The sequence below is a fragment of the Castor canadensis genome, chromosome 5 (genome assembly GCF_047511655.1).
Source record: "Castor canadensis chromosome 5, mCasCan1.hap1v2, whole genome shotgun sequence".
NCBI classification, from domain to species: domain Eukaryota; kingdom Metazoa; phylum Chordata; class Mammalia; order Rodentia; family Castoridae; genus Castor; species Castor canadensis.
The window spans coordinates 181,168,275-181,309,274 of record NC_133390.1 but is presented as its reverse complement, the minus strand read 5'-3'; the positions used below and the strand labels follow the sequence as shown (position 1 = coordinate 181,309,274).

General features: G+C 50.1%; 4 protein-coding genes across 15 annotated transcripts; 2 read left to right on the top strand and 2 right to left on the bottom strand.

Annotated features, from left to right (window-relative positions):
- The first annotated feature begins 17,895 nt into the window (after positions 1-17,895).
- Positions 17,896-18,570, top strand: Bhlhe23 (basic helix-loop-helix family member e23). The gene has a single exon (XM_020173766.1). The coding sequence runs from the start codon at positions 17,896-17,898 to the stop codon at positions 18,568-18,570; it is 675 nt and encodes a 224-aa protein (XP_020029355.1).
- Positions 18,571-53,102: 34,532 nt separating this feature from the next.
- On the bottom strand, positions 53,103-72,441 carry Slc17a9 (solute carrier family 17 member 9). Of its 2 annotated transcripts, none has more exons than XM_074075104.1 (13): positions 67,964-72,441; positions 62,226-62,423; positions 61,620-61,759; positions 60,182-60,281; positions 58,679-58,809; positions 58,062-58,158; positions 57,751-57,847; positions 57,228-57,315; positions 56,348-56,382; positions 55,631-55,746; positions 55,071-55,126; positions 54,877-54,940; positions 53,103-54,281 (listed from the first exon to the last, which is right to left on the bottom strand). In XM_074075104.1, exons 1-13 carry the CDS (start codon positions 68,020-68,022, stop codon positions 54,128-54,130), a joined length of 1,335 nt encoding a protein of 444 aa, XP_073931205.1. In that variant the 5' UTR covers positions 68,023-72,441; the 3' UTR covers positions 53,103-54,127. The 2 variants fall into 2 exon arrangements, with proteins under 2 accessions (XP_073931205.1, XP_020029313.1); XM_020173724.2 differs by having other exon boundaries at positions 54,911-54,940.
- Positions 72,442-72,586: 145 nt separating this feature from the next.
- Gid8 (GID complex subunit 8 homolog) lies at positions 72,587-82,224 on the bottom strand. 2 transcript variants are annotated; one of them, XM_020173756.2, is made up of 5 exons: positions 82,030-82,224; positions 79,326-79,455; positions 77,511-77,707; positions 76,891-77,088; positions 72,587-76,128 (listed from the first exon to the last, which is right to left on the bottom strand). In XM_020173756.2, exons 2-5 carry the CDS (start codon positions 79,441-79,443, stop codon positions 75,955-75,957), a joined length of 687 nt encoding a protein of 228 aa, XP_020029345.1. In that variant the 5' UTR covers positions 79,444-79,455; positions 82,030-82,224; the 3' UTR covers positions 72,587-75,954. The 2 variants fall into 2 exon arrangements, with proteins under 2 accessions (XP_020029345.1, XP_020029346.1); XM_020173757.2 differs by lacking the exon at positions 82,030-82,224 and adding an exon at positions 81,344-82,010.
- An 82-nt stretch (positions 82,225-82,306) lies between these two features.
- Dido1 (death inducer-obliterator 1) lies at positions 82,307-135,362 on the top strand. 10 transcript variants are annotated; one of them, XM_074075098.1, is made up of 18 exons: positions 82,307-82,467; positions 90,857-91,100; positions 101,165-101,346; positions 102,129-102,236; positions 103,021-103,855; positions 104,920-105,241; positions 107,194-107,406; positions 108,450-108,663; positions 117,519-117,975; positions 118,086-118,245; positions 118,985-119,101; positions 119,196-119,300; positions 119,719-119,854; positions 120,104-120,629; positions 121,045-121,198; positions 121,733-121,822; positions 122,683-122,878; positions 130,709-135,362. In XM_074075098.1, the coding sequence occupies exons 5-18, from the start codon at positions 103,023-103,025 to the stop codon at positions 133,963-133,965; spliced, it is 6,780 nt and encodes a 2,259-aa protein (XP_073931199.1). In that variant the 5' UTR covers positions 82,307-82,467; positions 90,857-91,100; positions 101,165-101,346; positions 102,129-102,236; positions 103,021-103,022; the 3' UTR covers positions 133,966-135,362. The 10 variants fall into 10 exon arrangements, 9 of the variants coding, with proteins under 9 accessions (XP_073931199.1, XP_073931198.1, XP_073931201.1 ...); XM_074075097.1 differs by having other exon boundaries at positions 90,706-91,100; XM_074075100.1 differs by lacking the exon at positions 90,857-91,100 and having other exon boundaries at positions 101,165-101,254.
- The last annotated feature ends 5,638 nt before the right edge of the window (positions 135,363-141,000 follow it).

Genomic DNA, 141,000 nt, shown 5'->3' with positions numbered 1-141,000 from the left:
TTCTTGCTCCCGGTCCCCTGGGCTGCCCTGCAAGTCACCCTCCAGGCTATCAGGGCTCCAGAACATTCCTTCTGGAGGCCACCGGAGGCCAGAGCCTGGAACAGGTGTCATGAGAAAGACAGGGAGCAGGAGACTCCATTCCACACCTGGATGTGAAAGTCCATTCTCTCTTTTGCATGGACAGATGACAGCCTTCGGGAGGCCTGGACCCCACAAGTCTTTGCCCTGGAAGGAGCGTTGCAGAACAGACATCTCAAAGAGGTGACTTTTCTGTTGTGCACACCTGATTTAGGAATAGATGTCTTGTCCTATGTTAACGGGATTAACTTGTGTGGTCTCCAAAGCTGCAAATGTAAAACCAGCATCTCCCAGCCTTGTGCAGGCAGAGCCAGCTGTGGACACTGCATGGCCACGTCCCCCAAATGGACGAATCAAAGACCTGGCCGTGGTGTGCAAGCTGTCCAGGACCCGACTCACAGACAGGAGAGACTGGACAGTCAACACGCCTTCCCAGGACCCAGTGTGGTTTTTCAGGATGGGGGGAGGTTTCTTTTTTTCATCTAAAGAATAACAGAAATCTTTCCAAGGTCATTTTGTGTTGTGTCCCAGTTCTCAGTGGAACAGAAACTCTTGAAGTGCATGAAATACGATAAATGAAATGCCACCTATATCCTTCACAACCCTGTTATGCCTGCCCCTTGAAAAAATGAGACTCCACACCAGCTCTGCAGGTAACAGAGGAACTGCTCAGCCAGAATGAGGTTCCCCATGCTGGAAACCTTCACGGGTCCCTGGCTCAGCTCTCCCCACAAAGCGTGGTGTGCTGGATCTTGTGGACAAATGCCACCAGCCCTGTCCTTCTCCTCAGGACCGCCTTCCCAATGATGGGAACAAATTGTAATATGCAACAATCAAAGCCAGCCTTTTAAGAGCCATGAGCAACTGTGGCCAGGAGTCATGGCCACAGCAGGAAGCATTGGGATTTCCCCAAGTGGCTACAGGGTGGAGCAGGGAGCAGTAAGAAGACCTCCTTCTGTGGGGATGAGTGACTCCCCAAGAACCCAGTGCAAAACCAAAGAGACTCAAAGAGCTGGGACCACAAGGATGTCCTGAAGCCACCAGTCTGGAGAGGGTCTGCGTGGTATGGCCCCTCAGAGGGGATGAAGGAGGGGGAGACACAGAAGGGAGACATGAAACCACAGAACTTGTGGCCAGGGCATTAGGGTTTAATAAAAAAAAGCAGAGGTTGGGGCTGTGCATGACAATAAGCCTGAGCCTGCAGGAAAGAGGAGGGTGTCACGTTAATACCAGCAGCCAGCATTACCACAAAGAGGGACCTTGATAACATGAGCGAGGATTCCACGGGATGCTTGGCCTCTGCTTGGCACCTCAGCAAAGCTCACCCCAGCTCCACCCCACCCCAGCAGGTTCAGAACCCTCTGAGCCAGGTCCCAGGTGCAGCGGACCCGACGCCACCCCCAGCCTGGGAGCAGCAAACCCACGATGGGCAGGCATCTTGCTCATTATCTCTGCTGGGCTGTCATCACATTTTCACATCCTTCAGCATCTCAGCCTAGGTGTAAACTGTGACTGTCTCATTCCAATCTCACCCTCCTTTAAAGTCACTCAAATTCCCCTAATTTCCAATCTCGGTCTGAACAGCCTGGCACCTTCCAAGCCTCACCACTAGGTGGCACCGTTGCACTGGTGACTACGCTGGTCTTGGTTCCTTTGGTGGAGGAAGGGGTGTGGGGGGGTCCCAACCTAAGTCGGGGTCCTATGGCTGCACCAAGAAAGTAGACTTTTCTTACTGTTGCATTTGGAAGGCACAAAGTGTTCACACTCACACACACTTGCACTCATTCACCTTGACCTGGCCCCTCCACCTAGGGTGGACCCAGGACAGGACAGTCACAACAGAGATCCCTCCCCAAGGGGCGACTGCACTGAGGACGATCCAGACCCTGAAAAGAGATGAACAATACCACTTCAGAGCAGGGAGGGAGGGAGGTGGCGGGGCGGGCAGGAGCCTGGAGTAGCCCTGAGCTGACACAGCTCCCCACCTCGCCTCTGCCAGGTTGACCAGGATCTGGAAGACAGCCGTGCAGCTCTGGCTCCCTCGACACTGAGGGACAAAACAGAGTGGGGGAAAGGAGAGCTGGTTGACCACAGCATCAAGCATGGGGTCTCTCCCCAGACCACAGACTCTCCTCTGCCCAAACATAGCCTCCAGGAAGCCTTCCTAAAACCAGCCCAGGGCAAGTGCCAGGGCCACCTCCTTCCAGACTACCATGAAGCACCCACAGGGCATGAAGGGGGACAGGGTCAACAGGTCACTGTAAATTGCAGTGGCCTTTGTAGGCTGCCTCACACAGGCCCAGGGTTGGCACCCATCACACCAGGCTGGACTGGGTCTCTGTGGGAGGTGGGGAGAGTGAATGAGACCAGGATATTTGGGGATTGGGGTTGGTCCTAGGGTTTGAACTCAGGGCTTCATACTTGCTAGGCAGGCGCTTTTACCACTTGAGCCATGCCTACAGCCTGAGATCAGGATGAAATGAATCTCCAGGCAGAGATGACAGGTGCTGGAAGGGAAACTCAGGCCACTGGACAGATAGGACATTAGCCCAGAGCTGTTGCCTGCTCTGCCACCCCAAGGATAAACTCAACCCCGAACAAAGCAGAGCTGAGAAACCGAAGGAGCTGAGTCCTTGTCCTATCATCTGGGCATCTAGATCCAGCTGTGACTGGAGCCACATCGCTCACAGAACATCAGTCAGGATCCTTACAGTTGTAAAAGTTATAAATGAGTGAATCACAGCTCAGAGGGAAGGTGACTCCTGTCTGACCCTGAAGGTCATAGTGCAGAGGAAGTAGAGTCTCTAAGGGAGAGAGGGAGGGTGCACTGCCCACAAGCCCCACCTGGTGTCCACAGCCCGTTCTGCTCACTTTCTGCTGGTCCTCTGTCCCCTCACAGTCCCCGCTCAGGAAGCAAGCCAGAGCAGGAGCTCAGACTTGCTCCTCATATTTGTAGATCTGGAGGAGCTGGTGCCAAGACATCCCTGACGTGATAAGCAGCAAACCCACTTGTGGAACAAGTGGACCTCCTGAGGACCCCGGACTTTGCAGTTCAAACCCAAGCCAATAAGCTTGCTTCTAACAAATGCCATTAATTTGCTTTTTAATTACACCACAAGCACTTGTTTAGAGGCCTGGAATCTCTTTTTAAATTTTCTATGCGTTAATATTTCATCTCAGCCACGTACAAAATCATTTGTGTGGTAACATGGAATCTGTGGGGAAAGAATCAACAACAGACACCTTCAGTCCACACCCAGTGCATCTCTGGGGTCCGTTTGCTTCTCCTGGCGTTAGGGGGTGGCCTCAGACCCCAGGTGCTGTGGCCAGGACATGCTGACAGGGAACAAGACACAGGGCAGCTTTGAGGCTCAGGACCATCCAGGCAGACTCCCAGGTGGCCTCTGATGAGAAGGGGATGACCAGTGAGACCAGCCCTCGCCTCCACAGACCTTCAAGGTCCAGGTCTCCATCTGCCATCACACTCAGTTCTAGCTGGGGTCAGAATATGTGGTCCTGTCCTGTGTCCTCCCACATCCCTGCCCTTGCCTGCTCGGGCTCTGGGACAGAAAGAGATTCTGGAGATTATGCACTCGGTAGCAGGGATGGGGACCAGCAGAGCCCAAGTGGGCATCAGGTACCCCAAGCTCAACTACCTGAAGTCCTCCCACAGGTGACAGAACACCATGCCCACCACCTGGGACTGTACACGCCTGGCTCCGAGCTGGCACCTGATCCTGCTCTGCAGTCAGATAGTGACAAACTCTAGCTCTCCACTGAGGGCCCTGAGTAGCCACCTGGCCAGCCAGGTTTGTTTCCCCAGCTGTGAAACAGGAGGAAATGGGGTTGCTGAGTGCCTGGCTCTGGCTGTATTTTCAGAGTTCACCCTTCCACTGATCAGTAACAAAGACTTCGCGGGGTCCCTGTTCCCAGGCTCCAGGCCAGTGGAAGGAGAAGGGAGGAAAGCCCAGCCAGGGAGTCCAACTCCTGCCCAGGAAAGAGGAGCCACGACAAGAACTGTTTTCCCCAGAGATGCCAGAGCCCAGACAGCACACATGGAACAGAAGCTGTGGACACAGAGCCCAGGAGGCTGTGCAGCTCTAGGGTCCCCAGAAGAGAAACCAAATGAGGGGAACCCCAGCCACTACCTGGAGGCAGATCTCACCCTGAAGCCCAGGAAGACTCTGCAAACACCCCAGAGGTCTCTCTGAGGTGAGGAAGATAAAGATCAAGGTCCAGGGAGGCAGAAGACCAGAGAGAGAGAGAGCGGCACAGAGAGGGAGCCTGGATTGGCAGAGGCTCCTCAAGCTTTAGACGTCCATGGAGGAAGACCACCAGCCGGGGAGAGCCCTGGAGACAGTGAGGGGACAGCTCCTGTACTCAGGCGGGTACTGAGCTGCACCCCTGCAAAGAGCATGGGTTCAACCCTCAAAGGATGTGCTTCAGCTACAGTAACCATGCCCCAAGCATGGTGCTGAAAAGCAGAATTCAGTCCAAGCCCAGGTAATTTAACTTCCCTAACAAAGTCCAACACTCATGGCTACACTAAAACCCACCACCCAGCATTGTAGAATTCCAAAGCCAGCATCCAAAGGATGCAAAGAAAGATGAATCAACAGGAACAGACCCAGAAATGACAAGGGTGGTGGAACTAGCAGGTAAGCATGATAAAACACATCACAGGGGAGTCACGGTCTCAGGAATGTGGAGGGAAGCACGAATGTGGTGGAGGAAGCAATGAAACAAAAGGTGGTGGCTGAACAGAAAAATATATTTAAAAATAATGGTCAAGTTTTCCAAATTTGAGAAAAATCCAGAGAAGTTCAGCAAACTACAACAGTGTAAAGAAACAACAGAGGGGCTGAAGGAATGGCTCAGTGGTAGAGTGCCTGATTTGCAAGTGTGAAGTCCTGAGTTCAAACCCCAGTCCCACCAAAAAAAACCACAGCAGAGCAATTGTAATAAAATTGGAAACCAGCAATAAAGGAAAGTCCTAAAAGCAGTCAAAACCAAACAAAAAAAAGATCACATCGAGAGGGACAAGAATTACATAGACTTCTTAGTGAAGCTCTGCAAGCCAGGAGACCAGATGGTGATGCTCTATGAGAGAAGAAGAAAACCTGAATCCAGAGAAAATGTGGATGTAGCAAATAAAGACTTCCTTACACAAACAAACAAGCAAAGGACGGAGAGAACTTATCACCAGCTGATGTCATTCAGGGAGAAGGAAAAAGATGCCAGGTGGGTCTACGTGAAAGAACAGAGGGGCCAGATACAGAAAATGGGTGGGTGATGCAAACACACCTTTCACTATTTTTGAATTTTTGAAAGATAATTAAACATCAGAGCAACAATACTAAAATGCACAGGCAGGTGCAATCAAGTGTACCACAAAGGCACAAAGGATGGGACAGAAACAAAAGTGTCAATTGCAATGGTGTGCTGACCAGGAAGTGCACTGCTCTGTCCTGGTTCCATGATGAGTTAACGATGCACACGGTAAACCTGCCTGCTGCAGCTGTTTCGCTTTTTTCCCCCTCTTAACCTGTATCATTTTGAATTAATCAACCTTTGTAATGACTGTTAGTGTTCTTTTTTTTGAGATTCAATTTGTGGAACAGGAATTTTCTGAAACCTCAAGCCATCAAAGAGAAGAACTAAAGATCTAAATGAACAGGAAGAGTCCTGGTCCACAGATGGGAGTGCCAACATCAAGATGTCAGCTCTTGGCAAGGGCTGGTGCTCACGCCTGTAATCCTAGCTACTCAGGAAGCAGAGATCAGGAGGATCATGGTTCGAAGCCAGCCCAGGCAAATAGTTCATGAGACCCTATCTCAAAAACCCCTTCACAAAAATAGGGCTTGTGGAGTGGCTCAAGATGAAGGCCCTGAGTTCAAGCCCCAGTACTGGGGGGGAAAAAAAAAAGATGTCAGCTTTTGCCAGGGGCCCATGGCTCACACCTATAATCTTAGCTATTTGGGAGGCTGAAATCAGGAGGATCAAGGTTCAAGGCCAAGCAAATAGCTCACAAGACCCCATCTCCAAAATAACCAGAGCAAAATGGACTGGAAGTGTGGCTCAAGTGGTAGAGCGCCTGCTTTGCAAGTGCAAAAATCCTAAGCTCAGACTACCATCCCACAAAAAAAAAAAAAAAAAGTCAGCTCTCCAACCAATCTCCACTTTCTTGGGGAGAACAGAAGTGATCCCTGCAAACTCAGAGGTGCTGGAAGGGGACGGTAAGACCTAGGGTCAGAGCAGCTGGCAGAACTTGCACCCAGCTGACAGGGACAGCACCCAAGTGGCAGCAACAGGTCCCTGGCCCTGACTTCCATGGGGCAGGCCTCAGTCGCAGCTGAGGAGCTCACATCCAAGGCCTTGGCCACCTGCATCTGCATGGGTAATGTCCTATAACAGCAGCAGGTGTTGGTGACCGCACACATGTCCCTGCTCTGCCAGGAGGACCCTGTGAGGGCCATTAGACTAACCTGCTAGTGCAGAGCTGAGGGTTCCGTGGCCTTCGTAGCTAAAGTTAGTCAAGGATAGGCTCTTGCCCCTGGTCCTTAGGGTGGGCACTGCCAGGGACAGTGCTCACCCTGTGTGGACTGACTGCCCATGGAACTAGGTATCCCACTGGTCAACATGCCACCATGGCAGGTCCACAGTGGAGAGGCCAGGGTTGACAGACCAGGGAGAGGGGTCACCAGGGTCTGCTCTCATCTCCAGATGACCCCAACAGAGTTTCATGCCATTTTACAGGTAGGGAGACATTGGCTCCACAGAGTTCCTAAGAGGACACTGAGGAGGCCAGAGTGGAGCAGGGGACAGGTGGTACACACTGTCCCAGCAGGTGGCACAGGGGCCTGAGCCTTGCAGACCTCACTCAACACATATGGCACCCAAAACATAGATGGCACCATCACTGGGCCTCAGTTTGCTGGTTGACAGAGGAGGGGAGAGCTACGAATGCAGCCAGTGAGGATCTGGGCCCTGACCTCTGTCCTAGTGGCCAGTCCTTCCTGTGCCTGATGCTGGTCTTGTCGACACAGACCCTCCTGGTCCTACCTCCGTGGGATCCCCAGCCCTGTATCAACAGGCATCTCATGAGCAGTGCTCTACTCCTCCCTGTCCTTTCCCACCTTGGGAGGCCTCTCTGCCATGCATGAATGAGAGCACCCCATTGCAGGGCTGCTGCACTCAGGCCAGACCTGAGGGGACAGGGCCTGGGAGCCTATTGCCCTCCTCTTTCTGGCCCACCCTGCACAGCCCAGCACCAGGTATCATCCTGGCTGCATCCCAGATGCTCCAGAGGGCCCCAGGCCCACAATCTGACTGCTGTTTTCCTAAGGTCCCTAAAACCTCACCAGGAATTGGCCCAGTGATGCGAACTCAAGGCCTTGCTGCCCCCTGGAGGTCAGAAGGTGAATTGCCCAAATTCTATGTCCTTGACCCAGTGTGAGGGGACCAGAGTCCTGGGGGACCAGAGTCTTGACCTTGGCCTAGACAGCAGTCTATCCCCAAACACCACCCAGGGGCTGGAGCAGAGATAACCATCACCACTGCCCCCCTGGGGCCCACTGCTCCTGGTAGGGCCCCAACTCCCACCCCCTAAGATGCTCCGCTCTACTCAGAACCTGGAGGAGAGAAGGTTCAAGGACGAGGACAGCTGAGGTGGAAGTGGTGGGGCCTTCGAGATGGAAGGGAAGTTAGGAGCAGGGCCAGACCTGAGGACCACTCAAGGCTGGGGTGAGGACAGGCCCACACAGGAACTACTCTGCTTGAGGTGCCTGTGAATCAGAGGTGGGCAAGGTCCCTGTTCCAAGGCTCAGAAGTGGCCAGTTGTGTGGGCGAGGTGACAGTGCTGCTCAGAGCAACACTGGCAGCTGCTGTGGAGGGAATGAAGTCTGATATGCTTTAACAGAGCACTCTCATCACTTGGGGAGAGCAAAATACAGGAGACCAGCTCCAGACCAATGTCCTGGTCACCTGCTACAGTAACAACTTCCCTTTAAAACAGCCATCCTTTAATTGCTCAGGACACTCAGAACGAGAGCAGGGCTAAGGGTGACTGCTGATCTGCACTCCACCATGTGGGAAGGGCTCAGTTTGTGGCCATATCCAATTGGATCAGAAGGCCCAAGGTAGGACCTTGGGGAGGCAGGGGCTCTGGGCTAAGAACACCCCCCAAGTGGACTCTCTCCAACAGGAGAACCTGGGCTGGAGGCTCCAAGAGGGGACAGCATGAAGGTAGATGCCACCATACCCAGAACTAACACAGGCCCCTTTGCTTCAATGGGGCAAAATGGCCACAGGCTAGCCCAGGTTCAGGGAGAGGCAGAAAGCCACCACTGGGTGGGGAGCTGCAGGGCTGGACAGGGTAGGAGGTGAAAGCAGCTCACAAGCAGAACAGAGGCCAGGGAACCAAGCAGGCACAGGGAGGCCAGTGGTGGCAGGGCCTGAACCAGTATGGACTGAGAGCCCAAAGACCTGGGGCTCAAATGTGCTGGTCAGGAGTAAGCAGAGAAGACACTGGTCAGAATGGCCTTCGCCTAAGCTACAGAAAGTGAGGTGGAATATGGCCAGGCTGCCTGGCAAGCCAGGGACAAGGGCCACTGATGGCCATTAACTGGGGCCCAGAAATGTCCAGAGTGAGAAGAGCAAACCTAGACCCCTCCACACACACTCCAGGCAAAAAGACCCGTACACAGCACGCAAAGGCACACCTCTCTCAAGCAAAAGTAAGGAACAGATGAAAGTTCAGGAAACTACCACCGACAGCTGGACGTGGGAAGGAGCCAAGGGGGCCCAGATGCCCTTCTGCTGGCTGATGCTGCACAGCCCACAGGCGCCCTGCCCAGGAAAGCCCAGAGACAGAGGGTAGGCCCCACCCATCCTCTCCAGGCTGCACCTGCATGGGGCTGCTTTAGCCCCATGGTCAGGACCCTCCTGCTCTCCCACACTCACTGGAACACTGTAAGCACAGGAAGGGCACGGAGCCAGATGCCTTGCTCTTCTCTCACTGATGGGGCAAAAGTGGAAGCTGCTCTACCTGCTCCAAGTCCACCCAGTACAATTCCCAGCAAGGACTGGGTTTGTCCTTACACCGAGGGCTGGAGCAGCAGCTGCTGGGCATATCCTCCTCTCCGGAGATGCCCTTTTCAGAGGCAGGCCTCTGCAAAATCCTCAGCTCTGGAGGATGGAGCTCAGAGAAGAGAGGCCGGCACTGGGACTCTCTCCCCAGAAGCTCTCGCTGGCTCCAATGGTTCAGATGCCAGTGAGCACTCCCCACAGGGGATATTTCATATTCAGACCATGACAGGGAGTAAACACATGGACCATTCTCTTCTATCATTCACTCTCCTCCCCCCCTCCAACGGAAAACAAAACAAAACCAAGAAGCTCTCAGCCCAGGGCACAGGCTCTCTGAAGGACTGAGACCTAATCAGTCAGGTCAGAAATTGAAATCTGCATAAAGGAAATAAAGGCAGAGAAGGAATAAATTAAAATAGTCAGGCACTGGTGGCTTACACCTGGGGAGGCAGAGATCAGCCTGACGCAAATAGTACATGAGACCCTATCTCAAAAAAACCCATCACAAAAAAAGGGCCCGTGGAGTGGCTCAAGGTGTATGCTCTGAGTTCAAAACACAGTACTGCCAAAAAAAAAAAAAGTAAAATAAAATTTTTCCTTACTCTTAACTGATCTAACAAGTTGCAGGAACGCCCATTCCTGGAGGGAATGCAAATGGCGCGGCCTCATTGGAAGACAGTTTGGGCGTTTCTCACAGAAATGAAACAGGCTCTTACCGAATGACCCAGTGTTCATGCCCCTCACCTAAATGATTTTAAGACTTATTTTTTTCTTTTTGTTATCATTATTATTATTGTTGTGCTGGGGATACACTGTGAACTTTACAAAAGATTTTAAAACTTATATCCACACAAAACTCCTCATATAAGTGCTGCCTTGTTCATAATTTCCAAAGGGAAATAACCAAGGCGCCCTGCAGCGGGTGGGTGGATAAACAGACTGGTTTATTCAGACAAATGGATACTGCTCAGTAATAAAAAAAAATAAGTAATCAAGCCATGAAAGAACATGGAAAATCCCTAGATGTGTGTTAATAAGTGAGAGAAGCCAATTAAAAAGGCTGCGTGGTTTATGATTCCAATGACTTTCTGGAAAAGTAGAAGCTATAGGAAAGCAGAAAGATCAGCGGGGTTGGGGGGTCAGGCAGAGCACAAGGATCTCTGGATAGTGACACAGCCATGCTGCATGATGGTGGCATAGCCATCACTGTACATGTGTCCAAACCCTCAGAATGTACAACACCGAGGCAGGTTAGTAACAGGAAAAAAAATGCTACAGGCCTCAGCCCTCTTCAACAAGGGGCCACACCATGCTGGACTCCTGCTTGTCCCTGCCCTGTGCCATTCTTGGACATTTCCTCCTGTGAGCATTTTATGGTCAGAACTGCAGTTGTAAATTCCCTTCAAGACTAGGGAGTGTCTTGGCCAGTTCAGGCCAGAAAATGGTGCATGCCTGGTGAAGGGGACTCTGTCCTCAATCTGACATCTCAGGTTAAGCCCTCTACTTAAGACTTTATGAATATGGCCACATCTCATACATACAGTTGAAAACCTGGGAGTCAGTATATACGCACGCACGGAATGCCCCATGTTATATAAAAGGCCTTGTCTGTCACACCTGTCAATCACCCCAGCCCCTATGCAAAAACCGTCCATTTGCCCTTACAATTTATAAATTGCCCATTGAACAACGATCGGCACTCTTGGGGAGAGGTTTGTTTTTTTTTTTTTTTTGTCTTTTCTTTTTTGGTGCTGGGATCGAACCCAGGGCCTCACGCATGGTAGGTAAGCGCTGTACCACTGAGCTTCATCCCAGCCCCAATCGGCACTCTTGAGCCATCTCGCCAGAGCCTGCCGCTCCCTTCTGCCTATATTTTCTTTCCCTTTTTATAAAACTTTGCTGCTATGTGTAATCTCTGTGTCTCTGTCCTGAGATCTTCTGAGACTACCCACCAGTAACAGTACCGCAAGTGAACCCTAATGTAAACTGTAGGCTTTGATTAATACCAGTGTATCAGTACTGACCCCTCAATTGTAACAGTGCAGGGAAGTTAGGAGAATAGGAGAACTTTGCATTTTCTGTTCAATTTCTCTGTGAACCTAAAATGACTCAAAAAATAGCTTTTTTTACTTTAAATTTTTAAAAGTATACAAATATGTTGGCACATTAGAGTAAAACTGCTGAAAACCCCCACTCAAGTATACCACAGTGTCAGTCTATAAAAGTACGATTTTTTAAAACTGTACAGGAAAACCACGCAGATTCTTCTACAATAAATTCCAAGAGAAAAGTGATGGAGAGGAACGTCCAATCTAAGAGCATACCTAATTTTTAAGTGTGATGATGGGATTGTGGGGGTTTTTAATCCTTATCATTGTGATGCATCTGAAGTATTTATAGTTAAAAGGATCTCATGCCTGGATTTACAGCTTGCCCTGCTGGGTTTTGATCTGATTCTTCCTTGCTATTCTCCCTTTTGGAATGGGAAGGTGTACTCTGTCTCACCATCGTTCGGGCCTCAAGGCTGAGTTTGCCTTGAGTCTCAGAGGAAACTTTAAACTTGACCTTTTGAGCAATACTGGAACTGCTGAGACTTTGGGGAAGGAATTAGTGAGCTTTAGGCTAGGCAGATAGTTATATTATATTAGGAGAATTATGACTAGTTGCTGTCTTTATTTGAAGATTAAGTGTGGCTTCAGGAGATGTATTTTTATGGTGTTCAGTTGCAAAGGGGTGGACTTGAGTTGGTGACTTGACTGTTGGCTTGAATGCACTGAGAGACAGGTAGATTAGTAAAACACCATCTGAGGCCAGGTGGGTGGCACATGCCTATAATCCCATTACTTGGGAAGCTGAGGCAAGAGGGTCATAAATTCATCCTGGGCTACATAGTGAAACACTCTGTCAAAAACGAAACAAAACAAAGACTTCTGGGTGAGTCTATGAGGGCATTTCCAGAGACAATGGACTTCAAGGGGAAAACCTGCCCCAAATGTGGCACCATCCAAAGGGGGTGGGATAAGGAGCAGAAGGATGTGTCCTGGGACAGACACACACTCTCCTCCCCGCCTCCTGCCACCATGAGGGCAGCCTTCCTCTGCCATGCCCTTCCTTACCATGGCTAGAAGCGATGGAGACAGCTGACCATGGACTGAAATCGTGAGTCAGAATAAATCTTCCTCCTTTTAAACTGTTTCTCTCACGTATTTGTACAGTGACAAAAAAAGGCACACACACCAGACACAGGCACACATACATGCAGTCACAAGCACCCATGGACCACAAATGTGCCTATGCACACACACACATTCATGTGTGAACACAGACCACATGCACACACCACACGCAAGCACACACACACTCTTTGGTTTAAACACAAATGGAACATTTTTCCAGGTTAACCATATGTAGGAATGGAAAGACATTTTCAACTCTCTCTAATAAAAATGCCGCTCTAATAGCCATGGTCACTGACCATAAGATAAAATTATAAATCAGCAAGAAAGGAAAACCCAAAATGTATCTGTGTATCTTCATATTTACCCAAAATTTGTTTACAAAATCTAGATCTGGTTTCCTGTAGTGACATGCACTAAGACTTCTCCCGGGAGGCAGGAGGGTCAGAGGCTCTGTGTTTCAGGCAGAAACAATGAGCATGGGTGAGTGACTAGAGAGGTCACCAACTTATGGCTATGCCATCACTGCTGTGGAAGGAAGACAGGCCAGCTGGACCTTGTCCTGGAGGAAGGAGGGCATTAGGAGGCTTCCTTCAGGAAAACTGTCCAGTCTGCACAGAAGTGAGAGGGGGTCATTTGAGAGTAAGAACAAAGGATATAGGTAGGCCCTGCTTGTCTTTCTCCACAGTCCCCAAGGCAAGTGAGTTTCATGGGGAGGAGAGGACTGAGGCCTTCCTGGACTCTCACAGGGGGACTTGGAGAGCTTTGAGGGCATGAACTAAGAGCACCCAGAGGTACCTGTGCAGGTGTATTATAAGATAGGCACCAGAAAAGTCCCCTACTGTGAGCTAACAGCTATGCCCCAGTGGTGGGCACAGCCCATACTGAGGCCACTGTCTATCACCAAACACCTACCAAAATCACAGGCGGATAGGCAGAGTCTTACCCAAAGTCTCAGGTCTGGTTCATCCCCAAGGAATAGCCAAGCCACCGCACTCTGGACGGATGAGGCCATCCTAGCACGCAACACACTTTCTCCATCCAGGTTCCAGGGAACTGGCCCATGAGGAATCACCCATACCTAGATGGCAAGGACGCATTTGTGATTAGGCAATGTCACAGGAAAAAAAATAACAACCCAAAGTGAGTTTGGGGATGTAAGACAAAATCAATAAAAAACATGGTAAGGTCTGAAGTCAACCTCCTTCAGCACCTGTCAGTGTCCATGTTTAAGCTCTCCATGTGTCACACTGGCCGAGGTGGCTCTTTAAGTAAAATATGCTATTCCTTACTGATGCTTGACAAGAAAGTTTACCAGGAAGAGCAATATAAATGACACAGGAATGACAGATTCTCCCATGATGTGAGAGCACATGTGACAGTTTCATCATGGAAATGTGGCTTTGTCAAACCTCAGGTGCTGATGTAGTCCCAAGAGAGCCTCACAGCTGTGTCCAGAGCTTCTCCAGGGGTCTTTTCAATAGTTCTGGCCTTCTCTTTTATTGAATTCTCTAAAAGACATGAGTGGGGCTCACGCACTTTGAAGACACTGTCTCAGGAGTCATTTTCCAGGGTTCCACTGGTAGCTGTGCTATCTATCTATCCATCTTCCAGGCAAGAAGCCATGGTGTCCTGAGGCCCCACATGGCAAGCTCTGTCCATACCAAGCCCTGCTCCCCACACCCCACCTGGTTCCTGGGGACCCCTCTGGTCCACCTCAGGCCCCCAGCCTGCCCAACCCAACCTCTGGTTCCCCAAGACACGGCAACCAAAACTCAGCATCCAGGACAGCCAGCTTGGGCCACTGGGTACTCACCCGGGGCCCGGCATCTGTCTTTGCTTCCCCAGGTCAGTTGCAGGGGATGGGCTGAGTCCACACACACAGGGAAGCTGATGCATGTCACACTGTGAGTGGCCTCAGGGAGGCTACGGAGCCACTGGTGGAGAACAGCCCCATGGGGCTGTTGTAAGGCCACGTGTGTTATAGAGATAACTGTTTAGATGTGGAAACTGAGGCCTAGGGAGTACAAGCAACTGGCCAGGCAGGTATCCTTGTTGGTGCAGAGTGCACCACACCCTCACTGCCCTGGTCTGTGAGAGGTGGAGAAGCTGGGCCAGACTTGGCTCTGCCTCATCAGCTGGGGCCTGGCCAGCCCTGGATCTCCGTGGCTCCTCTGCCATCTCAGATAGATATTGGTCAGCATCCAGCACAGGACAGGAGCACTTGATGGCGGAGACAGCAGGTTTCTCTGCCTCCCACGTGGGGCAGCCGGAGAAGCAGCCCAGCCAGCAGAATCTGGGAAGGGCGGTAGAGATGACCCTCGACCACCTCTGAGCCGGGCAGTGGGTGCGATCTCCCCAAGAGCCAGCAGGTGGCAGCACAGCACTGCAAACACTGCCTCTCCTGCAGCATGATAATGTGGTTGGTGATCCAGTACTGGCCTCAGCAGGTGCCTTTCATTGCTGTGGTTTGCTGTGTTCCCGCCCCTGCCCCTGCCCACTCCTGCCCCCAGCTCTTCTGAACTGGTAAGTGCTAGTGAAAGTTCTTGATTAATTGGCCCAGAGTTCAAATCCTGCCTGGAGAATTTAGGCATCCCAAAGCCCAGGCCCACCCAGACCCAGGACACCTGAACCTCCGACTTTGACCCAGTCTCCCCAGCAGTGCCAACAAACAACCATGGCCAGAACTGGGCTCTGGAGAGGCTTTTAAAGCCCACCTCACCCATGCTTGTGGTATTGAATCGTGTGTATTCTGCTGACCCCTACCTTAACGTTTCCAGGTCCTCACCAATGCCTGCTGGGTATCTCCCCAGCCCTCCAAACCCTCACACTCAGCATGTCCACAATACACTGCCCTACCCTTCCCACAGGCTGAGTGTATCCCACGCTGGGCACACGCACTGGTCTCCAGGAAGCTGGTAGAATTGTTGCCTCTCCCTGTGTGCCCTGCACACTGCAGCGAGGACCCGGCAGCTCTGCAAGACTGAACAGAGAAGGAAGCACCTCAGCCTCTGACTGCATGGGCAGTGATGGCCAGAGTGGGCTTTGGAAACACTTCCTGGAATGACTCCCTGAAGGTCAAGTGTCCTGCTCTCCCAAGAAGATAAACCCCCACCGCAACTTCAGTGGCCATGGGGCCTCCTGCCCCTCTGTCCCAGGTTCCTGCTGCCCCCTGGGGTGCCCAGCCTCTTTTGGCTGCTTGTAGTGCTCCCCACCCAGCTGCTGGGCTTGCTCAGCCCTCCCACTGCAGTCACAGTCACAGGCCCAAATGCTTCAGCCTCCCTGCCACGTCGGAGACTCCACCAGCTCCCACTTGTGCCTGGCTCTTGGAAAGTGTTTTAGAAACACCCCTCGTCCTGAAGGGTGACGCCCACTGTCCACACTGTCCACGGCACAGCCAGCCAGATGGTGAACCTGCCTTGAGGCACAAGTGGGCCCCGTGGCTCTTCTCTGACTATTTTCTTTCCAGGCCCAGAGCAAGGCCTGAAGTCCCCATGACTGCCTACCCACGTTTGTGTCGGTCTTCTCTCATACTCGTACCATCACGGAACACTGGGAGAGGCTGGTTATCACTGGGTTTCCAGAATCTTCCAGAGAGCACATGGCTCTCCCCAGTTAATTCCACAAATGTGCATCTGGCACCTGTGCCCCCTCCTAGAGCATTTAACAATTGGATTATTTCCTCTTCCTGATAGGACTGGGAGAACAGAGCTTAAGTGACTTTGTCAAGGTCACACAACAGGACCTTCTCATGTAGGAAACCAGCTGACTCCATTTCTCATGAATCAAGGAGCAGCCATCCCTCATCAACAACAATGAATCTTCTGGTAGGTTCCCTCCTGGCAAAAGTTTGGGGTGTGGCCTTTAACTCTGTGGGTTAAAGGATTGAAAATGTGGGAAATGAAACTGACAGGCTTCCCATCCAATATAGCTGGATCTGAGAGGGCTCTGGGAAAACCCCTCTGAGCCCCTGTGCATCCTCAACATTTGAGTTTTAGTTAGCAAACATGGGGGGAGGTCAGCCAGTGGGGCGCCACACTTTCACCCAGCTCCTCATATCCTCTTGAAAGCAGGCGCCCGGTGCTCAACCTTCAGCCCTTGCCTCCCTGGGGATGAACCACTTCTGGGGGTTTTCAATTCCCAATAGAAACTTACTTACTCTGCCCCTGAAGAACCTCAGATTGGCTGGGCATTCCTCCCAGCTCCACTCCTCAGAGGCCAAGACTTCTGGCTCTGAGGACCCTCACTCTGAGGGAAGTTGTGTCCACATATAGCCCCCACACACGTTCCTGAGTGGTGGGACAGTCTTAGAACTGGACTTCAATCAACTGCCACACCCACAGGTGTCCAGACAGCACCCTTGGTCTGATGCCACCTGCAGTGCCTGGGAAGAGTCTGTGATGGGGACTCAGGCCAGGAAGAGGTGACCCCTGCTCTCTAGCCTCTCACCAACTCCAAGAATGACAGAATGACAAGCAGGAGCCCAGGTGCCTCTTCTGCCCCCTCTGTCTGCTCTCTGGATGCCACCACCAATTTCTTTGATCAGCAAACAGAAAATTCTTCTCTGTGCAGGACAAGATGTAGAAAACCCTTTTACCTGAAATACCGAGTCACTGAAACAGGCTTATCCTAAAACTCTTATCCCTGCACGAAATCACTACTTTTTTTTTTTTTTTTTTTGCAGTACTGGGGTTTGATTCAGGGTCTCACGCTTGCTAGGCAGGCGTTCTACCATTTGAACCACTCAGTCAACCTTTTTATGTGTTGGGTATTTTCGAGATAGGATCGTATGAACTATTTGCCTGAATTGGCTTCCAACCGAGGTCCTCCTCATCTCTGCCTCCCGAGTAGCTAGGATTACAGGCTGAAGCCACGGATGCCGGGCTAGGAATCACTACTTGACTCTGGGAGACATGGGAACCACGCCAGGACGCACTGTCCTGGGGTGGAGCATAAGACCAGGACAGGGCAGCCCGCCCGCAGGATGCTAATCACCTAGAGCCGGGAGCTGGCAGCACCGACGGACGCGCCGCGCCCACCCGACACTGCGCATCAGAGACCAGACGGAGGGCTCTTCCTGCAGGAGCGGCGTTTGCGGTGGTGCTGACCGCTGACCGCTGACCGCTACCGCTCTGGCCCCGGCGGCTACAGCGGATAGAGACAGGGAACAAGGCCGATTGAGGCAGACGCCTCAGTTTGGGGGCGGCGACCCCAGCGGAAGCAGGAGGCGAAGGTCGGCGTGCGCTCAGAGCAGATAAAACGCTCTGGGGTCCCGCAGTCCCCAGCCTGGGTCTGTCAGTCTGCGCCGCGGATGAGCCGGGCTGGGGAAGAGGCGGTCATCAGGTCCCCTCTGATTGGACGGCGCAAAGCCCCAGCGGGCGCTCGGCGGCTTAAAGCCGAAGCCTGGGCGAGGGGGAGCCAGAGCCCGCCCCCGGGCCGGCCCCGCGCGCGCGGCGAGGAGGTGAGGACGGAGAGGGAGAGGAGGCGGAAGCGCAGGACAGACAGACGGGCACGCGGGCTCGCAGGGCCGGAGCCTTGAGGCTGCAGGCGGGCCATGGCTGAGCTCAAGTCGCTGTCGGGGGACGCGTACCTGGCGCTGAGCCACAGCTACGCCGCGGCAGCGGGCCTCGCTTACGGGGCTGCACGGGGACCCGAGGCGGCCCGCGGCTACGGCGCGCAGGGTCCCGGCGGCGACCTCCCCGCGGCGCCTGCGCCCCGCGCCCCCGCCGCGGCGGCCGAGAGCAGCGGCGAGCAGAGCGGCGACGAGGACGACGCCTTCGAGCAGCGGCGGCGACGGCGCGGACCGGGGGGCGCAGCGGACGCGCGGCGGCGGCCCCGGGAGCAGCGCTCGCTGAGGCTCAGCATCAACGCCCGGGAGCGGCGGCGCATGCACGACCTGAACGACGCGCTGGACGGGCTGCGCGCCGTCATCCCCTATGCGCACAGCCCGTCCGTGCGCAAGCTCTCCAAGATCGCCACGCTGCTGCTGGCCAAGAACTACATCCTCATGCAGGCGCAGGCCCTGGACGAGATGCGGCGCCTGGTGGCCTACCTCAACCAAGGCCAGGGCCTGGCCGCGCCCGTGGCCGCCACGCCTCTGGCGCCCTTCGGCCAAGCCGCCGTGTACCCCTTCTCCGCGGGCGCGGCCCTCGGGCCCTGCCCTGACAAGTGCGCCGCCTTCTCCGGATCACCGTCGGCGCTTTGCAAACACTGTAACGAGAAGCCGTGACGGCTGCGCCGCGCTTCCGCACGCGTCCTCCTATTTACGTTGCCCCGGTGACTGTCACTCTGCCCGCACTGGAGACGCCTGGCGGGATCCCACAGGGAGAAGGCGGCCTGACCTCGCTTCCAGCCCATGCGCGTTGAACAGTTTGGGGCGCCGGAAGCGCGAAGCCAGTCTGAGCACTGGACCCCGCAGCGCCCAGTGCGCACTCCCCCAACCTCCCCTGGACGTTGCCAGGGTTGTCTAGTCTAGGAACGCGGATGACGGGTAACCAACCGTGCTTCCTTCGGACACCTCTGCTCACCTCCCCAAAGAAGGCTACGGCGGGGTCCCAGGGCGGTGGCGCGGGCGGGTACTGGTTCCACTCCGGACACGCGGTCCTGCTAGGGCGCAGACACACAGCGTCACCCGGCTTGGCGAGGTCCTGGCGTTGGGTCTCATCCTCGTCCGCAGTCGGCTGGTCTAGGCCAAACTGCAGGGCCACACCCCGACTGGACGTGTTCTTGAGGACGCGCGCAGCTCAGCACCTCCAGCCTCTGCTGGCTCCAAGACTCCAGGCCCCGAAAGCAAGCGAGACCCCGCAATGCTGTTTATAAAGGAGCTAGCAGCGGCGCAGGAAGACCCCGGGCAAACTCAAGTGTGAGTTTGTTCTCTTTATTTTCTTGACAGCCTAGAGGCGCAGGAAGCCATTCTCGGCGGCTTCGAAGTCTGAGGATACACCCCTAAATATCTCTGGACCCTTAGCCGCCTCCTCCTGCCGGCTGGGATGGAGACTGCCTCATGTGCCCTCCACCTAAGGGGGCTGCGTGGAGTATGCGTTCTCACAACCCGCATCCCCACTTGACCCTGGAGGGTTGGAGGGTCAGCGGAGGACCTCAGGCTAGCTCCAGGACCAACAAAACCCTTCCTCACCAATTCCTGCACGTTTCCGAGGGAGGAGGCCGGGCTACGGGTGAGTACGCCGCGCCCGGATCCACTTGAAAGGTGATGGGGTCTGTCTCTGTCAAAGTCGGTGCACTGCTCAGAATTCCGCCGCCATCCCTGGTCGGTGGGGGGTTTGCGCCCCAGGGCCCTCCGCAGTTTCCAGCTTTCTCAATCCAATTTTCTTGGCCGCCTTTAAGGTGCTAATGAGAGGGTCACCGCCCTGCAAATCGCCAGTCTACAGCGGTTTAATACATTTCAAAAGGCCTTTTTGTATCTGCAAAATGTAGTGTGTGATTAAGTCTTACTCATAAAGACATATGCTTAATACTGGTTTCTGCTACTTTCATTTTTATTTCTTCATTCTCTCTTTTTTTTAACCCCTAACAGACTAGCATATCAGTTTTGCACATTCAAAAAGCTGAATGTTGGAGACTGTTTTTCAAATTCCTTTTGGATAAATCAGGGCAGGAGAATTGGAAAGTCACCTGTCATTTACTCCTGGGGTCATTTCAAAGCCATCAACTTTATAAATTACTAGCCAATCATAATTTGAAAGAGTCCTGTATTTCTGTTAAGATCAGAGATGTGTGATACATCATGATATGCAGAATAAAGTATTTGATTTCAACTTATTTTACAAAAATAGTATGATTAAATTTTAATATCAAAGTAAATAGTGTCCATCTGTGACTTAATTCATAATTTCAGTTTTCAGACAATTGTGTCAACTTGGGCCACCTGCTTCTAGGGTCTAAAACGTCATATGATGAAATTGCTTCTCGAGCTGCCACTCACAGCAAATATGTGACATTATAAGAAAACCCTCTTAGGTGGAAAACAATTTATTAATCAAAAAATCCTCCCAATTACTTAGCTTAGAATAAAGTTCAAATTAAATTTAGTCTTTTTAAAAAATAGCCAAGGCTTTTACCTTCTGTTCTGTAAAATTTCCACGAGCCTTTCTCTGGGGTTGAATGAGTGTGTGCAGTTTTTCCGAGGGAAAACAGGCAATCCAGTCTATCAGAATAAATATCACAGGTTTTCACAGCAAACTTCTCATTCTAAGCCTCTCTCCTTCAAAGCTTGTGTGTGCCATCACAACCAAGTCTAGCCAGCAAAGGGGGCCTGTTGCAAGCCTGCAGCTCTTTGGAAGCAGCGGAGGTGAGGCTGTGGTTGTCTTTACTCCTGAGGGTCGTGCAATTCCGTCCCCATGTGGGGGTTTGCTGAGGCTTACCAGGAACGAACTTCACCACCCTGCAGGTGAACCCCAAAGGCAAGCGAGCATTTCTCAAGGTTGGCAGAGAAATTAAATCAGGAAGAGCTTCATTTATATCTCGGATTTGGACACCCTTCTCTTTAGGTTCTTCTAACATAAAGGAAGGAGGTGCAGCTGGGGTGCAGGGCCTGGCTGTGTCCCCAGACCTGAGATGTTCCCAACAGTCCTTTCAATCAGCATGTCCCGAACGGAGAGAATGTGGGAGTGTATGAAGTTTACGTCTTCTAGTGGTCACCTAAAAACAGTGAGCAGAAACAGCTGAATTGTCTCGACAGCTTTTCTGTATCCCAGCATATCCAAAATATCATCTCCACATGTGGTCAATATTTTAAAATAAGCTCTTTTACTTTGGGTAGTACTAAATCTTCAAATTGCAGTCTTGCACAGAGAGCCCCCTCTGCTTAGACCAGCCATGTTTCCAGTGCTCAGTGGCCACGTGTGGCCCTATGAACGATGACAGACGGAACGGCTCCCAGGTGCTTATGTGCAGAGCACCCAAGGTGCCCTTTGCCTCCTCTCTATTTGCTAGGAAATGTCCACAGATGCAGGGAATTAATTCTAGAGCCAGACAAATGGGTAGCGTCCTGTATTTATTTCAGTTCCAATCCTGACTCACTGAATCTTCCTCTAAAGTGCAGCTGGCCCTGGGGCATGTGGCAAAAAGCCAAGAGAGATGGTGGCCAGATAACCAGAATCTTTGGTTCACATGCCCTTCAGCCTTAAGTTGACCAGACACACCAAATCTGGGTGCTGCAGGTTGAAAGGTGGACCCCACTACCACACCCAAGACACACAGCTCAGTGACAGCCTTGCGTCCTCCTCATGGAGCTTTCTTCCCCTGCTGACCACACAAGCAAAGGCTACTGCTTGAACAACTCACAAACCAAGACATGGAAAAACTGAGGTCAGGAACCCTGGCCCGGCCTCTCTCGGAGAAGGAATTCCTTGGTGAAGTCAGCTTGTGGAGGTTCACTGGCTTCCGCTTCCTAGGAGCCCTTGCCTGCATCAGGAGAGGCAAGTTGTCCATCCAGGTCCTGCACAGTCTTCATTTGCTGACTGCTGTGACCATGCCTGGACACCTGCTGCCAGCCTGTCTGCTCACCTCAGGGTACTCTCTATCTTGCTGGTCAGAAACAGAGTTCCACACCAGACAGGAAACAAAAGTTAGGCTTCACATGCCTCCTCTTTTCTCCTTCCATAAAAACAGCCATACTGTAGATGGACCTGTTTTTTTAGGTTCTTTTTCCCCCTGGTGGGACTGGGGTATGAACTCAGGACTTCACACTTGCAAAGCAGGTGCTGTACCGTGAGAGCCTCACCTCTAGTCCATTTTGCTCTGGTTATTTTGAAGATAGGGTCTTGCAAAATACTTGCCTCAACTGGTCTCACACCACATCCTGCTGATCTCAGCCTCCAAAGTAGCTAGGATTACAGGTGTGAGCCACAGGCACCTGGCTTCTCTTCTTAAATTTTTATATCTTTGATTGGTGTAACTGAAACAAGGTGGCCCCTCAATCTGCAGTCTCCCCTACACACAACTAAACAGCTTGATGAGGGTTTTCTCATCTACTGGGACTCCTGGCGTGTTCCACCCGACAGTGCACAAGGTACTTCACACCCAAAGGTCCGTATTTCCCCCCAGTGTAGAAATGCACTCACCTAAAACACATCCCAGGTTTGCAGACCCAGGTAGTAGGAATCAAACTCTAAGGCCAGAGCCTAAAGCCCACTCCAACAACAAGGGCCTGTTGCCAGCATCCCCTCTCCCTTCCACCTAGGCTGGCTTCCAGCTGTTTCATTCGTTTTTTATTTCATCCCAAAAATGAGAGTTTACCTCTCACTTATGCAGACGTTATCAGAATCATTGGAGAACCTGTTTACTTCTGATTAAAGAGTACCCGGCACAGACTCAGCTTTGCCAAATGTGCCTGTCTGCTGCCCTTGCAGGCTGGGAATGCTAACAAGAGAGACAAATACTGTTTTCCTAAAAGGGTGCAGGAAATGTACAAAGCATCAGGCCAGCCTGAAGCCACCCTGAAGCCACCCTGGCTGCACCGTGTGCTGAAGGAAAGGACTCCGAGTGGAAGCACCAGGCAGCCAGAGGCTCCTAAGCCCTGGTTAATCCCGCAGAGAATGATTACAGCAATTTTATAATGTACATTTGTTTGTGATCTGTTTTTAGTCTTTATTCGCTTTTGGCATCCCATTTGGAAGACCGGAGACAGAGGGATTTGCGACGTATTAATTCATTTCTCCAACAATTGCCTCTTGGACTTGTAACCCTGGCTGCTGTGTTCCACTACCCTGATGAAAGTCTGTTCTGTAAAATTAGAAAGTTAATACACACCTGCAAATTTAGCCCAAAGGAGAGCACCCCATGTTACCATGAGTGCAGAAAGTTCAAATAATTAGCAAACTGACCTTTAAAGCCCGTGTTTTCCCTAGGGTAAAAGTGATTTATGCCAATTCTTTTCCAGTCGGAACTACACAGAGGGGTATTTACTCAGATAACACAGAAATGCTGGTTTTGAGCGGTCGTCTGAGTGGGATGGCGATCAGAAATATTCTTGAAGCTAATGAAAAAGAGGACAGCGCCCCTCGTGTGGACGAGGGTCTCTGAACAGAACGGTCTTGCCCTGCATCACCATTCTCCTTGCTTCTATCCCTGGCCATACCAAAGGGCCAGTTCCATGGCTCAGGCAGCCACAGTCTGTACTGCAGCCTCACAATGCCGTGCTGAGCTGTGCTGTGTGGGCCTGCAGGTAACCTCTGCCCTCCCGTAGCACTCAGGCCACCGGGCAAGGATGGTGCACGACTCTAGCTCAAGGGTTTTCGCAGAAACAATCCAGCCCGTCAGAAAATGTCCAAGGCTCTTCCTGGCCAGCCTCCTTCTGCCTCCCAGCCCCACTTTGTCTAAAGCAATGAGCCCACAGTCAGTTGCCCTCCTGGGGCCCACTAATTCAGCCTGACATGAAGCCACTCTCCCCAGTTCCATGTAGATAGCCCTTGCTGTCCTAATGAGGCCTTGGACCGTTTGGATTTTTGGCTGCAACCCTGAGACAGACACAGCACCCGCGATGCTCCCCGATGGCCACAAGGGAGCTGACAGGACACATTTTTGTTGCCGTCATCCACAGCCTCTGCCTGCTTGTGGCATCCAGATCTGTGTGCCCGGTCCTCCTGGTGCTTCCTGCTTTCTGACCATGGACAGCTCCCATGCCACAAAACCCCTGAGAACAGATGATCTCTGTGCGTCATGGGAAGGGACAAAACCTGTCTTTCAAGTCCAAGCAAACACCTGGAGTGGTGAGTCGTCAGCCTGTGTCTGCCCAGGAGGCGTACAGCCCCACAGGCTGACGACCTCAGAGCATAAAACAAGCCTGCCCGGTGTGGGCAGGAATCAGGACTCCAAAATTCCTAGGGCCTTGGGGGTGTGGGCTTGTGCAGAACACCTGGACACTGTCCCTGTGATGCACACTGGCAAGGGACTCAAACCTCATCACTCCATTTAGGAACCCACAAGCATTAGCAACTGGGATTCAGAGACCTGCCGTAGCCGCTGATGAGCCAGATAGAGCCAACAGGGCCACAGCAGCCAGGCTGCTGGAGAAAGGACAGTGGGATCAGGCACCCTGTCTTCTGGAGATTGCTGACCAATCCTCTGACAGCATGTAACACTCAGCATGTCCTTCGTGCTGTCTGTGGGGAATGCCGTGAACTCAGCACTTCAAGCCTCATGGACAAGTGGGAAGGTGTTTATTTTACATTAGAGGATCTGAGTTTCCAAAATAAATCCTTTCACCTACTGCTGGGACTTGGAAATGTCTTCATGTACCCTGGAATCTTCCCCCAGTCTGTGGGGTCTGCAGCAGCATACCGAAGGGGCAGATTTGCCCAGAGCTTTCCATTCTGCTTGTCGCTTCAGTGACTCAGGGTCCCAAAAGGGAGGAAAAGCATCACTCCAGAATGTGCAGGGTCTGCTGCTGGAGGAGCCTGTGTCCAGGGGCAGGGAGCATGCCCGGCCCAGCCCTGCACACACATCCTAGGGCTAGTCCCCTTTCCCCTTCCTCTCTCAACGCCCACCCCCACTCCATCCGCAGCCTCTTTGGAAAGGAAAATAGATCCTACCACACATTCCCTCCTCTCTCTGGGTGGCCCTGTTCCCCTACCCATCAATGCTTCTTAAGTTGCCCATTGGTCTCATTCCCCTGTCTGCTGCCCCTGAATGAGGTGCTGACCGTATCTGACTTGGAGCTGGGCTGGGCTGGGCTGGGAAGGGAACAACTGACCAACTGTCTTTAGCACAGCCTCAAACCAGGTGGACCTCTGGAGCGACATGGCTGGGGCAGTGGTGTTCTCTGCCTCAGTGTTACTTGAACATTTGAATGTGCAATGTGTGTGTCAGGTGGTGTGTACCTGTGTGCATGCACGTGGGTGTCTGTGTGTGCAGTTGTGTGTGTGGTGTGTGTACGCACATGTGCAATGTGCAAGGGTGTGTGGGTGCGCATGCATGAACACGTGTGGTGTGTGCATGCCGTTGTGTTGCCTGTGCTGTGTATTCACGTGTAGTTCTGCATGTGTGCAGATGTGTATACATGTGTCTGTTCATGGTGCTGCTCACAGCTCTCTCCCCATGAGGACCCTGGGTTTGGGGCCCCAGTCCCAAAGCAGAACAGTTCCAACCCCACAGGATCACAAGATGTCCTTCAGCCCCCTGCCCCCAATCTGGTTCTGAGAGCCTCCTGGACCCCCTTCCCTCTGCTCATAGTCTGCCCTGTGAGTTTTGCTGAAGTTATGTGGGCACCCACTGTCCAGTTTCCCTGCACACAGGCCTACAACGTCCTGGGAAACCTGAAGAGCAGGTCACACACTAGGTGTGTCCCCTGCCCTTTCTGCAGAGAAAACAGGGAACAGCAGTGAAGACTGGCTTGGGGTTGGAGGGCCCCTCCTGTCTGCCACCAGCTCTATAGGCATGGGCACAAAGCCTTAGGGCTAGAGAGAGCCCTCTCCAGCTGTGTCCTCCCAGAACGGTCCATGCAGACCTGACTCAGGGCTGTCTGATCCCCGTGCTCCTCTGGCGCCCAGCAGGCCTCAGCCTGGGAAAGGGGCCCAGAGCCAGAACCAAAGCTCAAGGCAGAGCAGAATGCTGCTGCCCTCTGTTGGTCTGGAGGACTGGGTGAAATGATGTGCGAGGCACTCACACCCCAGGAAGCAGAGCCTCGGGCCCTCACAAGAACAAAGGGCAGGCAGGAAGGTTGGCAAGGGTGAGACTTGTTCTACTGGGGAGGTCTTCCCCCAGCTTCCCTCCAGATCTCATCCCCCCAGGCAGGGAAAACACACAGTGAGGCTAAGTGGAGACAGAGGAAGGGGACAGCTCCCAGGACTCAGTCTCCACAGGCCACACGGACACAAGGAGGGAGAAGGCCACCTTAGGGTCATGGTCCCTTGGGTGAGGCTGAGACAAAGGGGAGTGCGATGGCAATGGTTCCACCTGGCTGCAGTGCCCAGCACACATTCTGCCCTCTAGGCTGCCTCCACTCAGACCTGTCTACCAGTCCCACTGCTGAGCAGGCAGCCTGGGGCCAAGATGGAGGAAACAGTGATCCTGGGGTGCAACAGCAGCTTCAGGGCCACCTTAGAGAGCAGAAGGGGACAACTCACAGCTGTGCCTTGAGTAGATTGGTTAAGTGAGCAAATACTGACTGAGGACAGAACATGTGGCCAAGCAGTCTGGCCAAGCTGCTGGCTTCTCAGTTGGTATTGGGAGGAAAGGCCTTATGTGACCCCAGAAGACAGGATCCGAATGGTGTCACATGTGAGCCAGAGTTTGCAGCAGTGCCCCCCGACCCCCACCACCATGCTTTCCTGAAACGAGAAGTCCACACTGAGCAAGACAAAGACCACGCTTGACCTCTGCTCCATCGGGGCAGGATTTGCTAAGGAGTGAGTTTTTAAATGTTTTGGTTTTCGGAGTGTTCCAGAACTGAAAACTGGGTGCTGGAGGAGTAGCTAAGACAGATGGCATAAAAACATGGCCCAAGACAAAATGCCTAGAGGACATGGTGTGACCACCTATAAGTAAGCACGGGAGCCTTCTGCAAGGAGGAACCCCTTGCTTCCTGCATGGCTGCTCCCCAAGGCAGGTTATGTGTGGACCAGGAGGCACGGCAGGACCAGGGCAAGTGAAAGAGGTGGCAGCCTTGGTTGAGGAGGACGAGCTCTAGGGAACAGCAGAGTTCAGCCATGGTCAGGATGGACTCTGCAGGGAAGGTTCCTTCCCGGAACTGTAGTCACTGCCTGGGTCCTGACTACTCATCCCAGGGGCCTCCTCCCAGCCTGGCCGACTCCTCCCCACTCAGCCGTAGTCCATTGGACTTCACAAGAGGCAGAAGTCCAGCAGCCCAGGAGAGGGGCTGTGGGAGAGCCAGGTGGTCTTTGGCTTTCTGCTTAGTAAGGCTGGCTCTGTGTAATTTTGAGGGGATGTACCCTCCTCAACCTTGTTCCTTGTCACTGAAGGACCCGTCTCAGGCACTGCAGGGATACTGTGGCTAAGTAATATCTCATTGGAAAGTGGCTGTGTGCTGACAGAGAAGCGAGTGAACTCCCAAGGACATGGAACTCAGTAAGCAGCCTCGCCACAGCCTGACTGAGTCCACCATGTAAAGGGGACGCCTGGCTTTAAATGCCCTGCTGCATCTACCCCCATCACATAGGTGAATGAAGTTTCCTGAATGCACAAATGAAAAGCAGGGTCAGAGGCCCGGCCAGGTGGGTTTCTACCCATGCAGCATGGACACCAGGAGGGCAGAGAGCTGCTGTGAGCTCCAACCAGCCCAGCTGAGCCAGTGACCCTGCATTTCCCCCGATCCTGGACAGGGAGGGACTTCATCAGGTGAGTCTGGGCTGTGACTGCAGCTCTGTGAGCTCTGACCTCTGCAGATGCTGCATCAGGAGATGGAGCTCAGGCTGGGCACACAGTCTTCTCCCTCGTGACCCGGTCTGGGCCACTGCCCCTCCTTTGTGGCCTCCTTTGTGGCATGACAGTGATGATACTGGTACACTGAGGACTCAGAGGGACTTTTGCACCCTCCAGGCTCTATGGATGCTTAATCAAGGTTATCCTAAGAGTCGTATGACTCCTACTGTGACATCAGTGACCACAGCCTCCTGGCTTCTTGCTGTAGGTCCCTGGTCAAGAAGGGAGAGTGTGGCCAGAACTCAGGCTCCCATTGAAGGAGAATGTGGTTAACAAATGCAAGGGTTACTGCTCTGCAGAGGATGCAGGCAGAGGAAAGGGACAATTAGTCTTTCATGATGTGATTTGTATTCTTTTTTTATTGTGGTAAAATATACATAACACTTGTCATTTTAACCTTTGTTTTTTGGTGTGCCGGGATTTGAACTCAGGGCCTTGTGCTTGCTAGGCAGGCACTCTACCACTTGGGCTATGCTCCCAGCCTCATCTTCTTTTTTTTTTTTTGTGGTGCTAGTGATCAACACCAGGGCTTTGCACATTCTAGACAGGCACTCTACTGCTGAGCTCCACCCCAGCCCATTTTAACCATTCTAAGTTTACAACCCTGTGACATTAAGACCTTTACAATGGATGGCATGGCTTTTTTTATAGCCTAAAACTTTATTTTATTTATTTATTTTTCAGTAGTGGGGATTGGACTCAGGGCCTTGCTCTTGCTAGGGAAGTGCCCTACGACTTGAGCCCCACCCCACCCCACAATTTGGCCTTTCAGCTGTGTTAATGGAGGTTTAATACACCCTTGGAGACACATAGTTCTATGAATGCCACAACAAGCTATCCCATATTGCTGTCACCCCAGAATCCCTCCTGCACGCCAGCTCTGTGAGTGCTGATTGCTTCCCGTCTGCAGGCTGCTCTGCCAGAGCCTCTCCTCAGTACAGCTCTTGAGAATGGAAGTTTGGAGCCTGGTGTTCTCGCTCAGAGCAGAGCAGCAAAGATTTCTTGCTGTGCCTTGACCAGTCACATGGACAAGAATTGCTCTGATAGGGCATTGAGAAAACCATGCAGTGGTCTGGGAGGCCCAACCTAGCCCCATGGGGCAAGCGCTGCTCTTACTGATACCCTATAGCCTGCAGTGGCTCTCACTGGCTCCTGGAGAGCCCAGCACCACCTTGATTTCTGCAAGAGCAGCCAGCATGAGCCTCTGTAGCATGAAAGAGACTTTTAGGGGATGAAGTGCCCAGTCTGACCTTAGACTTGCTGGAAAGATTCGATTGATGTGTGCTGAGATTTCCAAAGATGGCTCTGCCTGAAATTCTGAGCTGTAGAGGAGCGAGCAAGACACAGAGAAGCCCCAGAGGGTGCCAAAACAGCCCTTCTAGGTTGGCAACTCTCCCTCATTCTCTAGTTCAAAGCAATATCTGCAGCGGTGATCTAGCTGCCTGGCAGGGCAGAGACAAAGCAGGAGAGGGAGAGCCAGAGTTGTCTCCACCCATCTTACTTGTGAGAAGGCAAAGTGATGACGAAGTAGAAATGATGACAGCGGCCTGGGATGGGGCAGGAACACGGCACCATCCACTCAGCATCCAAGGCTGCTGCCCAGAGTTAGCAGTGAGTGCTAATGGTCCCCCAGCTCCTACTGGAAACTCAAGAGATCTCGGAATATAAGCCAGTCATGAAGAATCTTAGGAGAATTGCTCATGCAAAAGAGAGGATGGAAATAAGTTCATTAAAGTCACAGCTCAGGTATCTCACCATGTGACATTTGTTGTCTTTGGAAAGTGGGAGTGTGGGAGGGTTTTTTCCACTCAAATCTTGTCTCGACTTTTCTCCCTCCTACTTCTTTGAAGGCAAGGTCTCTAGTAAGCAAAAGAAGCCTAAGGGGTAAGTCACTAGTGTGATGGGAATGCCCACCCAGGGCTTTGAGAACTGTCTCAGCCATCTGAGAGGCATTCACGATCCCCCTCCTGGCAGCAGTTTTCCATCCGGCCAACTGGATGTTAGGATAAGGCTCTGATTAAATTCCTCCTGTAACGATCCTAAGTAAATCTTTGCAATTTTCATTTTGCTAAGAATTAATATAGATCAGCACTCTGTTGTTGGCTCCCACTTTAATCCAAAAATCGCTCATTAAATGGAGACCAGCAGACGTCGGTGGGTGAGACCTGTGGGCTGAGCCTGGGATGGGGATACCAGAGCAAGGTCCAGATGGACAGAAGCAGCTGCCCTCGTTACGTGCTGGGTGCTGATCTAAAATGCTGACCTTCTTCTCTGCACATTATACATATTAAATGCAACCATGGATGCTGGATGCTCTTCCCAGGTGCCCGGGCAGAGTCCTCTGCTGCAGAACATAGGCTGCCTGAAGAGAACTGCTCTGCGCAGAGACAGCTGCTCCAAGGCTCTGCACAGCACAGCCATTGCAGTCATATTGGTTGTGTATCTGAAAATCAAACATAACTGGGCATCTGTGTTGTCATCACAGCACCTGGACACCCTCCCTCCACGCACACCCTTAGCCCCCAACCTTCCTAAATCACATTAGCAGGAAAATGCACGTGACTGCAGCGCCCAGTGGAGACCATCCTGGCATCTGAAGGATGGTGTGTACATCTGCCCTGTGGGTTCCTTGGAACAGGACTGGCCATGGAATTTGAAATCCCAGGACAAAATGAAAAATGGGGCCCTTGTTCCAAAATCATTAAGGATTTGAGGATTGTGATAGCAGGGCATTAAACCCAGCTCAGATCCCCTTACAGGCATAGAGGCTTGGACAATGCTCAGGTCACATAGTTGTCACATCAGCCATGTGTGGAGGGGTGAAAGATAAGGCTGCACTTCAACCAGGTTGCACATCAAGCCAGGCCCTAAAGAGACTCCACTTCTTATTTTCCTCCTCCATCCTGCACAGCCAGGTGCCAAAATGCACATCCACACATGCAGCTCACTCATGTGCACACATCCACACTCGTGTCTGCACACTCACACAACACACACTCGCACATGTGCACACCTGCACACACATGACCACACAATGCATCCACACACACACACACACACTGCACACTTGCACATACTTCTTTTGGGACATTTTTTCTATTTGGGAAGTGGTGACAAGTTTGTCAGCTGCTGCTGTCCCCACCTCATCAGGTGGAGCACAACCCTTTTGGTCTCTGTGTGGAGAGGCAATGCAACATTTCTGTCCTACTGGGAAAGGCACTGAGCTCAACTGGCAGCTCTGCTGCGGGACTCTGTCCTCAGCATACCATGACCCAGCGTGAGGCATGAATAGCACACGGGTGTCAGGATGTCAGTAACCTCACACAATCAAGGGCTGGGAAGTGATGTGACTGCATCTGCTGGGTGGGACATTGCACAGCCACTAAGAGGCCATGCTCTCACACAGACAGTTCCGAAGATCTAAGTGCAGGTAGAAGTACTGTTTGCAGCAGGTGTGGCTTCTGTTTTAAAGGAGGGAACACTCACCCAGGGTCAATCATCTTGGAGGGAGGTGAGGAGCAGCTACTATGGGGCCCTAGAGAAGGCGCTGAGGGTAGCTGGTAGGACGAGGGGAGGCTCACTGCCCCCAGGTGCTTCTACTCTTTGCATCACCCTCCCACCACCATGAAAATTTTTAATTAAAACAAGAAAGATCCTGCAGTACTCTGAGTGGTGGCCCCAAAAGATGGGTCTGTACGGATCCCGCAGGACTAACTGCAGCTATTGTGAGCTGTGAGTGCGAGGACTCCTCTGAGTAGTCATTTTCCCTGCAGTTGTCAGCAAACCACACAGACAGACACTCGGGAGTGCCACGGACAGCTCTAAGCAGCCGAGAGCCAGGTGCACCTGGCCTTGAAACAGCATGGGATGAACCAAGTGGCTTCCAGCCAGGATGAAGCCTATTTGCCCTGACTAGTACCTATGCCCATCCTCTGACCCAAACCACAGAATCTGCAGGGCTACCGCCACCCAGGGCCACACTCCGGTCACTAAGTGTCCAGTAAATGCACCCTGTGTGATCGGAGACCTTCCCACCTTTCGTCTATGGCGCCTTGGGACTGGTCCTCACACACTGGGCTGCGTTGTACCAGAACAAGGCTCATACCCTCGCCTCCAGAAGCTGGGACTGTGACCTTGTGAGGGGAAATATAGGATCGAGCGGAGGACCTGGGGGAGGCGCCTGCCCGATCATCCGTTAGATGCATCCTTATGAGAGCGGAGCAGGATCTCGGGAACAGAACAACATCGGGACAGTGTCATGAAGACACAGAAGAGAGAGAGGTGGCCAGGAACTAAGGATTGACAGCTCCTACAGGAGCAGGAGGAGGTCCCTCCCCAGAGCTGCAGGCAGCCCATGGCCTTTGACCCCCCAATTTAGGGCTTCTGCCTCCAGAACAAAAGAGGAAAAGTGTCTGTGGTTCTAAGCTGCCCAGTGTGTGTCACTTAGTTATGACAGCCCAGGGACTCATGCACCCCCCCACCGTGGTAAGGAACCCTGGATTCGGTGGCAGTGGTGTCAAAGTCACCCACTCACACCCAAGACCCACCCCGGGTAGCAGGTTTGCATTTTCCCCCTCAGGCAGACTTTTTTCTGCTAGAGGAACCTGAGAAGAGCAGCAGACCAGTTGTGTGTGTCCCCATCCCTGTCCACCCTGGCATGCCTGTGGGCATCTCACAGGTAAGTCAGCTGGTTCCAGAAATGGATCAGCAGAGATACCTGAATGAGCCCAGGGGCCTCTCTCTAATCCTAGGAGCTGAGCTGTGGAGTTGCCGGAGGGCTATGTGGCCTCAGGTACAGTCAAGACAGGGCAATAGATATGTGTGGTAAACACCTGAGAGATGCAAGCCTAAGAGAAACCCTGTCCTCCCCTATTGTTGCTGCCACCCCACAAGTGGAGCAAGGGGAGGCTTATCTCAGGTCCCTCACTGCCCCCTGGAGAGGACAGAATATGAACCACGGTCTCCCTGACTCATGACCTTGGCCACAGAGGACCCGTCTCCTACCTGGTCCAGTCAGAATGGGAAAGTTCTCAGAGGTGGCTCTTTGCCAACCTCCCTGGTACCACAGTTGTTCATCTCAGGATACCCAGAACACAGAGCATGAAGGGTTCCCGAAAGTCACAGGCATGTGGGAGGCCACGGGAGAACACTGGGAGGTGGCTGTGCCAGCTAGACCTTCCAGAGCATTCTGCGTCTCAGTGGCCAGGAGTACAGCCTTGGTCTTCAGTGTCTATGCCAGGAAACAGGTGCAGTGCCTTCTCCAACAGAGAGAAGAGGACAGGTCAGAGCTGTAAAATAACAGGGTCTGATTTCTGCATGGGTGTGGTAGGAATTTTGGCACGTGACTCCCAGGTCGGCTCAACCGCCTCAGGAGCAGAGATGAGGTTGCCAGGAAAAATCTGTAGGGTGCACTCATGACTAACGGCATGGATGCCTCTGACACACATGGGTGATCCACAGCTGCTTTGAGAATGTTACATCAGCACAAACACCACCTGTGTGGGCTGAGGAGACCAAGATGGGACAAAGAGAAGGAAGGCTATGGAACTTCTGTGTCTACACAGGCAGGAAATGGATCAGTGGTGTTACTCAACTTGGTCATCCTTCAAGGAGAGGGACAGCCCCAACACCAGGAAGGCTCAGAGGCCAGCAAGGCTCCTACACCACAGCCCAGAGGAAGAGGCTACCACAACCTCCCCTAATGAGGGATTGGCAGGGTCCTTATTTCCCACTGGCCCACCCAACAGAGCCAGGGCTCCCTTCAGAACCTGACAAGATTTGTGTTCCTAACAGGGAGTCCAGCAGGGCTGATGCAACTCTGGGGAGTGAGCTTGGCAATGGGTTTCTCCCCGTGTCCATTTGATAAGGGCAGGAGGAGGCTGGACAGAAGACAAGGCAATTGTTTGTGAGAGCACTCCTAGGCCATGTGCACATGTGTTAGTGTGCCTGTACGGGTCACCATAATGAAATGCTCCAGGCAGGCTAATTTTATAAAGAAAAGAGATTTATTAGGTCACCATTCTGAAGGTTCAAAGTATAAACAGCAAGGTACAGGCCTGGTGATCTTTCATTTCCTGCATGACCTCATGGTAGGTGGCAATGACAGGAGTGTGAATGGAAGGAGGTGATCACTCTCTAAACAGGAAGCCAGAGAGAGACCACAGTCTCCTCCAAGGGCAGACCCACAGTGACCTAAGGACCTCCCACTAGGCCCCACTCTTAAAGGTCCCACCAACAACAACTACCACCCTGGGGAATGAGCTTCTAACATGTGAATGTTTGGGGACAATCAGAGCAGAGGGAAACCCCAGACAACCACACTTTGGTACCAACCACAAGCTCAGAGGTCACCAAAGCCACCCTTGGGTTTGATAGTTTGCTGTGAGAACTCAAAGTAGATCCCAAAAGCTGTGACACTCCTACTTATGTTTATTCAGCTAAAAGTTACAAATGAAAAACTACCAAAGAGACACACAGAGAGGTGACCAGGGGGGCCTCAAACTTGGGATTTCCACTGCCCTCTCTCATGGAGTCAGGACAGCACTTCTTTCCAAAAAAACACTGTGTGGCACCACACACAGATGTTGCAACCACGAACTTGCTTGAACCTCAGTCTCCAGGGCTCTTATTGGGGAATGGTCTCGGGCACAGCTGGCTGTCCCTGTGGCTGACCTTTGGTCCTCAGCTCTCTGGGTGTTGAGATGACACCATGTGGCCCAAAGCCCCATCATAAATCACACTGCTAGACTGTCGGCTGGGGGGGCGGGCAGAAGGCCACAGGTAGACAGGTAGCAGGACATCGAGGAGCCTAACATCACTTCCAAGGAGCCAAAGCATGGTCTGGTCTCCTCCCAGGTCAGATCTAAACCACAGTCAGAAGACAGGTATCCCTTGCTAGGTGGAGCTCCTCCCCTGAGCCCGGCAGGTAGGGAGCAAACATGGATGTCTGATGGGTGGGACAGGGACAAAGGACAAACGTGGAGCCTGTGTGTGCACATTTACCCACAGGGGCTTGGAGATAGAGCTACAGTGATGGGCTGTTCAAGGAGGAGAGCTGTAGCGTCTTCCCTCCACCGTGTTGTACATTAGAAGCAAATCATTAGGACCAGCCCACACGCACCAAGAGGGAATCAATACCCCTCTTTACAGAGGGGATGTCGGAAAATTGGGACCTATTTTAAAACCACCACACTCGATTGTCCACTGACAACGATTTAAAGAAAACCACCCAGAAATCAGCCTCATACACAAAATGGTGAGAGTGTGAATTCAACTGCCAGACATCATCTCTGTAGTAAGGTCTGAATGTACAAGGGTCACATATCAAGGAATCTCCTTCCTGGAAATTCACTGTCCTCCCTCGGGTGACTGCTGACTGTCCTCAGACAGTGGCCACTGTCCTCTAGGTACGCCTGTCCCCTTAACTCCCTATTCAGGGTCAGGGTCCCTCAGAGCCTGCTTGGTTCATAGGTCTGGCACGCACAGAGCTGGACCAGAGCAGGACAACGTCCACCCAGGCCCTTACACCCTGTGTGAGAGGTGCTTGCTTTGCCCATGAGGCTACACTTCCCATCTCTCAGGAGGACGCCCTGAGGTCCCCACCTGTCTCCACTGAGTTCCCCTGTCCCCAACGCCTCTACCCAAGTACATGCTGGATGGCACACTGGCTCTGTGAACCCCTGAGCATCTTTTGTTGGCAGAAATAAATGCCCATGTTAATTAAATTAAGGGCCTGACCATGGTGATGACTTTATCACAAGTGCTGCCATTCTGGGTCCCACATAAAAAAAGGCAGTATTGTATTTTCTCTGTGGTATTTGGGTTACGCTTCCATTATTCTGAATCAAAGCAGAGGTTCTGCCAGAACATTCCAAGGTGGAAGCTGGAGCCTCACACCCCCATCCTCCACGATGAAAACAGGACCTCAGGTTCTGAGATCCCAAACATGTATCCCGCCCCCAGGCAGAACCTTCTCTTCTCAGCCCTCTGTCCTCCCTGCCGAGATGTGGGCTGTGAGCAGGAGATTGGGGGTCCCCTAGCAGGGTGGGGCCAGGGCCTGGACCGATGCCCAAGAGTCCTGGGCAAGCTGCTGACCACCGTGAGCCTCAATGCCCTGGTCTGTGAAGTGGGTGTTACAACCCCACTCCCAGGCTGGCTGGAGCACCTTGACACCATGAGCCACAGAGCCCCCCCAGGAGGAGGGACTCACTTCCAAATGCGCATTAAGAGCTGGTTCACAAAAACCAAGTAATGCACTGTCTACAGGAAGAGGATCCTGCTCTTGGAATGTGAACGCAACTTATCCTGCGGAAATCAGTTTACCAGATGAAAACGACCCCACGGCTGCCTTCCCGTGGGGGGCGTCAGTCTCCCGCCAAGGGTTGGCGACCTACTTCACTGTACGACAGCCACTTGCACCCCCTCCCCTCACACTTGTACCCCATGGCACTGCACCATGTCACATGCTCAATGCCTCTGTTCCCACCTGCATCCCCTGCCACCTGCACCCCTTCCCACATTCGCCCCTTTCCACCTGAACCCTTCCTACCTGCACAGGCTCTCCACCAACCAGGATGCCAGCAGCCCCAAGTTTCTGCTCACTGCCCATCCTTCCTCACTGCCGGTCAGGTCCAGGCTCAGCAGAGGTGGCCTCAGGTCTGACAAGGCCCTACAGAAAGTGGACACAGGTTGGAGGGTCCCCTGCCGCAGCATGAGCTCCCCTGTGCTACCCCAGGTACCCTAAGAAGGGGACATCATGTGAGTGGGACCCCCGTCTGCCCGGACAAGAACCAGTGAGAAGGCTTTTATGGGGCTGGCCAAGCGGTACCAGGACTGATGAGTTTGTGTGACACAAAGTGGTTCTAGGTGCCACCTCCCCCCTGAGCACTTTACCTGAGCAGGGGCTGCCTCACCTCCTAGTCCAGGACTCTGTCGGGCAGCACTTTCTGCAGTTCGGAGAGAAGACTGCATTTGGCCACCACGTGGTGACCACACTCAGCAGCACCACATCTCGAGGCTCTGGGCCTGTGCTGGCCGAGAGGCCCGTCTGAGCCTCCCTGGAGGATAGGCCTTGCTTGGTCACCAGACTCCAGAACTAAATGTGTAGGAAGCATGAGCAGCGAGCTTTCCCAGAGCCAGGGCCAGGACGCACTGAAGCCAGACCCTTCCAGAAGCGGAGTCCACTCACCTCCCACCTAGGCCGGTGTTGGGAAGGCAGGGGACACCATGCTAGCCTTGAGGGCTCTGTGCCAGGGGCAGGTGAGAGCAGGGGGTGCCCACGGGAGGGATGCAACAGCCGGTCAGTGGCATCACTTTGCCATGACTGCTGTTAACACAGCAGTAGTGGGAGAGCACGTTGGATGGGTCAGACCCCTCAGAGGCTGGCATTCGCGTCAATGACGCCATCTGTCCTAGGTTCATGTCAGCCCCAGCGACCTCCACCTGGCCACATTCACATAGTGGTCTGAAACTCATCCCCTCCAGATTCTAAAATACCCCTGAGCACAGGTTTTGTACCAGTTCTGGCAGGAATTTAGCCTGGTATTCCCAGCTGTCTTTTGGCCTGGTGTGCCCCATGTGGGTCTGTGCCTGGCATCCATGTCAGCCTTCCTCCTCTTCCCCCTGCTCAGGGAGACTCAGTCTGACCTTAGAGGGCCCTGGGTCCACATCCACCCTCTGCCCAGGAGAAAAATACGGCTTTTGTAAGGCCCTGTTCATTCCTTGAAGCCTTCCACGAACTTAGGAGGGATTTTACCAGGAAGCAGTTAATCTCCATGAGCAAAGCCGGGAGCCGGTGCCACAGAGAGGTGGCTTCACGGGGCCGCCGCAGTCCGTCCTCTCTGTAAACCCAGCCCAAGCTCAGGCCAGCGGCAGGACCGGCTCTTACACGTTGAAGGTGCTCCCTTTGTGCCGGGCCAACTCCCGGCCTCTCGGGCCCACTCGGGCTGCTGCCGAGCAGTGCCGCTCCAAGATCGATCTGGCTTTGTTGAGTGTCAGGCCACGCGGCTGTGACAGATGGACTCTGGCTTCAAACCTCCACTCACTGAGCCCGCACAAAGGAGCCCGGGATGTTTTTAATATCGCACACTTGCCTCAGGCGAGTTTCCAATCCCCATCTACCAGGGGCTCAGGCTTTTTATCAGGCAAACGCCTTAAGCACTTTGTCAACTTGGACATCTGGCCACACGTTTAAAATTTTTTCTTTGCTAAAATATTTAGTGGTGTACCAGGGGCTTAGCTGGAGACTTGGGCTGTCATGGCAGACGCTCACACCCAGACAGGCCAGCAAAGAATCACTAGCCACTGGGGCCCCAGACAGGACAGGGAGGGAGTTCAGGCCATGATGCTGGCCAGGCACTGTCCAGATAGGAGTCAGCTCTTCTCTGCTGCATCCGGGGCAGGATGGATGTTCCACTGTGACCCCCCTCTATACTGTCAGCAACCAAAGGCTCAGGAAGGATTTGGGAACTCAAGAGAGCAGAAACAGGGATGCTGTGCACATGCTTCTCACAGCTTTTCTCAGTGCATTGAATACTCTCAGCAGGTGGAGCTGGCCCTAATGCACACCAGCTAACGGGTGGATGTGCACAGTGTGGGCCACACACCGTGGAATATTACTCAGTCGTAAAAAGAATAAAGCCCAGACACACGCTACAACATGGATGAGCCTTGGAAACATTGTGCTCAGTGAGAGAAGCTCGACACAAAGGCCATGTGTTTATGATTCCATTTCTATGCAATGTTCTGAGTAAGCAAATTCACAGGAGCAGAGAGCAGGTCAGTGGCTGCCAGGGGCTGAGGGAGGGGCAATCAGAGATTACTAGGTGAGAAAGTTCTGAAGAAGATGGTGGTGCCGGCTACACAACACTGCAAATGTGCTTAATTTACCTTAACAGTTGCTTCAATGGTAAACCTCACATTAGGCTAATTTTGTCATATAAAAAAAAATGACAGTCACGAAGAAGAGACAGTGCAGGTACTGCAGAGGACACAAGGAAGGACAGGAGCCCCTGGCCACACTCTGGTAGGGTCCAGTCAACAGCAGGAGCCAGATAGTAGCCTGAGGGGAAGGAAGGTTTCCTGAAGGCGGTGTTGTGGGGGCCACCTAGACAGGGCAGCAGTATGTGCACAGGTCCTGAGGCAGCAGCCTGGCACAGTGCTCAGGGGAGGAGAGGATGTGTGGGGGGACTGTGTCAGGTGCTCTGGCTACAGAAGAGGTCAGATGTCTAGGACCTACCATGGGGACAAGGATTGAGGTCTGGTCTTTGCCCTGGGCTCAGTGGATCACTGTGATAGGAAGAAGAAGTTTACAAGGGCAGATGCATGGCTGTGACTAAAAGTGTGTACTGTGTGTGCCTCCCATAGCAGTGTGGTGTAGGACTCACACTGGGGCATCCACCTGCTAGGACCCTGCCCACTTCTCTGATGTGGAAGCAGAGGCTCAGCTCAAGGTGGGCCCCTGGCTTCCAGCTTACAAGAGGCAGTCAAGGTCTCAAGCCTGAGTTTGGGTCTGGAGACCCTGCTCGGCTGCAGTGAGCCACCTCCAAGGGCACCCAGAGGAGGCAGTGAGAACTCAGCTCCAGGGAGAGCTCCAGTGAGGGAAGACCGGGGTCAGTGTGAGCCATTCCTGAGAAGGTGGCTCAGGAGCCGCGTGGCCCTGATGAGGCAGATGGCCTGCAAATTCAGGGCAGCGTCTCAGCGCTCTACCAGGACAGGTGAGACGCCTTTAGAGGTCAACATTGGGTTTCACAGGCTCCTCAGCCCCCCTCAGGGACAACCCATGGGCCTGGTCATGTGTGTCACTGAGGCCTGACCAGCTTTCTTGCTGAGTAGCCTTGGCCACCGGTCTCCTGCCCCAGCAGGGCTCAAAGCAACTCTACAATGAAGGGATCATAAAATGGGTTTATCTTTGCCTAGTAACAAGGCATTGGCTGAAAAAGCAGGGAGGACAGAAGTCATTGCTTACAGAACAGCCCTGAACAGTAGTTCTGTGCTGTAGGGCTGGATGGGGCAGGCAGGAAGACTTCATGTTGTCCAGTCTAAACTCCAATGTCCTCCAAGTTCCAGTCCCTCTGCCCAAAGATTTGGGATGCCCAAAGACTTTGGCCCAGGACTGGACAATCTGCCTCCAGGGTCAGGCTGACTGGAGGGACAGATTCAGGGAAAGTGAGTCCTCACGGGGCCTGTGGCCTGGTAGCAGTGGCTCTGGATGGACACTTCTGGGAGAGGAAGTGGAGAGTCAGGGAAGGTTGGGGCACGTTTGGGGGAGAGTAGGTAGGGCTGGACCCCTGCTGGGCATGTGTCCATGTGTCCTGTCCCCAGAGAGGCTGCCCTGATACAGAATATCCTGCCTGCTGAGTTGCTAACAACCACCATCCCTGCACCCAGGGCCTCCTGGCTCTTCTGGGCCTCACCTGCTCCCACTACCCCGTTGCTTCCTGTCTTGGCCCATCCCCTTCTCCTGATGCCACAGGCTGCCAGAGCCTGCTCACTGACGTCAGCAGGACCTCAACCCACTCACTGGCCCACTCAGCCCCCAGCCTCCTGCCTGCCAAAACCTACTGTCCACAGGCTCTAGGGGGACAGAAGGGTTCACCACCTCCGGCAACCCCATAGTGGACTGGCTTCTGCACCCTCCTCCAAATCCATCCTCAGCCTTCATGCCACAACCTTGTGGGGAACCAGTCAGAGTCAGGGGCAGGTGATTCCACAGGTTTCCATGCAGCCAAGGCATCCTGACAGTCCCTTTTGGAGTGCGTCCCAAAGCCAGGGGTAGAGAGACATTAAGTTGCAGACTCCATGTCCACCGGGTCTTTGCACATCCAGGTCAGAAGCTCCAGTGCCCTCCCCCCTCCTCAGTCTCGGTTCCTACAGCACAGCCGAATCCTGGATTCCTGAGTCAGGAAGGATAGGGTCAGCATAGGCAGAGCTGGAGCAGGCCCTGACCCTGATTCACAGAGGGGACAAGAGCAGAGATGACTTACCCCAAGTGGAGGGCAGCAGGCAGGACTGAGCCAGCTGGGCCTGGAACCAGGGGAGAAGGGCAGTGGAGGGGACAGTCCCAGGTGCCAGCTCCTGCTGACACTGGCCCTGCTCACTGGACTTCTTCAAAAGGAGCATTTGCCCCTCTCTCAAGGAGAGAGGGCTTCTCCCTCCCTGCTCCTTGGGACAAGCTTTCATGTCCCAGCAAAGGCACAGGGACATGAAACGCTCCCGCCTTGAGCCTGCCAATTACATCCCGAGACAGGGATGCGTTTCAGGACAGCACTGCAGCGCCCTTGGTCCCCTCCCTTTCCAGCAAGCTCCTGCCTGTCACCCCTGCCTCGGTGATTCTTTGTGTTGTGCTGCCTGCGTCTGGTCCCTGGGGACCCCCAGTGGGTCTGGACCACAGCCCCAGACCCAAGCCTCCAGTCTGCATTCTGTTGTTCCCTTACCCTTAGATGTTCAACGGCATGAATATTCTTATTTTTTATTTAAAACTAATTTGGAGTTCTCACTCTCCAAGGGGCTTCTAATCACCAAAAAGTGCCTACGGCAAGAGCTGATTGACAGACCAACGTGGCCACTTCTGAGGAACGAATTGGCCATTGGCGGTGCCACCTACAAAGGGAGATGCTAAGTGCTTGTTATTTATGAGCTATTAGGAAAACGCTTTCAGCAGCTGCTTCCCACATGGGCAAAACACCTGTCAGACATCAGCAAACCATAAAACGATGCACAATCCATCGTTACTTTGTTTGGAAAGTCATTAAAATTAAATGTCAGCTAAAACTTAGGAAAACATTTATTCTTCAAACCCCTCCGAATCTCGCCCGAGAGAAAACAGACACCCTTGCTGCGCCAGACGAAGTTTCGGTGGGTGTGTGCACGGCGAGCGAGGCCGAGAGAGAGCAGAGCCTCCTCAGGGCAAGACCCGGAGGGGCCAGTGCAATCAACCATGCACTCAACGGGACACACCAAAGACAGTGACTGCAGCCCACTCGATGTTTCCTCCCCTTTTGTTTTTCTGCAAGTAGACTGAGTTCTATGACCAGCTCTGGAGACAGGTACAGACCAACTGTCCTGTCAGTCCTGAGCACTCGGTGGAGTGTCCTGGGCTCAGTGAGGTGGACGGGATGGCTTTCCACCCACCAGGAAGCAGCTGCAGCCCCTCGGTCTCTGTCAGAGCTGGAGAAGCCGCCAATTAGGGCCAATTCTGGAGACAGCTCTCAACAAACACCCATTGGCTCAGGATGGGGGTCAGGGAGACAGGCCAGGGGTTGGCGTTCATTAAGGAGCCAAAGCAGGGCCAGGCCAGCTCAGAGGGGGTCTCCTTGTTCGAAGGTTGAGACAAGTGTCCATCTGTCTCTCAACAACAGATGGGCCAGGATGGAGACTAGCCTGAGGCTGCTTGCTGCACACAATCTACTCAATATGGACAGAATATCGAGGTAGGAGGGGCAGGAGCCCCATTACAGGTGAGGCCCACCATCACCATAGACCCACTGGATGGGAGGGGGGAGTGAGAACCAAGCTGGACGGAGCTGACCACCACTGAGCAAAGGGAAGACCCACCACAGGCCACAGAAACATGTTGGCTCCTGCCAGGAGACTGACCCAGCTGTTTTGGTCCCCAAACCCTGTTCTTGGCCCAGTTTTTTGGCCATTCTCAGCTGCCCAGTGCTTTGGACTTTGGCTCAAGGCTCATGTTTGCTACCCACTGAAGGCTGATGGGAGGACAGCAGTGAAACTCAGAACTGACTAGGATGTTGGACATGCAGACACAGAGACCCCGAGAGAGCAAAGGGGATTGCTGGCACACCCTGACACAGACTATATAGCCAAGCTTGTTGTAAATTCTTCACATAAAAATCAGTCCTGGTGAATATCTCTGCAACCAATTAAACATGTAAATGAGGAAGGTTGGAAGCCCCATCTGAGGCCATCCTCACTTAGGCTGAGAGTTCAAAGGAAGCACCCAGTTCCCAAGCCTATAGTCAGCCGCACAGACGCCAGAAGGAAGACATGCCCCCTGTGCTCACCCTGATGGGTGTCTGAGGAAGCGAGGACAGCCAGGCTGGTCAGGGCTTGTCCCCAGTTTGTCCACACCAGCTTAGGCTGGGGGGACAGAGGGATGCCCAGGAAAGGAGGATCCAGGTCTGTGCTTGGGTTAGCTGACCGAGGATGGAGATACGGGGTGGGTGCAGGTGGGATGGTGGAGGCTGTCTTTCCACCCTTCCCCTCGGTTGAGAGGACCAGAGGAAGAGGAGACTTTAGCCCCTGGTTGCCCAACTGAATGACCTTTTCACCCTGTACAGGACCATTGCTAGGGAGAGAGAAAGGAGGATGTCTGTCCTGGGGGGAGGGTTGGCACCTGAAGGAAGTGGTGACCCTACGTTCAGTCCCCTGGGACAGGAAGGGCATCAGTGGGCTGAAGAAGGGGACAAGTTTCAGCTGGGTTTTGGTCTCTTGGTGAGTGTCCATGGTGGTGTCTGGAAGGGAGGTGGCCCTGGCCAGGGTGTACTCAGCAAAAGGGAATGAGACAGTGATTCCCCTGGGCTATGCCTTGCACAGTGTTAGGGAATGTTTGAGCTGCACAGGGCAGCTCACGTCACATAGACGGACACACATCAGACGGCAGCTTGAAGGGTATTCACTGAGTGCAAGAGGTGAGTCATTCATTTCCTCTCATCTCTCTGTTTGCTGTTTTCAACAAAGAGTAAGTAGTCCATGGGGTGACATTCTGAAACGGTGGAAGAGGAAACCCAGGTTCTGCCCAGGAGGACTCATACCACTCTCAAGCTGCCTGGCTCAGCCCCTGCCTCCTCCTCCTCCTCCTCCCACAGCATCCAAACCTCCTAGCAGGGCCATAAGGACTGCGACAGTGGACCCAGTGTCCACTCACAGGAGCTGGGCCCCACTATCCCCACTTTCCAAGGAAGTATAACAGCTCCTGGACCCCAAATTCCCTTGTGTTCCCCGACCCCATCTAGGGCTGTCCATGCCACCTGCCCGGCCGCCTGCCCAAGCCTCAACAACCACAGCAGCCACAGCCCAGGCACTGGAGTAGAAAGGAAAGATTTCCAACCCAGAACCCCTATTCCAGAGCTCCGTTCAAGCCTGGATTGAGGGTCCAATTCTCATCATTGAGGCAAAATTCGCATGACATTTGCCATTTTCAGTGAACAATCGCAGTTTTGTGCATCCATCACATTGTCTGGTTCCAAAACACTTCCATCACCCCAAAGGAGACACACGCACTAAGCAGCCCCTTTCCAGCCCCACCCCAGCCTCTGGCGACCCCTAGTCTGTCTGTGGATTCGCCTATTTGGATATTTTGTGCAAGACAAATCAGACGGCCTAGTCCACAAGCACAACGTCTTCAAGGTGTTCACCGTCACTCCCTCACCTGTTGACAGACACTGGCTGTCCCCGCCCTTTGACTACTGTGCATGCTGCTGTAGCTACTCTGACACGCTCTTTTGTCACTTGAGTCTCAGTTGTCATTTCTCTCATGCAGACACCTAGAAGTGGCCTCGCTGGGTCATATGGTGACTCGGTACTTAACCTTCTGGGGAACTGCGAGGCAGTTAATGACCCAACATTCACAGGTGGGTGCAGGGGAGCTTCAGCCTCTTGGTGTCCTCACCAGAGCTTCGGTTCTGCTCATCCTTGTGGGTGGGAACTGACGTCACTGGGAAGTTTGGGTTTGCATCTCTTGAGAGCTGGTGCTGTCGTGCCTCTTTTCTTGGTGGGTTGTGTCTCCAGCAGAACTGGCCCCAGTTGTCACGTTACTCAGCACAGGCCATTGCAAGTTGTGGGCAGAACATCTGGGTCATGGTCCTCCTGACTCTGGTTAGGGGTTTCTTTCTTTTCTAACATGTGAGAGTCTCAGACCACAGAAGATGCTGGTCTCTCCTGAGCTCTGAGAGGCTGTGGGGAGCCTCCCAGTATGGGGTTCAGGGTCTTGCCTTAGGCCAGGTCCTTGCAAACTCCACTGAGGCCAGGACTCGGTGGGGGAGAGGGGGTTCCCTTGGGAAGCTCTGGAGTTGTGGTGGCTCTCAGGATTGTCCCAATTGATGCTGGGAGGCAGAGACTTTGCCTCCTCCCCCGACTCCCCATCTGACAGTTATGGCTCTTTCCAGGCTGATTTGCAGAGGGGCTCGGGGTGTGAGCCTTCAGCTGCCAGCCCCCATCTCCTAGATCCCCACACGGATGGGGAGGCAGGAAGGCTGTCTTCAGTCTGCAAAGCCGAGCCCTGGGCTCGGGGCAAGGTGGAGTGCAGAACCATACTGTATAGCTGAACTCAGGTGTACATCCTGCCTGCCTCCCCAGCACCTCAAAGTATGACCTCATCTAGAAACAGGTCTTTACAGAGAAGAAGTTAAAATGAGGTTATGGCTGTGTCCTAATCCAATGTCACTGGCATCTCCCTGAGAAGAGGAAATTAGGACAGAGGCACACACAGAGGGAAGACCACATGAGGACACAGGCATGAGGTGCTGTTTACAAGCCTAGGGAGGGGCCTCAGGAGGAACCAGACCTGCCCCACCCTAGCCCAGGACTTCGGCCTACAGGACTGAGTGAGAGAGAGTGGGTTGGCTGTGGGAGCCGCCAGGTCTGTGGTGCCTGTGTTGATAGAGCTCTGCAGAGCCAGCTTCCCACACCCTGGGTGCATCTCTGTGGAGATTCCTGGTTCTGTCCATGAAAAATGTTCCCACAGTTGGCTCTGAGAGTAGGTGACAGAAGGATAGAGCCAAAAAAATCCAGAACACCCCTGCTGGGTGCAGCCAGTCTGCATGGGCTCAAGTGCCTCTATAGTTAGGTGTGTGAGGTCTCTGTGCACCTGTGCTGGGGTGGGGGCCCAGGCCTGCTGTTTGTGGGGAGCAGAGGGAACATTAAGATACATTTCCAGCCTGCATTCTGGAGGAAAGTTGTCAAGCCCGAGGAAGGAGGGAGCACGGAACCACTTGCAGGTTTGGAGGATGATAATTAACGTTCAATGCATTAAATAATTTAATTGGACAGGCTGTATTTTATGTCACATGTCACTGGCATGCTTAGTCTTGATCAGTGTGACCTTCACACGGACATTCTCAGCTAGAAGTTTTTTTCCTAAAGCAGTGCTGAGGTTGGGGTGCCCACTCCGCAAAGGTGGGAGGGGTTGGGAAGTCAGAATTGGTCATTCCCTCCAAACTGCCACTGTGAGCAAAGATTAGACAGCCACAAGGAGGGGCTTTCAAGAGTGGCCATGGGCCACAGCTAGGAGCTCAGATCAGCACTATCTAGCTCCCTGGCCACTGCAGGGGGGTGTCGGGTTCTATCCAGCCCGTCCCAGCCCCAACTCAGACACCCTCCTTGCAGAACCCTGGCTGGACCAGCACCTTACTTCCCCTTAGTGGCTATTGGTTCTGGCTCCAACCCTTCCTATGGAATCTTCTCTCCCCTCTGCGCTGAGGCTTCTGTTTCTGCTGCAAAAATTTCTCCCACACCTGTTTTATTTTCTGCCAATCATTGTGTTGTGTGATGGCTTCTGGGGACCAGAAATTTTGGGCACCCTGTCTCAGGGTCAGCAGCATAGGCTGAGCAGCAGGAGCTGGGTGGGCCTCTCCAGGTGGTTCCTGGCTGGGGTGATTGGGGCGGAGTCCCAGTTGTGGGCTCCCCAGGAGCACAGGTGCAGGGAATGCTGCAGAAATCAGTCTGGCCTCAGAAGGAGAGGGACACAAACTCCACAATTTGGAGGAAAGAATAGGGGGCCTTTTTTTTATTGTTGTACTGGGGGTACACTGTGATATCTATAAAAGTTCTTACAATAACTGAACTCACCCCCTCCACCATTTCTGGAATAGTTTCAACAGGTCTCATTTTTTCCATTTTCATGCATGAGTACATAATATTCCACCATATTCACCTCCTACACCCTTTCCTTTATCCTCCCCCTCCCACTGATACCATCCCCCTCTCGCAGGACCTGTTTTACCTTCCTGTTCTCTGCTTTTGAAAAAAGACATCCTTGTTTAAGATAGCTCTACAGGAGTTTCATTGTGACATTTCCATGTATGTATGTCACAGTGTCATGTGACATTTCCAAGGTAATATGGGGCCTTGTTTTAAAACCACCTCAGCATCCTATGCAGACAACCCTGTCCTTCCCTCTAGCACCTTTGCCTGAGATGGGCACAAAGAAGTGTCCAACCAGAACTAGAATCTCTGCTGCCCAGAAAGGGGACAAGTGTCCCCAGGTGCTTCCTGCACTGCCCATTTCCCCAGGCAGAACGGTGGGAGGAGCATGGGCTCTTTCACTCAACGCCCTCCTCGGAAGAGCACTGGGCACAAACTCCATGCAACAGGGGCCCCTGCCCTGGCCGTCAAGGCTCACATAGGATGCTAAGAGAGCACATGTGCAGAGCTCCTACAGAGCCTTGGAAGAACCCCCCTGACCCCTGAAGACAGCCTGGGTAGACATGGGTGCATGTGTGCCTGTATCCACGTGTATGCATTGTGTGCTAATGTACACACAATCACGCATGTGCATTTGTGTGTCTATTTGCAAATGTGCAAGGTTGTGGTTCATGCACTTTGTGCAGGGGGATGTGCATACATAATGGCATGTGTACGAATGTGGGAGTGGTGTATGATTGTGAGTGTGCATTGGGATGTGTGCAATGTGTGACCGCCTGTGTAAGACAGAGACAGACACAGCAGACAGAGACAGAGAGGTAGGCATAGGGAGGGCAGCAGCTGGAAAGGGGTCATGGGGCTGGAGCTGGCTGTTTGCTTGTTTGTCCAGAAGGAGGCAGGAGGGCAAGAAGGGACCCTGGGGGTGGGGCAGGGCTGGCCATAGGGTGGGCAGGGCTCTCTGCTCTGGTTTGTGTCAGGGACAAGCAGGCTGTGGCAGGAAGCCCTCCCTTACTGGTTATGCTGACTTTTATCTCCAAGGCCATCTGGGGAAAAGGAGAGAAAAGCCTGACACAGCTCCAGCCTGAGTAGGGGCCTTGCCCAGGTGCCACAGCAGAGGAAAGGCTCCAGCCCTGGCCTCCCTCCAGGGACCAACACAGCTGCTGGGGGACCAGAGGTCTGATTGCTGGACATAGCTCTGTCACTTTTGACCTGTCCTCCCAGTCATTGTTGGGCTAGATGAGTATCTACGGCCTCCTTGCCACCTGCTCAGGACAGGAGAGGGCCTGGGACAGTGCTGATTCCACAGGGCTTTCTGTCCTCCTGCAGACCTAGCTCCCACCCCCAGCTCCCAGCCCCCCCGACTAGAAGCTAGGCATTGAATGGCATTGAATTACAGCATTCACAGGGCTCTTGGCCTCCCCTCTGTGGCACTGGGGACAAGGTCCTCTCCTGGGCTGGCCTGTGACCCTTATGGCCACCAGTCTCCCTGCCAGCTTCTTTGAAAGTCAGGAATATCCTTTGTATTCCAAAGGCCAAAGGGCCAAGCTGACCTTTAATTAAACAATGTGCATAACACATGAAGGGCATTCACTGAAATACGACGTGTAACATAGTCATTACCCTGCTGTTAATTACTAATTAATGAAGCTATTTCAATTAATAGCTTCCCCACCGCTGCTCCCCCCAGACAGGCCCCGTGCTGGGGCATGTCCGGAATCACAGACAATGGTTCTGTGCCAGCACCAGTGCTGAATATTCATGACTCAACTTCAATGCTTTTCAATTAAACACAACAAAGTAAATCCCATGAAAAGCGTATTTTCAACTCTCAGACCACTCCCCCCACACACACACGCACCTGCAGGAACCAGAAGGGGGGGAGGGCCTGGCCCCCAGGTCACTGTCCATGGCAGACTGGTAGAGGGTGCGCTCTGGAGTCTCTCTGACAAGAGCACTGACCCTAGTCAGTGTCTCCAACCAGGGTCCCCATGTCCAGGAGTCCCCAAGGAAGCAAGCATGGACCTCAGGGCACTATTGTCCTACAGCTGAAGGACAATGGCCAAGAAATGCAGGGGGAGGGGAGCCAGGGACAGCCCAGAGAGTTGGAGAAGACATTAACAGGCTAATTACAGATACTAAGCAGCCTTTAAAGATCCTGCTTGAAGAAATGGCAGAAAAGTGTCACTTAGGGTGACCCGCTAACTGAGCTGGAGAGATGAGGAGGGGATGGCCTGCACAGGGCTGCCTGGAGCCTGGGGACAGGGTCTGGGGGCAGACAGCCTGGCTACACACAGGTAGGTAGGCGAACTCAGGAACTCCAGGAATGGCTGGGATGGACCTATGGGGCCATAACAGGACCACAAGCTGCAGGAATGCACCCTTCCCTCAGTCCTCCCCCAGGGACATGCTAGACACAAGCATTTCACACTATTGTAAAGACCATGAGCAGTGCTGGAGTCTTCATGCAGGACAAACCACATTCAAAGTGGGGTGAGTGCTTCTGCTCCGAGAGAGCACCACGCTTTTAGGCTTTGGAAACAGACCCATGCCCAGAACAGCCCATCTCTCACCAGGCCCCCTGGGCTTGTCGGGGAGCCAGAGTCCCTCCTTAGATGAAGAATTACTCCCTCTTTGGAGGGGGTTTTCAGAGGCTCTAGCCCAGAACACACTGCAGCCCCTGCAGCAATACCTGTGCCAGGGTCGGGGACAGCCCCCACCCCAATGCTGAGCCCTGAAGTCTCACAGTCTCTTCTGTAAGAAAGAGCTGTGTTGGGCTGGTGGTGTGGCTCAAGTGGTAGAGCACCTGCCTAGCAAGCATGAAACCCTGAGTTCAAACCCTAGTACTGCCAAAAAAAAAAAAAAAAAGAGAGAGAGAGAGAGCTGTGAGGGCGATGGGACAGGGAACATGGTCCTTGGGGCGGTGCTGTGTCCAGGCCATGGAGAGGAGGAGCAGGGAGGCTGGAGGGTGAGGGCACCACACTGTGGTGTTACCAGAAAACCCTCAAACCGCAAAGTCTTGAAACACATGTCTGGGCCCTACTGGCTAGCAGGAGGGACCTGCTGTAGTAACCCCAGACTAGGGACGGGATAGGTTGGTTCCTCCCAGCTGTGCATCAGGCCTGAGAGAACCCCGCACCGTGACACGCACACAGCCAGCCTTGTGCAGCCCCTCCCTGTGTCCCACTCATGGACCTCACACCTGCCCCCGACCCACCATGAACTGGATGTGACTTTCCTCTGCCATCGCCTTCTCTGTTCCCTCTTCCGGTTCCTTTCTCTGGAGCAGAGAGCCTGCTCTGGGCACCTGCTCTGTGTCCCAGGGAGGAGGCCAGGTGCAGCCAGCCTCCACAAGTCCTGGAGACCACAGGAGACACAGCCCTTGCCAACGGCGCCCTCTGTCGACTGGAGGGGAAATGACCACAGCGGTTTTTGGGTGTACAGGCACAGGTGGGTGCCCACTCCTGCTACTCAGACCCATACTTCCTCACAAAGTCCCTGTGTCTAGATTGTAAAGGTGCAGATGAGCTGCACCTAGCCAGCAGGAGAATGTTCTATCAGGTCCTAACAGGAATTTCTAAAATTCCAGTCCTAGAAATCAAAGCTCAGAGCAGAGGGTATCCGGTTTGCAGGGCTGAGGAGACACCTCTGAAGTCCCTTGCTGACAGTAGGATCTGCCTCCTAACAAGGCTGGACTGACTGACTTATGCTGGCCTTGGGGCATGGAGGGCAAGCTGCTTCTCACCACTCCCCCCAGAGGCTGCAGGCCCTGCTCAGAAGGCTTTGCTGAGAGGAGGTCATGACACCTCCTACCTGTTACCCCTCACCGCCAGGCCCCTCTTCAAATGCACCCTTTTCCTTGGCCATTATAGGGCCTGGATGCTCCTCCTGGCTTCCCAACATGGTCTCCTTCTTACCTTGTCTAAATGCCCTGAGAAGTGCCCTGCCTACCATGGCTAGCCCCCTCTTGTCCAGCCTTCCTCTTCAGGACAGCCACAGGACAAACACCTTCCAGTGGCTGCTTTCAACGCCAAACTGACCTGGTGAAGGAGGATCAGAGCCTATTGCTAAACAAATCCAGGAAGAAATAAACACATGAGCAAGAAGAATAAACCAGCCAACTCCACCATAGGCGCTCACTTGGCTCTCAAAGTGATCCTGTCCCAGGCCTGGGGGCTCAGGCTAGGGTAGAGGTGCCTCCTCAATTCTGCCAGGGCTGCCCACTGGGGTGGAGCAGTGTCTGGGCATGTGAGTAGCAGATAGCAGACATACAGACCCCACCCTGCCGGAACTGGGGTTGGGCTGCCCTCTCTTGGCCACCCGTGTTCTCCTTCCCAGCAACATTGCCTTAGGAAGGCAGGGTTTGTTTAGCTGGGGTGATGCTGCAGGCGAAGCAGCAAGAGAGGAAGCTGTGCCCTGCTGCACACTGGCCGACACCCCCAATGCCCATGCAACAGTCTCCTCCCGGATCTTTGAAGAAATGACATAGGTGTGACAGACAGAGTTCAGAGATGGGACCCACAACTCCATGAGACTCTGGTTTTCACTGGAACCCAAGGCCCTGGGATTGTCCTACGGGATCTGCCCACACGGGTGCTTCCCTTCAGGGGCTCAAGGCACTGCGACCACAGGCGACGCAGGGCCCAGTGAGAAGTACTGTCTCACAACCGAAGGTTTCACAGCTGGCTGTAAGTGAAACACAGAGGTGCTGGTTGCACGCCCATGTTCACTGTGGCATATTTACCACAGCCAGGGGGCAGAAGCAACTGGTGTCGACCCAAGTGGATGCATGGATGAGCAAAGGGTGGCTCAGACCTACAGTTCCAGCTACTCTGGAGGCTGAGCTGGGAGGATCACTTGAGCCCAGCCTATGCAACCAACGCAGCAAGACCTCATCCTCTCCCCTCCAAAATATGTAGCCTATTTATAAACTGGAATCTTTTGGGTTGGCCTTTTCTTTTTCTCCTTGTTTTTTGTGGGGCTGAGATTGAACCCAGGGACTTGTACATACCAAGCAAGAACTCTACCACTGAGCTACATGCCCAGCCCCGTACAATGGCATGTCATCCAGCCCTAAGAAGGAAGGAAATTCTGACACCTTCTACAACATGGGTGAACCATGAGGCCATTTTGCTGAGGGAAATAAGCCAGCCACAAAAGGACAAAGCCGTGTGGCTTGTTGACTTATCTGAAGTGACTCAAATTCATAGAAAATAGAGTGGTTGAGGCCGGGGCTTGATGTAGGGATGGGGAGTTAATATTTAATGAGAACAGAGTTGGTTCTGCAAGATGACAAAGTTCTGTGGGGATGGTTGCCCAGCAACATGGAAAGGCTTAATGCCCCGGAAAGGCACACTTAAAAATGGTTAAGATAGCAAATTCTGTTACCTGTATTTCGCCACAAAAAGAGAAGGAGGGTGGAGAGGGAATTGACTGGGCCTGTCCCTGAAACCTGGGAGGGGACTTTCTTGGGCTTAGCTCGCATTCCTGGAGGACCCACCTAATGAGACCAGGCTCATTTCATCATCAAGAATCTTCCTTTGAGATAATGGTTTTTTTGTTTCTGTAGTTTTGTGGCGGCACTGGTTTTTGAACTCAGTGCCTCTTGCTTGCAAGGCAGATGCTCTTACGGCTTGAGCCACTCTGGCAGCCCTTTTCTGTGATCAGTTTTTTCGAGATAGAGTCTCTCAAACTATTTGCCCAGGGCTGACTTCATTCCACAATCCTCATGATCTCTGCCTCCCGAGGCAGCTAGGATTACAGGGCTGAGCCACTGGCAGCGGCTTCCTTTGAGATATTTTTAAAACTGGGAGACTATAGGGAAGAATTTGTGCTTACATGGAATAGTATCCATGTCATTTTATGACACACCCAGTCTTCTGGTTCACAGCAACCAAAGAGCAGTGGTGTAGACAGGAAAACAAATTCTGTAGGAGAGCCAGCTACAACCAGTTGGGCCTACGTTTGTTTCAGTGCTCCTGACTATAAACACATCTGATCTGGGGTTCTCCTTTGACCTGGCTCTAACACCTTACTGGTTTCCCTGTGAATGGGTTATATAACATCTTTAACACGTGTTCACTCTAAAAAACAAAAGTGTTGTCCAGTGCTGTGGCCCAAGTTTATAATCCTAGCTACTCAGGAGGTAGAGACTGGGAGAATCATGGTTGAAGAGCACCTGGAGCAGTAAGTTTGCCAGACCCCATCTCAACCAATGACCGGGTTTGGTGGTTCACACCTGTCATCCCAGCTATGCAGGAAAGTATAAATAGGAGGATTGCAGTCCAGGCCAGCTTGGGCCTAAAGCAAGAGTATCTCAAAAGTAACCCGTGTGAAAAGAACTGGCAGAGTGGCTCAAGTGGTAGAGTTGCTTGCCTACCAAGATGAGGCCCTGAGTTCAACCTCTAGTACCACCACCACCAAAAAAAAATCCAACCAATCAACAAACCAACCAAAAAAAAAAAACCCTGTTAAATAAAATAGCAGTTCTTTTAAAACAGTTTAATAGTTATCATTTAAATAAGGCTTTGGTATGGTTTTGCATGTCTTTACAGTTTCTCTTCTGTAACAGACATCTTACAGAACCTAGTATCAAATTCATGAGGCCACTGGCTCCTCAAGGTATAAAAAGAGAGGTAGAAAGACCAGAGAGAGGGGCTCACTTCGTTCTGGGGTGTGTGGTGCACATCCCCACAAGGAAGTTGCACCCTCAACAGGTGGTGGTCCAGTCAGGCCCTGGGAGTGCCAGATGCCTGCCTACCTAGGAGACATTGCCAAGACATCCACAGGAAGCAGAACCAGGAGGGTGGGGGTCTCCAGAGGCCGGCAAGGCCCTCTCGCCCACCACCCACCCATCCAGCTGGGGGTGGCAGCCTGACTGTGAGGAAAGCAGAAATCTGGGCCTCGTCTAGCACTGTGGTCCCAGTGAGGTGCCTCCCCCCGGGGACTGTGGGCCAATGTCTAGCTGCAGACATCTTTGGTTGTCATGACTGGAGAGAGGGAGGCAGGAGGGTGCTACTGGTATGGAGTGGGTGGAGGTTAGGGGCACTCCTGAATATCCTACAGCACGCAGCATGCCTCACCACAGAGAACATCTGTCAGAGAAACAAAGCCAAGTGGACGGAGTGAACTGGGGTGGGGAGACTCCAGCCTGGCACCGCAGCTCTTCTAATAACAGGTGCAAGCTCCCCCCGGAGGGCTGACTGCAGGCAGAATACACCTCCCTTGGAGGAGGACACGACTGTCCCCACTGGCAGGCGGGGAAACCAACGCTCAGAGAAGCAATGAGCCAGGTCCTGACCTAGGCCTGCTTGGACACTGGCGTCTGCCCTCACCTTTTCTTCCAGCTCACTGGATTCCTCCTGAGCCACTGGCTCCACTGTGAACTTTGTCCTTTGCTCACACATTTAAGGTGGAGATCCACTGAATCTTTTAAATGGATCCTGTTGTCTCTGGAGGCTGCGGGCGCCAGAATCCTGGGTGGGGCTGGTGGGTGAAGGAGCTAGAGGTCCTCATGGGCAGGGATGAGGTCCACCCTCTGGGCCTGTCCAAACACCAGGAAGGTGCCCAGCCCCAGGTTGCTGATAATGGCCACCAGGTTGAACACACAAGTCCAGGAGCCCGTGGCCTCGATCAGGTAGCCGCCCAGACACACACCTACCACACCTGGACCCAAGAGAGCACAGGCAGACTGAGCGCTCCCCGGCAGCTCAGCCCCACACACCTGAGAGCTCCCAGGACAGAGTGAGGCCTGGCATACCTGCCCTGTAGACCCTAGGGTAAATTTGGTTGTCTGAGCTTTTGAGCCAAGGAAGGGCTGGATGCAGATTCAAGGTCTCAGAGGACAGAGACCCCACAGGCCTTTGAAAATCACCCCCAATGGGTCCCTCCCCCTCCCATGTCCCTCCAAAAGGGAACTAAGAGCGGTAAGCAAGTTATAGGAAGTGGAGAAGGAGTCTCCACCCCTCCATCAACCCAGCCTCTTGACAGAGGAGCCGGGTGGTAGCCCAAAGGGCCTTAAACTATGGGGCTGACTCACATCTGGGGGTCAGAGGGATTGGTGGCCTCTGAGCCATTTGCCATCATCCAAGTTAGGTGGGCCTCTCAACAGACAGCTGTGTTCCCCCTGGGTCAGCTCAGGGAGACCTTCCCGCTGGGACACCTCAAAGGGCACCAGGCACAACCCTTGTAGGACTAGGACAGCAGAAGGGATGAAGCCCCACCCTGACCCTGGCTTGTTTCCTAGTGGGCTCAAACTCACAGGGTAGGAGAAGCCCTGGAGGCCTGTCTCTCACCTGCCAAGGCTCCTGCAGTGTTGGCCACACCTGTGAACAGGCCAGAGCGAGAATAAGGATATGAGAGTCTAGGCATTGTGGTTCCCATGGACCACCTGCCTGGGGGCAGCCCTGCTGGCCAGAAGAGGATACAAGGCTGGTGTGAGCAATATATTCTCACCAAACAGAAAGCCTGCGCAGGACGGGGCCAGGTCCTGGATGTTAACAGAAATGCCACTGTGGGAAACAAGAAGAAAGAAAGCAGGTAAGTGGCTACAGGTCTGGTCACCCCGTACAGAATGAAGGAACTGGTGGAGGACAGGAGAGGGAGCCCCGTCACTGGACGCCATGGGGCCTGCCAACCCTAACAGGATGCTACCTGGTCTGCAGGCTCCATCCAGCCCACACAGCAGCTCTGCCACCCTCACACCAGACACAGCGCCGGAAGCTACTTCTAACACTGGAGCACGTGGGAAAAACATGTTCGCAGCGTGCTCAGAGCACACTGATGGTTGTCTGCTGATTTGAAATGGCCTTGGGCTGCTGGTTCCTAAAGGTGGGATCCTTGTTTCTATGGATGGCCCTGGTCCGCACCAGCTGGATACTCAGATCAGCTGTGCTGAGTGACTATTTGTGGGGATCCTGCTTTGTCCTCACCTTTCACAGGCCCCTGCCCAAGGTCTAGGTGCCCCCTGGAAGCCTGGGCAGCCCTGCTGGATGGGGCATCAGGCCCTTTCTTACCTGTGGTTGAAAGTCTGGAGGCCAACGGAGGCTGATGCAAAGATCACAGCCTTGAGAAAGCTTGTGGTGTGACCCAGACACAGGGCGAAGATGCTTGACAGGCCGAGGCCCATCACCTGGAGGAGAAGGTTGGTGAGGGGCACCATGAGCCATGCTGGCTCCCATGGCCTGTCCCGGCTCAGCCCCACCTGGCAGCTACCCAGATACACCAAACAAAGGTCAGGTCTGCCTGACCTGAAAGCCCCTCCCAGGCTGGTGTCTTCCCAGAGGACAGCTGGGATGAGGCTCTTCATAGATGAGCTCAGCCTGCTGGTGGGGCTGGAGGCAAGAGGCCTTCTTTGTGAGTGTCCAGGCCCAAAGGGGCACAGAGCCCATGTGTGGAGTTCAGAGGAGGGTCTTAGGCCAACCAAACTGGCCCCCAACACTGACCTAAAGCGCCTTCTAGTGGCCACCTACACTGTCCACCTTTGGGGTCCACACCCCAGCAGCTTGGCCTCTCTTGATGGTTTTAGCACCTCCAGACTCTCTGCCGTTAGACAGACTTGTCCTCATCCTTGGCAGGTGCCAGCTGAGGCCCTGAGTACTTCTTTCTGCAGTGACTGCGGCCCATGACCTTGACGTTGGCCCGGTCCCAGAAACCAGGTGATTTGGGTACACAACCCCAGGACCCAGGAGATCAGAACAACATAGAGAGAACCATTTGAACAATTTTCCTACCTGCATGAGCTTCCGGACTGTGATGGTTCTGTAACCTGTGCAGAGAGACAGACACAGGACGAATTCCCATTGGCCCACTTGGGCTGATTCCCTGATAGTCCCCCTGAATAGCCACAGAAGGAGAACAGGGGAGGAGGAAGGACAGGGGTGGCCCAGGGCGGCACCTCAGCACTCAAGGCAGGGGTATCTCCCGTCACACACAAGGCACCTCCATGTACAGAACTTGTGCCCTGGAGGGTCCCTGAGGCTGAGGTCTGCACAAAAAGCATGGAAGGATGGTCTTTTGTGTCACTGAAAGACAGCCATGCGGGTGATTACAGAGGTGCCAACCATCAGACGGGTGAGTCCTGCTTTCTCTGTCTCTCCAAGTTTTTGTAGCTTTTCCACAGGAGTGCATTTTTTGCACTGAGGAATTCTAACATGTTGAGAATAAGCGCATGTGTGTCTATGAGGGCACGGCCCTAGGGATGGGAGCAGGGTGTGTGCAGCTGGAACTCTGTGGCAGGGCTCCCGAAAGCCCCCCGGGGCTCTGGAAGGTTCAAGAGCAAACTGGCTGCCTGCAACCTCTGACCCCACCAGGTACCTTCCCTCCCCTTCAGAGTGTCAGGGGCTGTGTCTGGCCCCGAGGGGGGGATCTCCATAGTCACCATGACACTAGGGTCCTCTCACTGTCCCCACCCGGCCTGTGAAAGGGGAGAAGCACCTGACTCAAGGCTCCCTCAGCCTCAGGCTGCATCCATTCCCTGAGCTGGCTCTGAAGGCCAGGTCCCTCTGTCACAGCCTTGCCCTGGCTCTGTAGCCAAATTCCAGATGGGAGTGAGTGAGGCAACTGAGAGTGTGGCTTCTGCCAGGACGCCCCCCTCCCCCCGCCAGGACTCACCCTGATTGATGAGGTGGTCAGAAAGAAACCCACTGAACAGACTGGCAGGAATTGCCACCAACCAGGGTACCACATTGAAGACCCAGCCCTGTGGGGAGGAGCACAGTCTCAGAGATGGCTGTCCAGATCTACCCCACCTAGGAGAGCTCTTCCCACCCACAGGCTGGGCCCTAAAGAGAGGCCAGGCCCATCCTGCCTATCATCAATCCCTGGGAAAGATCCAGGGGTCAGAGCTGGGCTGCCCTGCCTTGGAATGTGCAGCCCAGGGGGCCAGGGGCTCTCCTGAGTAGCAGGTCAAGGTCTTGTGCTGGAAAAGCTGTGCTCACAGCCTCGGAACCAGTGCCTACTCTCAAGTACAGACAAAGCCGTCTCAAGGCTTCAAGCCCACAGGGGATCAAAACCACCACAGACCCAAGTGGTCTGGTCATCTGCATGTTGGGACCCCAGCCCGGGTCTAGCATGGGAGTAAGCAGGCAGCTTTGCGGCTGTCCTTGCCCTGTACAAGCTCTCAGCAGGGACCCACCTTGGAGTGGGGGAAGGTCTCCTTAAAGAAGGTGGGCATCCAGGAGAGGAGGATGAAGAAGGAGCATGCAGAGCACAGCTGGGAGCAGATGGCTGCCCTGTGTGGGGCACCAGGCTCAGGCCTCTGACCAGTCACCAACCTCCTCCCCACCACCCACTCTTACCCCTGGGTATCAAAGTCCCACTCCCTCTGAGACCTGGGCAGCTTGCTGGGGATTCAGAGCCTGGAGCCCTACCAAGAGCAGCCAGATACACACGCCATGGTTCCATCCCTGTCCCACACTCTGCCCGGCCATGCCAGCCCCAGCTCACCAGACAGACGGTTTCCGGAAGAGCTGTCTCCAGGGCACTTTGGAGGGCCTGGCCATGGGCAGGCCTTGTGCCAGGACACCCAGGGCCAGGAGGAGGTCTGAGGGAGCAAGCGGTTTAAGAGTGATAGCTCCAGGGCTATCACAGGGGGAGGAAGGGTGAATTCAAGTTTGATATATTTGATACATTGTTAGAACTTTTATAAATGCCACGCGTAACAATGTACACCCACCCAGAACAACAATTTAAAAAAAAGAGGGATCAATCTCAGGCCAGGTGTCTGTTCCTAATACACTGGCCACCTGGGTTGTGCCTAATGAGCAGGTCACAGGCATTGTCTGTTCTCCCAGGGCCTGGTCCCACAGACCTTCATTCTTGCTACCTGCCTTCACCTACGGGACTCACTGCTCTGCCTTAGCTCCAGATAGAATGAATCCAGGGCTGTGACAGGCTGAGAACTCAGCAGTGGACATTTTCTCTTGGGCTCTGGTTTAGAGAGTCTTTTGGAGCCAGTTACAGTTGCAGCCCCAGGATCCTGGTGAATCGACCCGGCACCACTAATGTTCAGGGACTGATTCAAAAACAGTGGCACTGTGATCAGTTCACACGGCTGCAGTTACCTTTTTCACTTAGCAGGTACTTGTACAGGTAACACACCCAGAGCAAGGTGAGGCCACCAGAGAAGTAGAAGACGCTCTGCCAGCCACACCACTCCAGCAGCAGGGAGCCCACAGCCCCTGTCACCAGTGTCCTGGGGGGACAAAGAGGAAGTGTGGCTGTGACCCTTGGCTGCTGACCCTTGGCTGCTGTCTACAGACAGCACTTGGAGACACTTGGAAAGCCCTTCCCCAGTATGAGAAAGCCCCCAGAAAAGCATGTTTTATGGCCTGAGGAACAGCTGCTCAGATGCCCAGTCCTGTGGGTTTTGTATTTGGGAGAGACTGGGGACGTTGGAGCAAGGGAGGGTTTTGGATCAGGGACAGAGCATAGAAGCAGCTGCTATGGGACCTGAGTTGTTTTTCATTTCTTGCTCTTAGACTTTCACATTGGACCATGATTTGCAAATGGATCCTTTAAATTAAAAAGGCAATGAGAGGAAGGATGACCGAGTTGACACTGAAATGAAACCTCCATTTGTTTATTTATTTTTTTTTGGCTTCCTGTATCATAGACAATAAAATTCCAGAAAAATCTCTCAGCGCAAAAACACAACCCCTACTTTGCCATATCCTGAGGGCCTTACTGTCCCAGAAACAATGGGGGACCCTCCCGTCTCCTGCTGAGGCCCAGCTAGGAAATAGTCACTGCCTCCGCAGGACAATCAGAGAGCATGTGGGGCTCTGGGTGGGACAGAGCCAACCTCCTCCTTCCTGAGCCTCCATTCTACACAGCACTTGAGGAAGTGAGCTAGGCCTCCAGCTTGGGAGTAGTGCTTCTTCTCCCTGCTCCCTGGGCACAGACAGAGCCTTCCCTGCCTCGCACTCCACTGCCCAGTAAACCACTGGCCACCCAGGTAGAATGAGATTTCAGATGAATAAGGGACCATTCTGTAGAAGGGTGACCCCTGGTGTTTATCTGACATTCACACTTCACTGCCCGCTCTGTTTTTATTGCCAGCCTGTCTGGGCTGCTCCCGGCCCCACCCATAGGTGCCTCTATGCCCCCCCCCCTCCTGAACTCAGCAATAGCAAACCAAGGAGGGCTTGAGCCTGGTACATCACAGACAGTGCTTCCACCCACCTTCACCGAGCAAGGCCTCTGATAGTGGTGCTAAGTCTGCAGGGGTGGGCACAGGGAAGGGAAGTCTGAAGGCACACTGTCTCAGGAGTAGCCCCTGTGCCCTCACGTGGGACTGGGAGCAGAGAGCGGGTGGCCTCTGGCTCCCTCAGCACAAAGGAAAGGGAACAGCTGCTCACCCAACACATGTTCCAGAACCCCAGCCTGCATTGCCTGGAAAGGCAGAACCATGCACAAAGGAAGCACCCTGCACAAGCCTCGGAGAGCAGCAAACAGTGCTGTCAGAGCCCAGCCTCAGGCTAGTGGAGCCTGCAAGGCACCTCCAGACCTGGCCACCCCAGCTGTTCCTGCAGGCCACCCCTTGAGGGTACACCTGACAGCCTTACCCAAACTGGGAGCCAGCGCCAACTGTGCTGTAAGTTAAGGCTCGCTCGCTCTCCCGCACTCTCTGGGACAGCAGGCTGGTCAGGGCCGGGAAGTAGACACCTGGACCGAGCAGAGAACGCAGTCACCCAGGCTTCCAGCAAGGGTCAGCAAACCAGGGGTGAGAGCCAGGCCAGAAGGCTCATCCCCAGCCATCACTCAGGTTTGGGTTGTAAATCCAAAGGATGTCCTACATATCACCCCATAGTCCCCAAGGGACTAGCAGGGCTTAGCTTTTCGTGATACTTGGTGAGGAAACAGACTTGGTTTGGGTGAGAGTGGCACAAGCTGGTCCTTGCTTCCCAGTTTCACGTCGGTTCTCTGGCTCCCCGGCTGCACCCTGCAGAACACTTGTACTGGCATATTCACGCACACACCAGCTTCTCTGCTGGGTTCCAGCATCCTTACATACCTCATGCATGCATGTCACATGCAGACACATGCCTCTGCCAGGAGACCATTGCCACCTGTGGTCTTATAGACGGACATTCCTCCTTAGGATTTTCTTTGGACAGCGAGTTCTTTAGCAGTTTGAATGTTTGGAAATTACCTTACAACCCCATGTCCTCTCCATTCTAGACGGTTCTAGAGCCTCAGTCTGGAGGGGCTCTGTGAGGGATCTGGTGTACGGATGATAACAGGGACGGGTCTCAGGGAACACCCTGTCTTTGTCCACAGGACACTGAGTCTAAATTTTATGTTTTTATCCATGACGGTAACATATGTCATGTCTGCCAGTTCCCTGATGGAAACTTTTATCCACAGGGCATGTATTAAGAGGACTGCCAGGGAAGAATCAAAATTGTGGAACACAGAAAAGGCATGATCAGAGGGAAATGTGTAAAGTTAAGCCTGTTGATCAGGAGGTAAAAACTGCGAACCAAATGAGTAAGCATTTAACTCAAAAGGTTAGAAAGGGCCCAGCAATCCCTGCTGCCCATCAAAAAAAGAATAGAAATAACAAGGGATGGAGGCGTGGCTCAAGTGGTAGAGCACCTGTCTAGGAAGCACAAGGCCCCAAGTTCAAACCCCAGTACTGCAAAAAGAAAAGAGGACTGCTCAGAAGGTCCCATTTCTTGAGGGCCATTGTCAGCTACCTGCCCCTGGGTCCGGAGCCTCTCCGGAAGGCAAATGCTCCCAGGGCAGGAAAGCCACAGGACTGTGGTACCCCAGCATTTCCCTTTGCCCTTGTACAGGTGTAGCTATAGCAAGGCACCTCACCATCCCTATAGACAGTCACCATTGTCAGCTGGTCACTTTGGCTGCCCCAGGGCCCCCCAAAGCAGACTTTTGGACAGAGTAGCATACATGCCTATGGTGCACAATCCCCTTGTCTACCCCATTCTGGTACCAGAGGTGGAAGCCAGCAGCTTGAGGGAAGCAGCCTGAGGCACTCCTTACCTTGCAGCAAGCCTGTGAGGATGCGTGAGAAGGTCATGAAGACCAGGTGGGCACTGCCAAGGCGGGCAAGCAGTGGAGTAACAACGGTGATGAAGCCCCAGGTGGAGGCTGACAACAGGATGACCTTCTCACCCCCGATGCTGGAGAGGACACAGAGGGAGGGGAGAAGATGGTTTTGCAGGCAGGCTGAGGGGCATTGCTGCCATACAGAGCCCTCTGGGATGGGTGCTGCAGAGGTCCCACCCTGCAGAGCAGAGGCTCACAGCTGAGTACACAGGGCTGAGACTGGTCTACCTCAGAGGGCTGCCTCTGAGGTCACTGCCCACCTTAGAGCTACTTCTTAGGATTCAGGGTGCTCCCTGCTGACCCAGAGCTGCCAGGCCTGGCCTCTCCTCTCTCAGGAAGCATCTTCTCAGGGTGGGGCCTCTACCCAAATATTTTCTGAGTTCCTTCCCCAGGGGCCCCTCCTCTCCCAGTGTGCAGCTGCATGTCTTGGCCCATAGCCCCTGAGAGGCCCACGGTGGGTGGCGGGGAGGTGACCTCCCTCAAGCCTGGGCTATGGGGTGCCTGGGGAGGGGGCGGACAGGGGAACAGCAGGGTGGTTACCGGTCCCCAAGGTGGCCGCCCACCACCTGTGTCAGGCAGTAGCCCCAGAAGAAGCTGCTAAGCACAATGCTGGTCTCCTTCTTGTTCCAGCCAAAGTCCTGGCTCATGGCGACAGTGCAAACAGGCATGGTGACACGGGCACAGTACAGCAAGCAGGTGCCTAACAACAGCATTCCTGTCCATGCCTGGCACTCAGGCCTGCAAAAGAGGAGGAGACGGTCAGGAAATGGAGAGGCCTCCCAGGAATCCTGTGTCACTCAGAGACTTCCCCAAGTGCCAGAGAACGGGAATTGGACGGGCTTATAAACATCTGAATGTACCTACTGGCTGACTCCTAGAACATGAACACGGAGGACACATGGCACAGCAGAGACTGGGAACAGCCTGACAGCCTATAGGAGTGGCAGGTTCATGGTGCCCAGAGCCTGAGCCAGTACTGTCAGCTGCCAGGACTGCAGCCAGAGTCCAAGCGGTGGACCAGGTACAAGTAATGCCCACATTCCCAAGATTCCCTTGGTCCTCATGGGCCCAGGAAGACAACCAACATGCCAGGGACAGTGTGATGTGCAAGGGCATCCAGAGGCATCTGCGCTCAGGTGGAGCAGCACAGTAAGCCCCTAAGGACACCCTGAGAAAGCTGCCAGTCCTGCTCATCAGAAAACTTTGGGACAGGCAGAGCTGAACTGTCAGGAGAGGGACAATCAGGACCTTGGAGGAACTGGGGCAGGGGAGAGGAGGCCAGAGCAGCTGGACCCTGTGCAGAGCCACACCCCAACTTCTGGCTCCCAGGCAGGCGTGGCTCACTGACTCCCTGTGCAGCTGATGAAAGACTGTGAGAGATGAAAGTTGCCCAACAAGGTAAATAACACGATGGGGCCCAGCTCTGTCTTCCACCTCCAGGTTCTGGTAATAGGCCCCATGCCCCACCTGGTTCCTGACTGCCAGGTCAGGGGGGACAGTTAAGTCTTGAGTTCTTTGTAGTGAAATTGCACAAAGTAAGTTTCGAGCTGCTTAAAATAAAGCCACTCACTCTGCATGGTGGTAAAGAAAGGCCTCTTGGCAGAGTGGACAGTCATCCAGGCCAGACCCAAATCCCAGTCTCACTCAGTTATGGCCTGGACAGGTCCTTCTGTTTCCTCTTGGCTGGGGGCAGTCCTGGGTTGGCCAGGGGCAGGGGCACAGCTGCTGTTCACAGGGGGAGGAGGAGAAGAGGGACCCTGGTAGGAGGGTGGTAGGCTGTGGGCTCCCTGACCCCTCTTCCCAGGCCCTGCAGCCTGTTACATGCAGTGGTCAGCATCCACCTGCAGAGAGCCTGGGTGGGGCTGGGTTGGCAACCCTTAGGGTCCTGGTGCACCCTGGGCTCTGGGCTTTGAGCTAGAGATGGGTTAAGGAAGGACACACGCCCTGCTCCTTTGGGAGATGTCCTGGATTATAAGCCCTCCAGGAGGGGGCACTAGCAACAGCCAACCCCACTTAAGGCAAGGCCCCCTCAGAGCCATGGATACCTTTATAGCACCAGTTCTGCCCAGAGCTGCCACAGCTGGGCCCTGTAGCCCCAGTCCTTGAACTCTTGGCTTGTTCTTGCTCTCTAGTTCCCAATTTGACAGGTAATAGGTGAAAACTAGTTCAGAAACTAACAAGCAACCTGTCCTGCTCTGGCTCCAGGCTCCTTCCTGCAGTATGGGTCACCAAGAGACAAATGGGGAAGTGGGGGCCTGCTGGCAAGAGAGTTGAGGTACACAGACAGGAGAAAATTGGGGGCCTCAGCAGGACTGGTACAGGGCTAGATGTGGGATCTGTGCTTTGGGATGGTTATAGTGGCTGAGATGGGGAACCCAGGTAAAGTGGGGTCTGTTCAATTTGGGCTTTGCTGAGTCATATGCCAGAGAGGGGCTTGGGAAGACCATAGCCATAGGAGTGACTGAGAGCCTTGAGGAGGTGAGGGCACATGACACCAGCAGGGACTCCAGCTAAGAGGGGCAGAGGGACATGAGTTCTACTCCAGTTGGTGGGGTGAGGTCAGGTGCACAATTCCAGAGCTGATGACTTTCTCAGACACCCAGAGTCACATATCAGACTGATGGGCTTAGCTCTGGCTAAGGGGAACCCAGTGGTGGGAGTGTAGGGCAGGGGCTCAAGTGACTGTCTGCTGTTAGGAAGGTGGAGCAACAAAAGTCTTTCTTATTTCTCACTAGTTTTTTCCTTAAATGTTAGTCTTAGGTTAATATCCACCCGAGAGAGAAACCAGGGAATACCAGACCTGACCTGCCTCACTTGCTCTTGGTCACTTGCTCTAAAGTGACTCCAGAAATCGCCAATTTCAGAGGTAGAGATGACGCTTCTGATGGACTTGAGAATCAAGATGGTAATTGTTGCTGAATTTGATTACATGTGCACAGACCACTGGCTCTTTCCTAACCTCCAATCTCCTTTCCTCACGCCTCGGCCATAAATGCCCCTAAACCCTGTCCTTGGGGTGCTGGATTTGAGACTTGCTCTCCCATTTCCATACTTGGTTACCTGGTGAATCAACTCTTTTTCGTTTGCAAAACTTGTGCTTTCAGCGATGGGCATAGTGCATGCAGTGGGTGAACTGGGCCTTGTTTAGCAATAACAGGAAGAGTTGAGAAGGGGCTTAGCCTCTGTAGTAGTCTCAAGACCCACAGCCCCAGGCCAAGCAGGACCAAACCCCAGACAAACAGCAGAAATATTCCACAGAGTACCAACCAGTCCTCCTGGGGAGGTTATCAGGAACAAGGATGTCCGAGAAACTGCCATAGGCCAGAGCAGCCCCAGAGATGTGAGTGCCTGGATGGGCACTCTGGGGAAACTGAGGAAGCCTGAGGAACTCTGACCTTCAGTTGATAATGCTGTATCCATGCTGGCTCACCAATGGTGGCAAATGTACCACCAGGGGGCCCTAGGGTTTTGAGAACTCCAAACCTCAAAGGCAGGAGCAGAATCCTCTCAAGGGATCCAAAAAGAGCTGAGCCCTTTTTATACACACTTGGGGACACCAAGCCCTCAAAGTGAGTGGCGAGCTCTGAAGGGGTGGACTCAGAGCTCACTGCCTATGTGCTGGGGCTGGGATCGCCAAATGCTAGTTTTCCCAAATGCCAGGACAAGGCATACATAGGTGGGGTAGTCAGGTGGGAGGGGGAATTCCAACCACCAAGAACCCAGGTAACTTCAATTGGTTTGAGGCTCATCAGTCAGGAGAAAATTGCAAACAGGTTGGTTCAAGCAAGGCTCTGACCCTATTAAGCTGGGGCTGTGTGTATGTGTTGAAATGCAGTCAGATTCTTTCTCAGATCACCAGGAGCTGGATTTCCAAGCCTTCCCCCTCCAATCCAAATCTGGAAAATGAGACTTTCATGTCAGTCACTGGTCTTGGCGAGGGACTTGATACTCCAAGCCCCTGGAACTCAATAAAAGCTGTGCTGGGGTGAATGTAATAGTCGTTCTTGACCTTTTTCTGAGACAACACACTTTTACCTCTGAAAGTGTCTTTCTATTCTAATAAACTAAACTTTCATGACTTGCCTGAAATCTCTCGATAGATGCAAGAATGGAGATAGCTGCACTGACCCCTCTGGTAATCTGGTCAGCCTTCCATCCCTTGTCAAGGCACTGGTCTGAATAAACACTGCTACTGGGTTACCAGGAACACAGAGTGACAGTCCAAGCTGTCCTGGGCTGGTCCTACCTTGTCCTGCAGCACTGCCCGGCCTCCACAGCCCATTCTGGGTGTGGTAGAGTTTGTTTTTTGTTGACTGGATGCAGAAGTGTGGGGGCAGCTCTATAACTCCTATTAAAATGTACACGGTTCAAAGATGCCTTTCAAAAGGAGTTTTATTCCTTTAAATGGCCAAAGCAGCAAAAGGACCACCTGCTTCTGTTAGTGACCTGCCCAGCATGTGGTCCTTCCCTAGGTGTGCCAATGACCCCAGCCCTGTTGCTGTGCGGAGGGAGACCAGTTAGAAACAGCAAAGCCAGCTGAGATCCAGCCCTCCAGAAGACTGGCACAGTGCTGCCCCAGCCTCCTTGGTGATCACAGGAGGTCAAGAAAAGCCCATCGGCTTCCAGGTGAACAATGCACCCTGACCAAAGGTGCCAGTGTGGGAGGCAGGTAGGGTGAGATGCTATCTGCTTCCTTCTTGCACCCTGGAGGCAGTCTAAGTCTGTCCTTAAACTTGGGTGGGCGGTGCCCAGCCAAATGAAACATCCTCTGTATCCCCTGGGGACACAGAACCAGGAAGTCTAGCTGGAAGGGGCCACCACAATGAGGCCAGATGCCTGAGGCCTGAGTGAACCCGGGCCCGTAACCCCCATCCTCCTGCAGGGGTGGGATGGAGGTGAGGCTGGTCAGGAACAGCAGTTGGGACAGGGCTGTTGACCTGCACAGCAGTGGGCAAGATGCCTCCTGTGAGCCTCCTGCAGCCTTTGCTGCTTGCTGAGAGCCTGTGCAGAGTATCCATGGTCAAGCAACAAGTGGTCACATGGCCCTTAGTAAAGAAAAGGAAGCGTGCGGTCACTGGCAACCAAGAGAGCGGAAAGCACAAGAGAACACCCTGGGGCTGCCTCTCCCCATTTCTGCTCCTGGCACCCCATGATTCTCTGAAGAGAGGCCCAGCTCCCAGAGGTAGAAGTGGGCATCAACAGTTACCCACGCATGGACTGCAGGTGGCCTTGACCACACAAGCCCCCCAGAATTTTCTGCATCTACTCCAGCCAAAGGCCTGTGGAACAACTATCCCAGAGAGCACTGGAGAGAAGCAGTTAAGTAAGGTGAGGCCCAGGCAGAGCCATTAAACTGTAACCTGCAGTGGAGACTGCAGGGTGTTACCCAGGCATCTTTGGGTGAGCCTGCAGAAGCACACACATGGGCACGGGCAGGCCCGGGGGTACTCCTGGTCTGGGCACACAAGCACAGCTCTTCCCTTCTAATGGGCATTGGCAGGGCTGTGCTTTAGCTGTCCCATGTGCCTTCCACATCTCTCTCCAAGACCCCTGGCTTTGAAGGGCTGCTTTTGACCCCTGCTGGGCCTTCCTGTGGCACTGTCACTCCGGTCTTCCCTGCTGCTCCCCTCAGCAGCTCTAGGTGAGTAGGGTCGCCTCTATAATCCCTAGGGCCTGACTCTGGATCCTGAGCGCAGTGCCTTAGCCTATGGGCTTCAGCCCACAGAACCAAAGTAGAGTAGGGGATTTTCTGCAATTTGGGGGCTCCCACTGCTGCCACCATCTTGCACCTCCCTGGGGTACAGTGGAGGCAGTGGAAAGTGAATAGGAACAGGGATAGGAGACCTGCTCAGCTTCTTCCAGTATAGAGGAAAGCCTGGCACCCAGTTACCTAGCCTCTTCAAGTGACCCTGAGTTGCTGCTCATGGCCCTAGGTTGTGGAGTCATCTTCAGGTTTCATGAGGACAATGCCCTGCTAGCGAGACCCTCCAAGGTCACTGGCTGGGAGAAGGGCTTCAGGGGCCATTCGCCAAGTTCTGGGACTTGACAGAGGAAGGGTCCCCCACACCAGGCCAGGCACCTGTGTCGTTCTTCCTCCTGGGGGCTGGGGCTGCTCAGGAGGATCATGCCAGCCCTGGTAAGTGAGGGTAGCCCACTGAAGAGGAGCCTGCTGTGTAGCCTCTCCAGTTCTCTCCAGTCTAGCGCTCCCCACTGAGTCCAGGTCACTCAGTCTCACCTCCCTCCCCATGTTTGCCCCACCCCCAAACCCCTCCACCTACCTGGACCATTGGATTTCCTCTGCTGCTGCCCTGCGGGCCTCCTCTGGAGATGACTGCATGGGGCTGGGGAGCAGGACAGCATGGGTACTGCTGTGTCCCAGTGCCCTGCCCTCCGCCTCCAGCTCTGGCCGAACCACAGGGCAGCACCGCCCAAGTCCACGTGTCAGTCCCAGCACTTCCGTCTGCCACTCCCAGGGTGAGTTGCCCCCGGAATTGGGTCCCCGCCCCGTCTGGGGAGGCTGGGTCAGAGACCTCCCTGCACCACAGTCCCTGAGGTTTGGCCGCTGGGACTAACGGGCATTAGAGAGATATACTGGGGGTGATTCAGTGCCTAGTCGGTCCGATGGCAGACTTTGGGCAGGAAAGGGGGAGGGGGTCCTGCTCTGCCTACAAGCTAGGGGTGATTGAAGTGCCCACAGGGGTGTGTACTAATCCAGTGTACATGAGGAATAAATTCATAACCAAGTGCAGAAGTAAAATTCCAGGGCAACTAATTTTTAAAACGGATCTTTTGGGGCAGGCTCAACCCCGCCCCCCCTTAAGTGACTCAGGTCCTGATCAAGTGTGCACTCAATAGATGTTTGCCGAGGAGTGGAGATGGCCACTGGTCCCTGAAGGCTTGTACAAAGGTGTCTGAGCACTAATCACGGACCAGGCTTGGGCTGGCTCCCACACTGTCCATGTTCGCAATAGGCCATGGAGGACATGCCTGGCAGGAGAAAGCTGGGCACATGCAGCTACATTCTGCTTCTCCTGGTCCCACCTCACGCACCTCTACCTCCACCCCAACCCACCTAAATCCCTCCTGCATTCTGTAGCCAGAGGCCAACTGGAAACATACTATACAGTGTTAAAAATCCACCAAAGTCTTCTCACTGCACTCAGAAGGAAACCCCAGGCTCTCTCTATCCTCCAGCCTTCTGTGCCTTCAACAGCCCAGCTTACCACCGGGGCCTTTGTACCATTTCCAGGTCTTCAATGACCAGCTCTATACACTTATTGAAAAGAACATTAAAAAGCATTAGGACCTGAGGTGGGGGGTGGTGTAGCTCAGTTGGAGAGCCTGTGCTTAGCATATGAGGCTCTGGGTTCAATTCCAAGCATGCACACACACACATATAATCAGGTCCTAAAAGCAAGGTCACTTCCATTTGTATCACAGGTTCAGTAGCACAAAGATAGTGGCAAAGGCTTCTCTGCTCCAGCCCATGGCATTGAAAAGTTTGGGAATTGTTCCTAAACTTATGGCTCCTGAGTATTCTGTTCTCTTCCTAGAGATCATTCATTGACTGCGTGGGCTCTTTGGTAATTTATTTAACAAAACACAAACATAAAACAGTAGATATTTGTCATTTCTACTTGGAGCAGATGTTCTAGGGTGGGTGGACAAAAGGAAAGTAGAATGGATGATACTTCAGAGAAGCTGAGTGGAGGGACCTGAAAGATACTTGAGGTCTGCATCGAGTTGGAGTGAGCATGGGGCAGTGGGCACACAGCTCAGGCCAAAGCCTGGACAGCAGAGAGTGAACACCCATGTGGCCAGAGCTGAGGGAGACAAAAAAGGCAGGAAATGACATCAAGGCATGAGGGGAGACAACCATGAAGAAGCCTGCATCAGGAAGCACTGAATATCAGAAGCTCACCCTGGCTGCCATGTGCACAACCTGGTGGCCAGAGTGGTGAAGAGGACAAGGTCCCAGGGGAAAGGGGGCTCTTGGTACTCAGGTTACAGATGGGGTCTTTGGAGAGCATACACAACCTCCCAGGGCCCCACCTTTACTCAGATGTGAGTGCAACCAGAACTGCCCAAGTGGTGGTGGGGGAACATATCTGGCATTCGGAAGGTCGGCAACATCTGTTGGTGGTGGTGGCTGGGACAGACACACTCTCCAAGCTTCCAGTTCTCTGTGAGCTGCCCCACACCCAGCTCACAGGTGGGTGTGCACCTCAAGGTGGAAAATTTTATGTGGAGATGAGAGTAGACAGGTAAACACCTGGGTTTTGGAGGGTGATCTGTGTGACAGCTGCCACGGCCAGCTGCTCATGGGCTTCCTGCTCCAGGGGCCTGTGGTTCTACCTCTGGTGTACCCCTGCTCCCATCTGTTTTGCTATCCTAGGTCAGCTGCAGAGAGACACACTGTGCCTTCTTTAAGCTGCCTCATGCTTTGCTGCTATACTGTCACCTCAATCCCCTAGTGCTATCCCACTGACAAGCATGAAGGAGGGTAATGTGGACCCAGATCATAGAGTTCCATGAAGGCAGCCTCCAACCTGGGTTGGGTCTCCTCCCTCACTCTCCTTAACCCCATCCCCTCCCAGCCCTATATGTACAATGGCAACTGTAAGAAATAAAAATCTCAGGATCCAGGAGTGGTAGTACTTGCCTATAATCCCAGCATTGAGACTGAGGCAGGGATCTTGAGTTCTAGGCCAGCCTAGGCTACAAAGTGAATCCCTGTCTCCAAAAAAAAGAAAAAGAATTAAGATCTCAGTACTGAACGTAAGTCGCATCCCCCTTCTGAGCTGAACGCTGTACATGGTAGAAAGAAAAATGGGACAAAGAGCTGTCACACTCCACTGTAGCCAGGTGTCGGATTCCATGATGAGGGCAGGTGTCTGTTGGAAGGCCAGCTCCGCTCACGGTTCTTTTCCAGGGCAAGTGCCTTCAGCTGAATCTCATGAACACTGCTGGTCAAGAATCCTAACTGGGCTGGGTGTGGTGGTGCATAGCTGTACCACCAGTGGAGACAGGAGACTCATGGTTCAAGGTCAACACAGGCAAAAGTTAGCAAGACCCTGTTTAACAAACAAACTAAAAGCAAAAAGGGCTGGGGGAGTGGCTCAAGTTACCACCAAAAAAGCAAAAAAAAAAAAAAAAAAAAACCCAATCCTAACTGGAATGTCCAGAGATCAAAGACTAGCCAGTCATACAAGTCTGTCACTAAGCAGCGACCTTTTGTCTGTGGCCAACAGCCTCCTGGCTCTGGCTGATGGCCACCACCTCCGCCCCTGGGCCTCCCCCACCTTCCATGCTATAGTCTTAGGTGACTTGTTTTTTGAGTGACTTGCTTCACTCACAAAAGCCAGCTGGGACATAACCTCAACTGTCAGACATGTGACCCCCAGGAGGCAGTGAGCAGCCCCTATTATGTGTGAGCAAAGCCTGTTGACATGTGGAAAGGAGAAAAGCTGGGTAGAGACTACGTCTGACGGGCACTAATCCTTGGCTCCTAAAGTACACATTTAGCCTCTGGACACAGCAGTCACATTTGGCACAGTAAGCAAAGCTCCAGAAGCCGTATCTTGCAACATGGCCTGCATCTAAAAATGCACCCCTCAAAAGACACATGCAAGCTAGGTGCCAGTGGCTCAAGCCTATAATCCCAGCTACTCAGGAGGCAAAAATCAGGAGGATTGTGGTTTGAAGCCAGCCTAGGCAAATAGTCCTTGAGATCCTATCTCAAAGAAACCATCACAAAAAAGGGCTGGTGGAATGGCTCAAGGTGTAGCGCTGACTCCAGTACTGTTAAAAAAAAAAAAAAAGACACATGCAGGCAGAGTCCATGCATCTTCCACAGTTATATCTCTTGGTCACAGCCAGGTGTCAATGGGTTTGTTGCTCCACTAGCAGGTTTTTCTTCTGTATTATGGTCACACTGGACCCTTACTTGGCCTTCCATCTAGGAAACATTGACAAACTGCAGATGAACAGAGCACCACATCCTGTTAAATATCTACACACACCCTGAGACAACACATCCCAATTCACCACTCACAGTTCTCCTCCTGTGCCACTCTGAGTGTCCAAGCCCCTCTACCATCAGACATTCCATGGCTTCTGGAAGAGGCAGACTACCCCAGGACACTCTACCATGGACACACAGGCTCACGTTAAGTCTGCCATAGCAAGTTATACTAAGGTCCTTTTAGGTAAATAAAAAGTGAGGAAAACATTCCAAAATGGAGGGAGAGCATCTAGGACAGCAGGTCATATGTGTAAGGTGGTCCCAAGCCTCTCAGACTGACATGCAAGAGCTCATACTCAAGCACTCCAGTGACACCTACCATCGTGACCTACCACATTGCTGTCTGTGGGTGTGAGGCAAACAGGAGTGGCAAGGGCATGACATCAAGATCACCACAAATGTCACAGCCATCCTGTGACATAGGAAAGGATAGAAAGTCCATCCTTTCCTATGCCCTAACACCAAGACCACGAAGCACAGGACGTCACGCTGCAGGGTGTGTGCTGCTCAGAGTCCTTGGTATCTGTCTATCCGTGCTTCTCCCTCAGGCCTGAGGAGCCATGAGGGCTGTCAGGAGGAGCCACCAGCACAGGCAACCTGCAGCCATCTCAGCCAATGCCCAGAAGTACTGGAGCTCTCAGCTGAGTGGCTGGCACTGGGTGTGGTGCAGCACTCACTCTAGTTTTGATGTTTGAAACTTCCTTGTAAAAAGATTAAGTACTGTTGTGGTAGAGACACATCAAAAGCAAAGTGTAATTCTTTCTAACCTTCCAATTCTAATACATGACTTTCAATACAAAGTACTAGTACAGTACCTCTTTGTTCTTGTCAATATATCTTTAAAAAAAAAAAAAAGAAAAGGACTGTCAGACAACCATTCTGGGAAAAATGTGAAAACTTTTACTGTCAAATTAAGAACAGGCAGCAAAAGCAATCTATTCTGTATTTCTCAGACGATATGAAGTCAGGGAGTACCCTGGAATAAGAATTACAGAATCAAATGTGCACAACTGTCCTCTAGCAGGCTATGAATTTACACAGGATTACATGACTACTGCTGACAATACAATGTACTATGTATCTGAAAAAGCAACATGTTTATGTTTCTGAAACAAAAATATACCCGTTGTAAGAAATATCGTGCATGGTATCAGAGTAAAACATGTCAACAAAGCAGCAGTGAGTGAAGGCTGGTGGCCAGTCTGCACCCACACCATGGTACCCCAGTGTACACCTGACGCTCTTCATTTGGTCTTTTCTTCATACTGAGAGTGGACAGCCACAACCCGGAAGGGACTCCTGATCCATTATCGTGATGATGTTTGTGTCTTTATCATCAAATGTGTAAGTCCTTCTGGAACTCTGGTTCCTCCACTCTCCAAAACTAACGGCATACAGGAAGAAGGAAGAAAGGACATCACATTGCCTTAGAATAACTGTCCCTCCCTCCCCTGCCTCAGGGGACTCCGGTTTGCTGTTTCTACACACACAGGGTCACCAGTCTTCAGTCACACACCACGGAGACTTTGGTCTCAAACATCAACCCCAATCAGCACCTGCCTTTCCTGGGAACCTTAATTCAGGCAGCAAAGCAAATTAGTTCTTGTTCACTTTGCAATAATCTCCATGCTTCAGAAAATTCTAAACTGAGGGTTACTCCTCATATGACTTCATGATACAGGAAGAGTACAGAATATTCTCAAGTTTCATGTATTTCAAGGCACTTTCCACCAGAAGGCATGAAAAAGAAGGAACCACTATGTAAAACACAACTATATTTCAATAAACACAAGAAGGAGACCAAAAGGAGACAAAGCAGAAAAACCAAATCATACTGAACGTTCATTATCCCCAAGTAGCTCAGCTTGGTTAGTCTGCTGCAGAGACTAAGATTGCAGTAAGATGGCAACCAGGAGACGCATGTAGAGCACTCCCTGAGAAGGGACTTCCAGTCCACTAGCAGATCACGGCAAAGAGAACACCAGCATCTTAAACCCTCCAGTCTCACATCTTGCAAATTAAGATCCACTGATTGAACTGTAAATAAAACACCAACACATTGTCTTACAACTACTTAACATTTCATGCATGTGACAACCCCATGTACATCCCAACACCCTGTAGATGGGACTTCCCATCACTACACATCTCATACTTTCTAACTGTGAGAACATGCCAAATCGATTACATAGTTGTCATCTATGTAAATGACAATGTGTACACTAATAAAGACACTTAATAATATGCTGGTTATCTGCTGCTTTTTAAAAATGTACACTTTTATCCTCTCTCTCCAACTTCTGCTACATTTCACTCATCAACTATCTGAACATTAAATTTCCTTTACTTCTACCTTGATTTTATTCTCAAACATAAGGAAGGAGACCTAAAGAAAGGTCACATCAAAAATAACTGCTAAAACCCACCATACCTAGAAGGGCAGACTTCTGATGATACCCTCATGACTGAGAAGGGCAGCCAGGGGTTAGTCTGGAGAATGGGGTGCTTTCATAATGACCTGAACAGTTTCCCCTTTTCATCTGTTGCTAACTCTTGGTAAGAGTAAGCCCTGCCCAAAGCTCCTACCCACTGAAATGGAAGTGGAGAGCTGAGGATGCCTCACCCTGCTCCAAGTGAGAGAGGAGAGGGGTCCTACAGGACAGATACCAAAAGAGCAGCATTAAAGATAAGCACAACAGAGATGGCCAGTCAGCTGCCCTGCCTCCTGAGCAGCTCCCATGACAGCAAGATGGGATCAAACCCCAGCCTGTCCTAACCGGTCACTATGCCTCAGGCTATACAAGAACAAGGCAAGCAGTCCCTCAACTTGGCTGATCTCCAGCAGGCCCAAGCACCACAACAACCTGCTCCAGTGTAAGGACTCAGCTGAACGAAGCTGAGTCTAGGTACCGTAGGCAGGCAGGAGCTCCCGCAGACGATGGTGCCCTCGCATCTCCATCATCCTCACCAGACTTGCTGTGGGCCCCGCAGTACTGTGACCAACCTTCAGCACTGCTTCAGCAACGTCCCTCCCTGCCTGGGCCACTGCCAGGAACCCAAGCAGCTTGTGCTCTGAACTACACGTGCACACGCTCATCACCGAGGACACTGACCGACCGCTGTACCATGCCACACCTTGAGGGTCACTTCCCGTCCGCTAAGCAGGGGACAAATGCCTGACAAGAAACAGGAGATCTGCAGCACTGCTGACAAAACAAGAGATGAGAAACTACTCTGCCAAGCTCAAGTGCAGATCAGTGAGGCTGGACACGCAGTCTGTCCTTCTGGGACAGCCTCAGGTCACCCAGTCTTGGCTTGTCCCCACCAACATCAGGGTTGCTCCCCAGGTACACAGACAGGGCAGCCATCCTTCACATGCAGGCACGGCACTGTCACTGTTGTTAGCACAGGGAAAGCATGCCCAAAACCAGGGCTGTTTGAGATGATGAGAACTCTTCAGAGGCTATTTTGGTCATTCTTGAAATCAAAGAGAAATTTTTATTTTCAACAAAACTGCCAACAAGAGATGGTTCATCGATCCACTATGAGCGAGTCTCTCATCACATACAGCACCAAAATATATATTAAAAAAATCAAAACACATAGCCCCGCCCTTCACACATATCTCCCCACCGAAAGTCACACAATCCAAAAAGAAAGGCAAAAACAAATCAATACCTGCACACAAATCATCTTTGAGTAAGGATTTACAAATTTATATATTCTTTCCTATGAGAAAAAAAAAAAAAAAAGGAAAAGAAATAAGAAAGAAAAACAGGGGGTAAGGAGAAACTTGAAAGATAAGGCCTGACAAGACTCCGGAAGATGAAGAAAGCATATGAGCTGCCTACAAGCTAAACAGAAAGCAGAGCAATGATCAGTGCTCCTCTTGCTCTGAGTGGGAGGCCTTAAGCTCAGCTGATACTCCCTAACAATGCAGTACTCAATGGCAGAAGAGAGCTTCAGTAGCCAGAAACACCAGGCGCACTGGCACAGTAAACTGCAGCATGTCCAACTCCTCAGGGTATACCATAGTGCACAGACGGCATCAGACTTCCAAAGAGACAGTGTCTTTCACCGTGGGTTTGCCAGCATTTAAAAGGGCCATTTTCCCTTCTTAAAAGATGCTGGGCCAAAAAAAGTACAAGGGGGAAAAGGTTCTCTACTGCAGTGAAAATCTGTCAGTTGCAACCAGAGGGAGGCGAGTCCTGTGCCGGTGGCAATGCTGGGATCCGTACACAGGCTCTACTTGGGCTCCTCAATCACACCTTTGCTGAGGTCTGTCATTTTGGGATATTTTACTTTCTTCTGATCCAACTCATTTTGTGCCCAGAGTAGCAGTTTCAGTAACTTTGCCAGCTTGGGTGTGGATTCGCGATTTTCATAATCTAGAACAGCTTGGTTAACTTCACTCCATACCTAGAAAACAAGCAACATCCAAAAAAGATAATCACACATGCAGAGCACAGCAAAGTCTATGGATAATAGCATTTTATACTTTTTGACAACCTTCTTACTTGAGAAGCTTGTTACTCATTTAAATAAACATTCGGCCTATAAGTTATTCTGGGGACATTAAACAGGATGAGCTTTCACAGCCTGGCCAGCAATGTCACATCCAGCCTTGAGGTCAACTTAGTGCGAGCCTCTTGAACAAACCGCTTCTGGGGACTGTGAGAGCAAAGAGCAGCACAGCAGGCAATGCAGGCTTCCCCCAAACAAGCCTCAAGGAAACATCTCAAGTGGACCTTCCAGGGCAGCCAGTCCTTCATATATGGTGCTAGGCAAACAGAGCCCCAGGAGAAGAGCAGTCAGCATGTGGGGACCTGGGCTGTCTTGTTCAGCTGAACAAATGAGCAAGAGAAAGTTTCAGAAGAAAATACGGATTTTAAATGATAGGACACCTGCTTTTAAAGAGTTTCTAAGTAAGGTTAAGATAAGTAAGAAAAACTGGGAAAGAAGTTTGGTTACTGTCGATCAGTCACCTCTGCTGTTCCTAGTTTGACAAGATAAAGAGTAGAAATTAGGGAGGGGTTGCCACTATCACAAAGGAGTCCATGAGCGCAGGGCCATCTGTCTCATCCCACATCACAAATGCAGCACACATACCATCTTTTTGGCAGTCCCTCTCTGAGCATCTACAGAGGGTGAAAAGGACTCTTTCCTCTTACTGACCCCTACCTTTTGCCTCTGCATCATATGAAGGAGGTCTCCGAAGGGTGACTCCTCAGGGCTATCAAAGGCCAGCAGGGCCAGTGTGCGCTCCATCTCTGTGAGGCACTCTCTGCTCTCCTCACCCTGCTCTGCCAGCTGTGTCTGGGCGAATTCCAATGCCGCCTCAGTCTCACGTTGGCGGATCAGCTCAATCAGGTGCTGTTGCTGGTCAACAGCAAAGACAGACAAGTTTAGCTAGCACACCCAGGCAAGTGACACTCAGCATGGTCAATGGCAAAGACATACAAGCTTGGCCAGCACACACCTAAAAGAGCAACCCTGAACACTTTGTTCCAGTCAAAAGTAGGGCTCACGAGGCTGAGGGTGCAGCTCAGTGGCAGAGTGCTTGCTCAGTACGCGTGCAAGGCAATGGGTTTGATCCCCAGCACCACACACTAAAGAATATCTCAAAGGAAAGACTTTTCTAGCCCTGAGTTATTAAATTCGCATTTTAAAAGCAAAGCTTCTGAAATACATAAAATAGCAGCTAACGCAAACTGCATCCCCACATAAACTAAAACAACATTCTATTAATGCATGTCAGTCCACTTACTTCTGAGCATCCACAACAGACTGCTGAAACTCACCTGTAGATGAAAGTACAGATACCGGTTTGTGTCTAAGAGCTCTGGGTGGAGGCTGTTGATCAGGGCAATGGCCTCCTGAATCTGACCCTTCAGAATCATCTCCCGAATCTTGATTCTCTCATCAAGTGTTTCTAGATCTACACTTGGTTCAATCCCAGATTCCATTCGAAACTTCTCTGCTGCTTCCTTAAAGCCCTCTGAAAAGAAAATTATCTTCACTGCTAGGAAAGACAGCAGGGAATTGTCCCAGACTTTGTACCTCTAGAAAGCCCAAACACCTTAATTAAACAACCCCAATATGAACCACACTTTCTTAGGGACTTTCTGCTGCTATCTCTGTGATTTATAGGTTATACCCTCAAGATACAGAAATGAAGACTACTTCATTCCTTTTCAAAAAGCTCTAACCACCAGCCCAGAGCTCAGAATGACTGCTGGCCCACTGTGTGGCATGGTGCCTTGAAGGCTGGGATCACAAATCAGGATGCCAGAGCCGCAGAGCTGGCTCCCGGTGAGGCAGACACACTAGCTGTGCCTCCACAAGCCTGCTGTACCTCCATGCTGGCTTCACCTGCAATGACATGGTGACTCCCTCTCTCTAACATCAAAGCCAACTATGGGTCTAGATTTCCTCATCAGCTCTCTAAAAAAATGTTAGCAGAGATTAATTTGTGACTGGGGCACTGGAGATTAACAGAGGGATAACTTCTCATTTTGTGCTTTTAAAAAACCCCTGGATTTTCTCACCCCACCTGGCATTGATCTTCCTTCTCCCAAAGGAAGGAGGATCCAAGTGCAGTTTCCTTCTACACACTCCTGCCCTTCCCCCTTCCCTGTTGGGCACACTTTCTAGAAACAGGACAGAATACTTTACTAGACTGGTTAAAGGACAGCAATTATTTGCAGTTTTAAATCTAGTTCAGAATAGTCTTATTTTCTGAGACAAGAGTCTTGCTATATAGCCCAGGCTGGCCTGGAACTCAAAATCCTCCTGCCTCTACCTGCCAAGTCAGAACAGTTGTAACGACCTTGATTATCTAACTGTAAAATTGTCAAGGCAGCTAGACATGGTGGTGCACCCTTGCAATCCCAGCACTAGGAAACCTGAGACAGGAGGATCTTGTGTTTGAGGACAGCCTGGGTTACATAGTGAGACCCTACCCACCCCCTCAAAAGAAAAAACAAATCTGGGCAAGGCTCTGGGTTCCATTCTTAATACCACAAAGAAATTGTCAAAGGCCAAGAAATGCTTTTTGCCTTCAGGTCTCAGAAACATCCTGTCATCTCCAGGAAAAGCAGTCTTTAATATGATAATTTACAAATGTTAGTTAATGTGGTTTTTGGGTAATCTTATTATTATTATATAATATTCTATATGAAACCTTTGTAAGATACATGTATTATAAGTATTTTCCCTCAGTCTATAGCATAGTTTTAAATTTTCTTGTTTTTTTTCCCTTTTGGTGGGACTGGGGTTTGAACTCAAGGCTTTGTACTTACAAAGCAGGCATTCTACTGCTTAAGCCACACCTCCAGCCCATTTTGCTCTGGTTATTTTGGAAATGGGGTCTCGAGAACTATTTTTAGGGGCTAGCCTTGAAGTGCAATCCTTCCGATCTCAGCCTCCCAAGTAGCTAGGATTACAGGTGTGAGGCACTGGCACCTGGCTTAATTTTCTTTTGCATAGTATTTTTATAATGATTGACCACAACATAACTTTACCACTGAGTTTCAGGGGTAAAGTGCTACTTATACAAAAAGGAAGAACCAACTATGTTCTATTCAAGTGGTGGCATCCTTACACTCAGCCATTACCTGTGACCAGGTAGTTCATGATGAGACGGTTCATGTCTGCTCGCTGGACATGTAAGTTGTTGAGCTTTTCCATCCACTCATCTTTCGTTATTTCATCGGGTTTTTCTGCATAACTCATTCTGATTTATTTCTATAGGAAAAAAATACTTTTAATAATTCGGTGAAGAATTCTATGCCATTGTGACCATTTCAGAAAATAAACAAAGCAATGTAGTAAGAAGTGGGAGAGCAAGAAAATATTTTCAATCTTGAAAACAGTAAGTACATTTGCGCCTGAAACCCAAATGCATGTTTGGGGAACACCAAGAATGGGGTGTTTAGAAAGTAGGATGAATGCAACAATTTTCCCAGAATAAGAGATCAAGAGGTCAGTTGGCATCAGACTGAGGAAGGCCTTACAAGTTGAGGGAGATGGTTAGGTTCCTTACTAAGTGCAAAGGGCAGCCTCTGGACAGTAGTAAACTAAAGAATTATGTGCTATGAGGAATGTGTGAAAAAGGAGGCTGCAACCCTACACCCATCAGACTGACCAATCAGAGAGTCTGACAGTGCGAAGGCACACAGTCCTCTCAAATACTTTTACATTGGTGTCAGAACAGACCACTATGGAGGAAACAGTTACATATGCCTTGTAAAGATACACGTGGTGCCCCTTACAACCCAGTAACTCTATTCCTGCTAAATCTACATTGTAGAAAAACTCATTAGTATGCACCAAAGGTAATCCTGTTCACAGAAGCACTGTTCAAGATGGCAAAAATGTGGAAGACATTCACCCCAATGTTCATTCAACAGGAGCATATTGTCTATGGGATACTGAACCCATGTCCAAAACCCTTAGGCAGGTGCACTGTGGAATTTGTGTACTTATGATATGGCACAAGTTAACCATCTATTTTAAGACATCATCTCCAGGTCCAGGGGAGCATCCCACAATAAGGTATTTTTTTCAGTGAAACGTGTGTGTTCACACTAAGTGTAAGGGAAGCTATTAGACTTTACTAAGTCAGGTTTTACCACCAAATAGATTTTTAAAAAGACTTGGTCTCAGAGATACTTGGATTTGAGAAGGAATTGTGGTTATGTATCACACAAAATTTAATAAAGCAGTCAAACACAATAAATGAAATCATACAGAACCACATGGAAGACTCTTACAAAACAACGCTGAGTGCAAAAAACAAGTTGAAGTAGAGGTTTGAGTATGGCATGAGTTTTGAAAACAAACAAATACAAGACATGCTACATTATATGTGCTTTAGCAACAAATAACTATGTGGAAAAACTGTCTTTGTTTTACACTTTTAAGTAAAGATGTGCAATCTCGCACTTAGGAGGTGGCACCTGTGGGTGGAAGGCAGGATGGTGGCACCACAAGGGCAGCTATACCAGCTGAACTCCAGGTGGATGCTGAACACCACTGCCTGCTGCCCTACAAATTGAGGGAGGTGGTTAGGTTTTCATACTTCTCACTAACTTATACCTTGCAGATATTTCTTTGTACACAGCAATGTACAAGCTAATTTGCTTCAGTATATTAAAAAAAATTAAAAGAAGGCTCTGGTTTCTGGGCTGACAATGGGATCAATGTTGGGTAGGGACAGCTGAGCAGCAAGTCCAGCGAGGAGACACCTCAGCCAGAAGGGACAGTAGATCACAGGCACCCCAGGTCAGAAAGCTTTGGCTTTGGAGCTGATGGCAGCTACTGCTAGATTAAATGTGAAGAAACAAGTGAAAGGCAAGAACCAAAAACAGTCAGAGGTTTCCAAGTGTGAGGCCTTGGAGGATGGGGCCATAAACAAGGAGGGAGGACTAGGAGTGGAACAGGTTTGAGGAGCAGGGCAAGTCTGAGTGACTGAGAAAGGCAGCTCAAGAAGTCTAGCAGGCATCTAGATTACAGGTCTTGACCCCATAAACATTAATTAGGGGAACACCACCACCAAAAAACTCCATGCCAATATTTAAAGCCAAGAGTACAGCCAAGACCACCTTGGGTGAGAGTGACAGGGGCACATTACTTGGGGGAGTAATGAACTTCAGAGAGCAAGAAGAGCTGGAGGGCCAGCAGAAGCCTTGCTGGGAGGTGGCAGCGAGGGCGGAGGCACAATTGGGAGGCGCTGTGCAGTCCCGATGCCGCTCCTGTAGCTACAGGTCAACTGCAAAACTGGCCCAGAGCAAACTTGTATGCACACCACACAGATCAGGTAGGGACCCATCTGAAAGATCCCCACAACAGACACCGTCCTCTCCGCTCCCACGTGGGGAGACCAGGCCTTTGCGTTTCTGCAGGAGTCGGAGCCCCAACCTCCAGCAGTCACACTGTGGACAGGCTCCCAAGCCCGGGGACGACCTAGGTCTTCACCGGCTCGGTCCCCGCGTTAGCGCAGTCGTTATCAAGTCGCTGTCGTCACAGAGGCAGACACACATTTCCCGTAACCATCCCGGTGCTGGCTGACACCCCTCGGACCGCAAGCCGCGGCCTCCCGCGCGCTCCCCTCCAAACAAGACCGCCCGCGCCGCGCCGCGCTGGGCACGAAAGGGAAGCAGAGCGCCTAGGTCTCGACTCCGGTTCGTGCCTCGGACCCCTAAACTTCCCTCCGGCACAGACAGCCCAGTTGGACACCGGCCTCCGCCCCCAGCCCGAGACCACCGGCCCCGCGGAGACGCCCGGCCCGGCCATCCGGGTCCGCCGCGGCCATCTTACCGTGCGGATCCCGCCTCCCGCGCGACACGGTCTGGGCGGCGGCTCCGCGGCCGCTCCCGGGGCAGGGGAGTGGCGGCGGCGGCAAGAAAAAGAGGCGGAGGCGGAGGCGGAGGCCGCGGCGGAGGCAGGGGCGGGGCGGGGCGAGGTGCTGGCGAGCAGACACACCGGCAGCCGCCCCTCCGACACTTCTCGCGAGATCGCCAGCCGACAGCCAATAGAGCGCTCCCGTAAGGGGGCGGGACAAGCGTCCGCCGGAAGTTACGTCCTCCCTCAGCTTCCGTTCTTGCGCACAACTCCCCAGCGGTGCCCTCACTCTACGGGTTGGCGCGAGAGTCAAAAGGTATCGGCCGCCTCCGAGCAAGATGGCTGCCGCGGAGGCGTCAGGATACGGAGTTTTCGGGACGGGATGGCGACAAGTAGACTGAGTCCAAAGCGAAGGTCCCAGCTCCTTTCCAGTCGTTCGTGTGAGGCGGGGAGGCATGGAGCGGGGCGGGAAGGGCTCGGTGCCTGAGATGAGGGCGTCCCTCGCTGGCGCCCTGCCAGGCTCGAGTCCCCGCGGCCCAGGGAAGGCCGCCAGGCGGGAGCTCTCGCTTCAGTGGGTGGAGGCGAGTTCCTCGGACTAACTATGTGGACATTACCCAGTGCGTCCTCGCTTGAGGCTAGAGCAGTGTTCCAAAGGGACTCTAGGTCCCGGGGCGCGCACGGCGGGGACCCACCCCACCCCAGGGCGGGTTTTAAGAGCTGGCGCTATGCGCAGGGCTGGTGGATCAGGGCTGGAGGTGGTGTATGGATATTTGCAGATTTACTGCCCTGTTTTTGTCTGCTGGAGACGAATGCAAACTCCGGCATTGCAGGGGGTCATTGTAATGTTAAGAGATGCAGTAGCGTTTCTGGAAGAAATGTTCAGAGGCCTAGGCGAGATGGTTTGGTGTGATTGCTTAAACGAGTTTTGAGAAAGCGGTGTCGAACATTTCCTCACAGAAGCTAAGTCCAGTTCGACAAATAGATGAACTGTAGACATTTTCCATTACCTGAACGAGCTAAATCTGCTTAGCTCATTCAGAGTTCTAACACAAAGCTGTTTAAAACACAGGTGCAGTGCGGCCAGTGACATAGTTGCAGTGCTTAGCCCCTGGGTAAACAGTTGTTGAATGTTAACTCCCAAGGATGCGAGGGGGCGCCCGAGGGAAAAGCTTGAAGCCAATACCCTAAGGAGAGAGAATAGTCCACTCCGAAGAGGCCTTGTGTGGGTGATGGGTTGGCTGCCTCCACTCCCAGCAGCCAGCCTGTTGCGTGGTGGACTGCTCTTCCTTCTCTATAACCCTGCGTAGAACCTGGCCCCTGTTTGGTGTTTTCCAGCCACTTAACCTTGAGGCTATCATCTTTGCTCCTTGGATTGCCAATGTTTTCCTAGACATGTGCCCATTAAGTTCTGCCAGCTCACCTTTGAAACCTACAGGAAATAGGGTGATCTCCAAAGCCATTTCTCTTTGTTTTGTTCCCTTCGTGCCCTTCAGGAACTCCTCGGTTGCTCACCTAACATGAGCATAGCTAAAAGTCTCACCTTCCCGCTCCTAGCACTTTCTACTCCCAACTATCTTACCTTCTGTGGTTCTGCACTGAGCACTTTGTCTCTGGCTCTGACGAGCTGGGTCCTACATAAAATCCTTCCCTCCGCTGCTCAACAGAGATGGCATTTTCTTGGGGACTTCTTCCCTAAACACAACGGGATTCAGAGTCTCTAAAATATCCCTTCCTGGTTCTTAGCACCCTATCTGCTGATGGCTCACAGTATGTTCTGATTTGCTATAAAAGTAAGGTTCACAAGGGTGGGACAAAACCTGCTAATAGCTGAAGTGTCCAGTACATAACAGGAGCCTGATAAGAATTTGTGGAGTAGCTGAAGGAGTAAATGAGTGAATGGTAGTGGTACTGAGGATGTGACCAGAGCAGCAGTAGCAGAAATGGAAAGAGAAGACCTTCAAGTGGTGGGAAGTGGACAGTCATGGTGATTGACAGTTTGTGGAAGCTAAGGGAGAGAAGTCTACAATGAGGCTCAAATGTGTAGCCTAGTGGCCATGTGGTGGCACCCACTGAGGGAAGCGATCATGATGCAGAAGGTGGAAAGCCTAGGGGTTTAGCTTAGTGGTAGAGCACTTGCCTGACATGCTCAAGGCCCTGGATTTGATCCCCAGCACTGGGTGGGGAAGGGGGTTAAAATAAAAAAGGTAGGACACTGGAGGGAAAGGTGATAGCTTCAGCGTGAGCCAAGTTAAATTTGAGGCGCCTGTCTGATGCATCTAAAGCGCAAATGAAAGATCAGGGATGGAAAGTTGATGAATTCAGAGACAGACACATAGACAAGGAGTGGATTAATTCCATTATCTGCAACATGCACTCACTAAGGATGAGCTGCCCATGGAGGCAGCAAAGAAGGGGAAGAAGAGCCAGGGCTTAGAGGATTCTCCCCAAAGCCTTAGTAGCAAGAAAGAGCAGGGGACAGTCCACTTGAGTTGTCAGTGACAAAGCAAGGAGTTGAATGACGTGGTGGTAATGAGAAACACTCAATTACAGAGGGAACAGTGAGGAGAAAAGACAGCCAGGGCCCAGCAGCAGTTACGGAGAGCCATAGTCACGAGCAACACTGAAAAACAGGTGAGGGAGCTGAGGAGGAGTGCAGCAGTAAAGGATCATTTCCAATTTTTAGGCTTCTGGCACTTGGGTTTGTAAGGTGGAACCATCCACTAAATAGGAAACATCAGTGAAGAGCCTGGGTTTGGAGGGAGGGGGTGTCAAAAGTCAGGAGTTCATTTATGTGTGTGTTGGGTTTTGAGATGGTTTGGGGTTACAAGTGAGGGTGCTAGGGAGCAGGTGAATGGATGGATGCAGATCCAGGCAGAGATAAATGTAACTGTAACCAGGTGTGCATGAGGTCTCTGCAGAGTGTATGGAGCAAAGACAGGAGAGACTGAGCCACAGCCCTGAAGACACCTATGTGCAGTGAGAGAGCAGAAAAGAGCTGGGTGGGTCAGGGACATGGCCACATTGATTATCATCTGGGGCACCAAGACATCGGCCTGGTAGGTTCAACTGGCTGAGCTTCCTGTGTGGCAGAGGTGGGCTGTGGGAGAGGGTCTGGCCATGGCTGGCAGGTGGTTAGAGATGCCACTTCTGCAAGCCAAGGTAAGGCTTTTAACCTGAGTAGTTTCAATTTGAAAGAGATTAGCATTTCTTTAAGAAGAGCTGTGTTAAAAGGTTTGTTTTAAAAAGGAAGAACATTTTGAAAATAAAATAGCAATGCTTCCCTTAGATCATAGAGGTTCAAAAACCAGGATATCACCTGTGTCTCACAGAGCTACATTATCCCTGTGGGCGTTTTTGCTTTACTGTCTTACCCTACATTCTGGGGTCTCTGGCTTCCAAGCCTTATTCTAGATAATCTATGAACCCATCATTTGTTGCTGCTCAGAATCATTGACACAAGTAGGTTAGTAATACTTACATCCCAATTTTCATAGCCTTTCACAGTAACTGTTTTAAAGTTTCTTAGCAAAGTGTTGGAAGGAGTAAGGAAGGATTTTACTGCTCACCTCTGCTGTTCTTTTTTTTTTTTTTTTTTTTGTAGTGCTGGGGATTGAACCCAGGGCCTCACGCATGTTCTCTGTGCTACACAAATTCTGATACTATGTGCAGGTTACAAATCAAGACACCGTAAAGCACCGTTAGTGGGGATTGTTTGATATGGTTGCCTTTCCCTCTTCCCTCAGGCACTGCTTAGAAGTTTTGTTGTTTGGATAAGAATTATGTTTGGATTTTTTTTTTCCCCAGTAGTGGGATTTGAACTCAGGACCTCATGCTTGCTAGGCAGGTACTCTCCTACTTGAGTCACTCCACCAGCTCAAAATGTACTTTTTTTTTTTTTTTTTTGGTAGTACTGGGGTTTGAACTCAGGGCCACACATTTGCTAGGCAGCTGCTCTACCACTTGAGTTACTCTGCCACACCCGATTTTTTTTTTTAACTTAATGAGGTTGGAACATGAACTGGATGTAGCAGTTCATGGACTAATAGGAAAGTCCGAGACACCACTTTGAGAAGCGGTTACTTGATTTATGCAGCCAGCTCAGAGGACACAGTTCATGTTAAGCTAGATAATGCATTTCTTGTTTTTGGCAATACTAGGCATTGAACTCAGGACCTTGTGCTTGCCAGGCAGGTGCTCTACCACTTGAGCCACACAGCCAGGTGTGTTAAATTTGATTATGCCCTTTGGAAGTGGCTGGCCAGGATTTGATAATACACTTACTGATTTAGGATTTGACCTTTTTTATTTAACTAAAAATATATAAATTTATCTATGTGCACATTTGCATTACTGTATCTGTATACATCTTAAGGGTATTTTTGCATGAGCACAATTGTGATAAAGTGACTGGGAGGGAGGAAGAAGCACTGAGTGGACACAAGCAGGTTTTTGCTTTTTGTCCTTTCTTGTTTTTGCAGTGCTGGGGATGGAACCCAGAGGCTCGCACATGTGAGGCAAGTACCTACACTGAGTTAGACCGCAGCCCCACATTTACTCTCTAAAGGAGAAAAACTTTTATATGTTTCTGTCTCTCTCTGTTTCCCGCTCCCCAATTTCCCTACACAACCATAAAAGGCAGTATCTTTGGCCTCTCACCTTTTTGTAGACAGATTTGTACAGATCTCATTTTTCCTGTGGACACACCAGTTTCTAATCTTTAGAAGCATTTGCTTCACTTTGGAACTCAAAAAGATTCTGGTATTGGAACTGTAACTTACGCACCTTGATTTTGTTGAAATTCATAATAAAACGAAAGTACCTTTCGTTGTCCTTCTGGAGCCCCACTAGTTCCACCTCGATTGTTCCCACTGGTGCCTCCTTCAGGTACATTTCTTTGCATTTTCACCTTTGAACAAGAATTAATTAAGACAGTACAGGTTGAATATCCCTTATGGAAAATGCTTATACCAGTGTTTCATATTTTGGACTTTCTTTGAATACTTACATATATATGAAGTGAGATCCCAGGGGTGGATGTCTCATTATGTCTAAACACAAAATTCACTTATTGTTTGAGCCTGAAGTAATTTTATAAAGTATTCTCAGTGTGTCTGCATTTTACTATGACCCATTGTGGGAGGTTGGGTGTGGAATTTTCTACTAGTAGCATCATGTCAGCTAAAAAGTGTCTGATTTTGGAGCATTCGAATTTCAGGTTTTTGGATTAGACTTCAAAAAGGGTTTCACTTTTTTAAGTGTTTTCAAAAAGACCTTTAATTGCAGCCTGTACAAATGTACTTTATCCTTTCCCCTAAGGCCCCACGCTACAGAAGCATTGTAGTTGGGTAGAAAGGGGCAAGAATGGCCTCTTGCCTCATGTGACTAAATTTACTTTTTCTTTTTTTTTTTTTGAGACAGGGTTTCACTGTGTAGTCCAGGCTAGCCTCCAACTTGCTGCCCTCTTGCCTCAGCCTCCAAAGTGTTGGGATTATAGATGTGCCCATCATGCCCGGCTTCGAATGTCCTTTAAAGAATCTGATCTTTCTCCCTATATTCACCAGCTGATTTAGCATGCAGTGTTCTGTAGTGTTTCTTTCTCCCTTTTTCTCTGTTTCATATTTTGTGGTGTGATTAGCTTGTAAGGGCAAATGGTTGACTTGTGCACATTGCTTTACTTTTAAACTGCTTTTCTGTCAAAATCTGAAAGGCATTATTTTTGGCTTTTTTATTTGATGTATTCCTTTAAAGACTGTCGAGATTAAAAACAATCATAAGAAATACAGTTCTTGATGCTTGATGTTTATTCAAACATTACTTTCATCTGAAGTTGGCTTTATTTTTCACTGAACAAGGGGAAAACTAAGACATCTCAGAGTAGCACAAAACATTCTCAGAGGCTGGAACAATCGGCATGATTCTTGACTCTGTGAATGTGTTCACTCTTGTTTATATAATAAAAATAGAATTTTATTATAATGGGAAAATATTTTTGTTACTCTAAGGATCTCTGGAAAATGACGGGAAAACTGAGAACAACACGTCTGGACTCAGCTCCGTGTTTACATGCGCTTCTTTTTGCCTTATTCGTATTTTGGTGGGGGGGGCAGTACTGGGGCATAAACTCAGATCCTCATGCTGTCAAGGCAGGAGCCATGCCCTCAGCCCCACCTTATTTGTAGATTGTCATAAAAGTCCACAGTGCTTTGTCTTAAGTAAACTAGAGGCTAGAGTGATCAAAGATCCATTCCATGCTGCTTTTCTAGTTAAAAGTTAGTACTAAGTGTCTAGTAATGGTCAAAGCCAGCTACAAATATTCAGTGTGTATAAATTATTAATACACCATTAATGGGGTGATTTCCTTCTCCCATCTTACTTCCCTTTCATTTTCTGTTCTTTTGCCTAAAAGACAGAAAATGAGTGTGACTCTCAGTTGTTGTTCTGAACATGTAGGCACAGCTGACTTTCTGTTGGAACACAGAGTTTAAGTTCTAATACTAAATTTTCTGTGCATTGCTTTGTTTTTCTGCTGTTTTCTGTGTGTTCAGCCCCCTTAACTGTTGTCGTCTGCTTCTGACACAGTTGATTCAAACAGCATCAGTACTTTGGCAGTTTGCCTTTTCTGATGCTGTTACTCAGTGGTGCCTTACTGACAGATCTGGCTGAAAGTCCCCACATCTTTTCTTTAAAGGGGAACCAATGAGTAGTGCTTTACTCTGTGAGTGGATTGCTCTGTGCAAGTAGATTTATCCAAAGTTAACTGTTGGGGCTGGAGATGTAGCTCAGCTAGTGGTACAGCACTTGTCTAGCATGTGGCAGGCCCTGGGCTCAGTCCCTAGCACTGCCATCATTCAGTCAATAAATAGTTCATTATTAAAGTTATGTGCTCTTATATAGTGTAAATAATAAAAATTTAAAAATTCACCAGTTTTTTTAAACTCCAAAATCATAATTTAGCTTTTCTTAGCCAAAAGAAAATACAGCTGGCCCTCTTTGTGAATCAAAAATATTCGGACCAGGCTGATGGAGTGGCTCAAGTGGTTAAGAGCCCCTTCCTTGTAAGCATGAAGCCCTGAGTTCAAACCCCAGTGCTGCCAAAAAAAAAAAAAAAAAAAAAAACAAAAGGGAACGTAATGAAAGTAAAGTTAAAATGACAGAGGCAGAGATCAGGAGGATTGAGGTTCGAGGCCAGCCCAGGCAAACAGTTTGTAAGACCCTATCTCAAAAAAACGAAACAAAACAAAAACCACACAGAAAAAGGATGGTAGAGTGGCTCAAGGTGTGGCCCTGAGTTAAAACCCCAGTACCAGGGAAAAAAAAATATTCAGGAGCTAGGTGTGGTGGAACATGCCTGTGATCCCCGCACTTGGGAGACAGGCAGGTTGATTTTGAGTTAAAGATCAACCTGGGCTACGTGGGGAGACTGACCCTCCCCCAAAAAATTCTGGGGGGAAACGAGTCTGGGGAACATGTAGACTTTTTTCTCATCATTCCCTAAAGCATGCAACATAGCATCCATTTACATAGCACTGACATCGTATGAGGTATTGCAAATCATCGGGAGATGCTGTGCAAACTGTGCTAGGTTCTGTGGAACCTACTCAACCCTTTAACTAGGGGCTTGAGCACAGACCTGGCACAACTATCCCTGGGGGCTGTGATTCTCTCTTCACACGCCTTTTGATTCCACTGTGTTAAAAGCGGAGACTCAGAGTGGCAGGCCCAGGGGCTGCTGGATCCGGGCAAAGAGGAAGAGGAGGCGCCCGCGTGGACGGGCTAGGCAAGAACCAGGAGGTGGGGGTCGAGGCTGCCGCTCGCTCCGCCCCTCCAGGCCTGGGCTCTCCTTCCCTTTCCCCACTCCCACCTTGTCGCGTGCCCCTCCCTAGGCGCCTGCCACTTCCGCCTGCTGTTTTCATTTGGAATCATGTGTTCTGTTGGGCCGCAATTCCCACGAAAGACGTTCGCGCGGCCATGTTAAGTGGGTTTTGGTTTTGAGACAGGGTCTTGCTTTATGTAGCTAAGGCTGGCCTAGAATTTGGGATCCTACTGCCTCGTTTCCCAGTTGCTGGGATTACAGCCTCACACCTGTAATACCAGCCGTTTTTAATTTAAAAGGATTGTAAACCGCATCAGCGCCTCCAGCACAGCGGACCACCTAGTGAGCTTCCCGCCCATGCCTCGCCCTGCTGTGCCTAGTCGCTGCTTCGGGCTGAGACAGCTGGCGAGTTTGTCTTTTGATTTTAGTTTTAAAATAAGTTTGTTTAGGAGGAAGTACGCTTTGACTAATAGAGTTCATTCAGTGCAACAAAGAAACCCAGACTAAATTCTCTGCGTTTCCCTCAGAGAGCAGCTGCTGGGAAGGCAGTGGGAGGGCGACCACCTGGGCTTCTGCCTCTCCCTCTCCTGGATTGGTTCTCTAGTTGCTGAGCTTTTTGTGCTTCTCCCTGTTTCTTCAGTGCCTTTCCTCTGAATGCCCAGCCTGACGCTGACTCCAGAGTTCAAATATTGCAGAAAGAACCTCTCAGCCTAAGAATGGAGAGGCTCCATTTAGAGCACCCTTGTAGGGAGATTTTCTGTGGCCCTCATCCTCCTTGGCCTTGAGTGTGAGCTCCCATTCTGCCAGCAGCTTGACCAAGATCACACTGCTTTTTTCAGGCTAGTTTCAACCCCATCTGTCTGGCTGCTCAACTCCCAGTACACCACATCCGAGGGCCAAACCTTTTCTCAAGGAAGGACACAAGGAAGAAATGTGGGCCCTTCTCCGCCTGATTTCCCCTAAGGTGATCCTGATGAATCTCATCCCCAGAAACCAGCCTGGCACTACAGTTGGGAGTTTTCTTTTGAAGAAAACCGCCTGTTTCAGAAACTGCGAGGTGTTTATGAGAAAGCAAGCCTTCTCAGGCTCCAGACTCCTGGACGGAAGCATCCGAGGCCCCCATTGTGTGGGTGTGGCTTTTTAGACTCGGGCATCTCTTTGCTGTCGGAACGGGGCTAAGACTAGAGTCCAGAGGACGCCTTCCCAGGAGTGTGCTGCTGTGCGTAAAGTGGAGGCAAGTAATGGGGTGAAACCCTAGACCATGGTTCTAGACATTAATTGCCCTCGGACAAGGGGCCAGAGCTTGGTGCCCTTGGGATGGCAGCTGCCCCTGTCCATGTTTCCGTAAGCATTTGGGGACAGAGGTGACGGAGCGAACAAAGGGGAGCCAAGTAGGTGGAAGGCCTAAGAGCCGCCAGGCCTGTGCTTTCCTGGCACCTCTTCTGTCATTCTGAGGGAAGCGGACGTGGCCCAAGAGGCAAAGGCTGTTTCCAGCACGAATGAGCTTGGCCTCCCTGCCGGGCACAAGGGCACAATGGACTTTCCCCTCCTGATAGCCCCTTTCCCTCGTCCTTGGGCAGAGGTTCACACAGGAGCGACCATCCCAGCGGCTGGAGCGTTTAAAGTGAAATGCTGGCCAGAGTGCGACCCCAGGGGGTGTTCCGGGAAAGCCTCACGAGGCACCGACCCCCGCTTTAATCTCTTGAGTCAGGAACCTGGGGCGGCGCAGACCCGGCGGGCTTCCAGGGCGACGGCAGGGGCGGTGGGCGCATGCGCGCGGGGCGGGGCCTGGCTGCTGGACGCGCTGCCGGCCTCTCTAGCCCCGCCGCGTCTCTGTGGTCGGCCTCCCTGCACTCCGTGCAGCCCGCCGCTTTAGGCCCGCCGCGAGAGGGCGCCACTCTAGCACCGCCGTCTCTAGCCTGCGCCGGTCGGGCGCCGGGCCGCTCTATCCCCGCGGCGGCGCAGGAAATGGCTGCGGGACCCCGGCGACCGCGGTGAGTGCTCCCTGGCGCGGCGGAGAGGCGGGCGCCGCGCGGGCCGCACTCGGGATTGGGACGGAGCCGGCGCCGAGCCCGACGGCCGGGAGCCGAGGCTGCGCGGGGTCGCTACTGCCGAGAAGATGGCGGCCGGGAGCGGGCGGGTGCGGCCTCCAGCCCCGGGCGCGCGAGCGCCGGCCCTCGGTTCGCGAAGACGGGGTGGGGGTGGGGGTGGGGGATCGCGGCTCCCTTGATCCTGCGTCGGTGGCGGGTGGCAGGGTCAGCTCCTGAGGCCGAGGAGCTCGGGTTCGGCGCCTGCGCGGCCTGGTTTCCGCTGAATCACGGGCTGTTTGGTGCGGCCCGGGTCGGGAGCCGAGCGCTCGTGCCGGCCCCTGGTGTGAATCGGTGTTGCCCACCGGTCCACGCGCAGCCGCGGCGCTTCGTTTCAGCGGGCTTTGGGTTCCCGAGCGCTCGGAGGCCACTTGCCCGTGTGGCTGGCAAGGAGTGGGTTGGCGCAGATTCGTCCCAACAACGGGGTTCACGGGGAAGAGAGACCGCCCGTCTGATTTTGGAATCCTGTGGATGTTCCATTTTCCTTGGGTTTCCTGCTAATAGGTTCCCCTTGTTAGTATTTGATTAAATTGAGGTTCTGTCAGGCAAAGCCTGTAGCGTTCTGATGAGAGGGCACAAGTGAAAGACAAAGTTGTGTAATTGGCTGCCAGTCCCCTGCTGCACAGTGCGTGTGAGAGCATCACAATGGCTTGCAGAGGACATTGTGCCATTGGGGGTTAGGGGATGCTCAGTGAGATCCAGGTGGGCCCTGAAGACCAGGTGGAGTTGCCTTCTGTGAGCTTTGGCACCCTTTTCTCTTGTCTGCTGGTACTGCCTTTTAGACTACAGGGCCCTAATTTCCTGGTCAGTGCTAAGCAGTCCAACCAAGGGAGTGCTTTTCTTCAGTGTGTGTGAGCTTTCCCCAGTCTGTTTTACACCTGTTAATAGGACATGTTTTATCCTGTAATACACCTGCCCCATGATGCCAAGTGACTTCCATTTGGCTCTTAAAGAGCCAAATTTCCATGTTTACAGGCTAGCTTTTCTGTTGCTTTTGGGTCTCTGCACTGTGGCCCATGTCCTTGGCCCTGTTCCTCTTAGCCTGGTGAACTCAAGTCCATTAAGAAAGTTTTCCCTAAATGGAGTCTTTTGAATTTCTTAAGTTCCTTATGATATGTAACAGCCTCTTTATGACTGGTGTAAATGATGTATCTTAATTCAGTCACAAAGGTTATATGATTAACAGCTAGTGGTTGCATGCTCATTGGGAAAGAGAAGGTCAAAGCACAAAGTCTGAGTTGAGTTCATTTCGTCTAAATGCACAACTTCTCCTGTGAGGCAGGCCATGTTGCCCAGGCCTCCTTTAATTTTCTGAGTAGCAATTTTGAGGGTAAGTTGACAAGGAAAGTTGAATAGGTAGATGTATAGACTTTTGAAGAATTCTGTAACTGTGACTACGGTCTCTGTAGGTGATGATCATTCTCTGTGTAACTTATAAGGCAGATATTTCTCTTGAAGGAAGTGTCAAGCATATGTGCTGGAGTTTTGTTTTTCACATGCTGATGAGAGATATTTAAGAGGTATTTAATATGCCTTTACAAAAAAGTAAATCAATTTTTTTCTGAAACGAAGATAGCTGTAGTGTGTTTGGTTTACAAAGATAATACATATATAGAAAGTTTAAGCAGTATGTAAAAACAGAAAGTAACACCAGAAAGGAGTCCCACCTTAGAGCTGTTTGTGTGTTCATGATCCCTGTGCAAATGGTGGGGATGTTTAGAGAATTTGGCTGTCTTGTGGGCTGGTCGTCACAGCTCTTTCCCTGTGTTGTGGACTTCTCTGTGTGGCATGACTGTTGAAATGCATCATCCTTTACGTCTTAGATAATTCCATTATGTGGACGTCTCTCCAAACTAATCACCTGATAAGTGTTAGTTTGTGTTCAGTTTGTCACCTTTTGGGGAAACATAAATTGTCTGCTAAGTCAAAGGGAAGAAATCTCACCCTCTCCATGTGAACAGGCAGGGGTGACACTTGCTCTTTTACCTGTGCCTAGCATTTAAGAGACTCTTGGAAAATATTTGTTAAAGAAACTCAATTCAGAGGGCCTGTTTCTCCAAACCCTTGGGGACAGAGGTGTGCTGTCATTTTGGAGAGTGACATTGGTCATTTGTTGCATATTTGCCAAGTGTGGTCTGATTTGGCATTTGACCCAATAAGAGTTTCAAAAAACCTTTTAGGTAGCATTGTCCCTGTTTCATCAATAGGAAATTACTGCCCAATACACCAAAGAATGCTTGGCAGCTAAGATTGAAGACTTCTCACACTTGCCTGTCCAGGAAGGTCTTCCTGTGGTCCCTTGGGGTGGGAAGAGCTAGTTACAGGGCAGGATTTCTAGGAAATTTGTACCGAGAGATCTGTTCCCTGAAAAGTCCTCAGGCCCTTGCCCCAATGGAAATGCAGAGTGGTCGGGGCTAGCCAGGAACTCTCTGGAGTTGTTAGATTGTAACTTAAAAGAAAATGTTGTCTCTTTTAGAGTTTGTCTTTAGTAGTGACATATTCTTTCTTGTCACCTAGCCCCACCCATGTGGTACTGATGAATAAGTACTGGGAAATTGCCTCTTAAATAGGCTTGAGTATGGAATTCAGGTATACATGGATGTGTAAAAGTTGATACAGGAAATCCTCCTACTTGTGCCTGAACTCCTTTGTGGAAAGTTTGAACATTCTCTACTCTCCCCCATCCCCAACAAATAAAACTAGATATTGACCTCCAGCAATGCCAGCAAGGGAAGGAAGATTCTAGCTGAAATACAAAGTTAATTTCTGGCATGAGTTTCCAAGGCCCCTAGGCTGGAGCTGGAGCTCCCCATGGCATGCAAGATGTAGCTCCACCTTGCAGAGAGCAAATGCTGTGAGAGGTTTGGTCTGAACTCAGCGGCATTCAGTCAGTGCTATGTGGGTATCACCCCAATCGGAACGGGAACGGGGGAGGTATGTGCCAAGTACTGCAGCAGTCCTGGAAGCCCTGGCTGGGTGGAAAGGGCGTGTCAAAGGGCAGCCCTTTCAAGTGACATCTACCATCTCAGAATGTAGGGCCTTCTTATACTCCTAGAGATCCCTGAGGGCCCCAAAGAACTCTTGTTTATTTAAGCTCTGCCTGTTGATACCATATTTAGCATTAAAAATAAGACACTTAAACTTTCTATTCATTTTATAATACTTAAAATGATCAGCCCTTACATATTAACCATATTTTATGGGACTTATTTCCCAAGTTCAAAACAATTTAATGAGAAAGGTGACACGGTTTTTTGTAAATCTCTGTCTGGCTTAGCTGGCAGCTGTTGGTTTCTCCCATCTACTTCCCCTTCAGGTGGTACTGTCATTGTCATTTCGCTTCTGGAAAACTTGTCAGTATAGCTCTGAAAATGATGATGAAACTGTAAAATGCATTAGTGTTGTGTGGTAGTTTTGATTTGGGGACCCACACACCCTTTGGTAACTATTGCTCTTGACTATTGATTAGAAACAGTCCTGTTGAGAGTCAGTTTTAGAAAATAATGGATTCTCAACACCTCAGAAAGTAGATTTCTTTTATGAAGATAGGCAGTGTCTTTAAACTACTTTTATTGGCTCAATGAATTTTTTGCCTTTGGGGAAAAGTATGGAATAGGTGAGTTGTCAGTTGCGAGATGATGTTTTAGTGGATAGTCCTCAAAGTGATGTGAGCTGGGGACTGCCATTTTATCAAGAGGCTCAGGATGGGACCAGGTTCCTGCTGCAGCCTTTTCATGGAGGAGTCTGCTGGGAGTAGCGCAGTAATTATGCGTATGAACTGACACTTGACATTTACTGTGGGATGTGCTTTCATTTATGCACAGCCTCTCTGGATCCAGCAACACCTCTGTTGCAGAAGTGAAACTGAGGGTCTGGACAAGGGTGAAAGTAACCCACATCTGTGGGACTGTGGAATCTTACAAGTCTTTAAGATATGAAATGAGGAGAACTGAAAGGAATAAACTCCTGTGTATGCTGAGAGGACAATGAGTTAAAACCATAACCAGCACAGATGTTCTTGGAGCCTAGACAGGCAAAATAGACATAAAGGCATAGGGTGGCAAGTGGGGCAGAGGAGGGGAGGGGTGTCCCCAGTGATTAGAATTATTAATAGCTACGGGATCCACAGACTCCATGTTCTTTGCTTGCAGGGCTATCTGGGAGACACCAAGAAAGGACTCTCAAGTGGTCAGTTATCAGCCCAGGAATACCAAGTTTCCTGGTGAGCACAAGAACCTGTGCACAGTAGTGATCCTTGAGGCCTGGTGGGTGACCTTAAAGCTATAGTCACCCATTTAGGGTCTTGGGTGTTCTGGGATTGTGGAAGAAATGATGAACGAGCCTCACATTTTTCGTACTTACCCTTGATAAGTGAATTTAGGGTGACCGTTCCTGGCGACTGCTTAGGAGAGTTGCAGTTTCCTCCGCCTGAGTTACCACTGAGGTCACAATCCTATGCTTGCACCAGACTCGACAGGAAGGAATCCTCCAGATCCAGGAAGTTTGGAGGCCTTGCGCTGGGCCTGGCTAAGGCATCAATCCTCAAAGCAGTTTTTCTCTAACAAGTTGTTACTGTTTGTCTTTGTGTCTATAAAGTAGTAACACCTTAAGTTTAAAACACCAAGCTTGCTGATTTTCCTTTTGTTCTTGTGAGGAACTTAATGTATGGCACCTTTGCTTCATTGGAATGATTGACTGACTTTGTGATTTGGTAAATAGCAACACATTGAATTAGTAGCCAAAGGCCTTAAATACAATTTGTACTGTTGAATCAGATTCTGTATAGATGCTAAAATAAATGCAAACTCTGTATCTTAGTCTTCATGGTGGACCCAGACCTCAGTGTGTGATGGTAAGCATAGCTTTTACTGCTGCAGACCTTGGGGTCCCATGTGAGTCTCACGACATCAGTCTGTTGCTCGGGTTATCAAATGGTCTGCAAGCAGCTGCCACTGAGGATGAGAGCCAAAAGCTTTCCAGTTTCTGGATATTGTCTGAATTCTAGGCATGTTCTAGTTAGTTGACTCTATTACGTTAACAAAAACTGAGGAATAGAAGAGCTTTTCCTGGGGGTGTCTTTTCATTTTTAGTGAAGAGCTTTAGCTTCTTCTCAGTCCCTCATCCACATGACAAAGCATCCATGAGACAGAAGAAAACATAAGGTTAAACTTTGGCCTGGCCTCAGAATGATCAGAAACTGAATTAGAGTCCCCTGCGATATTTATTATAGCACTGGGTATAATTTCTGATTGGCAGGTTAGAATCGCTTCAAAATTAAAGTTGTTAGGGGCTCAGCCTCCCTTATGGAGGCTTTTCTTTTCCTCTCTGCTTAACCTCTGCTCTTTCATTCAAAAAAAAAAAATTAAAGTTGTTTTAAATATTGTGTTGGGGGAAACTGAAGTTTGAAAAACATGTTTTGGCACCAGGTTGGGAGAATAAATAAGCACTGTGTGCTGTCTTTTTTGGTTAGAGTCATGGCTGTTTTCTGAGGTTGCCAGGATCAGAGTGATTATAGTAGCTTCATCATGCTTGTCTGTTGCATTTCAAAGGGCCTTAGAGACTGATCTGTAAGCTTGTGTAATTAGAAACCTTTAAATGTATGTGTTTCTGTTATTCTGGTGGAGTTAGAGTAGTAACCATTGAACATTCAAATACACAGTGATTGTAAAGTCATATATCACTAATATTTAAAATTTTTATAAGTAATATTTAACCAACATTTTAGGAGGATATGTTTTACATAGTTTTAAGAAATAAGCTGTGAATGTTTTTGCTGAGTCAGGGAATCTGAAGAGAATTTGGAGGTGTTATAGACTACTTGTAGAGGAATTTGAAGTCTGACAATTCAGCATAGATGCTGTTCCCTTGCATATACCTATAAATTTTTAAACTAGTAGGACTGGCATGCAGCCCAAGTTCTCCAAGGGGATTCCATGGCCCTGGAAGTCCCTTGAAGTCCTCCCTAGAGCTAAGAAGTCAAAACTTTTTACAATAATAGTCCAACCTGATGAGCCTCCCCCAGTCCAAAGGGACCCTGTGTTCTCACTGTGCACTGTATGTGTATAATATGCACTTCCCTTAAGAACGTCTTTGATGAAGCAGTACTAGTATTAATTTCATTAAATTTTAACCCTGTTCAGCTTTCCCTGTGAAGAAATGGTAAGTCCACCCAAAGCACTTGGGCGGCCTCTCCTTGCAAAAGCAGACACATGGCAGCTGTTAGGCTCAGTGTTAAGTAGGGATATTCTCTGAAATGAATGATATGAATCACAGGAAAAGCAGTTGTATACTCTTGCTAAGTAAAATTTATGCTTTCAAGTGGAAATTGGAATTTTGGGAAACTTGTATCTGCCAATGTGAGCTTGATGGCTTTATAGTAACTAAGCACACCTGAAGAGATTGAAGCTGACATTATTAACAAGTGCCTTTTCTTATTTATTTGTCATTTATTATTTGTGGGACTGGGGTTTGAACTCAGGGCTTTGTGCTTGGAAAGCAGGCACTCTACCACTTGCCACTCCTCCAGTCCATTTTGGAGTTGGGGTCTTGCAAACTATTTGCCCTTTGTGCCAGCCTCAAACCACGATCCTCCTCATCTCAGCCTCCCAAGTAGCTAGGATTACAGCTGTGAGCCACCAGGGCCTGGCCCAATTGCCTCTTCTTATATCAGTCTGCCTGAAATTCAGTGAGCCAGTTTTTTCTAAATGACTCACAGGACTGTGGGTAAAAGATTTAATTCAAGGTGACAGAACAGTGGGTTTTAATGTAAGAAAGTTCATTGATCTTGTTTCTGAATGCCCAGTTGTCTGAAAAGATTGTTAAAATACTCTTTTCTAATGACATAACCGGTTGTAAAGCAGGACTCCATGTTTCAACCAAAATCTTGACATGGCAGTAGATAGAATGGAGAGTATGTATGAAAATTTAGCTGTCTTCTGAGGGGGTTTTGGGAGCAGGGGAGGTGGTAACAGGGTTCAAATGCAGGGCCTTGAACTTGCTGGGCAGGTGGTCTACCACTTGAGCCACACCTCCAGCCTGTCTTCTATTAAGCTGGAAATTTGCAAAAACATTAAACAGTATCACTCTTTTTTTTCTTTTTGGTGGTTCTTGGGTTTGAACTCAGGATTTCACACGTGTGAAGCAGGCACTCTACCACTTGAGCCTGTCCTCTAGTCCAGCACCACCACTTACAACACTAATTTTTTTATTGTAAAAATAACATTTTTTCACTAATAAAATGTTAATGTGTGATGAAATTTTTGTTGTTGGGACCGGGGTTTGAACTCAGAGCTTTGCACTTACAAAGCAAGTGCTCTACCTCTTGAGCCACACCTCCAAGTCCATTTTGTTTTGGTTATTTTGGAGATGGGATCTGGAAAACTGTTTCCCCAGGCTGGCCTCAAACCTCTATCCTCCCAATTTCAGCCTCCCAAGTAGTTAGAATTACAGGGGTGAACCACTGGCATCTGGTTATGTGTAATGAACTTAAAAAAAAAAATCAATGTTTAAAACTTTGGGTATACCAGTAGATACATTTCACATAAATGAAAGTTGAAGTCCTCAACTTTTAAAGAGAATAAAGGGATGCTAAGACCAAAAGATTTTGAGAGTAGCCGCCCAAGAATGCTGTGAGCCACATCCCCTGTTCCTGGTGTAATTTTTCAGCACGTGTTGGCATCAGTCACTTTGCAGGCTCCATTCTCAAGAGAACTGTTGAGAAATGTTGGCTTTCATTTACGTATTTTTTTCAATGCTGAGATTTGATAGCATTACCTCTACTTCTGGTTGTAGAGAATTGACCAGATTTTACCTGAGGCATATGCTACTTAAAAATGCAGGAAGATTGTAGATTCAGCACCCTCAGAGATAAACTGCAGGTTATCCCTCCCAGGTTCACAAGTGCCCCTCCCTCTTCCTTTGTGGGGAGGAATTGTTTTCTGTGTGCTTAGCATGAAACTTATCAGGACTATTTTTACCTTTACTTTGTGCCTGGATTTTATTTGTTTTCTTCAGCCTTGATACATGTGTATTTTTAATTTCACAAGCCAGCTGAAATTTTACATTTGGTTTTCTCTGTTGGCAAAATAATGAAATGAAAACAACTTTGCAAACATGAAATGGTCTATCCTGAATGCCCTTTATCTCATTCTACTTAACAGGAATAGCTGCATTTTTCTTCCTAATTAAAATTCAGAATTCAAATCCAGATACATGCTTACTTTTCAAGTTCACATGTAAATTCAATTTTTAGAAATGATTTTTTATTTTTAGAAATGATTTCTCTGTCTTTATAAATAAATGCTCAGTGTTACCAAATATGAAAGTTTATTTCTAAGAAGTTTCTGAACCTTCTAAACTGGCTTTTTGTGGGTGGGTCTCCACATGGAGGTCATGTAAGCTATTCAGAATAGGCAGCAGGTCTGAATGCCGCTGTCCCTTTAAAGGGGAATGGAATGCTTGTCCTTTGTCTTGGGTCACCAGGGAGACCACAGTTATCTAGAAGGCAGTTGGAGCCAGGCAGAGGAGGTGAGAGGTAGGCTCTGCTCATTGACTTGGGCCGATGTGCTGTAAATGTAATATTCAGGACCTGACTAGAAGCAGGCATCCTGAGTGAGTGTTTAGATTATGGTTATTTGAAAGAGGAAAGATGGAAAAATATTTTTTAAAAACATAGATAAACCATATCACATTGATGTTTGGAAGCATAAACATTAGTCTTGTTAGTCTTTCATTTTTTAGTTTTTTAATTAAAATGATGATGCAGCTGTAATACTGATTTTTAAAATACCTAATTTTGTTGTTTAGCCTTTCCAGTTTTAATTGTGTTTCTCTGTTCTGTTGGGTTTGGTCCCTCTCACAAGTAGGCTTGGTCCATCTCACAAGTAGGCTCACATTTGGAGAGTCTGATTCCGGATTGCCATCTTAGAGCCCTTTTCCTTGGTGCCTCCCCCCACCTTCCTCGCCTGGGGTAGACCCAGACTTAGTGCTGCTCCTCCCTAGGGTGTCCTGGCCCTTCTTTCCAGAACACACTAACAGCACCTGCCATTGGCTCAGAGTCCTTAAAAGACTCACTTGAGCACTTTTTTTCTGACTCCCCAGATGCCTTTGTCGGTCACTCAATAATAGATTATAGGAAAATCTGGTGTGTCTCTTTTTTTAATTGTTAGTAACAGTTACCTAAGATCTGTAACATGTTTTCATTTTCCTCTAGGAGCTCACTCTGGAGCAGTCTGTCTACAGTCCAGACTGTTGTTGGAAGCTTGAATCCTCTCACTCCTGAGTGGTGACCGACGGCAGTGTGGTGAGGCCTGGTCATCTGCTAGACCTGATTGCCAGATTTTATGTTATATTTAGGGTTTCGGCAAAAGGTGTCCAAACTTCAACACTGGGCAGGTAAATCTTCAGTGGTGTTAAAATAGTAGCAAGAAAATATTAATAAGTTATATTTTCTGTATTTAAAGTGACTTTAGCCGGGTGCTGATGGCTCACACCTAGAATCCTAATTACTCAGGAGGCAGAGACCAGGATCAGGGTTCAAAGCCTGCCCGGGCAAAGAATTCATGAGACCCTACCTCAAAAAGAACTCATCACAAAAAAAGGGTGTGGAGGGCTGGTGGGGTGGCTCAGGGTGTAGGTCCTGAGTTTAAGCCCCAGCACCACACACACACACACACACACACACACACACACAAAATGACTTAATTGTTAAAGAAACAGGTATAAGTTATGTATCATTAGCTGGGCACTGGTGACCAGTAATTCTTCCTACTTTCGAGGCCTTAATGTGGCGGGGAGGGAGTTTGAGAGACCCCATCTGAACCCATAGCTGAGCATGGGTTGTCATTTCAAGCTGTGAGTACTGTCACCAGGCTGAACCCATCTGTCCACCCCCATGGAGGTGCCCTGCCCATGCAGGTCCTTCCAGGGAGACTTAAGAAGTTTACACTCTGACTTGGAATTACTGTTGGCATCTTCTTAGATGAAAGAAATGATTTGGTTCTTACCTCAGCAGCTTCTGAGTAACTTGGAATACGAGGTCAAGCATACGGGGTGATGGAGGTCAACATCAGGCAGTCACTATGACTGACAGACAACTACAGGGTGTGACAAAATATAAGGAAGGGGGAAAGTTGGGTTGCTCGTACTTTTTAATTCTTTGTATTTTGCATTTTTAGGGTTTTCATGTTATACCAGTCCTTCCTTGAATGGAGCACTGTAAAATTGGTCGTCATTAGCATCTAAATGTGATCAAAGCCTTGGAAGCTAGGAAAGGAATTCTCAAGGTATTCATTTTTTTTCTCAGTTTTATTATTTAAAATAAGAACAAGAGTGTCACGGACATCCTTTAATCTTTTATAAAGAAAGTGAAAGAAGACAGAAGGTAGACCATTGCCTAGGTCATTGGGTACAGTGGACTAAAACATGACTCATGCCTTGTCTCATTCCTGTGAGATCAGGAATCTGGGCAGTTCTTTTCTCATTTGTTGTCCACAAGGGTTACTCCATACTCAGCTGACAACAGGGCCCAAGTCTGTCCCTCCTGGGCCAGGCCCTGGGGGTTAGAGGAGTAGGGACAAAAGTCAGGGCTCCAAAGTCCAGAAAGGACTTTGCCAGTCCTTTCAAAGGCTAGGCCCAGAAGAAGCACAGCATTGAGTGTCCTGTGTTGTGGGACTGTTGTGGCCTCTAGCGTCACCCAAGGAGTCTGTCCACCTCATCAGTCATGTCCTGGTGCTGCTTGGCTGCTCCTTGTTTGATAAGTTTCCTGCCCATTTTGTAAAGCTATATCCTGTGCAAGTAAATGACAAAATCATACACTGGATATGTTGGCTAAATTTTTTTTTACTCAACATTTGCTCTGTAATTGTTAGAATTTCTTCATGAGTTTCCTCACATACCACACCTTAGGAAACATTGGTCAGAAGTGCTTAGTTTATGTGCATCTCCACTTTTGTAAGTAGAAACTTGTCCCATTTCATCACTTTTCAGAATTTGAGTTCAGAGGCACCTCTTGTGATCTGGCTACTCAGTGGCTTGTTGGTCATGGTGTGATTGCCTTTCTGTCATTAGGTATGGATGATAAAGGAGACCCAGCCAATGAGGAAGCACCTAAGGCTATCAAACCCACAAGTAAAGAGTTTAGGAAAACATGGGGTTTTCGGAGAACCACGATTGCTAAGCGTGAGGGTGCAGGGGATGCTGAGGCTGACCTTGCCGAGCCACAACCCCAGCAACACAGCCTCTCTCTGCGCCGCAGCGGGAGGCAACCAAAGCGCACTGAACGGGTAGAAGAGTTTCTTACCACAGTTCGGCGTCGAGGAAGGAAAAGTGTGCCTGTCTCCCTTGAGGACTCCGGTGAGCCTGCATCCTGTCCAGTCACTGATGTGGAGACTGCCTCAGAAGGGAGTGTCGAAAGCAGCTCTGAGATTAGAAGTGGCCCAGTGCCTGGCTCCTCGGGAGTGAAGGAATGCCCCACCTCTTCTGAAAAGGCCAAAGGAGGTGATGATGAGGAAGACACCTCTGATAGTGACAGTGATGGCCTTACTCTGAAGGAACTTCAGAATCGCCTTAGAAGAAAACGAGAGCAGGAACCAGCAGAGAGGCCCCTAAAAGGCATTCAGCATCGCCTGCGGAAGAAGCGTCGAGAGGAGGACCCCACAGAAACTGTGGACGAAGAGGCAGGCAGTGCTGGCGAGGATGCCCTGCCCCACAAACAGGAGCCTGAGAATGGCCAGGGGGCTGTCTCTCAGTCAGTGGAAGGTGATGGAGAGAGTCAGTCAGAGGGGACAGTGGTTCAAGAAACTGAAGATGAAGGCCCCGGCGACATAGGCAAACCTAAGCCTGAATGTGAGGTTTATGACCCCAATGCCCTGTACTGCATCTGCCGACAGCCTCACAACAACAGGTACGCAGAGGGAGGGAGGTTGCTGCTGCCTTCAGAGAAATCTAAGGGATGAGACCACTGAGAGGATTTTCCAGTAGCTTTGATGTTCAGAGTGTCAAGGCTGGGCTGGATGGGCAATTAGTTCCATTGAAAAAAGAAAGATGAACAAGTCACTGCAAGAGAGAATAGGTGCATGTGGAGTGCCTGGAGCTGCCCTCTCCACCAAGATGGCCATGAGTGCCATGTGGTCACTTCAGCCATGAGCAGCCAGTGGCCATTCTGTAGACTTGAGAAACAGCAATTGTCCTGGAGGTCCCTTTGGGACTGCCACTGCCCTGGACAGTTCTATGGGACTGTCCAGACTGATTGGACTCAGTGTGGCATCTTTGCTAGGGTTGGATACTAGATGGTGATGGGGTAGCCCTATGGACTTGTTAGTGGGATAATGGTGTCTTATGTTGTGTGTAGATACACGCTGGAGCCTGTAGTTCATGTAGTTTTTTTGCAATGTTAGGAATCAAACCCCAGGCCTTCTTGTACATGCTAGGCAAGTGCTCTACACACCAAACTACATCCTAGCCCTCTAGTTCACTCTTAAAATGTTTCAGTTGAAGACAGGCACCATTGACTCACTCCTGTAATCCTAGCTACTTGGAAGGCTGAGATAGGGAGGATTGTGGTTAGAAGCTAGCCTCAAGAGACCCTGTCTCAAAATACTCACACATAAACATGGCTGGAGGGGTGGCTCAAGTGGTAGAGCGCCTGCCTAGCAAGCATGAGGCCCTGAGTTCAAACCCCAGTACTGCCAAAAAATAAATAAATAACCAGAGCAAAATGAATTGGAGATGTGGCTCAAGAGGTAGAGTGCTTGTTTGCAAGCATAAAGTCTTGAGTTTAAGCCACAGTCCCATCAAAAAAAAAAAAACACCCCACTTTAAGTTGAAATATGAAGCAAATTTGACTGAATGCTTTCTCGTGTATTTGCATTTTTTTCATAAGTAGAATGTTAACCAGTTTAACAGCAGTATGTTGGAAAGCGACTTACTATTCTTCCCATTCCTGATACCATCATTGTATCATTTCAGATTTATGATCTGCTGTGACCGATGTGAGGAATGGTTCCATGGTGACTGTGTAGGCATTTCTGAGGCCCGAGGGCGGCTTTTGGAAAGGAATGGGGAAGATTACATCTGCCCTAACTGCACCATTCTGCAAGTGCAGGATGAGACAACTTCAGAAGCCACAGATGAGCAAGAATCTAGATGTAGACCTGGAGGTGCTGACGGCACAGACTGTACAAGCATAGGGACGGTAGAGCAGAAGTCTTGTGAAGACCAGGGGATAAAAGGTAGAATTGAGAAAGCTGCAAATCCCAGTGGCAAGAAAAAACTCAAGATATTCCAGCCTGTAAGTATTTGTCTGCCAAGACAACACAAAGGGGTTCACCTTATACATGTTCAGGCTTGCTGTTGGTTGAGACACCAAAAAACTGGGGCGGTTTCTTTCCTTTGGAATACTTTAAACTCTTGCTGGGCCAGCACTGTTTCTGACATGGGTAGGCTCTGGCAGGAAAATATCTTATACTCTGTATCTTTCTTTATCTCATACCATCCTGTTGGTACCTTTTACTATCTCCCCCCATACTGTTAATGACTTTTAAAAATTAACCTTTTCTTTATTATGAGTGTGTTAGCAGATTTGTTGAGGGAAAAGTGTCTCTGTCCCTCTCAGATCTTGAGCCAAATGGTGGTCATGTGTAGGCAGTCCTCATGACCTGTGCTCACACTCACTTCTCTGCCTGGCTCTATTTGTTCCAATTTCCTTCCCGCCTGGTGTGGTGCCCACCCAGGGCCATGACTGCTAATTTCTGACAGACCATCAGATTTTGCTGCTAAGAAGAGCTATTTCCTGTCGTTACGTGTCTCCATTCTAGTTCCCGTGATGGGCAGTACTCCTAAATTTTCACTCTCGTCCTTCCTGTATTCCCAGCCTAGCCCACTTCCATCCTCCAACAGGTGTAGGGTCTGCAGAAAGTTCAGGATGCTATGTCTGAAGCATCTTTGCCTAACTGTATTAGCTATGAAGTGAAAGTCCGAGAACCGGGCCATTGAAATTGGTGTGTGGTGTGGCATTACATGAGAATGTGATGGGAACTGTTAAGACCACATTTAGTCAGAACAGTAATCAGTTCCATGTTTCTGTTGCCAAAATGTTTGTCATGTCTGTGTTTTATTCCAAGTAATGTTTAGATTGTTAAATACTTAAGAAATGAAATTTTGCTGTAGTAAATGTGAGAGATGTACCTTGTGTGTCATCTTGACTGCTGTGATTATAAGCAGATAGAGCCGAGTGTGCTTGTAGTGGTGTCCACATCTACTGCCACAAAACAAATCACCACAAACCTAGCTTAAATACATATTCATGCTCCCTGCTTCCATGGGTCAGAGCCTAGCACAGTGCAACTGGGTCCTTGGCTGCAGGGGCTGTGGTCTTATCAGAGGCTGGACTAGAGACAGTCCCCTTTGAAAGTTCTCACGTTGTTGGGTGTGTCCCATACAATTTTTGTGGAATAGTTACACTAAAAAAACCTGTTCTTTGAAACTCAAATTTTGTTTTTGTTTCAAACGGGGTCTCATTATGTAGGCTAAGGCTGGCCCCAGACTTGCAGTCCTCCTGCCTCAGCTTCCTGAGTGTTGGGATTGTAGGCATGTACCACCATACCCAGAGTTGTGATTCAGATTTAATTGGGTGTCCTGTACTTCATTTGGCAACCTTACTCTCACATCCTAGCCAGGGATGACCTCTCTCTCAAAGACAGCTTACCTCAGAACCAGCCATGAAGTATTCTCTTTGGGAAAGGGTCAGTCCCTCTTTTAAGAATTTTCACCTGATTAAGTTGACCGTTTTGACTAAATTATGTCATTTGAGACCTGCATGTTTGCCCTATAGTGGAACCTAATTGTGGAATGTGGGTGTGAAACCCCATCCTGCTTGAGCCTCACTCATGCTCAAGGGAAGGAATATACAGAAGGCATGTGTCACAGCACACAAAGGACAGTCAACATGTAAACGTGTTAGGCGTGGGGAATTAGATTTGTGTTGTTTGCGTAAACAAAGATACTGTTTTTGGAGCTGGTCTTGCTAAGTAGTCCAGGCTGGCTTCCATCTTGGGATCCTCCTGCCTATGCCTCCTCAGTGCTGGGATTACAGGCACATGCCACCACATTCAAATAAAGATAACATTTCTATTCATATTAAAAGCACTGTTAGTGTCTCTCAATTAAAAAGTGACATGTCACATAGAGCTCTTAACTGCTGATGTTGACACATTGTCTGAAGTAATCTGTTTCATTCTGCAGGTTGTAGAGGCTCTTGGTGCTGCAAGGTGCATTGGCCCTGGGTGCTCCAATGTGGCACAGCCTGACTCAGTTTACTGCAGTAATGACTGTATTCTCAAACATGCAGCAGCTACTATGAGATTTCTAAGTTCAGGTAAAGAACAAAAACCAAAACCTAAAGAAAAGGTCAAGATGAAGCCAGAAAAACTCAGTCTTCCCAAATGCAGTGTTCAGGTAAGCTGACCACAGTCACTGCTGGAGCCATTGAAGTAGAAAGTGTGCACAGTGCTCTTCCCCTAAGCTTGCTTTTGTTTGCTTAAGAAGTGTAGAGGACAGGAAGTGTCAACCTGCAGATCATACCACCTTTACTTCTGTCTTTCCTCATTAGCTGCGGGATTAACGTGAGTGGAGTAAAGCAAGTGCAGACACCTTTGCCCAAGTTGGTGTCCGCCTGACGCCTGACAGAGTCTGCATGCAAAGTCCACTCCAGGGTAGTGTAGGCAGGATGCAGTTTCTCTGTAAGGCTTTGCACCTCGTTTACGAGAACTCGGAACTGTCATCTTCTCAGTGATTTGAGGAGAGCCAGGGACTGTTTTCTTAGACTGGAGGCACTTGATAAGACTCTTGAAAGTGCTGCCACAGTCCCATTCATGGTAGCAGCAAATGATTATCCTGTTCAGGGAGCTGTCTTGATTATTTTCAAATACTTTCCTGCGTTTAGATGATTTCATTTTTATGGCTGATGATTTTGGGTCCTAGAACTGCCGAAGAAGCAGTTGCTGCATGCAGTGAGAAGGGTGGCAGTTGTGAACACTGGAAGCTGACCATGGTTTCCCAGTCCCTAGACTTTGAACTGAGAAGGCAAATGCTATTCCTTCTCCTCCTCCAAGTCACTGCCCCTTCCCTCTAGGTGCTCAGTACCTCCTCATGCCCACATGCAGGCCCTTTCCACTTTGCTCTTGGCTTGTTTCATTGCCTCGGCAAGTGGTTTATTCTTGTAACAGCAGTCTTGTGCCTCAGCAAGGTTACGGACAGTTCTGTGTCAGGGACCTTCACATCACCAAAATAGTTAAATCCCAAATGTTAGGTGAGAATGCTATGGATTGCTGTGTGTGTAGACACAGCACACTGAGTGAGTGGTGTGGAGACCCAGGATGGGTTGAGGGGTCCTAAGGTGCCCTGAAGAAGAGGTAGTGTTGTAACATTCATTGCTTAATGAGATGAGGCTCAGGTGTCATTCCTGACCTTAATGATTTGGGGTTTCACTGATTATCCAGGCAGGGATTAAAATCTCTTCTGTGCACAAGAGACCAGCGCCAGAGAAAAAAGAAAACTCAGCAAAGAAGATGATGGTGGCCCCTCCTAGAAACGAGTCCACAGGGAAGGAGGCGACCTATGAGAGCAGCACGCCATCCTGGGCGAGTGACCACAACTACAATGCAGTGAAGCCAGAGAAGCTTGTTGCACCCTCACCCGCACTGTTGTGTAAATGTACGTATGCCCAGGGACTGGCCTCCAGGGCCTCCCACAGTCTCTGCATAGCTGCCTGGGGCTGACCAGAACTGCAGGCACAGCTGTGTTTAGTGCTGGTGGTAGATGCCGGTTTGCTCATTGCCAGCCGGAAGCAAAGCCTGAGTCCAGGAAGCCTCCGACCTGGGCACTCATCCCTAGCCTGTGAACTCCTGGTATTTTCCAAAGTGCTGTGCGAGCCTCACTGCTGAGTGCCTCGCCTTGGTGATGTGATTCTTTGACCTCCAGCTCCAGTTTGGGGCCCTGGTAAGTATTGGCATTGCCTCCAGCGAAACCGGACTGCACTGGAGCTGCCCTGAGACCAGATCCGCCGCTCTCCAGGCATCAGCTGGTTTATCACAGCCCCAGCCCTGCGTAAAACTTGAGCTTCCCACCGTGCCCAATTTCTGCATGTAGAGTCATCACTACTGTGTGCTGCGGGCGTCGCTTCCTGCAAACTAGTGTTGTAGACGATAGATAGCTGAGATGTTATTTCCAGTTCACGTGCTGCACACCCATGTGCACCGATTCTGAGGGCCATTTCTTCAGATGCCATAGTGAGTGAGCAGGATGGCCTTTTCACGCAGAGCATTGCCCTAGCTAAAGGGAGGAACATGGGCTGATGTCATAAGGTGGGAGCTTCCTGAATCTCAAGTGTTTACTGTTAGCCTGTCCCAGATTCCAGATTAATGAAATGAAGAAACTTCAAGTAGATCTTTAAAGCCCCAGATAAATCATGCCACTTGGATCCATTCTTGTTTCTCATCCTTCACAGGGCACATTTTAATTTTGTCAAAAAACTATTTCCAAGTCAATTTTTATTTATGCTCTCTTTATAATGCATTTTGTGCCTTTTTTTTAATTAAAGGCACAAAAAAGCTAAATAGCCCTGGATTCCAAGAGTGTGTAGACTACCTGTACTACATTTGTACCCTTTTAGCTGTCCTGTCATCAAGCCACCCAAGGGAGGGTGCTTGTGTGGAAGTGCTAGGTCTCATGTAATTAAGAGAATGAGATTGTAGCCAGGCATGGTGATACAAACCTGTAATCTCAGCATTCAAATGACTGAGGGAGGAGAATTACAAGGTCAAGGCCAACCTGGGCTGCAAAGTGAGAATCTGTCTCAAAAACAAAGAGGCCCAACATGTAGGAAATGGAATCTCAGATGTTCTTCACATTACAGCGGCTCTACAATATCAGTTTTACAGCCCTAATGACTAAACTTGAAAACGAGCACATTCTACTTAAATGGGTCGGGGACAGCCACTTTTTAATACTGGACTAAAGTGCTTTAAGTTGTTTATAGGCACATTAGAATAAAGGAAAGAAAAACCAGGGGTATAACCACAGCACAGAGAGTTGGGTTGATGCTTTCAGTTCAGCTTACAGGCAGGCTGCCACTGAAACTTGAGGGTGATGTTTTAGGAGACTCCTTGCACTGGAGAGAGGAAAAGTTGGTCTGGAGGATGGGGAACGGTGAACTAAAATCTTGAATTACTGTCTCCTGCCTCATTCTCAAGGGGAAGGGCAAGGGATGGCAGGAGCTCAGAGGGGGTCAATGAGGAGGTCAGTTTCAGTGCTTCGGAGTTCTTTCTCTTGGACCCTTCCCACTTCTTGTCTTCTGCCATTGACTCCTCAGTGGAACTGATAGGCTCTTATGGCAGGATGTTGGGACAAATTAATGACTGATTAATCTTTTCAGCACACTAGCATCTCAAAATTAAAATAGATGATATCCAAAATATAGCAGGCACATGTTTCTGAGCTTATTGCTTCTGATCTTTTTTCTGTTATCCCAAAAATGTTATCTCTGTAAACAGTGGTTGGGAGAAGAATAGGTTCATTGGTGAAATAACCTGAATCCAACATGGGTGAGCAGTGGTACCATGTCTCTGCCTCTCTCCCTCCAAACTTTGCTCACTTTTGTGGTAGCAGAGTGCATTCCCCTGCACCCCCTTCCTTCCCCCCCTCCCCACACACAGTGGAGGGGCACCACACACAGCTTGTTGTATTATATCCTAAGGACCCTGGCCTGCCCTCCCTACTGGCTGCAGAACACACTGGTGGGATGGGGGACTCAGACTGAAGCCAAAACTGGGAATACCTCCCACCACTTTCTTGTGAGTTGATCCACGTCGGGCTCACCATACACTGTGAGAAGATCCTGGTGGCAGAGTTGAGCTGCTACAGCTGCTCTGGGAGGTGCCACAGCTGCCTCCTGCCCTCACAGCACTGGTGCTGCCTTCAGGGTGGATGCAGGCAGGCGGACTGCCCTGCGAAGGAAGCGCTGCTACTCCATACTCCAGGTGATAATGATTTCACGCACAGTTGTTCCTCTGATTTGCTTTTTTAAAAATTGTTTTCTAGAGTTTCTGTACAATTTCCTTAGTTTATAGAAACAATTGTCATTTTAAAAATGTCTCCCAAAGATTCTTATGCTTTTGTTTTTATGTCCCTTTTTTTTTCTTTTTATTCCCACTGTTTACCTCTCGGTATTGTTAAGGCATGAAGTGGGTTAAACAAATGTTCCTGGTTTGTTAGTTTTGAAATGGAATTCTGGTATTTAGACTTCTTTGCACAATTCCTAGATTTTGGACTCACTAAATGGCTCATTAAGTGACTTAAAACACTGGGAATGTGAGTGGGTTTTGACAGGAAGACAGCTCATCTAACTGTGGGAACTAAAATGGGAAACCTTGGCAGAGCCAAATCCTGGTGGTTGGCTGTGCATCTTCCCCCAGGGGAAACACTTCTCTCAGTGATGCATGCACACCACAGAGACACCCAGGTGGTGCAAGACGAACCAGGGAGGACATGGGGTTTCACTAGGGTGCCTCAGACTGGCTCCAGAAGCACATTTCATTGAACCATAGATGAACACATTCCCTATGATGAATACATGGGATACTAGATCCCACGTGTGTTTCATAAACACGGGGGTGGGGGGTCGTGTTTTACCAGCTGCATGAGCCGTTTATCTGTCTCCTCCAGAGCTGTTGGTGGCAATAAAATGAGGGTGAGAGAACCAGACTTTGTACACCTAAACCTCCCAATTGGGGTGGGGGAGTGCAGAACTAAAATTTGTACTGATAAAGGATTTAGCTTGACAACTTTTTAAATGTTATCCATGCAGCTGAAATTTTCTTGAGTTCTTAATTCTTTTGGTATTTTAATGTGTTTTGTTTCTTATGAACTTGAAAGAACTTAAAAAACAGTCTCACTGTTCAGAAAATGAGGTCACATCTCAGTAAAGTACCTACCAGGTGAGCCCTCTCACCATCCTGCAGCAGCACCCTCCAGTCTGCCCTCAGCTGCCCCCTTCCTCTTTGTACTTCCGTCCCCCTGACTAGGGAGGTGGTGATGGGGGGTGCAAGTGTCCAGTGGGGGTCCTACTCAATTCACTTGTTCAGTGACCTTTAACTTTTTGGAGCTGTGGATCTACTGTTTAATTCTCTTAAGATTAATACTCCAGGGGAGTTCCTTTGAGCATTACCAATGTCATGGTGCAAAGGTCACCTCTGAAGAAAGATGCCTGCTCTAATTCTTCAATATGGTACACAAGTTTCAAGTATACTTATATAAAGTTGTAAAATACTTAGTATTTTTTTGTTGTTACACATCAACACGCACATAGTTTCAGTCTTAGCTTCTAAAAGCTGGAGAGAGAAACTTAGAAGATTGATTAGAATGTTTGCTACTTTGTTAAAATGAAGGTTGGGGGTAACATTCATTTGCCACAAGCCTGGAAGAGTTCGTCAAGAAGAACATAAGGTAACTGCATCCTCTTCACCTGGGGTCTCCACAGCGCTCTGAGCTTTGGGGTTTTCACACTGAGTATGACCCTTTGGGTTTGGAGGGCTCTGGGGAGGAGGGTAAGTGGACTATTTCAACATCCTCCTGTCATACTGGTTTAATAAGCAATTTAGGCACAAGAAGTGATGGTGTCAGTTAAAACTTAACCTACTAAAGTAGTGCCTGGTGCTGGTTGGGAGATCTCAGAGAAGCAGCAACCTGCCCCATGAGTCTTGAGTTGGACAGCCCTCTGCTGTATGCTGGGCAGACTGGATGCCCACGTGGCTCTCATCACACTCCATTCTAGTGGTTCCCTTTGAAGTGTAATCTGGCGTTATTAGTATATTAGCAGCCCAACATGAATCACATTTTAGTTTTTAAGATACTATATGTGAAACGTTAAGCTAAGGAAGGGTAATTGCTTCTAGATATACAGTTGTAGTTTGTAAGTTTCTTGTGGAGAGTTAGCCTCTCCATTAAAATGGAAGAATCTCAAATACTGGCATCAGGAGAGAAAAAATTACCTAGAAGAGTTTTTCATACCCCAAAATGTGGCAGTTTAGCCAAAACTAAGTGCAGAAACATTGTGGTCACAACAGCTCTCTGAGGCACTTCCATGATGCTGTTGCTTGTGCTTTTTTTCCTTCTCCCCCTACGTCCCCACTCCCCCTGCTGAGTTTGAACTCCAGGCCTCATTCTTGCTAGGTGGGCACTCTGCCACTTGAGCCACTCCACCAGCTCTACTGGTGTTTCTTGTTATCTATGTTTCATTATCCCATATAGAAGCAAGTAACTTACTACTTAGTAAAGTTTTTTTTTTTTTTTTTTTTTTTTAAGATAGGGTCTTGCCCTCTAGCCCGGGCTAACTCCCAACTCATGATTCTCCTGCCTCAGCCTCCCAAGTTCTGGGATTACAGGCATGTATGTGCCACCATTCCCAGCTAGAAATATAGTTTAGTTGAACATTTTTAGACATATCACAAGGAACAAAAAGATAGTCTCTTGCCACTGTCATCTTGACTTTTCAAACTAGGGGAAATCTTGACAGTGAAGAGATGGGAAGCTCCCATAGAAGCCCCTGCAGCGCTTGCTGGTGCTCTGGAGTTTGCCTGCAGGCTTGCTTTCCAGGTGCAGGTAATCACCTTTTTTATTGGCCACACTGGGAAACACCTGTGTGGAGGCAAAGGCAGTTTCCCGGCAGGGGTGTCTGGGGCAATTAGGACTGTGTAGACTTGGTATTGGGTCCCTTATTTGGGACCCTGTTCCCCTGTTGTGACTTCTACCTGGGCAATTGCACATATTCTGCCCAAACAACCGATTAGCTGGTTCCTCAGATGGAGAACCAGTTTTTTTCCCACCCCCCTTTCTCTGTTGAGGCTCACTAGTGCCACCTAGTGGTCAATGGTGTTAGAGCACCCAACTCAGCCTCCGGTGTGACAAGGCCCCGGGGTTTACAGTATCCTGCTTCCTGTGCAAAGCGACCTGCTTCATTTATCAGCTAAACCCCAAACAGTTTGATTTACACTACAAAAGAATGGCCAGCCCTGGCAGCAAGTTTCATTGGGAATGGTGGCCTAGCCAGTGGTGGGTGGGTGTGGGGGGGCCGACCCTGTAGCTAAGCTGTTAAGTGTTGGACAACTGCCTCTCCACAACCAAGCCCCAAGTCCAGGAGTGAAGAGGGATGGGTAGGTGGGGTAGGAGCTGGCACACACTGCCAAGCAGGACAGAACGCATGCTGCTCAGCAGAGTTAAGCATTCAGAGGAGGATCAGACCCTGAAGGGTATGCTGCTATGTCTACAGTAGGTATGGACAGTTATTCCTTGTGCCTCTAAGTTTATACATGGCCTAGCACACTTAAAAGTGAACTGGAAAGCCAAGTTTGAAGGTACACACCTGTAGTCCCAGCACTTGGGAGACGGAGGCAGGAGCAGCATAAATTTGAGGGCAGCTTGGGGTACATAGTTGAGACTCACAAAAAGTGAGGTGCTGGAACTGGGGATGTGGCTCAGTGGTAGAGCAGTTGCCTAGGATGCACAGGCTGTGGGTTTGGGTCCCAGGACTGCCAAAAAAATAAAATAGCAATTGTAGCTCTACTCAAGTGAAAACGAGTTCCTAACTTGCTGCATTTCAGCAGGAGCTCACTGAAGCCCACACCACTGTGCTGCTCCCACGCACAGGGGAACAAAGGTGTGTGCAGGGCCCTGGAACAGCTGTGGTGTGAAAGTGTTGGTACATTTTAAACACTCCTTCCAAAAAGTATAGTTGCTGTGTCTTTATAAGACACCAGGTAAATGAGACGACTGACCAGTTTGAGGACATTTTATCTATATTTGCTTGATAATCATTCCTATATACAATATTGGAAACGCAGACAAGAGATCCCAAAGGTTGGCTTTTGCCAGACAGAAGCCACTGGTTCTGTGAAACCACAGCCTGGTGAGTAGGGAGCCCCTCTCCTCTTCGTAGGAGATGGAATTCAGGTATGTCTCCACCTGTGGGTGACTGATGTCTTCATAGTATTGGGAATATCCAAAAATAACCCTTGTCTTGGATTTGCCCTAGAAGAGGAAGGAGATAGACTAGTAGAACTTGGCATGTGCATCTAAAGCTTATGGTTTTGAAGCCCACTCACATTTGAAGCCAGAAAGTAGATAAACAGTAAATGTCACTGGGGATTTGTCTTTTAAGTTCTGGAAGTGCCTTAAGGCCAGCTTTGTGGAGCTTGAAGAGTGATATTAAAATTCAAGGTTTCTGTTTGTAAGCAAAAACTGATTGTTGGTCTAAATCTTCATGATTGCTGGATAGCTGTAAGCAAAAACTGATTGTTGGTCTCAATCTTCATGATTGCTGGATAGCTGTCAATCTTGTATACAACTGTACACCAGTGATGGATTCATTGTACCCCTACTCAGTGTCAAAGTTCTTTGGACATTGCTAGGTGCCTGTGGCTCATCCCTATAATCCTAGCTGCTCAGGAGGCAGAGATCAGGAGGATGGAGGTTTGAGGCCAACTTGGGCAAATAGTTCACGAGATCCTACCTTGAAAATACCTAACACAAAAAAGGGCAAATGGTAGAGTACCTCCTAGCAAGTGTGAGGCCCTGAGTTTAAACCCCACTATTGCCAAAAAAAAAAAAGTTTTTTGAACATTGTTCAGATCCTGTGAGCTACATCGACTTCTTGGGTGTATACTCCTGATCTGGTGGGATTGCACACCTACTCCAATTTAGGATAGGGTACCTTCTGTATTTTTTTTTTCTTTCTCTTTTGGTAGTACTAGGACCTGAACTTGGGGCTTTGTGCTTGCTAGGCAGACACTACCACTTGATCCACACCTCCAGCCGGGATGTGTTACCTTCTGATAAACCCATCATAAAATTAAAACATTGTAAGTTGGACTCATCACTTTACACTTTGTAGTATGAAAACTGCCCTGGACACAGTGCTTCTTGGCACAGAGACTACCTTTGGTAAGGGGTCATCAGTGGTATGAACTTGGACTGTGAGGTGAAGATAAAACACTTGCCATTAAAGTGATAATTAGTGAATGTAAAAACTCTAAAATTGGGAGTTAGGCATGGTGGTGCACACCTGTAATCCATCAACTCAAGGGGTGGAAGCAGGAGGATCATGAGTTTGAGACCAGCCTGGATTACATAGCAAAACCCTGATTCAAAGAAAACTCTGAAGTTGGGATTAGTGCCCATAAACACATTGTCCTAAATTGTGATTCATGTAAAAAATTGTGAAATTGAAGAGATTTATTCTACGAAGTGGGGGGAACTTGTAGCCTCTAGGCTTTGAATGTCACTTGGTGAAATGACCATGTGCCAGCGGCATAGGCTGCTGGAGAAGGGTTGGTGACCCCATGCCACTCTGGCAGTGCCCTATGGAACCCTGGGCTTGGGATACGAGGGGAGGTACTTGTGGACTCAGGTTTTACGTCTGGATAGGCTCTCAGTTCTTTCCTCAGCTTGCCAGCCTCCCTGGTATACATTGGAAAATGGTCATTTGGAGCCAGGGGAGGGGAGATGGCAATAATCACTTATTTACTTAATGATCCCTAGGTCACACTGCAGGGTGGCTGGAGCATCTGGTGCCCCCATGTAGAGTTTGAGGGTGCACTGCTGTAGGATGCTGGAGGAAAGTCCACCTAGAGTCATCTTCTCAGTGGATATCTTTCTTTTCTGGGCATTTCCCTCCCTGTCTCACCACCTGGACTCCTCGTGCTGCAATGCTGACCCCCGGTGCTGCTAGGATTAATCTTGTACCGTACAGAGAAGTTTTTGTGTATGTTGAGGCATGTTGACTCTTAGCTTTTGACCACAATCCTCATTTAGATTGTCATCTCACCATGCTGACAGAATTCCAGCTTGATAGTTTCGTGAGGACTTGCACTGTATTCTTAGCTTCTGACTCCAAGAAAATAATGCTCTCCCCACATTGCAGATGTATCATCTTTTCATGTTTTTATTAGTAATATCTTCTCCAGTTGACTTGTCCAGAAGGATGATGAAGTGACCTCCATTCAGACAAGGGTGCCAGCCTCCAAAGCCCTCAGGGTTGAATGTTTATAGGAGAGCTTCTCCATTTTCCCCCTTGCTGAAAAGGTTTTTGAAACTCAAGCTCAGGAAAAAAATAAAGCTTGCATTCTTAATGAAATTGCTGTTCTAGGCAGGTACTTTGCCATTGAGCTACACACCCCAGCCCTGACAGTACAGGTCTAAGTCTGCCCTTTACTGATAATGTGAAATTTGTTCTTCAGTTTTACAGCTCAGCTAGTGATTACATGGAGCCATTAATAGTTTGTTGGTGAAGTAAGAAGTTTAATGCATTTTTCTTTCTGAAATAAGGTGTAGTCACTCATAACTAGACTTCTTTTCTGAATTTTAAGGTTTTACAAACAGGTTTTATATTTTCTCTAAATATATCTTAGTAGCACCCAGGAAGTGCTCACTAGTTTAAGAGTGAACATGCTTTGAAGTGAGGTGGCAGTGCATATGTCTTCCTGTCTTACTCAGCATGCCTGCCTTGTGCTTTGCAGCTGTGAAGGACGACAGGAGGGCAGAGGACAGAACAGTGGCAGCTATAGCAGCCTCAAAGAAAACAGCCACTCCAGGCTCCTTGGGCAGACAAGCTTCGCCTAGAAATCTTGTTCCAAAGAAGACCTCTCCTTTTGCTAATGTGACAGGAGCCAAACCGACCATTAAAAAGTCACCCTTAGGCTTCAAGGGCACTATCCCCAAGAGGCCATGGCTCTCAGCCACCCCACCCGGTGCTTCAGCTGCCAGACAAACAGGACCAATGCCTGTCACTGCTTCCAAAAAGCTGCCCAGCTCTGCTACTATGGTGGGAACCATCAGAAAACCAATGGCAACTAATGTACCTGCAGCCTCTCCAGCCCCAGGACGCCTTGGAGCTTCGAGCCCTGCCCCATCACAGCCAAATTCACAAATTCGGCAAAATATAAGACGCTCTTTGAAAGAGATTTTGTGGAAAAGGTGGGCTGTTGTACTTCATGTCTTATCTGAAGTGGAAGATGTTCCAGTTTAAAACATGCAGCATAGACAATGCAAGTGGTTTATGCAGTCTCTTTTTTCATTCTACTCAGAGTCAATGACAGTGATGACTTAATCATGACAGAAAACGAAGTGGGGAAAATTGCCCTCCACATCGAGAAGGAGATGTTTAACTTGTTCCAAGTTACAGATAATCGCTACAAGAGTAAATACCGCAGCATCATGTTCAACCTCAAGGATCCCAAGAATCAGGTCTGTGCACCGTGGCCTAGATGTGTCTCTTAGCTGCGTTTCATGGTAACACACCAGACGGTATTTAAGCTGTTAGTATCCTTTCCACATTGTTGAGCCTTCACTGCCTTACCTGGAGTTTCGTCAGGGATTTCATTAGCTTTCAGAGCATTGCTGTGAAGTCACATGCCCCTCACTTTTGACTCCAAAATACATAGTTCAGATTCTTTATCCCAGTGTATGGGGGTATCCATATTCTGGCTTCAAGCAACCTTTTCTGCCTTATTTTCTTACCATTCCTCATCAGTTGAGCCTCTGTCAGTGCAATGAAGATCACCTCTTGCAGTTTGTACATCTTGGTCCTCTTTCCTTGCCCTTACCTGTGTTTAGAACCAGGATCAAGTGCCCTGGCTGTATCTAGCCATATGGCGCTCAATCCCCAATGGAAATGATCTCTTCTGCCTTTAACCTAACTGCTTTTTTGACTTGTATTACAAATTGGGTATGTGATGTTTTCCTGAGGAGATGGTGGACTTTTAACATGCAGCATGGCCTTGTAGTCAGCTCTCAGCTGGAACAGCCTCGTGCTTCCTTCTGAGGCTGCTGAGGAGTTGGCCAGTACGCACTTCTATGGGCATAGCACAGAAGAGTGCCTGGGGTCTGTTTCTGTGACTGCCACCCTATGGGCAGAGCTCCTCTTCCATATTGCTCCAGACAAACACACACACAGACTGTCTGATTGAAAGATCTTTATTTACAGGGACTTTTCCATCGAGTTCTGCGTGAAGAGATCTCTTTGGCAAAACTGGTGAGAATGAAGCCAGAAGAGCTTGTATCCAAAGAGCTCTCCATGTGGAAAGAGAGGCCAGCAAAACCTGTGAGTGCTGACGGGAATGGCTGCTTGAGGCCCTGATGTGTCTTCTGCTTGTAACACAGAGTTGAAATCTTCGTTTCTGTCTTTTTCATTGTAGGTGCCAGAGTCCAGAAGTAAGTTGCATAATGAAAGCAAGAAGACCACCGTTAAGCCTGAAGCCATTCCTGACATGGAAGATTCTCCACCTGTGTCAGATTCAGATGTGAGTATTTGAGGTTTTTAAGTATTCACAGAGAGACTAAACCTGTTCCAAATGCTTCAAGGTGTCTTAAATTATGAAATAAGATGCTGAACTTAAAGTACATCTGCCTGTATGTATAATTACAGCGTTTCTTGGGTGCTCACATTCACTGGGCTCTTGGAGGGTTCTTTCTGGTTTATTGAGAGAGGGTCTCACTGTATAGTCCAGGCTGTCCTCAAACTCACAATTCTCCTGCCTCAGCCACCCCTGAGAGGCTTCCTTCTCCTGGGATTACAGGTGTGCTTCACCATAGCCTGCTTAGTTTACCCTATTTCTCAGTGGTTTTTAATCCTTGGAGACTCTTTCATGTGTGCTGTTAATTTGGAGATGGATTTGGAAAAGAAATGACCTAGTCATTTTTTTCTTCTTTTGTTTCTAGGAACAGCAAGAATCAGTGCGCGCTGCCCCAGAGAAGAGTACAGTGCCTCTTCTGGATGTCTTCAGCAGCATGTTGAAGGATACAACGAGTCAGCATCGAGCACATCTTTTTGATCTAAACTGTAAAATTTGTACAGGTGAGCATAATTTGGAAGCCAATTAAACAAAGCAAGATTTAGTTTAAAATCATTTATCTTTCCAAAGGCAAGTGTATGAATCCCAAGTTTAGACAACCAACATAGATTAGAGTGGTTTTCTGGGGTTTACAGTTAGCCCCTCCCTTTATCATGTTGCTGCTGAGTCTTGAAAAAGCCTTTACTTCCTCACAAGCAAGCCATGCTGGAATGTGCTGGATTTCTCACTGAGCCTTTCCTTGAATTCTTCAGGTCAGGTGCCATCAGAAGATGAACCAGCTCCTAAAAAACAAAAGTTATCAGCTTCTGCAAAGAAAGAAGACTTAAAATCCAAGTATGACAACTCTCCATCTGATCCAGTTCCTAACTCAGCTGGTGAAGGGATTGCAGAGACTCTGCCTGAAAATGCCTCTGAAGTAGACCTGGAAAGTGCACCTCATCCAAACCTAGAGAGAAAATATTTCTCTGGGTCTCCAGGAGAGAGCCATTCCGAGCCCTCCCCACAGGAAGGCCTCCCCCACTGCCCAGCATCCTGTGGGGGTGGGGTGGTCACCACAGTCACAGTGTCTGGCCGGGACCCCAGAACTGCTCTGAGTGGGTCATGCATGGTCACAGCCTCCACAGCAGCCCAGCTGGACAGCACCCACATGGCAGAAACCAAACCAGATGTGCTAAAGCCTGCTTTGACTCCTGTAATGGTACCCAAGTCCATATTGGCTAAGCCATCCTCATCCCCTGACCCAAGATACCTATCAGTTCCACCATCACCAAATATCAGGTACATACTTGAGGTAGGGTCTGAACAAACCAAGAGTCTTTCTTTGTTTAGATTGTTAAGGGGAAGCTGATAATTGAACACACTGATTCAGATATAGCCGGAAACCCAACTTTAACCTTTTATATCCTAAAAAAAAAAGAAAAACCATTTTTAGTATGCTTTAGTTATCTTTATGTTATCATTAAGATCTGAAATTTGAACTTCCGGCCATCCAGATTTTTTGCTTGTTCAGCTTATTTTCCTTGGCCAAAATGTTGGTTTTAATCACTACAGTTAAAGTAGTTAATTGGCAGAAGTAAAGTACTAGCTTGGAGGGATTCACTGTCACTTGTAGATATTAGGTCTTTATACCTAAAAATTCCCATTGTACAAAAAAAGACTGACTTTTTTTTTTTTTTATGTTTTTGTATTACAGCATCTCAGAATCACGGTCCCCCCCAGAAGGAGACACTGCGCTCTTTTTGTCTCGGCTCAGCACCATTTGGAAAGGATTTATTAACATGCAAAGTGTAGCAAAATTTGTCACTAAGGCGTATCCTGTCTCTGGGTGTTTTGATTATCTCAGTGAGGTTAGAACCAACAAAGTGTGATTGTGTGTGTGCGTGCCTTGTAGAAGTTCCTGTACTAGAGTTAAACATGTGACACGCATGTTAAGCTCTTGGTAGGCACTTCTCAAGGTAAAGCAGCAGTGGCTATGGTGAGGTTTCAGATTTAGCAGTGTGGGCGGGGCAGAAATTTGCATGCGAGATCAAGCATCCCAGTTATGTCTTAGCATGGGAGGTGTGTGTAACCATGTTGCAGGTTTTCTAACACAAATAGCCCTAGTAGGGCCTTAGCAAGGGCCCTGAGTCATTCCTGTAGGTGCTCATAGGGGAGAACATAAAAACGTGCAGTAGCTTCAGAAGCTACTGCAAAAGGTGGTTATCATCCCACTCTCGGCTAGGACGTTCCTCATCCTGGGTAGCAGTTGGCCTGTCGGTATTTAACACTGTCTTTAGCATTACCCTGGAAGTAGTCGGGTGATTTGGCACCTTGAGATTCCTAGTTAACCTGTTTATGAGTGTCACAGCTTTACTAGTTATTTACTCCAAGTTCTTGTTTAGGACTTGCCTGACACGATTCACATTGGTGGCAGGATTGCTCCGAAGACTGTTTGGGACTATGTCGGCAAGCTCAAATCTTCCGTGTCTAAGGTATCTGTCACAGTATGTCTCTGCAGCGTGGAAGGCAGTGTCTTCAAGCACACCTTCTTTAACCTCTCATTTGGATGAGTTGATACTTGAGATGACAGTCTGTAACTTATCAGATATTTAAAATGTTCATAGTTTAAGTAGGTAAGAAGGTGTGTTTGAGTAGTACATTGGCAGGAGTTTGTTTCTTGATTTATTAGAATCGTGTGTATGGTTAAATTTAGAAAAAAATATGCAAAATTTGCTTCCATTTTCATGACTGAAAGAAAGGAAGGTGGGGACTTGAAAGTGACCTTTCTCAGACACTCAGCCTGAGCTTGTGAGGGGGCTTTGACCTCTGTGGAACCCCCGAGGTTCAACTACAGCTGGCATGTGCTGCACCCTTTAGGGTGGGCTGTAATTTTCCTCAAGCTGACTAAAGGGGTTAAACCCTGTTGTCTAGGTTGGCCCTCTTATGTGGAGACATCCAGATGACTCTTGTGGGTCACATGACCTGTTCTCCAAAACCTCCATCTCTGCCTATGTATTGAAAGCTTGCTGTTTCAGACACTACTGAGCTGACGCTGCACCCGGACCACTCATTGACATAGAACCCTATGCGTTGGAGGCTGAGTGGAAGTCACTGAAAGGGTTTCATGCTGAGACCGAGATTTCAGTCCAACAGTCTGAAGCTGGAGCCTGTGTTTCCTTTACACTTCATTATCTTAACATGCTGAACAGCAGGACTATGAAATCAGATCAGAATTGCTTAAACCTCCTATTTGAGGACCTTCGTTGGAGGTTCAGGAACAGACTTTACAAACATGCTTGTTCTGGGGCAGCCACAGGTGACTGCTTTGCCCTGTGCTCTGTTTGCCTTGCAGGAGCTCTGTCTGATCCGCTTTCACCCTGCAACAGAGGAGGAAGAGGTTGCCTACATTTCTCTCTACTCCTATTTTAGCAGCCGTGGCCGCTTTGGGGTGGTAGCTAATAACAACAGGCATGTCAAGGACCTCTACTTGATTCCACTGAGTGCTAAGGACCCCGTACCATCTAAACTCTTGCCCTTTGAGGGACCAGGTAAGCACCCACTTTTTGGGAATTCATGAGGCACATCTGGTCCCTACACCCCTCCCCACTGGTGGGAGTCTACCAAGTTGTCACAGGGTGGATCTGCTGCCTACCCCAAACCAGACTTCCCAGAGCCAGAATTAGGAAAGAGAGTGAAGCAGTGTTGGCCGAGGAACCTTCCTCTGGTATGTAGGGATATGGCCCTAAAAAGTACCCCATTAGTATAAAAATTACCTCAGGTATTTTAGGAAGAGGGGAAAGTCCACTTCCAACAAGTGTGTTTGCAGTCTCAGACCAGTGGACTGTTCAAATGCCTGGACATGAGGACCAGCCTCGAGGAGAGGAAAGACACCTGGCTTCTGGGGGTGCCCTTCAGTCCAAGGGAAAGGCTCATTGCTGCCGCTCAGCTCAGGAGAGAGCCAGTATCAATGAGTGAGTGGTCTCTTGCCTTCTGAGGGTACCTCTCCCACAGAGATGGATTCCTAGCAGGTATGAAAAATAGTGACATACAGAAGAGCATTTCTCAAAATACTTTTAAATCCCCTGCTCAAGTTTTGATCTTTAACAAACATCTTTGTGTTTGCTTATTCCATAGAAGTACTATTTAAAGGATTAATTGTTGATTAACATTCCAGAAATATTCCAGATTTGTCCTGGGTTGAGATGATTCTGAGGGGAGTCTTGGTCCAGTAGTGTCCAGCTCTTCTTAGCCCCTTCAAAACACTGACATGACTTCAGTTAGGGACTTGCCCCTGGGGGCCTGAATTGAAGGTCTCCTTGACCATGATGTCACCAGAGGATTGGTCTTACCACAAGCCTGAGTTTGACACATGCTAAATGCTCTTTAAGGTACTTTGTCATAGAGGTGGTCTAAATGCACCCAAACACTTAAAGGTGCAGCCCATTGCACCAAGTGCCCTTGGTCCCATTCCTAGGCCTCAGCAAGTGTTCCTGCCACCGCCTGTGTGGCGCTCTCAACCCTTGCTACATCTAAGTTATCTGGGATCCTGAGGGGCCCGAGCCCATCACGCTAAGTGTGGCCCTTGGCCTGACTGGAGTCTGGCATGGGTTCAGCCTGGGCCTGCTTTGTGGAGTTATGCACCCTAAGGTATTTGTTGGGAGTTGATAATTCCATAGTTAAATACTAGCTGGCATGATGTAGTAATTTAATGCCAAGCACATTTAAAAAGCAAGATGCTTTAGTGTGTCCTGTCAAACCCTATTTGGGGTAAAGAAATGCCACCTGCTGGGCAGCAACAGGAGTCCTGAAGGTGCTTGGTGGCAGCTGTGTGAAGAGTGCTGGCCAGCATACTCATGACCAAGGGGAGGAGGTGTCCCATCCTACTGGAGGTGAAGATGCAGAAGCTGACCTCTCAGCACCCCTGAAGAGAACTGGTCAGTCACCAGTGTATAAACTCATGGGTAGGAGGTAGTGTCCACATGTTGTTCCCTGTGACAGGGACATATGTCACCAGGAGTACCTTCTTCTTGAGTGAAGAAGAGCAGCTTTTATTATAAAAATGTGAGTTGGATCCTGAGCCTTCTCTTGATAAACAATTAAAGCAACATTTCATCCTTTCGTGCTGTCCCTACCCCATCTCCAACCTGACGTTGCCAGATGAGAAGGGATTGTTGGGTGGAGAGTGGGCATGGCAGTGCACGGGCCATCAGTGGTCCCTGCCAAGCACAGGAAGGGGGTCAAGGGAGCTGCGCCTCTACTGTGAGCCCCACAGCCAGTCATGTGGGTATAGGACTGTGGGGCAGGACAGAGCCACACTGTGCTTCTCAGTAGCCTCACCCACTAAGATGATGGGTGCTGACCACCCAGACTCATACTTTGTGACCAGCCAAGCAGGTGTCACACTCCCTCACCACAGCACTTGTGGAGGCCATGACACTACCTAAAGGGGACACTAAAAGGACAGAAAGGTTTCCAGCCACAATAAGAACAAATATATTTTGTTAGGACAGGAAGGAGAGTGTTAAAAAGAGTAACGAATGAAATATTGCCTATTAACTTGCAAAGAATTTTTAACTTAAGGACTTCACTATGTTGTCTTTATCCTGATACCACTGTTGGCCTGACTACGTGTGTAGCATTTGCACACTGGCAGGACAGAAGCCGTGGCCCAGGTCAGACTTGCAACTGGACCTGCCTCTCACACTGATGGCTTGACTTGGCATTTCCTAGGTACAAGTGTGTACATGTGTCCTAGTCTTGTGATACGTGCGTGCGTGCGTGTGTGTGTGTGTGTGTGTGTGTGTGTGTGTGTAAGGCTGGGCTGGATCCTTGCACCTGGCTTGTTGTCCCTGTCCTCATGGTCTGATGTTCTGCACAGAAGCCTTGGGTAGCTGAGGCCTGTTGGCGAGTGGTAGCAGTGTCTCAGCAGACCCACAGCTCATTCTCAGCACCTGCTTATACAGAGAGCTGGGGGCTTGGGTCTGCATTGGCCCCCTACGCCCAAAAGCCTTTTTCTCAGTGCCAAGGCTCTGCCCCTCCACTCTGTGTAATGCACGAAGCCATATAGGACTAAAGAAGATGTAGCACCTCTGCCTTAGAGCCACCAGTCAAGTCAGAGGCTGACATGAGCAGATGGAATCAGTCCTGGGCTGAAGGTCATGATGGATGTGGAAAGGTTCATTGCAGGAGAGTGATTCACATACCCAAGAGCCTCAGTTTACAGAGTCACAAGTATCCCTCCCCTCCTGGACTCATGGCCACATAGGTTCTGCTAACGGGCCTCGTGAATTCTGCTGACACTTAGGAAGTAAGCCGTGACCCATGCTTAGCCATGCCCTCACAGGACATCTAAGTGTCCTGCCTTGTGGCCAGTGTGTGGTCCTTGTCCCAGCTACACTGTGGTGGCCATGGTCATGGAGAGCTGCCCTGTGGGCTCCTCAGCAGTCACACACTGTTCACAGGCCACCCTGAAGCACATCCAGAGCCATCTGATTTCTTTAGGAATCTTGGCATCACATATCTAATGACCACTTTACAGAAATACGGGTTGTCTTGTTCTGTCAGTCATGTTTTAAATAACGCTATTTTAAAGGACAGCAAGAAAGCTGAGGTTCCTTTAACTCAACTGTCCATCCTTTCCACTTACACCTAGTTCAGCTGGACTTCAGAGTCACTGACAGGGTCTCGTGGGGGTGGTTGGGACCTGGCGCCTCAGTCACAAGAGCAAGAAGACCAGTCAGGGGGGCTCACTTACCCATTCTCTGGCCCTGATGGCACTGGGCTGGAAGAAGCCCACACAGCAGTCACCAATCCTCTCGCCAGGTGTCAAGTCAAAACCAAGAGCCCTCGGGCTTGATGCAGATGCCTGTTGGGCAGCTCAGGTTCACTGCGAACACAGTTCATCTCCTCAGGTGCTCTGAGGTAGAGAACGTTCTCTGACTACATGGCAAAGCATTCCTAGAGGAGTATCAGACTCAACTCTCTTCTGTGTTCACTTTAAACTGCTTCTCAATTAGCTGGAAAGTTCTATGCCTGGAAATACTGGCAGGTAAGCACTTCAGTTTTCATGTGTGTATGTTAACAGCTTTGCACAGCAACTGTAATCAAAGCCAAATATAGTATTGAATGTAATGTATTACTTTCTCATTCTAAATCAATAAAAGTATGTCATGGAAACTGGTCATTGTTTGTCTGACTGGGAACTATGTAGCAGCTTTGGCCACCTGTCGTAGGTCTACTTCTGCTTCTTGTAAGCCAGCATGACCTGCCTCTGGTAGTGCCAGTGGCTGTCCTCCAAGCAGTGCATAGTAGGCTGGCCTGTTCCAGGGCATCCTCTACACCTGGCACCTGGAAGAAGATGCACAGCTCCCTCCTCTTACCTAAACCAGGCACTGGGCCCAGTGGCTTCCTCTAGGTCTTAGGGATTCAAAATTGAAAAAGAGGGAGGGACCTGTGAGTGAGTGAGTGAGTGAGTGAGTGAGTGTGTGTGTGTGTGTGTGTGTGTGTGTGTGTGTCTGTGCGCTTGGTGGGTTGGAGAAGTTTATTTCCCCCCATATTTGCCAAATCTGAATCATACTTAAGAACTACTGTCTATTAACTTCCATACAATTTTTATTCCTGCAGGTGCAACAGTTTTTTGTTTTGACAGGTTCAGATCATAGGAAGGTTTTCATCTTAAATGAATAGTTGAACATATCAGGTGGATTTAAAGGCATTATTTTGGTAGCTGAGGGGTCAGTAGAGGAACCAGCTTTCAGGTGGTTTCTTTAATAAAAGAAAGTACTGTCCTGTGACATCAGGGGTAGTATACATGGGAGGTCACTGACCACCACTTTCTGTTGTCTGTAGAAGCAGTGATTTTCTTCTGGCTACATCATCATCTTCAGTCCCTGTTGCTGACAAACCTGGGTATAGGTCCTGGTTTTAGACTTGTCCCAGGAGATTAATTGATACATGCCTTTTCGATTGTGCCCCTTGTCCTTGGTTTCTCCGTTTCTTTTCCTGAGGCTGGCTCCTTACACCATGAAAGACACAGAGTTTAAAGGGCTTGTTTTTATATATGTGACATTTTCCAAAGGCAAACATTGACCGAGGCACGTAGGCCTCCCTTGTGCACATGGAGGACAGCACATTTTAACTGCAGCTGGTACTTCCATATTCCATCGCCTGTTTAGTTTTTTGTTTTTTTTTTAACCTACTGTATGAATTGGAAACCTCACAACAGTTCTGAAGAGGGGTGGGTAAGTAAGGGTCTGTGCCCAGCCCTGACTCAGACTGGCCCCATTTCTGCACTGCAGCTTGTGTGGCCATTGTTCTCAGGACACACACACCAACACCCAGGGACTAGCACGCTTAAGATGGTGGCTGCCAAAATGGGGTGAGCCTAGAAAATGGGCCCCAAGAAACCTGGGGCACTACTAGGTGGACTTGTGACCTTTTGACCTGGTTTGTCATTTTTCCTACCAACTACACCTTTCTTAGCATTATTAACTTGAGACATACCCTTCCTTCCTCAGTGAAGTTGCTGGTAAGCCCAAGATGGATAAGTGATTTTATTCCACAAGTAGAAGCTGTTTCCAAAGTGTTACTATATTTCAGATACCGATTGCGACATGGTAGCATCAATACGTGAGTCAGGTGGTGTGCGTTCTCAGGCAGCCCAGTCTGAACTTAGCATTGGGGAAGATTAGTGGGAAATCCAGAGCACACTGACCTGTCTGGTGCTCGATTAGCTCCTTCAGGGTACAGATGGGACAATCAGGAGATAGCACCAAGTCGGATGCAAGTTCACACAGCCTGCTGTACTCAAAACCAGTGTACTTACTAAGTGGCAGACGTCACCTTACTGCAAGGGCAGTGACAACAGAGGTCAGTCTGGAGACTCTTGCACAGTTGGAGTACACTGATTTTCATTTATGAGCACATTGGGCCACTCCTAGTCGTAGCTGGAGTGGAGCACTGCACAAGGACAGGGTCTTGTCTTCCAGCCTTTCACAGTGGGGTGTGCCTAGCACTTGAACTTTGGTGACCTGAGACTTCCATACCACCAGCTGGGACACCAGCCCCATGGAAGTTAGGCTTTTCCTGGAGTGAGGCAGCATAGCCCCGCTTCGTGAGGGGCAAGGAGTCACACTGAGCTTCCCACTCTCCCCACACCAAGACGCCGTGCTCTTTCCCCATCCCACAGCCAGCTGAACCTATTTCTGCTTCTAGCATCAGGTTCTGGAAAGAGCCTGGCTTACGGGCTTCAGGCTTGAGGCCCAAGTGTTCTACAGGTGCTCAGCTCTCAAGCCTGCTCTGCAAGCTCGGGCTGTTTTCAAGTCACTTGTCCAGAAAGGCCAGAAGACTGGCTTAACAATCAACTGTACCCCCAAGACTATGTACTTGAATAAGCTATAAAGTAGTAAATAGCTACCACAGGGAAAAAACAAGTACTGTTTTTAGTAAAAATGCCCTTCATATTCATTGGGAAATGAACTTGGTCGAATAACCTCCACATTTGTTGACAGAAGTTCAGGTTTGATGTTTGGGGTGACTGACCTGGCTTTGCAGTTACTGTTTCTCCTCTGCTAGCTCTTCTGATGCTCAGTGCCTTTCTTCAGTGAAAGGATGGTGGGGTGGGAGTAGGAGGAGACAATAGGGCACATGACAGTTACAGGTCTGTCTCAGCTCTTGAACAAACCCTCAGGAAATGAGGCCTCAGGATGCTTGGAAGGAGGGAGAACAACAGGTGTGTGTGAACTCTCGGTTGCCAGCTTGCATGGTCAGGCCAGGTCTTCCTCCTGAATTGTGGGAAAGGGTGTTTCCCCAAATGCTTAGCCTGCTGGTAGCCTTACCAGGATTTAGGAAGACTGACACCACCCATATACCAACCTACATAAGTGTCCGAAAACAACTGTTAGAAGTGATTTGTAGTAACCTTTAAAGTCACTGGAAGAGTACGAGACACTTAGTAGTGGCCATAATTGTAAGAAAGTACTGTGAATACTTTATGCCACAGTAATGTAAAATTATCTGGAAATTGAATATACAACTCTATTAACTTTAGCTATGTTCCCCTAAGTACCTGTTTTGTGAGATGGTGTTCTTGATTTATCATGAGTATAGGAATGGGGATGCTGTTACTGGAATATTAGCACTCCTGGTTAATGTCACCACAACTTAGAATGTTTGAAATGATCCTTTTCAAAGAGGTAATTATCTGCCGGGCGCGGTGGCGCGCGCCTGTAGTCCTAGCTACTCGGGAGGCTGAGGCAGGAGGATCGCTTGAGTCCAGGAGTTCTGGGCTGCAGTGCGCTATGCCGATCGGGTGTCCGCACTAAGTTCAGCATCAATATGGTGACCTCCCGGGAGCGGGGGACCACCAGGTTGCCTAAGGAGGGGTGAACCGGCCCAGGTCGGAAAGAGGTAATTATCTTTCAAAGCCCTGCACCCTAAATTTCCTGTGTTTCCTGCCTGTTTTACCCCCCAATGTACTGAATGCCCTGTGTTTATGAAAACTTAAAACAGTGGGTAATTGGGATTTTGTTGTTGTTTGAGACGGTGTCTTGCTACATAGCCCAGGCCAGCCTGGAACTTGCTAGATAGCCCAGGTGGCCTCAAACTCTCAGTCCTTCTCCCTTAGCCTCCTGAGTGCTGGGATTACAGATGTGCACACCAGTGGATAGTTCTTGATAGGTTAATGCTCAGTGAATTTTATTCTAAACCGAAAATATTTAACTGTTTCAGACAGTTTCATTTTTTCCCTTCATAATAATTCTGGTCCCAAAGACATGAATTCAATGGCTGTGCTTCATTGGTCACTAAATTGAATTGAATTGATCCCTAATCAAACATTTACCATTAGTCCATTTAGCTTAACTTATGTCTTGCAACTCATAGGATTAAGACAAAAAAGGCCCTGGTAGCAAGGGGCAAATAAAAGGACAGAGCTGAGATTTTGTCTGAAACCTTAGTGCATTCATACCTGTGGCCCAGGATAGACAGACATTGGCCTAGGGTTTTCCTCGCCACTGCCCCTGTGCTGCAGCTTTAGCTATATATGTAACTTTTTAAAAGATGGAGCATACGTTCTGATGGTGGAATGAATTTGCTTGTGACTTGGGTCCTTGGTTTGTAGTTTGTGACCCATGTGTTAATCACGCATCCTCTTTCAGACAGCTGCCACTCAGACCAACCAGGCAGGCACCCTGTTGTGTTCAGGGACTGGAATCACCTGATCTTTTGCAACAAGCTCAAAAACTCTTGATTTTGTTTTCCACAGAAGTTCTTCCTCTGCCTATTAAACATTCTCATGAAAAGACCTTAATAAAATTTGCCTCTGAAGCACAAAAACTGAACTTATATCCTAAAATTTGCACAAATATTTTGTTTTTCAGGTCTTGAGTCACCACGTCCAAATATAATCCTTGGGTTAGTAATCTGTCAAAAAATAAAACGTCCTTCGAGTGCTGGCGAAATAGAGGAGAAACGGGCTCGACTTCAGCAAGAAGAAATGGATGCTCCAATCTATCCCAAAGTAACTGCAACCTCACAGTCTGAGAAGAAGCCCCCTAAGTGCCAGCCCCACTCTGTGGACACAGCTGTCAGCACCACGCCCCCTGGGTCTCCTCCACCCCCACCCCCTCTTCCTGAGCCCCCAGTAATGAAAATCCTCTCATCCCTCAAGCCAGGTGCCACTAGCACCAGCACAGCGTCCACTGTATCAGCAGTGGTCACCACAGCAGCTTCCCCTGTCGCTTCAGCCGCGTCAAAAACAGCCTCACCACTGGAACACATCCTACAGACTCTGTTTGGAAAGAAGAAATCTTTTGAACCCCCTGCCAAAGAGTCTGCTGGACCTATTCCAGCTCCCCATCAGGAGTCTAAAACCAAGGGTGAAGACGGTGTGTCAGCACCTCCGTTACTGGATCCAATTGTTCAGCAGTTTGGTCAGTTCTCAAAAGATAAGGCTCTGGAGGAGGAAGAAGACGATAGACCCTATGACCCTGAGGAAGAGTATGACCCCGAAAGAGCCTTCAACACCCCGCTTCCTGAGCAAGGAAGGCACCATGATGCGGAGAAGGCTCCTGAAACAGCTGAGAGGGAAGAGGTAGCCTACGACCCGGAGGATGAGACCATTTTAGAAGAAGCCAAAGTGACTATTGATGACCTGCCCAACAGGATGTGCACAGACGTGAATGGCAACGCCACAGAGAGGCCAGTGGAATATGCTGCTGGCGTCTCCACTCCCTCTCTGGTTGAGCAACAGAAAATGTTAGAAGAACTGAACAAACAAATAGAGGAGCAGAAGCGACAGCTGGAGGAGCAGGAAGAAGCTCTTAGGCAGCAGAGGGCTGCTGTTGGGGTCTCCATGGCACACTTCTCTGTGTCAGATGCATTGATGTCTCCACCTCCAAAGTCATCGCTGGCCAAGGCAGAGCTATTCCCGCAGGAACAGCAAGCCTCAGACTTGAGTCAGGGAGCCCCGGGAACGAGCCTCAGCTCGGACTTGAGGCAGAGTAGAGACCCCCGGCAGGCCAGGCGGCTAGCTGCTGAGAGCATTGAGAGTGAGCCTTCCCCCAGGGGCCAAGTGGGCAGCACCCCGAGTATGCAGGGTGCTCCAAGGGAGAGTCCTGCTGCTGGGGCTGCAGCAGGCCAGGTGTCTGGGCTGGCCCAGGAAGTAAAGGAGTCAGGAACTACTCCTTGGGCTCCAGGTGAAAAAGCTGCACTGATATCTGAGCAGGATGGCCAGAGGTGTGAGCACCACAGAAACCCTGTGACGCCCCTGGAGAACACTCATCCTCCAGCAACTGGAGATGGTGCAGCTAGACCTGCTCGGAGAGTGCTGCTGCCCACACCTCCGAGCACATCCTTTCAACCCGGCTTCTCAATGCAGAATGATGCACAGAATTTTAATGCTCCTGGGGGAAGGGAGCCTTTCTCAGGTCCAATATTTACATCTCAGGAAAAGTCACTTGGTTCGTCTCAATATGAGGACCCAAGAAATGCTCAGTCTGCTGGGAAGAGTGATAGCCCAGCAGTGGACACTGAGGGGGGCCGAGAGCCACAGCCCAGGCCTGTCGAGGGCACAGCCTCCTTCCCTGTGTCTGGGCAAAGGGGAGGAGCTCCTCAGCCCCAGTTTCCAGGCCAGCGTGAACCCACACCTCGCACTTTTGGGATGTCAGGACTTCATGGCCCCAGTTTCCCAGGACCACGGGGGCCAGTCCTTCCATTTTCAGAAGAGAATGCGCCTAACAATGACGGGTCAAGAGGACCTCCACCTCCACCTGCCAGATTTGGAGCCCAGAAAGGGCCCATCCCTTCCTTATTTTCGGGGCAACATGGGCCACCTCCTTATGGGGACAACAGGGGCCCCTCGCCCTCTTACCTTGGCGGGCCTAGAGGAGGAGCACCGGCCCAGTTTGAAGAACGCAAGGATCTCCATGTGGAGAAAAGGGAATTCCAGGACACCCCATACAGTGAGATGACCAGTGCCCCTGGCCAGTGTGAAGGACCAGAGCAGGCTCAGTTCATGGGGAACAGAGTCACCACACCTTTCCAGTTTGGAGGCCAGAGACGACCTCTGCTGACTCAGCTGAAAGGGCCCCGAGGAGGCCCCCCACCCTCTCAATTTGGAGGCCAGAGAGGACCACCCCCTGGCCATTTTGTGGGCCCCCGCGGGCCGCATCCTAATCAGTTTGAAACTGCTCGGGGTTCCCATCCCAGTCAGTTTGAAGGACCCAGAGGCCAAGCACCAGGCTTCATGCCAGGTCCCCGGGGTGGTCAGCCCCAGCAGTTTGAGGAACAGAGAGTGAACTCACCGCCCAGGTTTGCAGGTCAGAGGGCACCAGCACCCCTGCCATTTGGAGGACCAAGGGGCCCTGTTCCCTTTTCTGAAAAAAACGAACAAACACCTTCCCGATTTCACTTTCAGGGACCCTCCTCGCAAACAATGAAGCCTCCCCCCAGGCCCCTGCTGGAGCTCCCAAGCCACCCCCCACAGCACAGAAAGGACAGGTGGGATGAGGCAGGCCCAGCTGCAGCCCTGCCCTCTGGTGCGGCACCTGGACAGGGCCCTGAGGCTGATGGACAGTGGGCGGCTTCTGATTTCCGAGAAGGCAAAGGCCATGAGTACCGGAACCCGGCTTTTGAAGGGAGGCAAAGGGAGAGGTTCGAAGGTGGGCCCAAAGAAAAGCCACTGGACGAGTCTGAAGCCCAAGGGCCAGAGAACCGACAGGGCCGGGTGTTTGAGGACAGGAGGCGAGAACGGGAACGAGGCAGGAACTGGAGTCGAGAGAGAGACTGGGAGAGGAGCCGGGAGTGGGAACGACACCGGGAAAAAGACTGTGGCCGGGAATGGGACAGAGGCAGGGAGAGGAACACCAGCAGGGACAAAGAGCGGGAGGCCGAACGGGCCAAGGAGTGGGACCGAAGCCGGGAGAGGAGCAGAAACCGTGACCGCGACAGGAGGCGGGACCGAGACAGGTCCCGGAGCAGAGACCGAGACCGGGAGAGGGCCCGTGACAAAGACCGAGAGCCTAGAGAGCGAGGTCAGGACCGCAAGGACCGCAGCAAGAGCAGAGAGAGTGCACGGGACCAGAAGCCTGAGGCCACCAGGACCTGTGAAGGCGGTGCAGCCTCCTCCCAGGCCTAGAGGCCTGCACTGGGCACGGGCTTGGCCACTCTCACGTGTGTAGGCTCAGTTGGGTGGGCAGGGATCCTCTTAAAAAGACAAGTTCATAAAGTGTGTTGAGCAGTCTTTGAAATGGCCATGAGCTTAGGTGCGGATAGAACATTCTGGACTTTAAGAATTGCTGTAATTTTGTGCATAATGGTTTCTTACAAAATTTCCCATCTTTACAATGCTGATTTTTTTTTAAAAAACTCAAATTTTCCATTTAAGGTTACAGAAATGGGAGAGTACTTACAAAAGCATATTGCTTTTTCAGATTACACAGTCATCTTTTTCCACAGATAACTTTAGATAGACTCCAAATAGAGTTTGAGAGAATGTCAGTGAACCTAGAGCCATACCTTTGCTGGCATTTTGTTTGCTTCCGCGTTTCTGAAACTGTCTCCAGGACTCTTGGCGGCCGTCCTGGGTGGCGCACTGTCAGGCAGGTGAGCTGCAGCTGCAGGAGGACAGTAGCTCCCCTGGATGTATCACCTCATAAATGTTTTTTAAAAACAAAGCAACATCTGTCCTAGTAGAAACTGTTGCATTTTAAGTAACAATTTATTGGAAAATGTTTGATTTTATTAGCCTAAAGAAAGAGAAAGCAAACCAATTAGTGTGCGTTGAGAGGTGGGTGTCTTCCTTGGATGAACACAATCAGGAACGCCTTGTCAAATTTGGCCCTCCGAGCAGCTCCCCAGGCTAGGACGTGCATCTGAGCCCAGCTGCCATGTGTTAGGTGATTGGTTTGAGAGTTTGTCACTGGATTGGAGCAATATTTGTACAAAGTCTGAGGAGGACAAGTGAAACAGAGGACTTCTCACTGACATGCAGCGTTCTGCTGCTGGTCACAATTTTCCAGGAACTTCCGAATTGTGAGATAGAGAAGGCTGGCTAACTTATTTGCCTGTATAAATACACTTTGATAATTCTTTTTATATTTTCATAAACTTACTTTTGCAGATATAAAATTAGAGAATTTCATTTGTTCTTTGGAGTCTTTTATTCCATTGTGCATCACTACAGATTTTTCACTTTATAGCACAAATTTTTAAGTTGAGAGAACATGGAGAACTTAGCAATTTGGGATGTTTGGTATCACAAACCAAGTGTCAGTAGGTTGAACTACATCGAAGTAAGTCAGTTTCACATCTAATATGATGTGAAGATTTTTTTACATATAAAGCAGATTTTTCTAATTTAAATACCCAAGTGTAAAAATCAAGTGTGTTTCTTTAGGTGTACTTGATAGAAATTTCTGTAAATTGTATTTTGTATCGCAGAGTGTTATATCACTGTACATTAAAACACAGGACTTCATAGGTTTTGTTACTTGAAGTAGAATAAATACCTACAGAGTTCTTGTCTCTGTCTTCACTCGGCCTTGACCTCCCCCCTCCCCCAGTTTGCACAGGAGTAGATAGGGGTGCCCTGCTCACAACTGGCTCCCAGGTCTCCTTGGTGGATCCTCCCACTGCCTGCCTGGTGGCACCAGGTCTCAATCACCACCTGGCCCTGTGCAGGGGATGGGCAGTAGCCAGTCAGCTGATCTGGCATTGGCTGGAGACCAACACGGAGGCCCCGATGAAAGTGCCCTTCCTATAAGGAAGCCCAAGGATGCCATCAGAGCTTTAGTCACTCTGTTAGTTGGAGCAAGAGCTGCTGAGGTGCAGGAGGAGTGAGTCTGGCCCTTTACTGCTGGCTCCACCTTAAAAGGGGTGTCTGGCTGTTAGGAAGCCACTGGTTAGGCAGAATTGGTGGACCTGGGTGCCTTCACATGGTCCTGCCCTTGAACGCCATCTGCTGGTAACACTTGCACCAGAACCTGGTGCTCTACCAACATGGACAACACAAGCAGCCAGGAGCAGGGACCGTGGCGCAACCCAGGGCAGCAAGGACCCAGCTTGGCGGAGCATTTGGTGGAGCTCATGGAAGTTCTGACCTCCTCCCAGCTGAGCACACAGGGGTCCCTCTGGGGCAATAATGGGGCTAGGCAGCCCACAGACCACCCTCATGGCCATCAAAACTGCTTCTGTGATGGTTCCATCACCTTGGAAGGGCCATTTCCTGCCCCGCATGGCAGATGACCACAGAATATCTTCCTAGGGAGGACTGCTCTGGAGAGTCCCCACAAGTAGTGAAGTTCAGATTCAGCTGCCAATGCAAGTTCAGCACAGCTACAAAAGTGGGTGAGCCCCTGTGGCCTGCATGTGGCCGTCCCCAAAATGTCTTGGAAATATGTCCTATTTTCACTTTCACTCGGTGTCATTTTTGTTCACCCCAAAGCCCTGTGGAGACCCAACTGTGGGGCCACTTGGGCGTGGCTCCTGGTTTTGACGTGTCTGCAGAGGCAACTCTTGGGGAAAAAAAAAAAGGAGTCAACCCCAAGAGGATGGACACCCTTCCTGCCCATCCACCCCACACACTGCCAAATCATGACCAAGACCAGTGACAAGCAATGATGACCGTGCCCCAGGCAGGGACAGCAGTGGGCACTGTGGGTTTGGCTACAAGCTCTGGGATGAGGCCTAACCTTCGAGAGAGAAGGAGGAAGGGTGTCTATTAACAGACTCGGACCATGAGCTCAGGCCCTAGGGCAACACAGCAAGAGTCAGGAAGGCAGCTGGGTTGTACACCTGCTTCTAGCCCACGCCTCCTGTGGGACAGTTCCCAAACCCAGCTGTTATGTTATACCAGCAGGGACTGCTGCTAACACTTGCTCTGTTTCCCTTCATTTTTTCTCCCTCTCCATCTCATTTTTTCTTTCACAAAATTGAGATTTTTATAGGACCTTGGGGGTTTTTTATGTTCTTTGTTACATTCTGGGTAATTCCCAAAGGCTTCAAGTATTCATCAAAAGTATTGTTTCGGGCTGGTGGAGTGGCTGAAGCAGTAAGAGCCCCTGCCTAGCAGCAAGTGTGAGGTCTTAGTTCAAACCCCAGTGCTAAAACAAAAACAAACTGAAAAATATTATTGACGCTTTCGCTGTGTTCGGAAGGCTCCCATCTCCCACTTTTAGGAGCATGCGTGTTCCTTGTCAGATTGTGAGGTCCCAGATGTTCATGGTAGAGGACCTGGGAAATGAAGGAAAGGCGCTTGAAGACCAGCTCTTTGATAACTGCCCAGGGACTGCCATCGTGGTGGCTGGCACAGGCCTTTTTGCTGTGCTGAGTTGCTACTGGTTAGAGACAGAAACATGTTTACTTACCAGAAGTGGAAAGCCCCGTGAGCAGGACTTAAGCAAAGAGGGCTTTGTGTGCACTACACAAAGCCTGGGGTGGGCTGCCAGTGGATGGTTTGGTCCCATGTCAGAGTCCAGACTGCATCTGACTTTCTGCTCAGCCTTTCGTCAGCTGTGCCTTTTGTCTTCATGGTTGCAGGAAGGCTGTGCTACAGGCATCACATCACTGTTCCGGAAAGAAGCCAGCAGGAGGGACTAGGCCCAACCAGGCATACCTGCTGCATTTGTACAACTTTTGGCCACCTCTTGACCAGGTGCAGCATGCCCACTCATGATACAAGGGAGGTTGGAGCCTGGGGTCTCACTGAGCACTTTGTCCCTGGGCAAATCAGGCCCAGTGTGGGTAAGGGAACTGAAACCACAGCAGATGGCCCTGTGATGCTGTGTGTCAATAGCTGACTGAAGGAGTTGCAGGGCAACCAGGTCTCACAGACAACGTGGCTAATGGGACAAAACACAGCCCCTGAGAAAGGTGGCACTTGCGCCTCGACAAGTCATCACCCACCCAGCAACCCTCCTGGACAGGTCAGAGCCAGTGTTGTCAGAGGAGGACCCACCCCAAGGGGAGGGGATTGGTTCCTGGCAGCAGGTATTGTACTTACAAGGTGGCCAGTGGCTCTGCAAAAGCCAACACTGGGCAGAGTTTGCTGTGTTGGGAACCGCGTGGAGGTTGGCAGTGCAACGAAGAGCGCGCATTTAAAGAGGCCCTGGTCGAGGAGATGGCCTGATGGGCACCCTGCACACCCACACGTGGATCCTGCTGTCCAAGGGGCTGGCTGCAGCATGCCCAGCAGCACAGGCAAATGGCAGGTGCGTGTGTAAAAAGGCCACAGGCCATATGGGTCCCTAGTGGGGTAGGCTGGGTGAGGAAGCCCTCAAGGATCAGAAGGTAGATCGGGGTGGCCATGGCTGGGGTGAGGGCATGGGGATCACGGGGAGCTCTCTGGGGGACTAAACTGCTCCACATCTCCAATGGGGTGTTGTCACATGAGGTTTTTGGGGTTTTGTTTTGTTTTTTGCTGTACGGTGGCTTGAACTCAGGACCTACACCTTGAGCCACTCCACCAGCCCTTTTTGTGATGAGTTTTTTCAAGATAGGGTCTTGTGAACTGTTTGCCCGGACTGGCTTTGAACTGCCATCTTCCTGTTTGCTGTCTCCTAAGTAGGTACGATGACAGGTGTGAGCCACTGATACCTGGTGTCATATGAATTTTGTGTGTGTTCGGAACTTACAGTCCTACACCACAAAAGGGAAGTGCTACCGTGTCACACCTCACTAAGCCTGACTTAGGGGAGGAGACACTGGCAGTGGGATGGCACCCACCAGAGTTGAGTGCTATCCCCCGCACACATGTATATGCAAGCACACACATGCACATGCGTGGCAAACACACAAAAGCTGGGGGTGCTGAGCAGGCCTAGGGAAGGCACAGCAGTTGCTGACCTGGCTGCAGTCACAGACCAGCGTGAGGGGTGTGATCTGAATATTTGCGCCTCTCCAAAATCTCAACCTAATCCTCTTTGTGGGGAGGTGGTGGTATTAGGTGAATAGGTCACGCGGGCTCTGCCCTCATCCACAGGGTTAGTGCCCTTGAGAAAGAAGCTTGAGGAAGCCTGCTCCCATCTTCTGCCACGTGAGGATGCCAGAAACGATTACCTATGAGGTGGGCCCTCACCAGACCAAAATTCTGCTATGCCTCCATCTTCAACTTCCAAGCCTCTGGAACTACAAGCATCACAATCTTGATGTTTGTAAGTTACTCAGCTTAACATACTTTGCTACTGCAGCCTGAAGGGACTGAGGCACTGCTGGATTTTTACTGTGATGGGAAGGATCAATTTGGGGAAGACACAATATCACGATTGGACGTTGCACTCCGTGGCGATGCGGTACAGCTCTATATTCCTGCATCTTTTTTGATTTCTCTCAACAATATTTTATAGTGTTTACTTACAGATCTTTCACATACCGTGTCAAATTAAATACCTGAAGTACACCCATGGGCTGCCTAATGTCACTTCAGTCAACAATGGACTGTGTGTAGCACAGTGTTCCCGTAAGACTGTGATGCCACCCCACAGGTGGCATCTCACAGGGCAGCACACTACTCCATGAGTCTGTGGCGATGCCTGTCGCCCAAACGTGTCACAGCAGGTGACACTGACATTGTCACTATGTTACCAGTTTACTTAATAAACCATACTTTTTTGTGTGTGTGGGTGGGTAGGGCTTGAACTCAGGGCCCTCACCTTGAGCCACTCCACCAGCCCAATTTCTATGATAGGGTTTTTCAAGATAGGGTCTCGCAAACTATTTGCCCAGGTCAGCTTCGAACCACGATCTTCCTGATCTCTGCCTTCTGAGTAGCTAGGATTACAGGCACGAGCCACTGGCACCTGGCAGAGATGGGGTCTTGAGAACTATTTGCCTAGGATGACTTCAAACCTCAATCCCTCAATCCTCCCCATCTCAGCCTCCCAAATAGCTAGGATTATAGGCATGAGCAAGCAGCACCTGGCTTTTGCCTTCGTTTTTTGTGGGGTTTTTTGGGGTTTTTTTGGCAGCCCTGGGGTTTGAACTCAGGGCCTCATGCTTGCTAGGCAGGTGCTTTACTGCTTGAGTCACTCCACCAGCTCCTGCCTTTGGTTTTTGACATCTTTGCCGAATTATAAGGTTATGATTTTCCTTTCATCTACTTGTAGACATCACACACTGTGTTCCCACTCACAGCATTCCTGACTCAGTGTCCACAGGATTGCTACCCTTGTCCCTCTGACTTTTTCCTCCAGCTGCTTTCATGATTTTTCACTCATTGCTGGCAGTTTGATTATGAATCTTGGTATCACTTTCTTCATGTTCTTGTGTTTGAGTTGTGAAGCTTAGGTCTGCAGGTTGGTGATTTTTAACCACACGTTTCAGTCACTACTTCTTGGCGTTTTTCTCTCACCTCTTGGGCCCCAGAGCTCTTTTCTCCCACGCTCTGTTCATCCTCCCTCTGCTCCGAGTGTCAGTTTAGGTGACTCCTGCTGCCAGGCCCCGTGCCTTCCTCACTGGCCTTTTCTGAAATCTGAGGTTTTCACCCAGAAGCCATGTATTGTTTGAATGTATGCATGCATGATTTTAATTTTGCAAGGTTGCTAGTTCTGTGACCCACTATATGGCTCTGGTTGATGACATTTTTGGACACTTCCATGGCTTGTCATATCCGTCACGTTAACAATGGACGTGCATTCTAGAGGCTGAGCAGTCACCTGTGAGAGCTGTAGTCCTCTTCCAGTCAGAGGCTAACTCAGCTTGAACAGGGCCATTGAGCCTGTTTTCAGCTTTGGCTCTGGTTCTAGGCATCTGCGCAACTTCCTGTCCTACCAGTTCTTTCCTCACCTCAGGTTTCTCCTAAGCCTGGAACGACTCCCACGGTGAGGAGACAGTCCCTGCAGTAATCCTTTCTAGACCTTTTGGAATAGTCATAAGTCAGTGTATGATTAAACGGAGAGACCAGCATAAAACTAAATCTCTCCTACTGTGTTCACTTTATTCTGTATTACAATTTTATACTGTATGAGTATTGGCCCTGGTCTTTCACAGAACAGCTTGTTCTAGTTAACCACAATTATTTTCTTTCTGGGAACAAATTGCCTCACTTCGAGCCAGTGGAATCCTGGGGAGCTGATCCCCTCATCCCTCGGTGCCTTGAAAACAGCTTTGCTTCAGCCAAAGTTTGGATGTTCCAGGTCTGTCCTGACTTTTCCTCCCCGCGGATGTGGCATCAGGC

Coding starts and splice junctions, on each gene's coding strand:
- Bhlhe23 (XM_020173766.1), top strand. CDS start 17,896: ATGGCTGAGCTCAAGTCGCTGTCGGGGGACGCGTACCTGGCGCTGAGC.
- Slc17a9 (XM_074075104.1), bottom strand. CDS start 68,022: ATGCAGTCATCTCCAGAGGAGGCCCGCAGGGCAGCAGCAGAGGAAATC. Junction 58,810..60,181: donor GGCGCTGGCTCCCAGTTTGG/GTAAGGCTGTCA, acceptor TTGTCCCCCCAG/GACACTGGTGACAGGGGCTG. Junction 57,316..57,750: donor AGACCTTCCCCCACTCCAAG/GTGGGTCCCTGC, acceptor TCCTCCCCACAG/GGCTGGGTCTTCAATGTGGT.
- Gid8 (XM_020173756.2), bottom strand. CDS start 79,443: ATGAGTTATGCAGAAAAACCCGATGAAATAACGAAAGATGAGTGGATG. Junction 77,708..79,325: donor CATGAACTACCTGGTCACAG/GTAATGGCTGAG, acceptor TTTTCTTTTCAG/AGGGCTTTAAGGAAGCAGCA. Junction 76,129..76,890: donor ATATGATGCAGAGGCAAAAG/GTAGGGGTCAGT, acceptor CTTGTTTTCTAG/GTATGGAGTGAAGTTAACCA.
- Dido1 (XM_074075100.1), top strand. CDS start 103,023: ATGGATGATAAAGGAGACCCAGCCAATGAGGAAGCACCTAAGGCTATC. Junction 105,242..107,193: donor AACTCAAGATATTCCAGCCT/GTAAGTATTTGT, acceptor TTCATTCTGCAG/GTTGTAGAGGCTCTTGGTGC. Junction 117,976..118,085: donor AAAGAGATTTTGTGGAAAAG/GTGGGCTGTTGT, acceptor CATTCTACTCAG/AGTCAATGACAGTGATGACT.